At 41.7% G+C, this 144,179-nt stretch overlaps 1 protein-coding gene and 1 long non-coding RNA gene across 5 annotated transcripts; one reads left to right on the top strand and one right to left on the bottom strand.

Annotated features, from left to right (window-relative positions):
• Positions 1-14,272: 14,272 nt before the first annotated feature.
• LOC140735882 (phosphatidylinositol 4-phosphate 5-kinase type-1 alpha-like) lies at positions 14,273-108,414 on the bottom strand. Of its 4 annotated transcripts, XM_073061453.1 has the most exons (18): positions 108,141-108,414; positions 81,579-81,620; positions 71,207-71,238; positions 68,519-68,602; positions 64,445-64,575; positions 56,913-57,030; positions 55,451-55,603; positions 53,631-53,930; positions 41,585-41,808; positions 40,663-40,746; positions 39,868-39,916; positions 28,548-28,632; positions 26,780-26,932; positions 25,558-25,705; positions 24,471-24,548; positions 22,073-22,193; positions 18,649-18,744; positions 14,273-17,676 (listed from the first exon to the last, which is right to left on the bottom strand). In XM_073061453.1, the coding sequence occupies exons 1-18, from the start codon at positions 108,169-108,171 to the stop codon at positions 17,674-17,676; spliced, it is 1,932 nt and encodes a 643-aa protein (XP_072917554.1). In that variant the 5' UTR covers positions 108,172-108,414; the 3' UTR covers positions 14,273-17,673. The 4 variants fall into 4 exon arrangements, with proteins under 4 accessions (XP_072917554.1, XP_072917555.1, XP_072917556.1 ...); XM_073061454.1 differs by lacking the exon at positions 81,579-81,620; XM_073061455.1 differs by lacking the exon at positions 18,649-18,744.
• Positions 108,415-112,349: 3,935 nt separating this feature from the next.
• On the top strand, positions 112,350-113,783 carry LOC140735883 (uncharacterized). Its single transcript, XR_012100826.1, has 2 exons — positions 112,350-112,859; positions 113,016-113,783. It is a non-coding gene; the product is annotated as an uncharacterized lncRNA (long non-coding RNA).
• Positions 113,784-144,179: the final 30,396 nt, after the last annotated feature.

Genomic DNA, 144,179 nt, shown 5'->3' on the forward strand with positions numbered 1-144,179 from the left:
TTTTAATCATTCAATAGATATATGTATTCTTCGTTTTAAGTAGAAGGAAGAGTTCAGTGTGTCTAACCTAAACAGACGTTCAAGGGGAGAATGGAAAAGAAATGGGCAGCCAGTGCTGAGTGCCACATTGTCCATTCACTTTAATAAGTACTGTATACTGCTTCAGTCTCTGGCACGAGGCCTGGAAGGGAAGAAGGAGAGGGGAGAAGAGGACTGCAATAGTGATAAGGTATTCCATAGTTAGAAAAGTAGACACGAGTTTCCGTAGACGCAATACACACTCGGATGGTATGTTGCTTCTCAAATGCCAGGGTCAGGGATGTCTTGGATCGGGTCCACGACGTTCGAAGGGGTCAGGCTGAGCAGTCAGAAGTCTTGCTACATATTGGCATCAATGATATAGGTAGGAAAATGGATGAGGTCCTGAAGAGAGAATGTCGGGAGCAAGTTAGAGAGGAGAAAAGCAGGACTGCACATAGTAATCTCTGGATTGCTGCATGTGCCACCTGCTAGTGAAGTTAAGAATAGGATGATTTGGCAATGAATGTGTGGCTGAGGAACAGGCGCAGGAGGTAGGGTTTCAGATTTCTGGACCATTGGGATCGTTTCTGTGTAAGGTACAGCCTGTACAAAAGGATGGTTTACACCTGAACCTGAGGAAGACCAATATCCTTGTGGCCAGATTTGCTCGAACTGTTGGGGAGGGTTTAAACCATCTTATCAGGGAGATAGGAAACTGATGGCGCCGAGGATGAGGCAGTTGGTATGCAACTAGATGCACTGTGTAGTAAGGAAGGACATGCAGATCGGACAAAATTGCAAATAGTGCAATATGTTGCAGTGTAACGGGGGACAATGTCGAAAAGGGTGAGGAATACGGGACTGAAGGTATTATATTTCAATGCACTCAGTATATAAAATAAGGTAGATTATCTTGTAGAACGGTTAAAGATTGGCAGGTATGACATTGTGGGCATCACTGAGTCGTGGCTGAAAGATTATAGTTGGGAGTTTAACAACCAAGGATACATAATGTGTCAGAAGGACAGGTAGGTAGGCAGAGTGCTGTTGGTAAAAAATAAAGAAATTAAATCCTAGAAAGAGGTGACATAGGATTGGAAGATACAAAATCGTGGGTACAGTTAAGGAACTACAAGGGTAAAAAGACCCTAATGGAGTTATATAGCAACTTCCGAGCAGCAGCCAGGATGTGGGCTACAATAGTCATGAGGGCTTTCAAAATGCAGGTAGATTGGGAAAATCAGGTTGGTGCTGACTTTGGATCCCAAGAGAGGGAGTTTGTAGAATGCCCACAAAATGGCTTTTGAGAGGATCAGCTACCCTTTATTGGGTGTTGTGTAATGAACCAGATTTGATTACAGAGCTTTGAGTAAATGAACCCTGAGGCAGTGATCATAATATGATAGAATTCACACAGCAATTTGAGACGGAGAAGATAAAAGTCAGATGTATCAGTGTTTCAGTGGAGTAAAGGGAATTACAGAGGCATCAAAGGGGAGCTTTGCCAAAGTTGATTGGAAGGGGACTGTAGCAGGGACGACGGCAGAACAGCAACGGCTGGAGTTTCTGAGAGCAATTCATAAGGGGCAAGATAGACACATCCCAAAGAAGTGTTCGAAAGGCAGGATGACCATAGCTGATAAAGGAAGTTAAAGACAACTGAAAAGCAAAGGAGAGAGCATATAATACAGCAATACTTACTGGGAAGCTTTTAAAAATCAACAGAAGGCAACTAAAAAACCTGTAAGATGAAACATGAAGGTAAGCTAGCCAATAATACAAAATAAGATACCAAAAGTCTTTTTCAGATATATAAGCAGTGAAAGAAAGGTGAGAGTAGATATTGGGCTACTGGAAAATGTTGCTGGAGAGGTGGTAATGTAGGACAAGGAAATGACAGACAAAATTAATAAATATTTTGCATCAGTCTTTGTTGTGGAAGACTAGCAGTATGGGACCACTTTTTTTTACTAAGGCTTCATCATGCACTGGTGAGGCTTCACTAGAGTACAGTGAGCAGTTCTGGATTTTCTTGGTGGTGGCTGATGGAGTAACAGCAATCTGCTTTTGCTTCAACTCTAATTATCTTACTATTTCCAACCTGTCTTGAAACTTTTTTAAGTGTGCTATTCTTTCATTATGGCTACAAGGGGTGCCAGAGGTACTAAAAGGGATGATCTCCCTGCTTCTTTGGATTCTATTATGGATTTGTTGCAAAGTCATACATGAGAAGACTCTGAGAAGTTACAACAATTCAGCTCTGAATTTAAACAAATAGATGGTAAATTGGATTCTATTCAACAAACTCTTAATGAACACGATAAACATATAAAAAATAATGAAGCAATTTTGTTGTCTCTGGAAACGGAATTGCAAAAACTTTGTGAACAGCAATTGAAGTCCAACAAAAAGTGAAGACAAGATTATCAACCTAAAAAATAAAAGCAGAAGAAACAACCTACAGGTTCTGAGTCTTGAAGAATTAAACAAAGGTAATCATCCTATGGAAGTTTTTGCAAACTTTTTGCAAGAATTATTTCTGGAAATGTTGGTGTCTTTGACTATGATTGATCGAGTTCATGGGTCTCCCGTGTTTAGATCTCCTAAGAGATAGACCAAGATCAGTAATAATCTGTTTTCATGAATTTAAAACAAAAGAACTGTTAATTCACGAATCTCTTCGAAGAGGCATGATTGACTATAATGGTTGCAAGATTAGAATTGTCGAAGATTACTTGGCTGAGGTTATGCAGGAACGTGCTAAGTTCAAAGAAGTTGTGTCTGAGTTTTTTAACAAGGGTTTCAAGCCTTCCCTTTGCTACCCAGCTTGACTCAGAATCACACTTAAAAATGGATGTTTTGAATGGTTTAAATCTGAAGGCTGGCTGTTTAGTTTGTCCTTACATGATTAAATGAGAAACTTTTAATTCGCAAATCCCATCGAAGGGGCATGATTGGTTATAGGGTAGAATATTAAGATTCTTGAAGACTTCGCTTGAGGTTATGCAAGAACGTGCTAAGTTTAAACAAGCTTTATTGGAATTTTTTTAACAAGGGTTTCAACCCTTCCTTCGCTACCCAGTTTGACTGAGAATCTCATTAAAGATGGATCCTTCAAATGGTTTCGTTTGAATGCTGAAGCACAAAATTTTTTTTAAATTTGAAGGTTACCTGCTTAGTCTGTTTTTTTCATGGAGATATAAGATTAAATGTTTAATGTCTTTCTGTATGAATAATTGTATCTTTCACTTTTGTTAAACCTTTGTAACTGATTTTTTTTGTATTTTTGAATACTGTATTTTTGATGTGTGAGAATTGAGTATCTTGTTTGGATATTGTTTATTCTAGGTTGGAATATAAGTAAACCTTGAAACTATTGGAGCGATCAACAGGTTTTTTGGGGGGTTGTCTGTAGTTGTAGATGCCAACTTTCTATTGGTCAGTCTTCTTTCTTTGGGAGGTGGGCAGGGGTATGGTTTTTTCTCAGAAACTGTTTTTGAATGTTTAGCCAACTTGTTGCTTGGTTACCATTTCTCAAGGTTTATGGGTTGGTTTTAACTTACATTTTAACCCTTCCTTTAAATAATATTAAAAATGGACCAAACTATTAATTTACTGTTTAACGTGAGAGGGTTAAATCACCCTGTTAAACATAATAAGAGTTTTGTTTATATTAGGAAATTAGAGGTCCCTATTATTTTCTTACAAGAAACTCACATACGCAAATGTGATAATCTATGTTTTATTAGCCGTTGGAATGGACTTTGTTTTCATTCTTCTTTTCAGGCCAAATCTAGAGGTGTTTTGATTATTATAGATAATACTTTGTTCAACATAAAGTAGTGTCTGATACTAATGGATGTTTTGTCATAGTTTCAGGAAAACTAGATAATAAATTAATAGTATTTGCCAATGTGTGTGCTCCAAATGTAGATGATCCAGGATTCTTTGAGCATTTTAAAAAATCAGATCTGAGTCTTTATTCTTTGGTGATGGGAGGAGATTTTAACTGTTGGCTAGACCCAGTTTTAGACCGATCATCTTCTAAACCAACGTCTCTTAATAAATCAGCTTTGTTTATTCAATCTTTATTGAAGTGTGGTATTGTTGATGTTTGCCGTTTTTTACATCCTTTAGATAGGGAGTACTTGTCTTCCCCCATGTTCATCAAACATATTCCAGGATTGATTACTTTTTTATTGATAGTCAAATGGATTTCATCAGTTTGTTCCTGTGAATATAAAGAGACTGCTGTTTCAGATCATGCTTCTGTATTTCTATCTTTAAATCTCCCTGGTCTTCCTCAAACAGATTTTGGCATCTTAATACAACTTTGATATCTGATAAGTAATTTTTAAAATTTCTAGAGAGGCATATTATTTTCCTTTTTGAAGAGAATAAAAAGGTAGATGTTGAATCTTACTGTATGGGATACTTTCAAGGCCTATATTAGAGTACAAATTATTTCTTACACTGTGAGTGTTAAGAATAAATCAATTGAAACAATTTGATCAAAAATATGCTATAGCTCCAGATCCTGTTTTATAAAAGATGTGTTGAAGTTAAAACTAAATATGATCTCCTGTTAACATATCCAATTGAAACTTAACTTCTTAAAGATAAAACTCAATTTTACATTCATGTAGATAAATCAGGCAAGGTGTTCGTCAACCAATTAAAAACTTCTATAATTAAACGACAAATTAAAGAAATTTGCAAAACTAATGGTGATAGGACAACTGATCACTCTGAAATAAATGATACCTTTAGAGAATTCTATTCTAAACTTTATAGTTCTGATTCCCCTAAAGATCATACTGTAATGAATAATTTTCTAGATCAATTAAATATCCCTGCACTTTCTGAAGATAATTGCAAACAGATGGATCAACCCATTTCTTATGAGGAAATTGCCGAGGCTATACGTTCATTACACTTGGGGAATGCTCTGGGTCCAGATGGAATTTCTGGAGAATTTTATAAGGCTTTTTCTTCATTAATTATATCACAGTTACACTTAGCTTTTCTGGATTCTTTCAAATTGGGTAGCTTGCCTCAATCTTTCTATGAAGCCTCTATTTCACTTATCCTAAAAAAGAACAAGGACCCAGCTGAATGCTCTTCATATAGGCCAATTTCATTACTCAATGTTGATACTAAAATCCTTTCTAAAGTTCTGGCTCGTAGGATTGAAAATATTTTACCTTCTATTATTTCTGATGATCAGACTGGATTTATTAAAAACCAACATTCCCATTTTAATATAAGCCATGTATTAAATGTTATTTACTCTCCTTCCCAGGAGATATCAGAATGTGTGATATCCTTAGATGCTGAGAAGGCCTTCGATTAGGTTGAATGGAATTATTTATTTAGAACCTTAGAAAAATGTAATTTTGGACCAGATTTTATTCAATGGATTAAATTACTTTATCTATCTCCTTCTGCTCGGGTTCTTACTAATTTTCAAAATTCCAAACCATTTAAACTTCATCGCGGAACTAGACAAGGCTGTCCGTTGAGCCCTTTGCTCTTTGATCTAGCTTTAGAACCCCTTGCCATTGCTTTTTGAGAATCTAATGCTATCTGGGGTACTTTAAGGAGAGGTGTTACTCACAAAATCTTGCTTCACACTGATGATGTGTTGCTTTTTATCTCTAATATTGAGACCTTGTTACCTTGCGTACTTTCTTTACTCTCCTGTTTTAGTCAGTTTTCAGGACATAAATTGAACCTACATAAGAGTGAATTATTTCCTTTAAATAATTTGGTATCAATTAATATAAATCTCCCTTTTAAAGTTGTAAGGAATCAATTTACTTATTTGGGTGTAACAGTCACTAAGAATTACAAACACCTGTTTAAAGAAAACTTTCTTACTTTATTGAACCATGTAAAAAGGATATCATTAAAGTGTTCACCTCTTTCAATATTGTTGATTGGACGAATTAATTCTATTAAAATGAACATTGTACCTAAATTTATATATCTTTTTTCAGACTTTACCTGTTTTTATTCCTAAATCCTTTTTTGACTCTCTTGATTCTATTTTATCCTCCTATATATGGAAAAATAAATGTCCTTGTTTAAATAAAGTTCATTTTCAAAACTTCTGGAGGTTTAGCCTTACCTAATTTTAGGTTTTATTATTGGGCAGTTAATATATGATATCTTACATTTTGGCTATATTATATCAATCATGTAGACTGCCCAGTATGGGTCTCTTTAGAAGCTAACACTGTTAATAAATTTTCTATTATTTCTCTTCTTGGATCCTCACTTCCTTTATTTTTAAGTAAACTAACTGATAATTTAATAGTTAAACATACTTTGAGGATCTGGATACAATTTGGAAAATACTTTGGTTCATTGAGATTTTCCCTTTCAAGTCCCATTATAATTTTTTTAAACCCTCCATGATTGATTTAGTTTTTAAAGAATGGGACAGGCTGGGTATTAAGTATTTTTTGGGATCTGTTTGTTTGAGGAAATCTTTTTTCATTTCAGCAATTGTCAGCTAAATATAGCTTACCCAAAATTCACTTTTTTAGATATCCATAGAGACTTTATAAGATCTCAATTATGCACATTTCCTATAAGCTCAGATAAGAACTTACTAGACATAATTTTTAATTTAACACCTTTTTATAATGGTTCAATATCTAATATTTATGGTATGTTACTGGAGATGAGGAACATTCCTTTAGACAAAATTAAGAATCTCTGGGAACAAGATTTACAGACATCAATATCTGAGGAAAGTTGGAATGAAATCTTTAAACTGGTTAATACTTCATCGCCATGTGCTCACCATTCCCTCATACAATTTAAAGTGGTACATAGAGCTCATATGACTAAGGATAAGCTATCTCGATTTTATTTGGATATATCTCCCTACTGTGACAGATGTAATAATGGAGAAGCTTCATTAATTTATATGTTTTGGACTTGTCCAAGTCTTGAAAAATATTGGAAGGAAGTTTTTCAAACATTTTCCTTACTTTTCAAAGTCAATTTTAAACCTAACCCTCTGACGGCCCTATTTGGTATTGTTGCAGGACTAGATATTAAGCTGAAAGCATCTGATTTACATATTTTGGCCTTTAGCTCTCTTATAGCTCGGAGGGCGCTTTTGTTTAAATGGAAATGTGGCGACCCACTTCCTAGCGCACTCGAACCGGCTCACAAATAGCCAGCGTGCAGGCACAAAGGCCAGATCTGCAACAAAGGAAAAAAGCCTGCGGGGGTTTGTGAGTACATGTCCCTTAGAGCATCCACGCCCGGGGAGGGCGGGATGAGGAAGACTTTAAAGCAAGGCTGTGAAGTTCGAATAAAATCATCTTTAATTGCAGTTTACCGACTCCGTGTCTTTATTTTAGCGCTGCGTGTAGCACACCGCTACAGAAAGATGTTTTTCCTCCCACTCATGCTCAAAGGTTATGCTACGTTATGTCATGATTAGATTTAGAGAAGATTCGTTGTTCAATTTCTGATTCTCGTCAAGACTTTCAAACAGTGTGGGGACCTTTTCTGAATTATTTTCAAAACCTTCAATTTGTTGTTTAAATTCAGATGTTGGCTATTATTAATTTTTATTATATGAGAAAGTATTCTACCTTTTTTCTCCTTCATCAACAGCTTCAGTCTTGGTAGGGGTTAGATTCTTTTTTTGCAATAAATTAGTATATTTCGATATAACTATTGATTAACTTACATGAATATGGAGTAATGAGTAATTGTTATTATGAATAGATATAATAACATAGTACATAGTCACAGGTGAAAAGGGAGTATGGAAGAGGGTTCAGCACATGGCCTTAAGGCACGCCGGTGTTCAGGGTGAGAGTGGAGGAGGAGAGTTTGTCTAACTTAACAGATTGGGGTCTGTTAGTCAGAAAGTCCAAGGTCCAACTGCAGAGGGATGAGCTGATACCAAGCTGGCAAAGTTTGGTGATCAGCTTGGAGGGTGTCACAGTATTGAATGCTGAACTAAAGTCAATGAATAGCATCCTGACGTAAGAGTTGGGGCTGTCCAGGTGGGTCAGGGCAGCGTGAAGTGCCGTGGAGATGGCGTCCTCTGTTGACCTGTTGGTGCGACAGGCAAATTGATGGGGGTCCAGGGTAGTGGACAGACAGGATTTCAGATATAAAACCAGTCTCTCAAAGCGCTTTGCAATAATGGGGATGAGTGCAACTGGGTGGAAGTCATTTGCCTGGAATGTTTCGGCACTGGCACGATGGTGGCAATCTTGAAGTCTGTGGGGACAACTGCTCAGGCCAGGGACAGATGGAAAATATCTGTGAAGACTCTGAATACATGGCCAGGTATTCCATACGGACTAGCCGCTTCCGTATGTTCACCCTGCTCAGGGTGGCGCAAATATCGGAGGTGGAAAGTGAGAGAGGCAGTTCACCTGGTGGGAGATCCACTTTAAGGGTGACCTCCTTGTTCTCTCGGTCAAAGCAAGTGTAATTGAGCTCATCAGGAGGGAAGCAGAGCTGAAAGGGGGCACAATACTAGGTGGTTTGAAGTCTGTAATGACCTGTATGCAATGCCACATGCACCGGGGGGTCCGAGGAGTTGAAATGCTCCTCGATTCTGTTTGTATATGTTTAGTCTGAGAAATTCCCCTTCTCAGGTTGGCCCTGGCTGAGCTGTAAGCCTCCCAGTCTCCAGACCTGAAGGCTGAATCTCTGGCTTTGAGCAGGAGGCAAACCTCTCTGTTCATCCATGGTTCCTGGTTGGGGAATATACAAGTCAATGTCAATCTGAGAGTCTGTGGTAGCATGGGCTGCAAACGTGCTCCAGTCTGTGTGCTGGAATTGGTGCTGAAGAGCAGAGTCAGCACCCTCCAGCCAGATCTTGTTGCCAAACAAGATGAAGTTTGATTACTTTGTCACAGAATCTGAAATTGGGTTTGAAATAGTTCAATGTAAAACTAGGGTCTTAACCCTCAAAGCATTCATTATAGACTCTTCAGCCCACGATATTGTGCCGACCTATATATCTTATCACCTTCAAACGAGGTTCACAAAAATGATTCCAGGATTGAATGGATTGTCATATGAAGACCTTTGGATGGCTCCGAGTATGTAGCCGCTAGAATGCAAAAGAATTCAGTGACCGAATTGAAAGCTATTAAATGGTGAAAGGCCTTGATAGAGTGGACATGGAGAGGATGTTTCCTATCGTGTGAGAATCTAAGACCAGAGTACACAGCCTCAGAATAGCGGGGTGTTTTTTTCAGGGCCTCAGACAGTCCTTCCAGGCGAGTCAACACTTCACTTGAGTCTGTTGGAGTAATCTATTGCATCCGGTGCTCCTGGTGCGGCCTCCTATACATCGGTGAGATCCGACGCAGATTGGGGGACCGCTTTGTCGAGCACCTCTGCTCCGTCCGCCACAACAGACAGGATCTCCCTGTTGCCACCCACTTCAACTCTGCTTCACATTCCCATTTGGATAAGTTCATACATGGCCTCCTCTACTGCCATGATGAGGGCCAAACTCAGGTTGGAGGAGCAACACCTCATATCGTCTGGGTAGTCTCCAGCCCCTTGGTATGAACATCAAATTCTCCAGCTTCCGATAATTCCCTCCTTCTCCCTTCCCCCATCCCACTTTCACTCTGCCTCCTCTTCCAGCTGCCTATCACCTCTATCATGATTCTGCCTTCTACTACCCATAGTGCTTTCCCCTTACATTCCTTCTTCACTTTTCCTGCCTATCCCCTCCCGCACCCCTCCTCCTCCTTCAGTCCTGACAAAGGGTCTCGGTCCGAAATGTTGACAGCTTGTTTCCACGGATGCTACCCAACCTTCAGAGTTCCTCCAGCTTGTTTGTACGTGTTGATTTGACCACAGCATCTGCAGTGTACTTTGTGTTTGATAGATTCTTGATTGGTCAGAGCATGAAGGGATGCGGGAGAGGGGAAGGAGATTGGGGCCGAGAGGAAAATTAGGTCAGCCATGATGAAATGTCAAAGCAGACTCGATGGGTCAAATGGCATAATCCTGCTCCTATATCTTATGGTCTTATAAACCTACTCCACAATCAATCAAACCCTTCCATAATACCATAAAACACAGGAGAATTAGGCCATGTGACCTATCAAGTCTGCTTTGCCATTCTATCATGACTGATTTATTGTTGCTCTCAACTCATTTTCCTGCCTTCTCCTTGTAACCTTGACTGACACATTGACTAATCAAGAACTTATCACCATCTGCCTCAAATATAAATTAATGAATTGGCCTCAACAGCCATCTGTGGCAATGAATTCCACAGATTCACTACCCCCTCTCAGTTCTAAATAGACATCCCTCTATTCTGAGGCTGTGTCCTCTGGTCCTAGACTTCCCCACTATAGAAAACATCCTCTCCACATCCACTCTATCTAGGACTTTCACAGTAAATTGTTTTTAATGAAATCCCCTTTCATTCCCAGAATCATTCTTGTGAACCTCCTCTGGATCCTCTCCAGTGCCAGCACATCTTTTCTTACATAAGGGTCCCAAAACTGCTCACAATACTCTAAGTATGGTCTGACCAATGCTTTATAACTTAAATTCAATGTAGGTTTCCTTCAGGTGCTCTGGTTTTCTCCCACATTCCAAAGAGACCAGAGTTAGGGCCAGTAAATTGCGGACATGCCACATTGGCTGCCCCATTACATTTGCTGTGCATTTCAGTATGTCTCGATGCTCTGATACAAGTGTGACAAAACTTATTTTTTCCCCTAAAGACTTGAAAAATGTTGAAGGACATGAGAATAGAGGTGTTCGTAAACATGGAAGGGAATTTTTTAACCAGGGCCAACTTTAGATCAGAGAGTGTGGCAATGATATGTGATGGAGAAATGGCTTTGATTTAGGGAATGGGTAGTGATTTACAAAGACTCAGTTTATCATATGCCTAGAAGAGCATTGGTGTATCCTTATCTGGAGATGACATAACGTATGAATTAGAGACAGGAGTTCCCTCCTACACAACCTAATTAACCCTGAATTTTTCTTAAATCTATGTGCCCAAGAGCCTTTATAAAATGCTCCAACTGTACCAGCCTCTACTACCTGCTCTAGCAGTGCATTCCAGAAACTGCATACAGTGTGAAAGAACCTATCCCTGACATCTCCCTTAAACTTTCCTCCACTCAACTTACAGATGTCTTCTGATATTTGATTCCTTTTGCTCATCCGCACTGCTAAAGATCCTCCCATCAATCCTGTACCCAGACTTCAAATGAATCACCTCACATTTTTCCAGATTGAATCCCATCTGCCACTTCTCAGCCCAGCTCTGCATCCTGTCAATGTCCTGCTGTAATCTATGACAACCTTCAACACTATCCACAGCTTCTTGGTGCCATCTGCACTTATTAACCCACTCCTCCACTTCCTCATCCAATAAAAATCATACACAGCAGTAGTCCCAGAACAGATCACTTAGAAACACTAGGTACAGACCTTCAGGCACAACACCCTTCATCGACAACCACCCTCTCAGCTTTCTGTGGAAAAGCCAATTCCGAATCCTCCTGACTTTCTGGATGATCCAACATGGAGAACCTTGCCAAACATTAATCAAATCATATATACCACATCAAACAATCTACATCAATTTATTTACTCAGAGGCACAGTCTGTACTTCACAAAGCCATGTTGACCATCACTAACAAGACTATGCTTCTCCAAAGGCTTGTAAATCCTGTCACTAAGAATCCTCTGCCATAGTTTGTTGATGTTAGACTCACTGGCCTAAAATTCTCAGGATTATCATATTACCCTTCTTGAACAAAGGAACATTTGCCATCCTCCAAACTACTGGTACCACACTTATGGCCAGGGAGGATGTAACAATCATTGTCAGAGGTGCAGCAGTCTCTTTTCTTGCTTCCCCCAGTAACCAGGGGTATATCTTATTTGGCTCAGAGATACATCTATTATAATGTTTCTCACAAGCTTCAACACTACGTTTCTAACCTCGATATTAGCCTGTTTTACACTGACCTCAGTCATCAAGGTCCCTCTCTCCAGTGAACACTGAAGCAAAGTATTCATTAAGGAAAGCTGTCACCTCCTCCACTTCAAGGCATGTTTCCCTCTATGCCCGATCAGTCCTACCCTCACTCTAGTTATCTCCTGTGCTTCACATACATGTAGAATGCCTTGGAATTTTCCTTAATATTACTTGCCAAAGCCTTCTCATGCCCCCTCAGGCTCTAAGGCCCTTCCTGGCCAACTTATAATTCTCAAGACCTTTGCCTGACTTTTGTTTCCTAACTCTTAAGTATGTTTCCTTCTTACTCTTGACTAAATGCTCCACCTCTATTGTCAACCAATGTTACTTCATGTGACCATCCTCTCCATCCCAGACTAAGCTACCTCGAACACCATGCATGTGGCTCCTAAACAACCTCCACATTTCTGTGTTCTTTGAGAACATCTGCTCCCAATTTATACTCCCAAGTTCCTGCCTAATACCCTCATAATTAGCCTCCTCCCAGTTAAATACTTTAACCACAATGTCTCCTCCTATCCTTGTCTAAGCCAATTCTAAAGGTCAGGAAGTTGTGGTCACAGTCTCTGAAATGCTCACCTACCAAGAGATTTGACACCTGAGCAGGTTCATTGCCTAGTACTGGATCCAGCATGGCCTTTCCTTGGTCAGCCTGTCCACATATTGAGTCAGGAATTCATGGACACACCTAACAAATTTTGGTTCATCCAAATCTTTTGCACTAAGGAGGTGCCAATCAATTATTAGAGAAGTTGAGGTCACCCATGACAACAACCATAGAAATTTGCACCTTTCCAAAACCTGCTTCCTGCTTTGTTCCTGTCTGGTGGGGGGGGGGGGAGAAGAGAGGGGGAGAGAGATGAGGGTCTACAGAATACTCCCAATAGCGGCTGCTCCCTTCCTTTTTCTGACTTCCAACCACACTGACTCAGTGAATTTGAATGAATTGACTATTTCTTACATCCTTCACATACATGAGTAAAAATTTTTACATCACGACAATTCCTCCAGGATGTCCTCCCTTTCTGCAGCTGTGATACTATCCCTGATTAGTAATGCCACTTCCTTACCTCTTTTACTCCCCTTCTTGTGCCTTTTGAAACATCTAAACCCCAGAATATCAAGCAATCATTCCAGGCTTTGCAACACCATATTGACAATGGCTGCAATATCACAATCCCATGTACTGATCCAAGCTCACTCTTATTCTTAATGCTATTCACATTAAACAAATTTCAACCCATACTATTGACTACACACTGCTCAAGGAAACTTTCCTGAACACACTTAAACTTCACTCTATCTAAACCCTTTGCTCCATGGCAGCCCCATTCTACATTAGGAAAGTTAAAAATTATGTACAGTACAATGACATCCTATTACCCTTACAACTTTCTGCCATTTACCTGCATATTGTTTCCTCTAGTTCCCATTGCCCATTCGGAGGTCTACAGTACAATCCCAACAGGGTGATCATCCTATTAAGTCTCAGCTCCACACATAAAGCTTCACTGGATGACCTGTCCATAATTTCACCTTGGACAATTGCTATGAAGTTCTCTCTCCTTCAACAGTAACTTGGAGCATTTAGATGTTAGTTTTGTCCCTCTCTTAGTCACGTTATCTGATCCAATTTTCAAGCACCTCCTTATTTGAATTTGACTATGAAGAATCTATTTCTCCAAGTACCCCAGATTCAATATCACCAGAGCTAGAACAAACTTGCAGGATTTTTGAGCACTGATATGCTTGCAATGAAGGCAATCAGTCCATTCAACTGTTGAACGATTGGGGAGCGAGGAGATTGGAAGGGGTTTGAAAAGATCCCAAAGGACAATGGCTTTACTGAGAGGGCAAATATGCATACATGGACTGAGTTGCCAGAGGAAGTGGTTGGAGCAGCTATAATAGCAACATTTAAAGATATTTGGATAGGAGGGGTTTTATATGGATAATGGACTAGCTTGTAGTGCATCATGGCTGTCATAGCTGAGTTAAACCAAAGGGTCTATTTCTGTGCTCTATTACTCTATGACTCTGAGAGGATGATGGAAAAAGAGACAGCACGTGCATAAGTACGGAGCAATGGGAGAAATAGCCCTTTGCTGCTCCCAACACCACCTTAAAATAATGAACTTTTACTGAATTCAGAGGCCTCATTTTCTTTGGCAACTTCACTCTAAAGTACTCCAGTTTGTTGTATCCCCATTAAAGTCACGCAGACACAAATATTTGGTAAACTTTCCATTTATATACAGATAGATACAAAGTTGATGAAAAGTTAGATATTTCAATGTTCAAAAACTAAACAAACAGTACAAATTAAATATGCTTTGCTGTTGTCTCACTGTAGAGGAATTGGGTGGCGGAAAGAATGAAGGAAGCCACATACTGGCCCAAGTCAAAGACAATTTTCTGTTACTTAGAGGCACTATTCCTCGAGCCACACGGGCACCACCGCTGCAACATTCACTGTGAAACGAAAGAGGGCCCCACAGTTACGGCCCCTGACCAATGCTTCCCTCCTCCTCCAGGTTAGCTTAGACATTGGATACTGAACAAGAATGACCCTTTTCCCCCTTGAATTCAGGTGCATACTGATCATTTCTTCTCTCCAGCCTGCCCAGCAGAAGCCAAGTTTGGTAATGACAAGGGAAAAGGAAGAATCTACATTTCAGAGCTTACTTGCAGGGCTGAATTAGAACCCTATCCAGCAGGGTTGTCAGGTTCAGACCCTGGCTCTGACAAATATTCCAAAAGCTCCCCACTGACTTGTGTTATTGATATATTTCATCCATAGCTCACAAACTAGGACTTTTCACATGGAGGTGAGAAACAGAGTCCCTTTCTCCATTCCCGGCAAGGTGGTGGTCAGGTGTCAGGTTGAGTACCCCCAATCACCATTCCATTAGTAATAGCACCTTCTGCAAAATCTCAGAACTCCAGATTTACTTAGCTGCAATTAACTCTAGTGTTCCACATTGACACATCACAATACCTTCCGAGTAGAGAGCTGACATCAATCTGAGCTGGAGATGAAAACCTCCCCCTCTTCTCATTAACTGGGTGAAAAAGATAATTCTCAACAGCTGTCAAATATCTAAAACATCCCAGACAGAAGAAATACACAAGTGTTAAAGTAAAACATTCATAACCAACACCATCACTGGAGTTTGTTACATTCATAAAGTGGATAGAACGTTCTGAGTTGTGAAGGTGTCCTTATGCCAAACCACTCCTCCAGTGCATAGCCAGAGAGGCAACACAGCTTCCTCTGTAATCTAAACTGCAAAGGCACTCTGCACAACTTGTATACCAGTGGCTACAATTTGGTGCCACGTGTTAGGACTAGGCAGAGTTCACAGTTTATGGAATGCTGTATTACAGGGGCCATTCAGCCCATCATGCCTACACTAGCTCCCCCAAAATACTGATAGAGCATCTGGGAAAAGGCAATACTAGAAAACATATCAGGCACCCCAAAGGAACAGTTAAATGCTACTGCTAACCCAGTAAGATTAGCCAAACTCTCAACCCTGCATCGCTGGGATGTCTCAGATCTGTGAAGTCACTGAAATATTGTAGGAAATTGTAACAGACTATTTTTGCATCGCCAGATCCCAACAGCAACACTGTGATGAAGGGCAAGTAATACCAAATCAACACTCCCTTTTGTGCTCAAAGTGTTTGATCAAGAAATGCATATGGGCCAGAGTTGCCTGATCTAAATCCTCACATTCCACAAGTTTGAATAGCAACTCTATCACACTACAAAGTGCAAGTGTGAGTCTGACTGAGGAACTGAGATGTAAATGTGTCAAAACCCCAGCATGTGTGCGCCCTTTGGAATAATTTAAAATGTGAGGGACAACTGCCATCTATACATTGGTCTTCAAGAAAATACCTAGCCTGTTGCCGGTTTTGCTACCTTCTCCATGCTACTGTAGCTGAGGTTTGGCAGACATCTTGAGCCTCCTGCCAACACCATACTGGCCAGGTGACTAGCCAGCCAGGTAAAGCTCAAAAAGAGTCCCAGGCCAGGACTAAAAACCCATATTCCAGTGTTTCAGGTGATTGCCAAATGACCACTCTGGAGCAAACTATGATCAGTTTGTGGAGACCTGATGGCCAGAGGCCAGTCTCGGCAAACCCTGGTGGACCAGCACATCAGTTTAACAAGGATTCTAGAATGGACTGGAAATGGTCTTCATCTAATTAACCTGATTCAAGTTTAGACTTTTCACAAGCCAGTTCAGTTATGAAAGTCCAGCGACCATGAGGTTAAACTGTGATTCTGTTGACAATAAAAGCAAAAAGAGTCACACTCCTGCAACCAGTTACCACCCCTGCACCCGACGATAAATAATGGCACAGAAGCAGGACCTGGCACCATACTGGAATCAACACCACGCAGGAGGTTGCTAAGATTTTGAGTACAGAATAGTTACGACAGCTAGTTTACCCAACAGCAGCTCCTTCACGTTCAGAATACATCAGTGGGCTCCACAATATCCCTTCCACTCAGTGCAGAAAGGATGATCAATCAGCTGCTGCTTTACAGCTAGGTGTTTACCTGCAGCCAAGGAAGAGGAAGGTCTCAACTTAGGTCAAATCCCAGGTCCTCCACTCTGCCCTTTAAAATAACAAGGTGCTGGTTTGAAACCTTGGCCACAATAACAGCACCTGAAGTTCAGTATTCTTTCACAGATGGCCACGACACTAGCCCATTAATAACTAAATCTATATGTAACACGCTTGAGCACCCTGGGCTGGGGTGGGGGTGGGGGAGAGGAGAGATTAATTGCTTCTCAGTGCTGGATGGCTTGCGGCAAACAGCTGGCAGGCCAGCGTGAAAATTATTTGATAGCGGCAACAAGATAATTCCTTCACAAGACAAATTGGCACCAACACAGTCCAAAAGGTTTTACAACTTTTGCATATATAATCGAGAATACTGCGGCAAGTCAGTACATGTAGGAAAATACACTGGATTCCACAATGTCCACTCTTTCGTTTTCAGGCACCCAACAATTTCCTTTTCCATTTAACAAAAAGGAACTATTAAAAGTCTTCTAAAGGCAAATTTCTCTCTGGCTCAACAACTGAAAAAGTTTTTTAAATATGATGTCCATAAATATTAATTCAGGAAAATGCACATACACACACGTCTGTAAAATAAGGCAGTAGGGGACTGTGGGGTTAAAAAAGTGTCTAATATAGACATTTGAACAGGAAAAGAAGAGATTTTTGGCAGGGGTAACCCAGCAGAGTAATAAATCTTGGCTCCTTCCTTTGTTCAATTAGTAAGGAGCAAAATGTCCCAAGCAATCCTTCACCAGCATCTGGAAAAAGGAATTAAACTGCTTATACAAAGAATTCTTGCACACTGCTACCCCCAACCCTAAAGCTGAGCTGCCTGCTTTAGCAACAAGAGCACATGGTGCCAAGGCTGCTCTGACTGGCATCAAGGCCAGGAAGGTAGGGGGTGCTGTGTATAATCTCACCTCCCCCATTAGAAGTGTCCTTTAAAGCCTCCCTTAGTTCTGTAGTTTCTGGGCACTTGCTGCGATATATAAGAAGAACTGACCCAGGCAGATGGGAATTATTAGATGTAGTTCATACTCCATCCAGATCACTGAAACAGAATAAATAAGAGAATTAGTTTATCAGAAAAGGGCATTTCTACCCCACCTGCCAAAATAAAGACAGTAACTCCACAGTGCTTCATTTCCCTGAAGTGTCTAGCAATAACCCCAGACAGAACACTTATTTGCAGTCTACACACATCACCTGCCAACACCAAGACACATACTGAAGGCAGAGGTTAAGATGCTATTAACCTGTCTTTTAAATTACACATTTCAATAGTTCATCAATTCCTAGTAAATGGAATAAAACTGCTTTTCACCAAACACCCTTCAGTAACTACTGCCATGACTCACTGCCCTTCACCCAATAACCCACAATGGACCATTTAAGGAAAATGAGCTCTATAACTCTGGTCTCCAGATCACCAGGATCTCCACTGCCAATTGTAACTGCTGCCCTGGGATTTCCTGCTTAAACCTTTTGACTCTTTTACAATGCTCCATGAAATTCCCTCTCTGCACAAGCTTTTGGGTTACCTGTCATATTTACATTTACAGTTCAGTTCATCGAGAGTTCCTCAAAAAATGCTTTGGTAAACTTTTAAAGAGGGTGTATGATTAGAGGCTGCAGGTGTTGCATGTGCTACGGAATTTTGCCATGCAGAAATGCAAAGACTTTAAATGAAGACGTATAAGCAGTGGATTGGGCTCTGCGTTAATGGGCTTTGAACAAGGAGTGATGGCTAGGGCAATGGTGTTAGTGTATGGAATGGTGGCCAAGGGACCTCTCAATCCTCGCCCTAATGGAATGCTTCATCCAAGGGAAGGCAGCTGCACAGCAAGCAGATACTTGCTCAAAATCTTTGAAATGACATTGCCCAGACTATAAGCAATTTCCCAACATGGTGACCAGCTGAAAATGGATGTTGGGAGAGGGAGGGTGGGAAGTGGGATTGGAAGGGGACAGCCCAAATGGAGCAACTCTACATCAGGGTGGAGTTTTACAGGAGAAAACTTACTTTGACATCCTTGCTATTAGCCTCTGGAGGCTTTGGAAGACATGGGGGCCGGGGAAGTATGGGTGATGAGCAAATCCAATACCTTCCCTCCAAGAACTGGTGCAGAGTTAGCACAGCGAGGCAAACCACCAAAAAGAAAAAAGGGCAGCATGGAAAGCAGCAGAGAGAAGAATAGTTAGATGTTAAGGCAATTTATAAGCATCAGCAAGGTCACAATTAGGAAGTCATCTTTTCATTCATTATTGAGGAAGTCACAGAGTTTATGCAGACAATACCACACATAACATGCATTGTAACATTGCAGAACCACAAAGGATTATCATTCTGACATTACTTTCTAGTTAGTTTAAAAAGAGAAGCAAGACTGTTGTTACACATCTAGATATTTATCAATGCAATGCATTGTAAAATGCCAAGAATGTAGATGGACGACAAGAGGGTGACTGCCACGTCAGGTTAGGGACAAAGAAGAATAATACATGGTTGAAAATACCAATAAAACACAAAAATACAATCCACTTAGTCAATTGCATTGAACAGTGAATACATAATGAGTTATTCACCAATCAAAACACAGAATGGGGACCCATTGGGTAACCAAGAGGTCATTCCCAAGACTACAAATTAAATTCTCCACATCTTTGGAATATAAAACAAATCTGAAGCTTGTGTTCTCCTAAAACCTGCTGTCATTTAACAGATTCAATGCACAAGGACAGACAGTTAGGTTTAGCTTGTACAGAAGAGAGTATTTACATGTCTGTGGTGATTTTATGCCCTACACAAGTCCCTTCCAAACCCAGTTAGTGCAAACTGCTCTTAAAACTTTCCACTATTCTCAACCTCAACCACCCTGCTGGAGACAAGTTAAAGACTTACTCTTGAATGAAGAAAGATTATCCGTGCATTCCCACCTGTCAAATATTTATAGCTGACAGATTGGGATTTCTCAGCACCCCTTCACCCACTGCAACGCTCCAACTTTAAGGCTTCAGCTACAGTACATCCAGATAAACACCAACTGCCTCAGCGTAATAGCTCAGGAATTTTTGGGGTACAGTATGGTGCAGAGGGGGAAAGAGATGACAAATGCTATGTGGACAAGGGCAGAGAAATCCTCTGCTCCAATCCTTTCATGAGGGAATACCCAAGACTGTGGGGACATAAAGGCCAGGGACGGGAGAGCTGCTGAAGGCCCAGGTTCCAATGGTGGAGTCAGCAAGACCTGTGGATGGATATACAGGTCACTGTATTTCACCAATTTCTTCAATAACTGACCAGAAGATAAACTGACTGCAAGAAAGATGTAGATAGGTTACACCAGTTACACGGGGCCTAGATAAGATCATATCTGTAAAACTGTATATAGTGATGGTTTCATTTAAAGAAAGATGTCAATATATTGTAAGCAGTTAGTGAAGATGTATTTGATAAATAACCAGTCTTGACGAGATGCCTGTTGAGAAAATATTGGGAGAGGCTATGTTTACATTCTCTGGAGTTTAGAAGAATGAGCAAGTACTGATTGAAACACAAGATGCTGAGAGGTCTTGATGAAGTAATTATGGTTAGGCAGTTCTGATTGCTCCCTTACAGAGAGGATGTGAAGGTTTTGGAGAGGGTTGCCTGGATTAGAGTGTATTAGTTATAAGGAGAGATTGACATACATGGATTGTTTTTGCTGCAGCGTCAGAGGCTGAGGGAAAACATGGAAGGTTATCTGTGCTGTGGAGACCAAGTCACAGAGTACATTTAAAGTGGAGGTTGATAGGTTCTTGACTACATAGAACACAAGAAATAGGAGCAGGAGTAGGCCATCTGGCCCATCGCGCCTGCTCCATCATTCAATAAGGTTGATCTAACCATGGACTCATTTCCACCAACCTGCCCTCAATTCCCCTACTGTACAAAAATCCATGCAACCTTGCCTTAAATATATTTACTGAGGTCACCTCTACTGCCTGTATTAGTCAAGGCATCAAAGGTTATGGGGAGAAGGCAGGCAAATGGGATTGAGAGGGATAATAAATCAGCCATGATGGAATGGTGGAGCAGAGTCAATGGGGGTGAGTGGCCTAATTTTGCTGTCTTATGGTCTTGCAATAGAGGTGTAGTTAGCGTAGACATGTCAGATACCAAAGAACATAGCTTAAAGGTGAGAGGGGAAGTTTAAAGGATGTGAAAGGTATGTTTTTCAGTTTTAAAAAAAATATACCAACAAGAGATGTAGGTGCCAGCAAGTAGGGAATAGTGATGCTTAAGCGACATTTAGACAAGGACCTGAACATACAGGGAATGGGTGAATATGGATCATGTGCAGGCAGATAGCTTTAAGAGATCAGCCACCCTCAGGTTGGCGGAGCAACACTTCATATTCCATCTGATTAGCCTCCAACATGAACTTTGATTTCTTCAACTTCTGGGAATTTTTCCCTCCTCCCACTTCCCACTCTGGTCCCCATTACTCTATCACCTCCCAGTTTCTTACTTCACCCACTTTCCTGCATCATCTATCACTTTCTATCTTGTTCTGCTTTCCCTCCCACCACTTTATTGCTCCAGCCACTTCCCCCTTCCTTTCCAGTCCTGATGAAGGGTCTTGGACCAAGACGTCAACTGTTTATTCATTTCTATAGACAGATGTTGCCTGACCTGCTGAGTTCCCTCAGCTTAACTTGTCACCATGGTCAGCACTGACAGCATGGCTGAAGGTCCTGCTGAGTTGTACTGTTCTAGTTCTCTTGTGGAATGAAGTAGAACTGGGTGGTGGGGGTTCATTACTTAAAAGTAAGATAATAATTTTTTCTCTTAAGATTGCAAGACTTTTGGGATACTTCCTCAAAGATTGGTGGAAGCTGTGGCTTGCTACATTTTAAAATTCATGATAAGGATTACTGGGGAATGCAAGGTAGGGTCACAATTTGATCAGCAATGAACTTAACTGGCATTGGGAATTTGAGTGACTGAGTGGACCATGTCCGTTCGTAAGTGATGCTGCAACTCTTTATAGGTCATTAATGAAATGACTGTCAACAAATGTGGGAGCTTGGATAAGTGGATTTTGCAAGTAGAACATTACAAGAATACAACTTCCAAAGCTGAGAAACAGCAAGATGACCATGATGATATGAGTAAAGTACAGTTTGTGCAATGGGAAGGAGTGGGAAATTTTGACCAACTTTAGGAGATCCAATTCTAAAGCTTTGTTAACTTTTAAATGAAGATGAAAATGTCACCCAGTAAAGGACCAATCTCCCTTTCATTTGGGATCCAGCTACTTGCAGTGCACAGGCGCTCAAAACCAAACAATTCTGTTGTCTGCTAATGAACAGTTGCTCTCTGAAAAGCCTATGTCAGGAAGCAGCCCCTCACCTCACTGCTAAAGCCAGCCACCCTCTCCATTCAACTCCACCATGGTACTTACGAAGCAGATTTCAGTTTCTAACAGTGTGTCATGACACCGGTTGCCTTCCTCTGCTTTTGACGCAACAGAGAGCTCTGAAAGAGGGGTCCCCGAGGCTGGCTCTGAAATAATTGGAGGTATACTGTGGAAGGGGAGGAGGGAGTGAAGAAGTGGAGGAAGAAGAAAGACAGGCAATAAATCCCTTCAAGATTCCATTCTTTCTACATGAAGGCTGGAATAATAGGACCAGTTTAAGAGCTGACCCTACCTGATGTTAGCAACACTAAAGACTGTAGTCAGTGTGAAATAGAAGCTGGATCTCAAAGTGCGAATGCAGAAATCTCACCATGTAGGTAAAGCTATGAGAAAGTGCCCACCCCACTGAAATAGCTACTGGCAGGGCTATGTACTGTGCTGACACCAGATAGTGACAGCACTCTACCTCAGTGCCCTTTGCACAGACAGGCTCTTCTGGGGGAAGGCTGGAATTTAAAGGAGCAGTTTGGACCCAGTTCTGGTCTCAGGGCACAAGGACCCAACTTTGGAAAATTTACTTTGACCCTTTACTTCAATTCACTCCCATTTTTGAACCCCATTGACTCCTTTTCCAAGAATTGCTCTATAAGTGATGAGCACAGCTCCCCAAGTGAAGGGAGTGAATGCATGTTTCTCTCCAAGAAATTTCTCATCTATCATACAGTCATACAAAAGTACAGCAGAGAAACAGGTCCTTCGGCCCATCCAGTCCACCAAGATATTTAAACTGCTTAATTCCATCAACTGCATTGGTATCGTTGCCCTCCATACCCATGTATCTACCAAAACTTGTCTTAAATGTTGAAATTGAGCTTGTATGTACCACTTGTGCTTGCAGCTTGTTCCACACTTTCACGGTCCTCCGAGTGAAGTATCCACTTAAACTTTTCACCTTCCACCCTTAACCCGTACCTCTCGTTGTAGTCCCACCCAACCTCAGTGGAAAAAGCCTGATTCCATTTACCCTATCTATACCCCTCCTAATTTTGTATACGTCTATCAAATCTCCCCTCAAACTTCTATGTTCTAAGGAAAAAAGTCCTAACCTATTCAATCTTGCCTAATAATTCAGGTCCTCCTGAATTTTCTCTGTACTCTTTCAACCTTATTTACATCTTTCCGGTAGATAGGTGACCAAACCTGCACCAACACTCCAAATTAGGCTTCACTGTCTTATACAACTTCAACATAATATTTCATCTCCTGTACTGAATACTCGATTTATGAAGGTCATAGTGCCAAAAGCTTTCTTTATAACCCTATCAACTGGTGAAGCCACTTCCAATGAATTGTGGATGTATATCCTCAGATCTTTGTTCTTTCTACTGCACTCCTCAGTGCCCTACCGTTGACTGCAAGACCTATTCCAGTTGGTTCTACTGAGATGCAACACCTCCCAGTTTTCTGCATTAAATTCCATCTGCCATTTTTCAGTCTAATTTTCCTGCTGGTTCAGATCCTGTTGAAAGCCATGATGGTCTTCCCTCGCTCTCTACTGCATCCCCCATTCTTGGTGTCACCTACAAATTTGCTGATCCAGTTAACCACATTATTATGCAGATCATTGATATAGATGATAAAGAACAACTGACCCAGCACCAATCCCTGCAGCACTCCACTAGTCAGTCTGTGAGGCCACCATCTACTACCACTCTCTGGCTTCACCAACAAAGCCAATGTCTAGTCCAATTTACTACCTCATCTTGAATGCTGAACAACTGAATCTTCTTGACAAACCTCCCATGCGGAACCTTGTCCTAAATGTCTCACCTTACACCAAACTGTCCTGGTTAAGTTCACCAGCTAGGAGGAATCTTCATGTCAAGCCCCCTCTAAATTTTACTCGGCATGATTAATGGGATCACCTGCTAAATTACACTAACGATACAGGCAGATTTTAACTATCCTCAAAACCAGGAGTTTGCCATGCCAGGACCAGTGCTGTTAAACCCATAACACCTTGAAGCAGAAAGAGGTAGTGAATTTTTGGTAATTACTCCCAAGCAAATGAAGGCATTAAAAATAGATATCGCCATCAAAAGAGCAATTTCAACACAGACATAACACCCAAATCACCAAAATCCCAAGACAATGGTGGGAGATTGGATCTTCCATTATCTCATCAACGTCACGCATCAACCATTCAAACAATAGGCAAATACCATCAAGAGACAGATAGGTTAACTATTTCAATCCATTTGTAAAACTTGGAGCACCCCATCTCTCCAATCCTAATTGCACAGGAGAAATAATAGTTGCACCATCAGCAATACAGTCCAGCAACTGTAGATATTGCCACGTTTGGCTGAGCTTTCTCCCTATTCAGGTTTGATGCTCCACAATGTACCATGGCATCAGTCTTGTTCTACCCTTGTACTCTCACCTTTCTACGCTGCTGGCAACTAGTTCATTTGGATGCTGTTCAGTCTCATCAGTGGTGTGCTCGTCCAATCCTATAGGCCTGCAACAAGAACAGGTTCCAAGGTCTGTACTCATTATAAACCAGACATTGAGTTACACAAATCCTTTCGCAATTATACTGGATTCTTAACGTCACAAAAATACCCAAGGTCAGGCAGAATTCTCCAGTGACTCACATTGGGAAATCAGACCACGTCACCACTAAAAGCTCAAGGGTGCTGGAACTGAATGTTTAATTGTAATTTCCTTTGCAGTTTAACAATTACCTGCTTGTATATTATATAATTATTTATATACAAGCAATGGCTTAATATGCTTCTGGTGCCCTTAGTATGTATATGCAAGTTCAGTGTGTTGCCCTAGTGGTTATACAGAATATAATTCTGGAAAGTTCTGGAAGCCTCTTTGTTCTGCATTATTTGAATAAGAGGTATCTCATTGGTTAGCTCTCATCTACAAATTTGAATGGAATAGTATAAAAGCTGCTCCATGCTGGGTGCTATCCTTTTAGATCCTTTTGTTTCTATATCCCTTTGCTTAGCAGACCTCTATCACTGTCCGTTTCAATTTTTCCTTTGTTCTATCAACCCCTAATAAAACGACTGTGAAGCAAAAACTTTTGTGTCTCTTTCCTGGCTTCTGAAAGAACCTCGGATTAAAACATAGAATCCAACAAGAAGTAGTTTTAAGAAGATGGACGAGGAAAGCCAGAAGCGAGTCCAGGGGCCAGGGTTCAGGCAGATTTTGGAAGAGCTGCCAACGAAGCAGTAAATATTTTAAAACCAGCATCGCTGGACTGCAAAGTGAGGTAGGTCAATGAATACATGATGATAAACCGATGCAAGAACACAAACTGAAATTTGTGTAACTTTTATGAAGTGTAAGGCTGGTCAGGAATGACCTTTGACTGTCGGATGCTGACCTTAGGAAAATATTCCGATAATCACTACTTATGGGATTATGGTGAAAGAACAGGGCAGGTATCTAGCACAGACACAAAAGGGCCAAACCACCTCTTTCTACAGTGTGTAATTCCAACAAGAATTGACCTTGTATCTGGGGAATTAGTTCCTGTGCCATCCAGCGCTCCAGGTTCAGCAAGGGAAGAACTGGACAAAGTTGTGGCAGCTGAATCACTAGCAGCCTCATCAAGGGGTGGGGTCCTGGGTAGGATGTCAGGCCGACCTTGATATGCTCCTGAAATAAAAGACAAACAATGTCATAAATTAGTGCTACCTTGAGCAGAAAGAACCCAGAGGACAGTGAGAGTCAAACTGCTCTTACTTCCCCATTCTTCCTCTTTTATTCAGACAAATACAAGTGTTATCAGCCTCATCTCAGTGGCTGCTACAGCACAATTAACCTGTCAGTGAATAAGCATCAAGCATTAAGGCTGAGAGTTCAAATATCACCAAGGAAGTTGGGAAATTTAAATTTAAGTAACAAACAAATCAAGAATTGAGAACAGTGAATCTCAGTTTGGTGACCAGGAAACCATTTGACCGTCACTGAACTCAGCTGGTTCACTAACGTTCTTGAATGAAGGAAATACGCTGAAAATAAAAACTACACATGCTGGAAATCCAAATCAAAAACAAGTCAGATTGCATCCAGAAAGAGAACCAATTTAGGGTTCAGGTTGAAGAGACTGTCAGAAAAGAAGGCATGTTGAGGTGCAGGGAGGATGGGAGGAGGAAGATGTTTCAGAGGATCAAATCGATATGCTGTAAATAAAGTGATCTGATCAATGGGTGAATGGGAGCAGTTAAAGAAAATGTAAATAAAATGTAGGAGTTGTGAAATGAGGAAAAGCAAAAGGAGAAAATATCCAACAAGCTGAGTGAGTATCCCCAATGGATAACTGAGACAGACAGAAATCAACCCATCTGAAATTGCAGAATTCAATTTTAAGTACAGGACTCCAATCTGGCAAGATGAAGCATTGCACAACCTCTGATGTAGCATTTTGTCAAATGCTTTTGAAAATCTGAATGTACTACATGTACAGGTTTCCTTCAATCAACATTCCCTGTCACATTGTCAGAGTTCAAACCAACATAATTATTTTTCTTCAAGCCACCTTGACCAAGTTTGATCATCTTCACCTTTCCAAAATAATTAGTATTTTCTCCTTGATTGGGATGTCATTCACAAAACTATGAGATCAGGGGCATGCAAGAGAACAGAAATAGTGCTGAGTGTGACTGTTTTTGAGCAAGACATTTTTCAAGACAGGGCGGGCTAAGCCATGAAGGAATTTGAAAAAATTACCTGGTTCTATTATTGCTTGAGTGATCTCCCTGGTAGGCACCTGGCCTTTACCTTCCTCATTCAAGGATGAGGGTGGCTGCCCAGAGCCACCTGTCGTAGGCCGCCTCATTGATGTCATACCGAGCCTGCTTTTCTTTGACGGGGAAGGTTTTACTAAATTAATAAAAAAGCAATAGTATTAAAGGCACAAACTAGCACACGAATACTTAGTACATAATTATTTTATCACTCTCCACCTCTATAGCACACAGACTGGATATGCAGGATAACTTCCTACCAGTAGCCCACACTGCCTGGACAATTTTGTTTTCTTGGTTTTGAGGTTGGAAACAGGTTGAATTCCACCATAAAAATAGAGAACCTTGACTCGAGTGACAACACGACTTCCTTTTCTTTCTTTATTCACAGATGGCAATTAGACTTTCATAATAATCTACTGGCTTCCAGGCAATTGTTACTGAGAATAGCTCAGAGTGCAACAGAAGAAATTCTCTGATTTCTGTATCTTAGCCTGTGATTTCAGGATTACAGAATAAACTGGCCGTACCAAGAGTGGTGTTAAAGTGTCAACCTGTACACTATTAACATGCCTCAGAACTTCTACAGCACCTTAAGGATATGGTACCTCTAGAGAAGCACTTTGCAAAGTAGGGAATGCAATAAATACTTCAGGTACACGTAGCTCCCGGAGTCAAGTGGCAATGGACAGAATAAGTATCAGGACTAGTGGCTGAAAGTTAAACATCAGCACCAGGATACTGAAGGGGCACCCACAAAAACAGAGTTGAGGAGAAGGGTAAACAGGGAAAGTGACTTCTTAAGACTTAAATAGGACATGATTAAAACTGAGGGCAAGCACTGGAAAAATAGCTAAAGCGCCTGGAAAGGAGCTGCACTCAGTGGTTTAAGTCAAGGGAAGATGAGATTACTACAATTGGTTACTTAGGTTACTCATTCCAAGTGATTTAAGGATCAAACTATTCAATGCTGGCTCACCCTTCTTGCACTAAAAGGGACATTAGGAACCCAAACCATCTCCATGCTACTATTATCACTTAATATTTACAAAGTGGTAAAACTCAAACTTGATATCACCTACTTGCTCTATCTTATCTCCTTTCCTACTGTTCTCAGAAATGGTGCTGTCCTGCACTTAATGGACCCATCCCCTAGGTTACTCAATAAAAACATTTAACAGACAGAAAAGTAGTAAAGGATTGCATCTCTTTACAGCCCTTTACATCTTCCCAACATCCCAACTGTAATTTAGAAAATACAATAGTTAATTGATATGAGGTGGACAATTTTAGTAATATTGGTTGATGGATAAATACTAGACCCAAGCATTTTTTGTTTGCATTATTCCCCTCACATCTTTTTATTCCTTCCTTTCCCAAATGATATCCAATATTCTCAAATTCATCTCTATTTGCTATAACCATCCTAGTCCTCAATGGGGAATGACATTTCCAGTGCTCTATGGGGAATAATATTTCTCGCAAAGTTATTAATAGATCCCACAAGTAGTGTTTTATGCTTATGTCCCTAGACCTGATCTTCCCCGCCAAACTTTCTTCATTTACAAACAAATTATTTACTGAATCTTTTATCAGATATTCAGAATGACTGCGCCTTTGTGGTGACATCAGGTTGTGTCTCACCAAATGCAGACAGTACAGAAGGCCCTGGAAGTGTTTCATTTCAAGGAATTCAGAAATGAGAAATCTTCAACACAAGCCATCTAAAGCAATAATAACTGGATACTTACGTGGTATTTTTTTGAAAACTGTGTTGCACATAAATCGTTGAAAACGCTCAGCATAGAAACCAGGTCTGTGCACAGACACTGTATCCTGTGGAAGATAAAACATAGATTTGCATTTACACTGGGGAGCAGCAAATATTCAAAAAGCACACTTTAGGTCTATTCTACCAGGCTCATTAATCACAACAGGGGGAATGAGCCCTCTAAGCCTACACCACCATTCAAAACCATAATCTCCTCAGTACTAATCAACGAGCTTCAAAAGCTGGGCCTTTGTACCTCCCTATGCAACCGGATCCTTGACTTCCTCAGCAGACCATAGTCAATGTGGATCAGAAATAACATCTTCTCCTTGTACACCTCAAGGATGTGTGCTTAGCCTGCTTCTCTACTGCGTACAATCATGACTGCGTGGTTAGGTGCAACGTAAATGTCATCTGTAAATTTGCTGATGAGACAAAATAAATCAACTGGTTGAGTGGTGTCACAACAACAACCTTGCACTCAACATCAGTAAGACTAAGACATTTATTGAGGACTTCAGGAAGTGGAAGTAGTCAAGGGAACACACAGCAATCCTCACCAAAGTATCAGCAGTGGAAAGGGATAGCAGTTTCAAGTTCCTGGCTCTCAACATCTCTAATCATTTACTGTGGATTCAACATACTGATGCAATTACAAATGCCAGCAGCTATATTTCATTAGGAGTTGGAGGAGATTTGGTAGGTTATCAATGACTCTAGTAGAAATCTGACTGCTGGCTCTGTAGGGTCTGGAGCACAGAAACTGCTGCTTCAGCTTCCCCCACCCTACCTGCCATGTCCATGCAGATCATCATTTACACATGCCATTTACTAGTGGAGATAGCACAGGGTGTGAAGGGAAAGACTTAGGACTTGAAAGCAGGACTGGTGAACTTCTCCATCTTCTTCTGTAGGGTCTCAGCATCTGTCCTTGCAGGACTCGACACAGTAAAGGAGATAGATGTCTGCCCAGGAGCATGCAAACAGCAAAGCTCCTTTCACTAGTGCAACACCCTATTCTTTGTCTTTGTACAAATACAAGGTTCTTGGTAATAAATAAACTTTTCAGTGTCAACACAAATTTAACAGCTGGAGAGGAGATTTCTGTTTTGTTTTAAATGCAGCATTTTGTAATGATCCAGATTGAGGTGTCTGAAATGACAGTTGAATCAGATTCAATGGGTGCTTTCAAATGTTCTTAACTAAAAGCCTTGAGCTTCAAATACTGCAAAATGACCTGAGGCTCCCCTGCAACTCTTGCCTGTACAGTCTCAATATTTTCCCATGTTCTGGTAATCAGAACTGAACACAGTACAGCCTTTTATTGCACAACAAATTAAACTTGATAATTAGCACCCAACAGCTACCTTGTAAGTGGTCTAAAGGCTGATCAAAGTGAATGGTAAAGAGTTGGAGGGCAAAGAGCTCAGGACCCATACAACTGAGGTTACAGGCTGCTAATGGCAAAATATAGGACTCGCAGATAAACAATATGAATAAAAGCAGGTGGCCACATATTTGGCCAAAGAGATTGATTTTAGGGAATGTCTTAAAACAAGCAGTGGTTTAGGGAAGTAGGTTCACAGCTCAAAGACTGGGCTGCTGAAGGTATAATCACAAATGGCTGAAATGAAGAGAATGGCAAGTTGAGGGTACACACCAGTCCTTGTCAAGTGATTAGCTGTGGAAAGAGTGAACAGATTCAAGTTTTAGGGTGTCAACATCTCTTAAGATCTATCCTGGGCTCAACATATTGATGCAATTACTAAGGCGGCAAGACACTGGCTATATTTCATAAGGAGCTTGAGGAGAGTTGGTATGTCACCAAAAAACTCACTGTTTTCTACAGATGTACTGTGAAGAGCATTCCAATTGGTTGCATCATTGTCTGGTATTGAGGGGCCACTGCACAGGATATAAAAAAAAGCCGCAGAAAGTTGCAAACTTAGTTAAGTGTGTGTCTTCAAGCACCTGTACCAATGAGAAGAGAGCATGTCCTCCATCATGGGCGCTAGCCTTCCTGAGGATATTTCAAAAGTGAATACATCAGTAAGACAGCATCTATCATTAAGGAGCCCCATCACCAAGGATGTGCCTCTTCTCATTGGTACAGGTGCCTGAAGACACACACTTAACATTTAGGAACAGCTTCTTCCCCACTGAATGGACACTGAACCCATGTACACCATCTCATTTCCCCCCCCTCTTTTTGCCCTACTTAATATAAATTTCTTTTTGTAATTTATAGTTTTAAAATTATATATTGTAATGTACTGCTGCCACAAAACATTTCACAACATATCCCAGTGATATTAAACCGGTTTCTGATTAAATTTAGTGATGTGCTAAGCAGCAATTTAAAGGAACAAAGGTGGAAGAGAAAATATAAATAACAGAACTTATTCAAAAGAATAACAGGATTAAAACAGAGCAAATACGGATGTGAAATATTAGCTTGCTTTTTCTCTATCTTCGTACTGATGAATGGACTTTGACATGAAATGCTAACTGTAAACATCTCCATCGAGACTGCTGAGCTGATTACAATTCCTATTTTCAGTAAAGGACTATGTTGGACTAATCTATAAAACTCTTTGAGGATGTGGCTAGGAGATTTATGGGGAAGTTGGTGTCCAGTCAATATATTTTGATTACCATTTTTGATAATGTCCTCCACAAGAGATTGGCTAACAAGGATGGGAGAAAACTGAATTGAGAATAATGCTGAGAAGTGGTTAGATTGAGAAACCAGAGTAGATCATGTCCTCAGAGTTACACTGAGATAAATGCTTGAGTCATAGCCATTTCACAATCTATATCAATACTGGTAAGGCCACATTGAGAAACTGCAGAGTTCTGGTCAGCCTACTATTTAGAAAGATGTTTTTAAACTAGAAGGAGTACAATAAAAATTACAAAGATGTTACTGGGAATGGAGGACTTTAGATACACAAACCTGGATAGGCTGGGACATTTTTCATTGGAGTAAATGTGATCTTATACAAACCCCATTTCCAGAAAAGTTGGGATATTTTCCAAAATGCAATAAAAACAAAAATCTGTGATATGTTAATTCACGTGAACCCTTATTTAACTGATAAAAGTACAAAGAAAAGATTTTCAATAGTTCTACTGACCAACTTAATTGTATTTTGTAAATATACACAAATTTAGAATTTGATGGCTGCAACATGAAAAGTAAGACTTTCTTTTATTAACAGGAAAGGACTTCCCAAACTATAACATGTTTAAACTTGGAAAAAATTAGGAGTGGCACTATCGACCCTTCGGTTAAATTTCAAGAAACTTGGAGGCCATTTATTCAACATTTTTCATATGATGTAAGCTGACCTTTTCCGAATCCTTCTCAATAACTTTTTGCTCATGTATAGAGGACCAGAGTTAATGACAAATAAATTTTAACCAATGAAACATGGCAGCCCAGGTTTTGTTTTGTTTGATCTTTATGTTTTAGTTTAGAGTGACTTTTTTTCCTTGTAAAAAACTTTTTTCTTTGAATCTTTTTCATGTTTAGTTACTAAGAGATTGGGAGGCTTAGATTACACATGTTACTCGGAGTCTGTTTCTGTATACGTTAACCGTTATTAATGTAATCCTGATCTCTTTGTATCATTATCATTGTTATGTTTATCTACTCAAAACTCAATAAAAAACTGATAAAGAAAGGAAGGAAAGGACCCTGTAATTCCCAATCTTTGCCTCCTACCAGTCAGCCAATTTTCTCTCTATGTCAGTATCTTTCCTGTAATAATATGGGCTCTAATCTTATTCAGCAGCCTCATGTGGAGCACATTCTGATAATCTAAGTACACAACATCCACTGGTTTTCCTTTGTCTATCCTGCTTGTTATTTCCTCAATGAATTCCAACAGATTTCCCCTTAAGGAAACTATGCTGACTCAGCCTATTATATCACATGCCTCCAATATCATCTTCAGTAATGGCTAACTGGCCTACAATTTCCTTTTATCTGCCTCTTCTTAAAGAGTGGAGTGACATTTACATTTTCTCACTCCTCTGGAACCATGCAAGAACATGGCGTTTCTTGAAGGATCATTACTAATGCTTCTGTAATCTCTTTAGTTACCCCTTTCATAACCCTGGTCCAGCTGACTTATCCACCTTTAGACCTTTCAGCTTCCCAAGTACCTTCGAATCAGGTTTAATATCACTAGAAGTCATGAAATTTGTTGTTTTGCAGCAGCACATTGCAATAAAAGCAATAAAAACAATAAAATTAAAGTATTTATCAAAAGAAATTAGTGCAAAAAGGAAAAATACTGAACAAGTGCTCATGGATTCATTTACCATTCAGAAATCTGATAGTGGAGAAGAAGTTGCTTCTGAATTGCTAAGTGTGTGTCCTTAGGCTCCTGCACCTTTTCCTTGATGGTAACAATGAGAAGAGGGCATGCCTTGGGTGATGGGGATCCTTAAATGATGGAACTGGCTTGAGTTTACAACTTTTCTGCTCCAGAGCAGAGGACCCTTCATATTAGATAGTGATGCAACCAGTTAGAATGCTCTCCACAGTACATCTGCATAAATTTGCTAGCGTTTGGGAACATACCAATTTTCCTCAAGCTCTTAATGAAATATAGCTGCTTTCACTGGTTCATTGGTAACGCCGAATTTGGAGTATTGTGTACAGTTCTGGTCACCGAATTATAAGAAAGATGTCAATAAAATAGAGAGAGTACAGAGAAGATTTACTAGAATGATACCTAGGTTTCAGCACCTAAGTTACAGGGACAGGTTGAGCAAGTTAGGCCTTTATTCTTTGGAGCGTAGAAGATTGAGGGGAGACTTGATAGAGGTATTTAAAATTATGAGGGGAATAGATAGAGTTGACGTGGATAGGCTTTTTCCATTGAGAGTAGGTGAGATTCAAACAAGAGAACATGAGTTGAGAGTTAGGGGGCAAAAGTTTAAGGGTAACACGAGGGGGAATTTCTTTACTCAGGGAGTGCTAGCTGTGTGGAACGAGCTTCCAGCAGAAGTGGTAGAGGCAAGTTCGGTATTGTCATTTGAAGTAAAATTGAATAGGTATATGGACAGGAAAGGAATGGAGGGTTATGGGCTGATTGCAGGCCAGTGGGACTAGGTGAGAGTAAGTGTTCGGCATGGACTAGAAGGGCCGAGATGGCCTGTTTCTGTGCTGTAGTTGTTATATGGTTATATGATAGTGGGGGAGCTGCATGCCCTCGATTGTTGAGTGGACCAGGCCCTCATGCCCTGGGATTGCCTGTTGTGGCTGCCAGGAAAGGAGACACTAGAGCTGGCTATCTGCTGGGCTGGAGGTTGTGAAGTGTAAAGAGTGAGCATTTTCAAGTTTCGAGGTGTCAACATCTCTGAGGATCTATCCTGGGTCCAACATACTGATGCAGTTACAAAGGTGGCACAGGAGCATTAGGAGTTTAAGGAGACTTGGTATATCATGCAGAGCACTCTAACTGACTACAGCATGGTCTGGTATGGGGGTGGGGGCTACTACACAGGATCGAAATAAGCTGTGGATAGCTGTAAATTTACTCAGCTCTATGACAGGCACCAGCCTCCAGTGTCCAGATCATCTTCAAGGAGCGATGCCTCAAAAAAAAGGTGACATCCATTATTAAGAACCCCATCACATGGCAAGCCTGCTTCTCACTGTTACCATCATGGAGGTGGTACAGGAGCCCGAAGGCACACACTCAACAATTCAAGAACAGCTTCTTCCCCTCTACCATCTGGTTTTTCAATGTACATTGAACCCATAAACACTACCTCAGTAGATAAATATTTTAAAAAATTCTATTTTTGCAATACTTAATTAATACAAGTACTTATACAGTACTTGTAAAAGGTATCCCCCCCACCTTGGAAATTTTACAACAATGAATCACAGTGGATTTAATTTGACTTTTTTGACACTGATCAACAGAAAAAGACTTCTGTCTCAAAGTGAAAACAGATTTTGACAAACTGATCTAAATTAATTACACATATAAAAAATGCAAAATAATTGACTGCATAATTACTCACCCCCTTTGAGTCAGTATTTAGTAAATACACTTTTGGCAGAAATTACAGCCTTGAGTGTGTGGACAGGTCTCTAACAGCTTTGTACATCTGGACACTGCAATTTTTCCCCACTCTTCTTTACAAAACTGCTCAAGCATGGGGCTCACATGGGGATTGTGAGTGAACAATCCTTTTCAAGCCAGTCACAAATTCTCAATTGGATTACAGCCTGGACTCTGACTTGGCCACTCCAGTACATTAACTTTGTTGTTTTGAAGCCATTACTGTGTAACTTTAGCTTTATGCTTGGGGTCATTGTCTTGCTGGAAAACAAATCCGCAGACTGCATCAGGCTTCCCTCCAGGATTTTCCTGTATTTTACTGCATTCGTTTTACCTTCTACCTTCAAAAGCCTTCCAGGGCTTGCTGCAGAGAAGCAGCCCCCACCACACTTCACGGATTTTGATGATGTGCAGTGTTTGGTTTATGCTAAACATAGCATTTAGTCTGATAGCCAAAAAGCTCAGTTTCGGTTTCATCAGATCACAGAACCTTCTTCCAGCCAACATCCGTCTCCCACATTCCTTCTGGAAACTATAGCCAAGATTTCATGTGGGTCTTTTTCCCAACAGTGGCTTTTCTCTTTGCCACTCTCCCATAAAGCTGTGAATGGTGAAGCGCCCAAGCAACAGTTGTATGTGCAGTCGCTTCTAGAGCTGCCACTGAAGCTTGTAACCCCTGCAGAGTTGTCATAGGTCTCTTGGTGGCATCCCTCACTAGTCCCATTCTTCAGTTACTCAGTTTTTGAGGACTGCCTGCTCTAGGCAGATATACAGCTATGCCATATTCTTTTTGTTTCTTGATGATTGATGGAACGATGGTGCCTAACAGCAACTCTTTTGCTTGCACCTACGGAAACAGCTCTATTTCTATCTTTAATATCTCTATGCTTCCTTTCAGGCTTCTTTTGAAGACCCTGATCTGGAGTTAAAAGCTGACTTAGGTTCTTTGTGGGACCTGTTCTCGGGGTCTCACAACTGGCTGCTATTCCATATGCCAAGGATGTGGCCTAGAAGACCAGCGCACCTTCAGGGTTCCAGGAATTTGTGGCTCTGGAGGTGGGCGGTCTCAAAGTCGGTGCCACTACAGGAAACTGGTGTGTCGTGGGAGACGGAAGATCGAAAGCAGCAAGCTGGCTGCGTGCCCAGAGACCCGAGTTCTCAGAGCACAGAAGCGACGTAACAGACTTTTAACATTGTTAACCAGCGGATTGTTTGTCATGTCTCCCCTCTCACTTATGGGGTGGGGGAGCAGGGGAGAAGCCTGTGGTATGTCGAATTACCAGGTGAACGAGTAGTCTTTGGGGGTACTGCAAGTCTGTGTCTTTATTGATGCTTTGCTGCAAGCTCGAGTGCTCAGTGGGGGGTACAGATGCTTTTTTGCTGGTGGGGGGGTCGTTGCTTCGCTGCTGCCTCTGCGTGGGTGGGGGAGGAGCTGGGGCAGGGACTTTGGGATTCTAACATTTAACTACATTCATTATTTGGGGCACCGTTTTTGTGGACGTTTGTGAAAGAGAATTTCAGGATGTATCTTGTATACATTTCTCTGACATTAAATGTACCTTTGAAACTGTACTCCGAGGGATATGCAGTGACTTGGAAATTTTCTTGTATCCTTCTCCTGACTTGTACTTTTTAATAACCTTTGCACAGAGTTGCTTGAAATGTTCTTTTGTCTTCATGGTGTAGTCTTTGCCAGGATACTGACTCAGCAGTTGTACCTTCCAGATACAGGTGTATTTTTACTACAATCAATTGAAACACCTTGACTGCACACAGGTCTCCAAAAACAGATCTCAATTTAATCATGTGACTTCTAAAACCAATTGGCTGCAACAGTGATGTCATATTAAGGGGGGAGGTGTGAATACTTATGCAATCAATTATTTTGAGCTTTGGAAGCATTAGTTCATCCATCATTTCATTATCCCCCATTACTACCTCTCCAGTGTCATTTTTCAGCAGTCTGATATTGTCTTACGTTACTGGCTCACTCACCTTCATATTTAAATGTTTCTCTCCTTTTTGCTTTTTAGTTGCCTTTTTTGTTTTTAAAAGCTTCGCAATGCTCGAGCTTCCCACTAATTTTCCTATATTGTATACCTCTCTTTTGTTTTATGTTGTCTTTGACTTGCCTTGCCAGCCAGTTACCCCAACCTCCCTTTAGAATGATGCTGATTCTTTAAAATTAGGGTGACAAGATGCAGTGAGAACAAATTCAAGGGTTTGAAGGGGGAAACAAGTGATTCTGGGAAAGAGTGGGGAGATTGAGAGGACCAATGTAGAATTATTCAGCTGCTTTGTTCAAATTTAGTGGACGGACAGACGGGTTGTCACAAAGCAACAAGAACTCAACTTCACACTTAGACATTCAGAATAATCAGATGTGACGCAGTTGAAGACCCCACGCCAGTGGTTCCCAACCTTTTCTATGCCCCAAACCCCTAGGAAATGTTTGATTAATGTTCGCACCCCCTACAAAAGTAATATCACATTTGAAGATGAAGTCTAATTTCTAATCTTTGAACCACAAATTGAACCAAATACAATACTGCGGGCGAACATACTGAACTTTAAAAAAATAAGCTTTTAACTCAATGCATAAAATACAAATATAAATTGAGCAATTAGATTCTAATTTATTCAGAAAAAATTGTAAACAGTAAAAATCAATCCCAATTGTGAACATAAAATTCAATGACTTCTTTGTTCCTGATTCTCATTCATGATTTTGTCAAAATGTAGGACTTTCTTGATGACTCCGATCCACAGGTCTGCCTGTGGATTCAGGTGATTCCTAGATTTTGTCTTGATTGACAAAAGAGAACTGAATCCAGATTCACACAAGTACGTTGTTGCAAATGGAATGAGGACACGGAGTGCTTTTCTACCAAGTCTTGGAAACATATCCAGTGCTGCAGACCAAAACTCCAAAGTCTTGCTTTCAAATTGCATTTCAAGAGCTTGATTTGTCCACAAATCATTAAGATCTTCCTTCAGCTCTTCATCATCTGACATTTTCTCCAAATTGTAGGAATATGGATTCATGATCCATTCTTCTGAAATCTTCAGGTCTCCAGCAGCAAAATATCCAATCGAATGATTCTGACAGCATTTCCAAATGAGCCACAATTTTTTCATGCACAACAGGAGTTATGGATCCAGCATCATCAACCATCTCTTCTAGTGAAGGAAAATTTGAGAGACTGCCTCTTTTCATCCTTCGATGCCAAAAACTTTTTTTTGAAGGCATTCAACTTTTCACAAGCCTTCAATATGTTTATCCCTTTTCCTTGAAGAGCAACACTCAGGTCATTCATATGAGTGAAAATGTCAGCTAAGCAAGCCAGCATTTGGGCAAATTCCTGTGATTCCATTGCCCCAACCAGATCACGTTCATGCTCCTCCAGAAAAACTTTGATTTCTTCCCGCAGTTCAAAGAAGCGGGTTAAAGCTCGACCTCATGACAACCAACGAACTTCTGTGTGGAAAAGCAAAACTGAATGCTCACTTCCTAGATCCTCACAAAATGATTTGAAGATGCGATGGTTCAATGGACGCCTCCGAACCAGTTATGATCTTCACACAAGTATCAAGGACTTACAGTTTAAAATTTGGAGGCAACGTTTTTGATGACAAAGCATGCCGATGAAGAAAACAATGGGTAACTTGTAAGTCTGGAATCTCCTTTTTCATCAATGCAGAAAAGCTGGATTTATTTCCAAGCATTGCAGGTGCCCAGTCAGTGCACACAGAACCAATGACTTTGATATCTAAATCATGTTTGGCAAAGAAGTTTTTCACCAGCTGCATCACATCCTTTGCAGTTGTGTTTGTTTTCAGATCTTTACAAAACAGGAAATCTTCCTTCACAGCACCATCATTGACATACCTCACTAATGTGATGAGTTGACTACAACTGGAGACATCAGTTGACTCATCCAACTGAACAGAGATTTTAAGAGGACTAGCACTGACATCTGAGATGACCTGGTCCAAAATATCTTCACTCAAATCACTGATTCGGTTGTGAATAACATTATTTGATATGGGCACCTGTTCAAATTTTTTTCTTGTTTCTTTGCCCAGGATAATTGTTGCCATTTCCAGTGCACATGGCTTGATGAGATCTTCCGCAATTGTATGGGGCTTCTTGGATTTGGCCACTTTATATGCCACTTAGTATGAAGCAAGAAGTAGTGGTTTTTCAACAGAAACAAAACCTAATTTTGGAAGAGCTCCTTGTGAATCAAAACGAGCTCTTTTGATTTTCAATGACCCAACATCATGTCCTTCAACATCCTTGTAGCACATGGAGTAAGTCGCATTCCTAGCGGTTCTCTCTCTTTTAATATATTTTATATCCCACTAACAGATCCTTTTTAGTTTTGATGATTTATTACTTCTAATGAAGGATTTACGACTTAATTACAATGGCCAAAAAAAGTCGTTCAGGTGGAAATGCTACAGGGATGCGACACGACTTATTAGGCTACTCTCTACTGAATTTACACCCCTATTTCCGATGATTACCGGAGATTATGAACTCCCATCACACGATTCAAAGGCCTCAGTGCTATCCATGATACCTCAACTAACACAATTCAAAATTATCAACGATTCAAGAAAAAAACCTTTTAAGAGAAAAAAAACCTCTGAAATTCAAAAACTTCTTCAATGCATTGAGACTATTACGAATGAATGACTTCAGCTGCTTTTTATCAAAATGCGGCTTTTAAAAATTTTCTAATTGAATAATTTACCTACTGTCTGCGGGTTTAGTTTTAATGCAAAATCGTTACTCGATGGTTGATTCAGGATGTATATAGATTTTGGCATTATGAGATGATTTTTAACTCTGAGATGTAACCTTCTAGCTGACATTGATGAGACTCCTCAACTCTGAGGTGTAACTCCCAGTTAATACTGATGAGAATCCTCAACGCTGACTCGAGCAGCGGGAGACTGGAGTGAGTTTAAGTCTCTCTCAACTCGGGCAGCAGGAGACTGGAGTGTGCTTGGGACAAACGTTACTACCACTTCTCAAGGTACACTGGCAGCTGGCTGAGTGATGACTCGTGACTCGTCACTCAAGGACACAAGCCACTCTTTGTCGCACCCCCTGAAATTCCATCTCGCACCCCTGGGGGTGCGGGCACCCCAGGTTGGGAACCCATGCCCTATGCTATGTGGACACAAGCTGTCCTTGTTACTTACTCCATCGTGCACAAGGGCCTTCCAAGAATGTTCCAACCTCTTTATAAACCTAAAACAGAAATGAAAGAATGTTAAACAGGCATTAAAATTACACCCACATACTGGCATTTCTACATGTCACTTAGGCTATCTACTGCATGGAACATCAAATTAAACTTGGCAACAAATGTTACAGGCAGCTAATGGGGCAGCTAACTGTAGGGAAGGCTGAAGGGATGGAATCTCAGAGCTCAGGGCCCAGTCTGCAAAGGGAACTGCTGTAAAGGGAATTGCCAGAATTGAAAGATGTACAAGAATGGAGTTTGGAGATCTGAGACGGGTGTAGCAACAGGGAAGGAGCATACAAAGATGTGAAGGTGTTAGGGTTAGGCGACAGAAGGAAAAGATAAGTTACCCAAGCATGTAACATGTCTAAGGAGTGGTCAATATTATGCAGAGTAGGAACTTTTCTGAAAATAATTCACTGGAGAGAAAATCTTATCAAAATCTGCCACTGAGTGAATTAAACAATAATTGGATAGGAAATCAGAAGCAGTGGCAAAAGGGGAAGTTTTGAGGAAACTTTTTTTTAAAGGGAGAAAGGTGACAAGGTTTATGGAGGGAATTCCAGAACGCAGGATTAGAATGATGCAACCAACAGAATTGGAGAGCCATGGGAGGCCACAGAGAGAAGTATGGCAAGGTCATATGGAAATTCGAACACAAGGGTAAGAATTTGAAATGGATGCAGAGCCAGATCAGGATGCATGCAGATTCAGGTAAGCAGAAACATGGTACAAATTAGCAGTGTTTTACCTGTAGGACTGCAAAATGTCTATAATGCCAATGTACAGCATGAGGCGTTCCCCCTTGGAGTTCCGAGCTGGAATACCTCCCATCCTAAACGTGAGCACATAAAATTGTATTTATTTATTTATTAAAACAGTCCTCTCCTGACATCTTGCTGCTTCCTGGGCATCAGACGCAGGGAAAACACTGGACCAAATACATAGCTTTTCAAGCATTACTAAAACCTTGTATGAGAGCGAGAGTAGGAGTGAGAAACATAGAACATTTTCACAATACCTCAATGTACTTAACAAAGCACTTTTACTGTTACACTGGGATCATTTAATTGCGACCTTAACGCCAACTAATGGACAAATATTGTGCAGAACACAAAAAACACTTCCCCAGAAGTTAAATGTTGTTGAATTCAAACTGAAAGGAAAAGAGCTTCTTTTTCAGAAGTCAGCATGCCAGCCTGGATTTCTGTACACATCCATAATAGACTCCCTTGTTACTTGTTCAGAGGGAATGGGTGTCATTAACATGACTAGCATTTACTTCCCATCCAAAACTACCCTCTCAAGAGAATAGTTACCTCCAGTTCAGAGGGTAGTTAAAAGTCACACTGGCTTTGGAGTTGCATTTAATGCAGACAAGCAATGGCCATGTTGGATTTCACTTCAATCTATTTCACTGTCATTATGACTGTTTACTACTTTCAAATTTACTGTGTCACAATGACCTTATTTAATACAACTCCTGAGTTGACATGATGGGTTTTACAACTCAATAATCCAGCCCTTCTGAATCAGTCCCATAACTACGGGGCTACCAATACATTAACCCACAAGCCTGTCATTTAAGAGTACTTGCTGTATTTTTGAGGTGAAGCCAACAAAATATTGTCCAAAGCCAATACATACAGGTTACACGGTCAAACCAGACTTACTGTTCATCAGTTTCACTGGTGGCTCCAAGGCGTGATTCACCTTGGATGGCCTCCACTGCTGTTGAGTAAAGGGAGCGCTGGCCCATTGGTCTTCGTGCATCTGATGGTCCAATGCCATCCATGCCAGGTTGCTGACCCTCAGTCTCCCGCTCCCGGCTGGCTAGGTCCATGTTATGAATTCCTACCAGCAAACTGTAGTCCATGATTTTAAAACTCTGTAATACCTATGCAGTAAACATGAAGAGAATCAATTTTCTGCTCAGATACCAGCTGCATTTTAAGGTAACATGCAGAATAAAAATGTAAAAACAAAAATGTAGGCAATATTTGGGGAGTAAATATGTGGAATCAGACATCTCCCTGTAACTATGTTGTTTTCTCTAGATGCTCCTGTTCCCTCACACAATACAAATTGTGAATGGGTGATAGTATCTGGAGAATAGAGTGGATTTGGAAAAAGGTTATAGGAAAGTAAGTAGGGGGAATGCAATTGCTTTGATTTTAGAGACATGGGCTACATAGTCTTGACTTGTACAATCCAGGACCTTACTTCGTATTTGTACAAAGATTCCAAGGCAGGGAAGTAGGATTGATGTAGGGACTCATCCAGAAACTTACTGAATGACTAGAGCACAGAAAAAAAAAAGATTTACTGAAAATGCAAGTCTAGAGCCACTTTACAACAATATTGGACAGATGCACAGCACATCAGTGATTAAATGCATTTCGTGCAGCACCTGAGATGAAGGGTGGAGAGATTCTCAGAGCCAAACATTAATTGACCCACAGACAACATAGCTGTCAACAGCCATTCAGTTGCAAAGCCTGCTACACAGGAACTGAAGGGATTCAGTCTCTGAAGCTGTGTACACAGAAACAGGAGCAGATTAGAAGAGGAAGTGGCCATGTGAAATTAAGCCTGCCCATTCAGTAAGATTGTTGCTGATCCAAGTTTTAACCTCAACTTCACTTTTCTGTCCACTCCAGCATCACTCAATTCCTCGGGAGCTCAAGCATTAACAACAAACTTAATTGCTCAGCAATTCATTGTGCACACACACCTGGGAAAGAATTCAAAGGATACATAACCTCAAGAAGAAATTTCACCTCTGGTTCAGTCTTAAGTGGGAATCCCTAGTCTGGATTCTCAAAATTGAAACACATTCTCAGTATCTATCCACCTACATGAGGGCAATCTATCTACCAATGTCTTTGAATCGTGGAGGGAATATGGAGCATCTGGAGGAAACCCACACCATTCCAGAAGATGCAAAATATACACAGCAGAGCCAGAGAGTACTACAACACAAAAACAGACCCTTCAGCCCATCTAGTCTATGTCAAACTAATTCTGCATGGTACCACTGACCCGTACCTGAACCACAGCCCTCCATTCCTGCACATCCATGTACTTATTCAAGCTTCTCTTAAATGTGCAATTGAACCTGCATCACCACTTCTGCCAGCAGCTCATCACACATACACCACCTTGAGTCAAGTTGTTCCCCCTCAGGTTCCTCTTAAATAGTTCAACTTTCACCCTTAACCTATGACCTCTAGTCTCGCCCAACCTCAGTGGAAAAAGCCCGATTACATTTTTCCTATCTTAACTTGCCCCATCATTGGAATGTTCCTACAACCCATGGACTAACATTCAAGGACTCTTCATCTCATGTTCTCAATACTTATTGCACATTTATTACTATTTTTCTTTTTCTATTTGCACAGTTTGTTGTCCACTGGCTGAATGCTGAAGTTGCAGTGGTCTTTTAGTGATTATATTATGGTTATTATTGAGTATGCCCGCAAGAAAATGAATCTCAGGGCTGTATATGGTGACATTGATATCAAATTTATTTTGAACTTTAATCAACCTTTCTCTATAACTCAGGTTCCTGGCAATATCCTTGTAAAATTTCTCTGTTCTTTCATCTTTTATCTTTCCTGTATGTAGATGATCAGAACTGCATGCAATACTCCAAAATTTGGTTTCACCAATGTCTGATACAACTTCAACATAATATCCCAACTCCTGTACTCAATACTCTAATTTACGGAGTCAAGTGAATCCAGGACGCCCTTATCCTCCTATGCTCCAGGGAAGACAGTTCCAGTTTATGTCTCCTAAAAGCAGTTCAGTGCTGGCAACATCCTTGGGAGTGAATCCTTATGGCACTCTTTTTAGCTATATCTGTCCTGTAGCTAGGTGACCAGAATGACACTCCAAGCCTGAGCTCACCAATGTCTTGCATAGTTGTAATATGACGTCCAGTCTCTTGTACTAAATGTTGTGTACCTGTGTCACCATTTTAAGGGAATTATATGTGTACCCAGGGTATATTATTCTATAGTACCCCTCAGGATCCTGCCATTTACTGTGTGTACCCAGCCATGGCTTAATCTGGGACAGTACAGCACAGGAACAGGCTCTTCAGCCCATGGTGTCTGTGCCAGATTAGACCAAATCTTTACTGCCTGTATATGACCCATATCACTCCAATCCCTGCATATTCAGGTCTATCTAAAAGCTTCCCAAATGCCACTATTGTGCTTCCACTAGGAACCTGCCATTCTGTGTAAACAAAACTTGCTCATATTTGTCCTTTAAACTACCCTCGCCAAGCATGTCCTGAATACTGATTGTAATCCTCTTCCCTGGGATAAAGATTCTGATCATCCACTACATCTGCCTCCTTTAGTTTTCAGATCTCTGCTTTCGATACTCAAGAAAACAACCCTAGATTGTTCAACCTACCTCTCTTTATACCTCATACCTTCTAATCCAGGTAGCATCCCAGTAAATAACTTATGCACCCTTTCCAAAGACTCCTATAATGGAGCAAACACAACTGCAAACAATACTTCAAATACAGCATAACCAAAAGGTGATAAAGCTGAAACACGACTTCTTTACACTTTCCAGCTGATGAAAGGATGCCATAAACCTTCAACATCCAATCTACCCATCGAATCTCCTTTAGAGAGCAACCCTTTGTACATCAAACTTGCTAAAAATGCTATGTCAAGAATTAAACTCCATTTGTCATTCACCTAGATCCTGTTGTAATTTAAGCAACTCTCTTCACTGTCCATTGTACCAACAATTTTGGTGTCACCTTCAAACTTACCAATCATGCCACCTACAATCTCATCCAACTAATTAATACATGTGGCAAGCAATAGTGGACACAACCAATCTCTGCACACCACTGGTCACAGGCCTCTAACCAGAAGAGCAACCGCCTGATCCTCATCACCAAGCAAATTTATCTAGTTTGGTCAACTCGCCCATGTACACCAATCCAGAATTAAAGAGCACAGGTTCAAAGCTACAAGGCACAAGTTTAGGGCAAAAGCCATAGAGGATATTTGAGGAAGAACTTTCCCCACCCTGCTGGTTGCCATTTGCAAAGCACTACCTATGATAGCAGCAAGTATTCTATAGCACCTTGATAAAAATCTGCATTGCTGACTCAAAGATGACATCACATCAAATGTTGACGCATATTGATTATAGTTGGTATGATGGTTAGCATGGATGTTGTGGATTGAATGGTCTGTTGTCATACTAAACAACTGATACTTTAAGTTTTCCGATCTGCTAGGACCTTTTAGGGCATTTAGAAAATTTCACACACTTTCTCAGATCACCAGCTCTGTAACTGTACCCTGCAAGAATCCCTCAATGTGTCAACTACTCTGTCACACCTTTTAAGTGCTGTTCACTTTCTGCTTACACAGTTAAAAACACCATGTGATTTGCTGATGAAGCCCCATTTAGTTACCACCAAACTTCAATTTTTTAAAAAAAAGTTTCCCAAGTATCCAGGCCCTCACTTTATTTTAAACTCTTTACAAGATTAAAATCAATCTCATCTAGGTTAGTAGAGCACAAAAAAAAACAGGGCGTTCTACCAATTTAGTCCATGCCGATCAGGTTATCTGTCCAGTCCCCTCTATCTGCACACATACCTTTTCAAACTTCTTTTTAATATTACAAAAGTACCTGGTATCTACCACTTCCACTGGCTGCTCATTCCACAACCTCTGAATGAAGTTCCCTTTCAGACTCCACTGAAGTATTTCAGCCATCACCCTAAATCCCTGACGTCTAGTTCTAGTCTTACCCAACCTGAGGGGAAAAGTTTGCATATATTCACCTTATCTATAGCAATCATAACTTTTGCATTCCTTTGTAATATCTCCTCACATTCTCTGTGTTCCAGGGAATGAAGTCCTAATCTACTCAACCCTATAACTGAGGTCTTTGAGTCCTGGCAACATCATTGTAAATTTCTTTGCACTCTTTCAATATTATTGACATCTTTCCTATTGATAAATGAAGAGAAATACACAGTTCTTCATATTCTGCCCCAGCAATGTCCTATACAACTTTAACATAACATCCTATCTCCTGTATTTAATGCCCTGATTAATGGGCCGATGTGTCAAAAGCTCTCATAATGACCTTATCTATCTGTGATGCTCTTACAAGAAATTATGAAAGTGTATTTCCAGATCCCTCTGTTCTACCACACTCCTTAATGCCCTATGATTCACTGCAAGTCCTATACTGGTCTGCCCTCCCAAATTGCAACACCTCACACTTGTCTGCATTAAATTCCACTGGCCATTTTTCAAACTGGTACAATCCAGCTGCAAGCTTTGACAGTCTTCCTTATGGTCTACTAGACTCCAATCTTGGTGTCATCTGCAAATTTGCTGATCCAGTTTACCACTTCATCATCTAAATCATTTTATAGATGATAAACAACAAAGGATCCAGTGCCAATCCCTGTGGCACACCACTAGCCACAGACTTCCATTTACTCAGAACTGACATCAGGCTCATTGGCATATAATTTCCTGGTTTATTCTTGAAGCACTTCTTGGACAATGGAACAATGTGAGCTATCCTCCAGGTTTCCAGCACCTTGCCCTTAGCCAAGGATGTTTTAATCAACTCTGCCAAGTCCCCTACAATTTCTACAGTAACCTCCTAGAAAGTGTGGTGCAACACCTTGTCAGAACCTGAGGATTTATCTACGTAATTTGCTTCAAGACAGTCGGCACACTCTCTTCCATAATCTGAATATGTTCCATGACTTCAATATTTTAGCCTCAGTTTTATATTTGCTTTGCTGTCGCTTGAGTAAATACAGATGCAAAAAATTAATTTAAGACTTCCCCGTCTTTCTTGGCTCTGTGCATAGATGACCATGTTGACTTCCAAGACTAATTTTGTCCCTTACTATCTTTTTCCACTTAACATATTCACACAAGCAGTTGGGTTCTCTTTTACTTGTTGGCCAGAGCAACCTCGTGTCCTCTTTTAGCTCTCCTCTTAATTATTCTCTTGCATGTCGTATATTCCACAAGTGCCTCTTTTGATTCTAACTACCTATACTTGTTTGTGATGAGACTTAGGCGAGGATGGTAAGGACCCAAGGGCTAGAGTATCAGACTAGAATTGAGGCACAAATTCAACACTGAGACAAGAACAGGGTTCTTGACTAGATGCTAAATGAGAAGCTTTTTTTTTTTTTAAAGCTATTATTAATGCTTTTTGAGTTAGTGATTTAGATGCATATCATATTATTACTGAGTTAAGTATTGTATGTAAGGAGTTTTTGCTACAACAAGTGTATGGGACATTGGAAAAAATGTTGAATTTCCCCATGGGGATGAATAAAGTATCTATCTATCTATCTAAACGAGACAAATCCAAATCACAATTGCAAACTGACCAAAGTTGAGCTGGCAATTGAGCAGCAAACCCGAGTTCAGATGCTCTTTAAATATCCAAATTCTGGTGCCACAACATGGCCGCCAATTTGTGGAGCAGGCCAGAATCTTTAAAGGGGCCGTGTCAGCCAGGCACACTGAAGAATTGGATTGTTTAAACCCCAGAAGGTGGAGTGGTCGGGTGCATAGTGTAAGAGGATCCCTTCCCCTATGGCCAACTCCTGATGGATCTGGCTTGGGGTGATATTGAAGGTAGTCCTGGATCAGAGCTAGGTCCAGGATGCCCTTTTCTGGAACCCAGCGCTGTTCCTCCAGTCCAAACCACTCCCCCCCAGTCAATGAAGAACTGCTGAACACTGAACAGTTCATGAATCCAATAGTTTCCTTTTGGTTAAAACCTGTTCCCCATCAAGGGGTGGCAGTGGGGCTAAAAGACTGGTACTCACAGGTTTCAACTTGGATACAAGGAAAGTGGGATTGATTACACGTATGTGTATACACATACTTACTTTAATTCATTTCTCGACATATGCAGGTGATATCAAAATGTGATTCTGATTGAACCGGTTGAAGAGAAGAGACCACCTGGCCTGCCTTTTGGTCTCCTGAATACAAGCCACGTTTTTGTAGCTAGTCCACACAATAAAAAGGTTCTTGGCCCCCTCAAGCCAATGATTCCTTCAAGGCCAACTTGACCACGAGGAGCTCTCCATTTCCAACATTGTAATTTACATAGGTGCCTGGAGAAGAACACATGTGGGTGCAGCTTATTGTCCGAGGGTGTCTGTTGAGACAATACTGTACCCACTCCGATGTCTGAGTCGTCCACCTCCATGAAGAAGCTGGGAGCTGTTGTGAATCACTTTTTTTTCCTGAGTTCTGCAAAAGCAGCCTATGCATTGGTAGTCCAAACAAAAGGACCCATGGATCATCTTAGTACCATCAGCAGTGCCACCACTGAGCTGAAGTTTATGAAATTTCTGTAAATGCTGGCAAATGCCAGTAATCGTTGGGATTTGTTTCATACTGGATGGCTGTGGCCAATCTCTACTTGCATTTCAATAGGGTCCACCTTGAGAACATCATTAGAGATGATAAAACTCAAAAATTAAACTGTGGTCATATGAAATTCAGATTTTTCAATATTCACCAAGTCAATGATCTAGAAGCCTGTTTAAGATATCTCTGACATGAGCAATGTGCTCCACCACAGACTTGGAGAAAATTAGGATGTCGTCTAAGCAGACAAAGGCATACTTATGGACAGCATCCTGGAGTATGTCGCTTATGAAGGCCTGGAAAACTACTGGCACGTTAGCAAGGCCAAAAGGCTTAACCAGGTACTCAGTGCCCTGTTGGTACATTGAATGCAAACTTCCATTTTTCACTCTTCTTTATGCAAACCTGACTGTACACACTCCACAAGTCTAGCTTCGAAAACACTATTGTCCCCTGGAGTACCTTGAAGGCAGCAGAAGGGGGTAACAATTCTTGGCCATTATGTGTTTCAGCTCTCTATATTCAATGCAGGGCCTCAGCTTCTTTCCCTCTTCTGTATGATGAAGCCTTTGGCAGCTGGTAAAGTGTAGGAATGAATGAATCCCATATTAAGTGGCTCTTCTATGTACTCCTCCATAGTACGTCTCTCTGGGCCACAGAACACATACCACTGACCTCCATGGAGGACAAGTACCAGGCAATAGGTCTATTGCATTTGTGGGTCAGTGCGGTGGAAAAGTCGAGGCTTTTCCTTGCTGAAGACCTCTTCCAAATCCTTGTAGGAAGAAGATACTTTGACCAGCTTGGGTGTTGCAACTACCCCGGAACACCCCTCTGAGGGTGACTCCAGAGGCTCGTTAGTTAGCAGGGGCAATTCGGCAGACCCCAGAGGTTCACTAGAGTCCTTTATCAAAACAGAGTCCAAATCTTCATTTGTATTCTCAGACAACAGCAACGAGGCACTACGAATTGTCTTTGTCCTCCTGAGACTAGGTTCCATTTTTAGGAGTCTTTCCATTAATATGGGACATAGCGACTGGCTCACTTATGCTTTGCTGCTGGGGCTCCAGAATTGTTGGGCACCTCCTTGGCAGCTGATGGACTGTCCACAAGTCCAGGAAATTACCAGCTGGCCTAGAGTCCACAAAGGCATTCACTCTTCGTCAGTTCTTTCCCCTGGACATGTCTTCAGCATTACACCACAATCTGTAGGGATGGGAGTAATGGCTGCTACAGTCACCAGTCCTCCTAACACTGGCCAGTCTTAGTTACCCAACAGCTGCAGCTTTGGACATTAGGCACATAGTAGCAGTAGCAACCTCGGCTCCGATGCCAGGACTTCTCATTGGCGGTGTACTGTCTTGACAGGATCCTGTGCAGGAGATGGGATGGTCATTGTCCGAGGTTGGGAAGTGGAACTATGATGCGACGAGGTTGGGCTTAGGCTAGCCTTCTTCAACCTCTTGATAGTCCCACTTTTGCTCCGCCAAGCAATTGAGGCAGATGGACTGATCAATCAGTGCCTAAGTTCTCTACCAGCTCTCCTAAAGCAAGGGCATCTTTTAATTCGCCTCAGAGACTGTGGCAGTACAGAGTGGCCAAGGCCTCCTCATTTTAGTCGCACTCCTCAGCTAAAGTCCAAATCTGAATTGCATAGTCGGCTGCTGACTTGACACACCTAACATCTCGTCAGAGCTAACAGATCCTCGGATCCCCGTCTTCCCATCAAACATTTTACCTTTTACCCTTGACTTAGTAACTCACAGTCCAGACTCACCCAAACTCAGTGGAAAAAGCCTGCTTCCATTTACTCTATCTACACCCTTCTTAATTTTGTATAGATCTATCAAATCTCCCCTCCATCTTCTATAGTCCAGGGAAGAAAGCCCTAACTTATTTATCCTTTCCCTATAACTCAGGTCCTCAAGTCCTGGAAACATGCTGGTAATTTTTCTCTGCACTCTTTCAATCTTACTTACATCTTTCCTGGGGCTGCTGGTGACTAGTGGTGTTCCACAGGGGTCTGTGTTGGGACTGTTTTTTACGTTATACATCAATAACTTGGGTGACGGAATTGATGGCTTTGTTGTAAAGTTTGCAGAGGATCTGAAGTTAGGTGGAAGGGCAGGTAGTTGAGAAGAGATAGAGAGGCTACAGAAGGACTTGGATTAGGAGAATGGGCAAAGAAGTGACAGATGGAATAGAGAATCGTGAAGTGTATAGTCATGCACATTGCTAGAAAAGTGAAAGGTTTGATTATTTTCTAAATGGAGAAAAATAATCAAAACTCTCTGAGACACAAAGGGACTTTAGCAGGATTCCCTAAAGGTTAATTTGCAGGTAGAGCTGGTTGTGAGGAAGGCAAATACAATGTTAACATTCATTTCAAGATGACTAGAATATAAAAGCAAAGATGTAATGTTGAAGCTTTAAAAAGCACTGAGGCCTCACTTGGAGTACTGTGAGTAGTATTGGGCCACTTATCTTAAAAATGTTTGTGCTGTCACCGGAGAGGGTTCAGAGGAGGCATATGAAAATGATTCCAGGATTTAACGTCTGTCATATGAAGAGCTTTTGACGGCTCCGGGCCTGTAATCACTGGAACTCAGAAGAACAAGGGGATGACCTAATTGAAACCTATAGAATGTTGAAAGGCCTCGACAGAGAGGATGTGGAGAGGATATTTCTGATGCTGGGAGAGTCTAGGACAAAAGGACACAGCCTCAGAATGGAGGGGCGTCCTTTTAATACGGGGGGGGGGGGGGGGGGGGGGGTGGGAATCATCCATCTTTAACCAGACAGTGGTGAATCTGTGATATTCGTTGCCGCAGACAGCTATAGAGGCCAAGTCTATGTATACTTAAGGCAGATTCTTGATTGGTCAGGGCATGAAGGCAGGAAAATGGGGCCACGGGGGAAAATGGAAAAGATGTGATAAAATGAGGAAGCAGAGTCAATGGGCCAGATGGCTTAATTCTGCTCCTATATCTTATAATCTTAATATAAGTGCAGAAGCCCCTAGGATTCTCCTTCACCTTGTCTGCTTTAACAACCTCATTACTCCTTTTAGCCCTCCTGATTTCCTTCTCAAATGTTCTCTGGCATTTCTTCTACTCAAATACTTATTTTTTTCATGCCTGCCTATACTGGTATGTATCTCCTTTTTCTTAACCAGGGTCTCAATATCTCTTGAAAACTAAAGTTCCCTAAACCTGGTTTTTATTCGGACAGAAACAAACTCTGCTCTCAAAATTTCACTTTTGAGAGCCTACCACACTTAACAAGTACACCTTTGCCAGAGAACAACCAACCCCCATCCACACTTGCCAGTTCCTTCCATCAATTTAGAATCTCAACCCAAGGAGAAGGAGACCTATCCTTTTCCATTATTACCTTGAAATTATAAGTATTATGATCACTAGATACAAAGTGATCCCCTACACAAACTTCACATCCCCCTTCACACACACTGTCACCTGCTCTATCTCATTCCCTGATAAAAGATAAAGTTTTGTACTTGCCCTAGTTGGGACCTCTATGCACTGATTAAGGAAACTTTCCCAACACAGTTGACAAACACTTTCCTATCCAGCCCTTTTACAGCATGAGAGTCCCAGTCAATGTGAAAGTTAAAAATCACCTACTATCACACATTCTTATGTTTCTTGCAACAGACTGTGATCCCTCTACAAATCTGCCCCTCTAAATCCTGTGGAATGTTGGCTGGTTTATAATATAATCCTATTAATGTGGCACACCTTTCTTATTCCTCAGTTCCATCCATAAAGCCTTACTAAACAAGCTCTTCAGTCTGTCCGACTGAGCACTGTTGTGACTTTTTCCCCTGACTAATAATGTCACTCCTCCCCTTATAATCCCTCCTGCTCTATCACATCTAAAACAAGGGATCCATGGAACATTGAGCTGCCAGTCCTGCCCTTCCTGCAACCAAGTCTCACTAATGGTTACAATGTCATAAGTCCACGTGCTGATGCATACCCTAAACATGTTTCTTGCAATACACCTTGCATTGAAATATACACAGCGCAGACCATAAATCCCAACATTCTTGACCTTTCAATTGCTGACTTTGTATGTAGGCTTAACAGTATCTATCTCCACAGCCATTCCAGTATCTGTTTTGCTGCTCTGGTTACCCCCCCCCCCCCCCCCCCCCCCACAGTATAGTACCAGCAAACCTTCCTGCTAGGATATTAGTCCCCCCCCCTCAGTTCATGTGCTAACCATTCATTTTGTACAGGTCACAACTTTACTAGGGCTTAGATATTTGTTGATAACCAAGGTTCTATTTTAGCCTTGCCTTTTATTCTGCCAGGAACATACAATACTGAACTCTCAATATTTCGCTTTTGAAGGCCTCCCACTTACCAAACATTGCTTGGCAGTAATGAGTCTATCCCAATCAATACCTCAAATGGTATATCTGAAGCCATCAAAATTGGCTTTTCTCCAATTTAGAATCTCAACCTGAGGACCAGATCCGTCCTTTTCCCTAATCATCTTAAAAGTGATGGACTTGTGACCACAAGATCCAAAGTGCCCCCTTCACACTCTTCTGTCACCTGCCCCGTCTCATTTCCTAATAGATCCAGTATTGCACTCTCTGGTTGAGACCTCTACATATTAATGAAATTTTCTCAGACAGATTTGACAAACTATTCATCCAGTGTGTTTTTTTTAAAAGTATGGGAGCCCCAGTCAATGTGGAAAGTTAAAATTACCTACTATCACAACCTTATGTTTCTTGCAACTGTCTGCAATCTCCCTGCAATTTTTTTCTCTAAATTCTGGTCTGCAAAATAGTCACTCTTCAGTTTCACCCAACCTCAATGCTATCCCTTCACTGATGTTATGTCTTAACCCCAAAGATCTTTAAGAAACAGCTCTGAAGTATCTTCACCAGAAGTTATGTAGTTAATAAAGGGTAATTACCATATTCAAGAAATAATGGTAGATAATAAATGCCAACCTATCACAAGAGATTAAAACTAAAAGAAGCTTGTTTTAGTAGGTCTATGATATAATTCTCTAAGAGCCAAATAAATTCTGTGAACAATTTGACTTGACTGGTGCAAGTAAAGATTCAAGGATCTCAATTACTGCATTACCAGTCTTCTAAACCCCAACTTCTGATTGATCCTGTGACCAACAAAGATGCAGGACATTAACATAGTCATCACCCCTCATTTATCTTAAAATTTATCACAGGAGAGGAGAACACATTTAAATGTATGAACCAAGTATACTGCCATTTCAATAAAAGATCAGAAAAGATACTAACCAAACAGTCTCTCTGAATTGTTTTACATAAGGCACTATGCATATCAGCATCGAGGAAAAGACCATCGGGAACATCATGCAGGAAGTCCAGATCTTTGAATGTAGGCCGTGACTTCTCACGTTCTTTCTGAGAGGCTCTGCGCTTGTACGTTGAACCTTTCAAGTCATACTTCAGGTGCATTTTCATTACCCGAGGCAGAAGGTTGTTCATCACTACCAGTCGAATATTGTTGCCCCCAGATTGGATGCAATAGAGCCCAAAGAACTTGGGCAGCAAAGTCCGTGGGTTCTGGTTTAAGTTCTGAGGGCAAGACAGAGAACAAGAGGCAATTACCAACGAAGCAAACTAACATGCTTTCAAACAACTTTCAAGCACCCATTAGGCACATTTAAAAAGGTCAGAATAAGAGGTGTGTCAAAGGGGTTTAAGGGAAGAGGATGGTATTAAAAAAAAACTGCTCCCTCTGGCGAGTTGGTCAGTCACTTAGATTTAAAACCATTTCTTCCTGACCTTAACATCTAGAAAATGTCCCTTGAAAATGTGGCAGAAACCAATTCTACAAGTTTTAACAATGTCAGAGCATTCACAGCAGACAGTAAAGCAGTAGTGGGTGGGTGGGTAAGAACGACTAAATGTGTGAAGATCTATTGTGGCAACAACGGAACAAATGGCACCCATACTGTCTTGTTTCAAAACATTAAAAAGTGCAGATTTCAAAGTTCCCAGGTAACAGGATCCAAAAAAAAAACCAAGGCAATAACAGGAAAAATGTTGGAAAAGAATACCAGATAGCAATGGAGATGTTTCGTGGGAGGGGGAGGATTTATGGGTGGTGGAAAATGTGGGGAAAGTGTCAAGAGGTACACAAGATATCAGATTTGGATATCAGTTTGAGATTACTTGATTTCTGACCAAAAGAAATAAGGGGTGGGCAAGATAGTGAAAGGTAATGAAAACAATCATTAAATAAACCTTTGCTACACAAGGCAACGAAACTGATGAAATACAGTAGACCACAGGGCCACTTTGAGCCACCATGTCTGCGCCAACTATAACTGGAACCTTAAAACTAATCTCAGTTGCCTGCACTTGTCCTGAATCTCTCTGCTCCCCATCTGTCTAAATACCTTTATCATTCACCATTCTATCTGATTCAACAACCTCCCTGATAAAAAGTTTAAGCGTAGTTTTTAGGAGGAAATCATGAGGCAAGAGAGGTTATAAGATGGATTTGGTAGGCAGCATTAAAGGTAATTCAAGAGTTTTTTCAGTTGTGTTCACAGTGAAAGTGTAAATAGACCTCTGGGCTGTCTCTATCTGGTACTACAGGTTATGGACAAGATTTATAATGCATATTCACCTCACTGCTTACTAAGGAGAAGATGCTAGGGCATTAGGTTGAAGGGTCTCGAAGTCAAATGACTACCGACCTAGCAGATTAGAAGAAACAAGAAACAAAGCCATTCCCCTTCTACCAGCTTTTACATACAATACCAGTAGAAAACAGAGTGGGCTTCAATGCTTATGCTTCCCACAGTCAAACAACATACAAATAAAACGGCACAGGGTAACACCATTATGAGAGGAAACCTCCCAGACCTGGGTGAAAGCTTAAAATATTAATGAACCCAGAATTGCTTGGACTTGTTGGTTCCCTTGCTAAATAGTTTGGGACTATGGGACTACGAAAATATAACAGGTTGGTGCTTTGATGATCAAATGCAAAGAGATCCTAATGAAAACCAAATACAAAGGAAAACCCTGTTTGGGAAAGTACTAGTGTTTGAGAGAGAAAAATTGATGAATGAAATAAGACTCACCATGTAATATCCAGGGAGCAGCTTCTGCAAGAACTCTGCCTCCTTGTGCTGAACCGTTTTAATAATAAACTCATCGTCAGCAGACACGTAGAAAACAGAACCGCTAGCACCTGGGTTGCTGAGCTCAAACAGTGGTTCGTTACACAACGAATACTGCAGAGCAGAGAGAGAGGGAGAGAAAATGGGGGGGGGGGTGGGCAAAGGGAGAGAATTTAAACACATACAGTAATGTAAGTTTCTGAATCCATATGTATTGGAAGATTACCAGTGTCACAGACCTATCATCACTGGGCCTAACTGCTGGAATTCCTTTCCCAACAGAATCATGATTAAACCTTCGCCTGAAGGCTGCCTTTTAATATTTCTTTCCAAAGGCCAAGTGACCTTGCCAATGATACCATTATCATGAGAAATAATTTAAAGCTGTGAAAAGAAAATCTGGTCAATTTACCACTGAGGCTCACTGCACAGCATATTAAACAGGTCATTAATCATGTACATAAGAGGTAAACAGAAGAAGGCTGATCAGCTCCTTGGAGTCCAGTCTCACTACTCAATGAGCTCACAGACAATCCAGCCTTAAACCCCAGCACTTTCTGCCCTTTACATATTTCATGAATCACTTCCAGTTTAAGTGTCTGCATTGCACATATTCAATGATGACAATACCTCTCTATTTGGAATAGAGAATTCCAAAAATTCCCAACTTCATGCCAAGTCACTTGTTTGAAGCAGGTAACCCTTCATTCCAAAGCAATGCCCCTTAGTTTTATATAATCCTACTAAAGAGGAAAATTCTCAGCAATGACCCACTTCAACATCCCTCAATCAGATTTCAGTAAATTCATCTCACTTATCAATACTCCATTAAGGAAAGTAGGCACAACCTTTTCAGCTTTTCTTCATTTGACAATCCCCTTCATCGCAGGAAATCAACTTCATCAACCTCTCTGCACTGCCTCCAATGCAAGAATATCCACTAAACAGTGGGGCACTGGAGTTTGGAGTTCAACCCCAGTGTCCTCTGCAAGGAGTTTGTGAAAATCGTGGATTTCCCAGTCCCAGCTAGTAGGTTAATCAGTCATTGCAAATTGTCCCGATTAGGTTAGGGTTAAGCCGGGGGTGGCTGGATGGTGCAGCTCATTGGTTGGAAGGGACCATTTTGCACTTTATTCCTAAATAAATAAATTCTCTTGGGCCCTCAAAACCCAAGAAACTTTGATGGATTACGATCAGTGAATTCACCATCTCTGCAGCCAATTTCTTCTAAATCTGAGCACAAGGCCAAGGTAAGACCTCTTTTCAACTAATTTTAAACTATCTACCCATGTCACATTACATTCCTTCTTGCATCATATTTTGCCTCAGTAAACTATTGCGGTCTTAAGAGTTTCTTCTTCATGTCACCAAAGATATTTCAATCATCCTGCCAGTCAAAGTTCAGAACAACCAACAGACTTACCAAATAGTCATCTGGTCGAATACCAAAGAGCTCCCGAAAATACCGGAATGCCACAGGAGCGTAGGTTTTAAAACGGAAATCCGAGTAGTGATGGGCTGGTGTCAAGTTACTCCCTTCACTAAGAATCAAACAAACAAGATTTTATATGAACAGCTCAACACAAAAGAGACAAGGGATCGTGAGACTATGAAGAGAACAGTTAGCATTCTGCAGGAAAATAATCACAGGGCTGCCATTCCCCAGTTCTCCTTAATAACAAGTACAGTATACAGACAGACATACTTTATTAATCCCGAGGGAAATTGGGTTTTGTTACAGTCGCACCAACCAAGAATAGTGTAGAAATATAGCAATATAAAACCATAAATAATTAAATAATAATAAGTAAATTACTCCAAGTGGAAATAAGTCCAGGACCAGCCTATTGGCTCAGGGTGTCTGATACTCTGAGGGAGGAGTTGTAAAGTTTGATGGCCACAGGCAGTAATGACTTCCTATGACGCTCAGTGTTGCATCTCGGTGGAATGAATCTCTGGCTGAATGTACTCCTGTGCCTAACCAGTACATTATGAAGTGGATGGGAGACATTGTCCAAGATGGCATGCAACTTTAGACAGCATCCTCTTTTCAGACACCACCGTCAGAGAGTCCAGTTCCACCCCCACAACATCACTGGCCTTACAAATGAGTTTGTTGATTCTGTTAGTGTCTGCTACCCTTAGGCTGCATACTGCTTTTTGTACTGTGAGATGAGCTGTCAGAGGAAAGCCACAGTGGTCAGGTCTCTGTGGCACAGACAGGAAAGGGAAGAAGAGGAGACCTGTCGTGATAGGAAATTCAATAGCTAGGGTAACAGACAGGATAATCTGGGATGCGACAAAGACTCTCAGGTGGCATGTTGCCTTCCAGGTTCTCGGTCAGAAATGTCTCAGATCAGGTCCACAGCATTCTTAAAGAGGAGTGTGAGCAACAAGTCCTGAAGACAAAATATAGGAAGCTAGGTGGGACACTGAAAAGCAGGACCTCAAGCATGGTAAACTCTGGATTGCTGCTTATGCCACACACAACTGAGGGCAAGAAAAGGGTGATTTGGCAGATAAATGCATGGCTGAGGAACAGGGACAGGGTTTCAGATTTCTGGATCATTGGGATCTCTTCTGGGGAAGGTACAACCTACACAAAAGGTACTGGCCAGACCTGAACTTGAAGGGGATCAATATCCTTGTGGGCAGGTCTGCTAGAGTTGTTGGGATGGGTTTAAACTAGCTTGTCAAGGGGATAGAACTAATGATAGGTCATAGGATGAGGCAGTTAGTGTACAGGTAGATGTGGAGTGTAGAAGGATAAGCAATAGAAAGAGCAAGAGCAATAACTTACAATCTTACGAACACTTGGTTGTCACAAGTGCAGAAATGCCTGCAGGATGTTCCAGAGTTTAGAAATTTCAAAAAGCACAGAGTGAGGTAAAAGAGGTGCGCAGTGTCATTGCTAATCAGGGCTAGTGTCCACTGATCCACTGATAGTATCAGCGACCCACTGAGTCAGTGTGTGTGGATAGTCAGTGATCTATCCCCAGAAGATCAATCACTCTATTGGGGATATTCTATAGATACCCCCAAAAGTAGCAGAGACACTGAGGAAGAGAACAGGAGACAGATTTTGTAAAGGTGAAAAACTAATAGGATTGTTGCCGTGGGTGATTGGGACATCTTCAGTGCAAAAGGTGGAATTTGTTAGTTCTGACCATGATGTATTCCTGACACAGAATGTGGGCAGAAAACCTGGTCAGGTGACAGATCTCTCAGTGGGTAAGTAATTCGGAGACAGTGACCACAACTCCCTGACCTTTACCATGGCCTTGGACAGGGATAGAAGCAGACGGTATGGAGAAGTATTTATTTGGAGGGGGGTGAATTATGATGCTGTTAGGCAGGAACTTGGGAGTATAAATTGGGAATGGAAATGTACAGTGGAAATGTAAAGGTTGTGTAGGGAACACTTACTGAGGGTCCTGGGTGGGATTGTCCTATTTAGGCAGGGAAAGGATGACGGAATCATGGTTGATGAGAGATGTGGAACATCTAGTTAAGATGAAGAAAGAAGTATGGTTAAGATTTAGGAAGCAAGGATCAAGAATCGAAATACCAGGTAGCCAGGAAGGAGCTGAAAAATGGATTTAGATCTAGAAGAGGACATGGGAAGGCCTTGATGAGGACTAAGGAGAACCCCATTGTATTCTAAACATGTGAAGAACATCCTTCTCTCACCCTACCATCCCTGAATACCCCAAACTTCCCTTCACCTCAGACACTACCAACCTCCTTCCAATCCCAGCTCTCACTCATGCTGGGTCTTCACCAGCCCTCCGAATATTCTGTCCTCAGTGAGGGCCTCATCTTTGTCCCGTGCCCACACCTCAGTGACTTCCGCGCCTGCAATGACACTGAGCCCTCAAATTTACTGGGTCCATTTCCAACACCCCTCTCCCTTTTCTCAATCTCTGGAGACAGCTTATCTACTGACGTCTATTATAAATACACCGACTCTCACAGCTACCTGGACTATGCCTCTTCCCACCCTGTTACTTGCAAAAATGCCAACCCCTTCCCTCAATTCCTCTGACTCCACTGCATATGCTCTCAGGATGAGGCTTCTCATTCCAGAATGATGTCGTCCTCCTTCTTCAAAGAAAGGAATTCCCTTCCTCCACCGTCAATGCTGCCCTCAACTGCATCTTTTCTATTTCATGCACATCTGCTTTCACCCCATCATCCTGCCACCTTACCAGAGATAGGGTTCCTCTTGACCTCACTTACCACCCCACCAACCTCCACGTCCAGTATGTAATTCTCCGCAACTTCTGCTATATCTAATGATATCCCACCACCAAGCACATCTTTTCCTTCCACCCCCCACTTTCTGCTTTCCATTGGGATAGCTCCCTACATGACACTGTTGTCCATTCATCCCTCCCATTGATCTCCCTCCTGGCATATACCCTTGCAAGTGGAACAAGTGCTACACTTGCCCCTACACCTCCTCCCTCACCACCATGGAGGGCCGCAAACAGTCCTTACAGGTTAGGCAACACTTCACCTGAAAATCTATTGGAGTTATATACTGTGTCCGGTGCTTCCAGTGTGGTATATTGGAAAGACCAGACACAGATTGGGAGACCGCTTCACTGAGCATCTATGCCAGAACAAGTGGGATCCCTGGGCCACCCATTTTTAGTTCTACTTCCCATTCCGATATGTCCATCCATGGCCCCCTCTACTGTCATGATGAGGCCACACTTGTGTTGGAGAAACACCACCTTATATTCCGCCCTGGTAGCTTCCAACCTGATGGCACGGATGCTGATTTCTCGAACTTCCAGTAAAGGCCCCCCCCACCATTTCCATCCCCTTTTCCCTCTCTCACTTTATCTCCTTGCCTGCCCAATTGCCTCCCTCTGGTGCTTGTTCCCCTTTTCTTTCTTCTATGGGTTCTGTCCTTTCCCATTAGACTCCTTCTCCAGCCCTGTATCTCTTTCACCAATCAACTTCTCAGATCTTTACTTCACCCACCCCACCCCCGGTTTCACCTATCACCTTGTGTTTCTCCCTCCACTCGCCTCACCTTTAAATTCTACTCATCTGTTTTTCTGCAGTCCTGCTGAAGGGTCTCAACCCGAAATGTTGACTGTACTCTTTTCCATAGATGCTGCCTGGTCTGCTGAGCTCCTCCAGCAGTTTGTGGGTGAAGAACAGGGAGATGACTAGATCGTGGGTAGGACTGATAAGGGATAAAACAGGAAACATGTGCCTGCAAGTGAAGGATGTTGAGGAGGTCCTAATGAATAACTTGCTTCAGTATTCTTGAGGAAGAGGGACATTGATGAATGTGAGGTCAGTGCAGAACAGGCTGATATGCTGGAACAAGCTGATGTTAAGTAAGTTGATGTGCTAAAACTTTTGAAAAATTTAAGTGAAGGAAGAGATTGCTGTGCCTTTGGCAATGATCTTTGTTTACTCAATGGCCACAGGAATAATGACAGAGGATTGGAGGGTGGTAGATAGTATCAATTTGTTCAAGAAAGGGAGTAGGTATCATCCTGGAAATTATAGACTAGTACGCCTCATGTCAGTGGTGGTCAAACTATTGGAGAGGATTCTTAGATTTGATTTATGAGCACTTGGAGAAGCATAGTCTGATAAGGGATAGTCAAAATGGCTTTGTGAGGGGCAGGTTGTGCTTCACAACCCTGAATGAATTTGAAGATGTGACAGAGCACAATGATGAAGGTACAAAAGTGAATGTGGTGTATATGGATTTTAGCAAGGCATTTGACAAGGTTTCCCATGGTAGGCTCATCCAGATAGTCAGGAAGCATGGGACCCAGGGAAACTTGCCTGTGTGGATTTAGAATTGGTTTGCACACAGAAGGCATACAGTGGAAGCAGATGGAGTGTTGTCACCCGGAGGTTAGTGACCAGTGGTGGTTCGTAGGGATCTGTTTGGGGACCCCTGCTCTTCGTGATGTTTATAAATGACTGTGATGAGGAAGTGGAAGAATGGGTTAGTAAGTTTGCAAGTGACAAAGGTTGGTGGAGTTGTGAATAGTGTAGAAGGATTCAACAGAACACTGACAGGATGCAGAGTGTGGCTAAGAGGTGACAGATGGATTTCAATCCAGGGAAGTGTGAAGTGATTTACTTTGGAAGGTTGAACCTGAAAGCAGAATACAGGGATAATGGAAGGATTCTCAGCAGTGTGGAGGAATAGAGGGATTTTAGGGTTCATCAGTAGATCCTTCAAAGTTGCAGTGCAAGTTGATAGGGTGGTTAAGAAGGCTATGGTACTTTCATGAGTCGGGGTGACTTGAGTTCAGGAGTTGCAAGGTAATGTTGTAGCTCCATGAAACTCTGGTTAGGCCATACTTAAATAAAGTTTTTAGTTCTGGCTGCCTCAACATAGGAAGGATATGGAAGCTTTTGAGGGTGGAAAAGAAGATTTACCAGGATGCCTGGAATAGAAAGCATGCGTCAATAGGTTTCAATAGGTACATTTATTGTCAGAGAAATGTATACAATACATCCTGCATGTCGTATGAGGATAGGCTGAACTAGCTTTAGCCCCTCTCTTTGGAGAAAAAGGAGGATGAGATGTGATAGAAGTGTATAAGAGGCATAGATTGAGTGCATAGCCAGAGACTTTTTCCACAGGTGGATACGACTAATGCAAGAAGGTATAACATTGTGTTAGAAAACTACCTCTGACATCCCCCTATAATTTTCTCCAAGCAACTTAGGGTGCTAGGTATATGGAATGTGCTGCCAAGGGTGGCGGGTAGCGGCAGATACATTTGGGACATTTAAGAGACTCTGAGATAGGTACATGGAGGGTTATGTGGGAGGGAAGGGTTTGATTGATCTTGGAGAAAGTTACAGGATCGGCACAATATCATGGGCCAAATGGCCTACACTATGTTCAACTCTTATTTCCCATTTCTGGACAACACCTGCACTCAAACCATTTCTATACATGAGAACATAAATTGGAAGAAGCCAGTCAGTTTTGAATATAAACAAGTGTAATTACGCTGATGATTTAAACAATAACCACTGAGATGGAGGAACTGATTATGGAGGAGATGCAGAAACAAGGGCTGTCAGCGTGAGAGACACACTTCCTTAGTATTGATTGCAACTTCCTTAATACAAAATGCTTTAGGACCAGGATTTATTTCAGAGGTTTTGTTGGACAATCCAACTACAGGTGAACATATTGAACACAGTAGCTTTGGGAAATGAGCTAGATGAGGACAGACCTCATAGTGCGTGAACATTTTGGGGAAAGTGACCACAACTCATGTTTTAAGACATTTATGAGCAAGGATAATATTGTATCTTGCAGGAAGGTACTAAACTGGAGCTGTGCAAATTATGACAAAATGCAGGAACAAGTATGTGTTGATCAGGAGCAGCTTCTGTCAAACAGGCCCATACCTGACACAAGGAAGTTATTTAAGGACAAGCTGATCAAAGTTCAGGATCTGCATGTTCAATAAGTAAGGAAAAGGATGGCAAAGTGAAGTAAACTTGGATGACCCAAGTAGTCCTACATTTAGTCAAGGGACCAAAAAAAAAGCATAGGCAAGATTCAGAAAGGTAAAAATCAGACTGGGCCCTTGTCGGATATAAAGATAGCAGGAATGTGCTGAGGCAGTCAATTCAGAAGGCCAAAAGGGCTTATGAAATGTCCTCAGTGAGTAGAATGAAGAATCCTATGGCAATTTATACTTACATTAAGAAAAGGGGGGGGGGGGGGAATAATGAAGGAGAGGATATGGATAAAGGATAACTCAAGGATAAAGGAAGGTGCTTGGAATCAGTGGAAGTAGCTGAGATGTTAAATGAGTACTTTGCATCTGTACTTCCCAAGAAGGATTTGGAGGTCCTCTGTAAGTATCAGTACTGGAGCCTCAAATTTTTGTGATATATATCAATGATTTGGATGAAAATGTAGATATGTGGATTAGCAAGTTTTTGGATGTGATCAAGACTGTAATACACCAGGAATATAGAGCAGTTACAGATTTGGGCAGAGAAGTAATAGATGGATTTAATTCAAGCAAGTGTGAGGGGATGCCTTTGGAATGTCAAAGGAGAAAGCATATCGTTAATGAAGGCTTCGTAATAGCACCGAGGTACAGAGGGGTCCTGGGGTTCAATAACTCACTGAAAGCACTTTCACAAGTGGACAAGGTGGTAAAGAATGTGTATGATGGCAAGCATTCTAGTGGTAGGAGTGTCAAGTGTACGAGCGAGACAGTCACGCCACAGCTACATAAAACTTTAACTACACCACTTTTGGGAGTAGTGTGTGCAGTTCTAGTCACCCCATAGTAATTATGTGAAGGCTTTGGAGAAAGTGCAGAAGAGGTCTCCAGGATGCTGCCTGGATTAGAGGGTATGAACTGTGAGGAAAGTCGGCAACCCACTCCACTTCTTTAAATAAATAAGTGGAGTGGGTTACCAGGGGTAGTAGTGAAAGCATGCAGTTTGGTGGAGTTTCAGATGCTTTTAGACATATGAATATGAAGAGAATGGAGTGATATGGATGACACACAAGAGGATATTTAATATAAATTAGCACCAAGGTCAGCATAATACTGTGCTGCTGCTTGTCTGGTGATATACCTACTGCTCTAAGCTCCATTTGCTTCAGCACATAATCTAAATTATTCCACAGACTGTCAAGACTTCAATAGATGAGGAAGGAGTCTGCAAGCATGAGTGGGAAAGGCACAAGTACCCTCCCCGTTGGTCAATTTTTGCTGCTCCTCTGCTTTAAAGAATGAATCACAAATGTTTCTTCATTAAACACCAACTGTCTGGGTGACAAAGTGGATTCTTAGATAGTCAACTCCAAGGTATAACAGCCGAAAAAAAAATTCAGTGGGCTTAATGTTTAAAGTGATTTAATGATGAGAAATGTAGGTTAACAGGAAGAACAACTGAATTTGTAAACCTGTGACAGAATCTTACCTTGGGAAGAAGATGCTTTCCACTACATAGAAATCCTGCATAAGGACATCTCGCTCAGGCTTGGTACTGAGGCTTCCCACTGTGTGAGTAATCCCTAGCTGGATTGCACCTCTGAGGGCAGAGGAGGTGGTCTGAACAAAAAGCAAACATAGACAAGGTCACAAAATGAGACAGTAATTCAGGATGTGTCAAAAACATAGCCCTCCATAAATAGCTTGAAACTTCAAAGTACCAATGCAGAGAACCTCAGTGGTCCCGGTTGTAAAAGAGGGGTTAAATAAAAGGTAGTAAGCAGAAAATTGAGTGCTCCAAACATCGCACTGAGTTAAGGCCAGGATCAAAATATGTGGTAGCCTTTGCTATTAACTGAATCACAATCAACAAGTTGTCCAACTTCCCTGCTTCTTCCCAAAGCTATGCACATTCTTTCCCCTCTTCCAACTCACAAGCTACTATTTTACCACACTTGTGCAGAAGTGGGAATGTTTGCAGGTGACTATAAAATGTTCAATTTCATTTACAACTCTTCAGCTTATACTTATACGACCTAGACCATCTTCAACAAGATTCTATTAACAGAAACACCTTCCTCTTCCCTCCATTTACAGCCTTTCAAAAAGGACTACTGCACTTGCGACTGCTTCGTCTACTCCTCCAAATCTTTTTCATGACAAGAGATGCAACAACTGTTGTTTCATCTCTTCCCTTCCAACCATCTGAAAAGCCGCCAAGGTGGTGCAGAAAAGTGGTGCTTTTTGCATGTTGTTCTGAAGTGAATCATCAAAGTGTTTGGGATGACTACAGCTACAGACTACTAAAACATTCGTTTAAGGTGAATCGGTCTCAGCAGATAGGGGACAGCAGACTCAGATCAAGAGAGCAGTTTCCCTTTAAGAAAAAGGAAATGCGGAAAGTATTGCAGAGCTCAGCACAGTGATCAGTAATCACAAAACTGTGCACCCTGATGCATTCCCAGTCATTGTGGGGGATTTCAATTAGGCCAGCTTGAAGAAATCTCTGACCAACTACCAACATATCAACTGTGGAATTAGAAAAGCATACACTTGACCACTGCCACACCACAATCAAGAACGCTCAAGGTGCCATTCCATGCCTGCACTTTTGGAGTAATAGTACAGCCAGGTGATTTGACTTGCCAGTGTATAGGTTGAAACGGAGGGCCACAGCACCAGTGGTGAGGGCCATGAATGTATGGTCCAAGGGAGGCAGAAGAGCGCTTACAGGACTTCTTTGAATCTGTGGAGTGGACAATATTCAGGGATTCAGGTTCAAATCTAAATTAATATAACATAGGTGTCACTGACTTCAAGATGTGTGGCTGGGTGTGTGCTTTCAAGAACATACTAGAGATACCACAACCAGAAGCCGTAGATGAACCAGGAGATTTGCAGTTTGCTGAGAGCAAGATCTGTGGTATTCGAGATCGATGATCAGAACTCAACAGCTAGTCCAGGCATGACCTACGGAAGGTTATTTTAAGATTGAAAAATCAATTCCGATTGAGGTCACAGATGGAATTGGATGTGTGCCAGCACTGGCTGGGTTTGCAGGCCATTACTTTTTACAAGGTGAAACTTAACATCATAGATGTGATGGGTCTCTCCCAGATGAGAGCAATGCTCCTTCTAATTTGTAATGACAAGTGTGCACAAAAATCTTGTGCTGTGCAATTTTTTTGCCCAGAGACAATGTATGCACTGAATAATTTCTTCAATAAAAGCTGTATAAATAAGCCAGTTCTAAAATCTGCAGACAAATTATCACAAACTCCACATTGTGAACGTGGAGTACACTAATGTGTACATTAGTGAAATTTACTTAACATGTCAATGAGGCAGAGGGTGACAATCTTTTGCATGCAGTTTATATTCCTTTGTGATCTAGTAGCAAAAGATGTGTGCACACGCACACCCTTAAGAGGGAACATTGGAAAGATCCACAGCTTTTACACATGCTTTGAAAGGGAAAATAAAACTGTGCCTCTGTGAATCCCTGTAGCCTCTGGGGACCCTGTGATATCTGTCTCAGAGGCCAACATCACAACACATTTCAAGAGGGTGCCAGGCCTGGATGGTGTACCTGGTAGGGCATCAAAATACTGTGTCAATCAATTGGCAAAAGTGTTCAAGGACATCTTCAATCTCTCACAGCTACATTAGAGTTCATAGATTCCCACCTGCTTCAAAAGGGCATCAGTCATACCAGTACGCAAAGCAGGGCGAGCTGCCTCAACAACTATTGCCCGGCTGCATTCACAAGTGCTTTGTCCTGTAATTAGACTAGTATATGGATTGGTAATGGACAGAAATACCTTCTGCCTAAGCAAGGACCCAGGCCCACTGCAATTTGTCTACCACCCCAATAGGTCTACAGCAGGTGCAATCTCGTTGGCTCTCCACTTGGACAATAGTAATACCAACTTCAGGCTGTTGTTTACTGTTACAGTTCAGCATTCAACACCATCAGCCCCACAGTATTAATCAATCTTCAAAACCTGGACCTTTGTACCTCCTTTTGCAATTGGATCCTTGATTTCCTCATCATGAGACCACAGTCAGGGCAAATAGGAAATAACATCTCTTTTTCGCTGGCAATCAACACTGGCGCACCTCAAAAATACCTACTTCGCCCACAGTCTACAACCATTGGGTCCCATGGCACTGCAGCAGTTAAAGCAAAGCTATTACAGCACAGGGCGCTCCAAAATTCAGTTCCAGTGCTGCCCGTAAGGAACTTGTACATTCTCCCCGTGAACTGCATGGGTTTCCTCCCAAAGCCCAAAGATGTACCGGTTAGTAGGTCACTGTAAATTGTCTTGTGATTAGGCACCGTGGTCAAGAGGAACACTGTTGTGTTTGATCGCATATACGTACAGTCAGATGGCAGTAAATTTGAAGTTAATGTAATTTATAGATTTTTATGTATAGCAATGTACAACTGCAAAATAAAATTCACACCATACAGTACTGTGCAAAAGTGTTAGGCACAGTAAAAAAATTCTGTAAAGTGAAGATCCTTTTAAAAATAATGAAAAGTTTCTAAGTATCAAAAAAATTACTATAAAGAGCAGTAAACTGTAAAAAACTAAATCAAATCATATTTGGTGTGACCGCCTTTGCCTCTAAAACCATTCTCTCAATACACTGTCATGCAGTTTCATCAGAAAATTGGTAGGCTGTCCCAAACGGAGAACTTGCCACAGTTCTTCTGCTGACTTTGCTTGCTCTGACTCTCCAGATAATCCCAGACAGCGCCATTGATGCTGGGCTCTGGGATCAGGGCTCTGAAGGCCATGCCGTCTGAAACTGTATAAAAGATCTAGGGTGCCCAAGACTTTTGTACAGTGCTGTACGTCAGTGACATTAAATCTGATTCTTATTCTGACCCAACAGCTTTCCCAATTGAATACTTTTTCTCTGGATGAGTGCAGTGTGAACAATTTACAAAAATCTAAACAGCAGTATCAATGACTCCATAACATTCATTCACTCCACTACTATTTCACAACAGCTGCCGCATGTAACATCAACAAAAGGCACCATAACTATTTACCCAAACTACTCCAATAGCATTTTGAAAACCTTCATACTCGACCACAAGAGCAGGGGCTTCACCCCTATAGGTTACTAAGTTGTACATCGCCCCAACTTGGAAACACTGTTTTGGCCCTTCGTTGTCACAGGGTCTAAATTCTCAAACTCCAACATCACTGTGATACATGCTCACCAGAATGACAACAGATATTCAAGGCAGCGCAATAAAAAATGGCTTTGTTAGCAATACCCAACTTTTAAAAGAATGAATCAAAATCTAAAAGCTGAATTCCACAACCCAAGTCAGATAAAGTGCCAGGTAGAAAGGGGAGAATTTTCTTTAGTAAAATGGGTGACACAAATGCTGGAAATATTGTCAGATGTGTTTCCTAAGGAAGGACAGATAGTGGTAATCATGTTAACAGGCACCAGTACAATGAATAAAGACTGATCTTTTGATGGCCACATCTACTCCTGCCTTCCTTGGCTCAGAAGAGGTCACAGAATCATTGCCACTCACCTTCTTGTATGTAGTTTCACCAGTAGAATCCACTCCTCGGTGACCTATCTTTTTCAACTGCATGCTGTGGGAAGAGCCAGCCATCTGTAAACAGGAGATAAGCAACTGAAGGTCACCTCTCGGGCTTTGTGGACATTTATTTCACAGAACGCAGAACAGACTAGCGCCAAATGGCCCAATTCTGCTCCTACGTCTTATGTTCTTATTAAGACAAAAGCTACAAATCCAGATGCCAGAAATTGCAAGTTCATTCAGCATGTTACTACAACTACTGGGAAGTCACTCTCTACTTAGCTAGACTTGTTAAAACAAGAATCTCATCAATGAGGTCATTCATTCAGGTTCGCTGATCCGAGTAGAAATGGCAACAACTCGCAGTGGTTTTGGAGCTTTAAGCAGCAGCCAATCAGCATTCAGGATTGGTTAGCAAGAGCAAATTAAAGTAAGGTAGGGGCAAGCAGAGCGGCCCATTGGAGTGGAGATTTTGCAGCATTAGCTCTTTAAGGCTTCAGTCAGAGAATGCCAAAGAACAGCAGGTAGGGTCTTTTCCCTATTTTTCCATATTTTTTTCCGATCCCAATCCGCGGTAACCTAGCACATTCTCCCGTATACTTTAAATCATCTCTAGATTACTTATAATATCTAATACAATGTAAATGCTATGTAAATAGTTGTTATACTGTATTGCTCAGGGAGTAACGACAAGAAAAAAATGTCTGTATATGCTCAAACAACAAGTGCTGCAGAGAGAACTTCTGGGCTTCCCCGATCCGCGGTTGGTTGAATCCATGCATGCGGAACCCGCGGATAAGGAGCGCCGACTGTACAAGGCCTGATTTTGGATAGTCGACATGGTTTCGTGCATGATAGGTTATGTCTAACCAGAAAGTTATCAGGAAAGTGGATGAAGTCAAGGCAGTAGATATTGTCTACATGGACTTTAACAAGGCATTTGACAAGGTCCCACATAGGAGGTTGTTCAAGAATGTCCAATTGCTCGGCAATCAAGATGAGGTAGTAAACTGGATTAGACACTGGCTTTGTGTTAGAAGCTACAGCGTGGTAGTAGATGGTTGCTTCTCTGACTGGAGGCCTGCAACTAGTGGAGTGCTGCAGGGATCAGTGCTGGGTCCATTGTTGTTTGTCATCTATATTAATTATCTGGATTACAATGCAGTTAACTGGATCAGCCAATTTGAGGATCACACCAAGGTTGATGATGTAGTGGACAGCTAGGAAGACTATCAGAGCTTGCTGCAGGATCTGGACTAGCTGGAAAGATAGGCTGAAAAATGGCAAATGGAATTTAATGCAGACAAGTACAAGGTGTTGTAGAACAAACATATCTGGGGAAACAGGTCCATGATTCATTGAATGCAATGTTACAGCTAGACGGGGCCGTAAAGAAAGCTTTGGCACAGTGGCCTTCATAAATCAAAGTATTGAATACAGGAAATACAATGTTATGTTGTATTTGTACAAGACATTGGTGAGGCCTAATGTGGAGCATTGTGTGCAATTTTGGTCACCTTCCTATAAGAAAGTTGTAAACAAGGCTGAAAGAGTACAGAGAAAATTTACAAGGATGTTGCCAGGTCTGGAGGACCTGAGTTATAAAAAAAGATTGAATAGGTTAGGACTTTCTTCCTTAGAATAAGACTGAAAGGAGATTTGATAGAGGTATACAAAATTATGAGGGGTGTAGATAGGGAAAATGCAACCAGGCTTTTTCCATTGTGAAAGGTGAAAAGTTTAAGGGGAAATGAGGGAAACTTCTTCACTCAGAGGGTGGTGAGCTGCAAGACCTCGATCTCCATAAATCTATTAATTTGTGTTGAATGAATTAAATGACCAAGTTTTCAGAGCTCTCTAGAGCAGTCAGGAAAAGGAGAATTCAATTCTCCAAAGATTCACTAGCATTGGCTTTCAGTATCAACAGATCACAAACAAGAGAAAATCTGCAGATTCTAGAAATCAAAGATCACACACAAAATGTTGTAGGAACTCAGCAGGCCAGGCAGCATCTATGGAAAAAAGTACTGTTGACATTTTGGGCCAAGACTCCTCAGCAGGACAGTCTCAAGAAATTTCTCCTCACTCAGTCCTAAATGGCTAAGCCTTCATATGTTGAGACTGGAAGCCAATGCTAGACGGTTCCACTGAGGGGGTAATATTTCCCTGCACCCCACTTATTAAACCCCTGTAGCATTTTGAGGTTCAATGATTGTGCCGTGGGTTCAGCCAGACCACTTGCTCGCTCAAAGCTGTGACCATTAGACCATCATCACCTCTGGGCTAGGAAAAGGAGGGAGTGGGGAAAGGGGAGCTTCATAATGGAGAATGAGGATTCTGATCCTCAGATGGGCTATATATCCCAACACTAGGGGCAAACAGAATCAAGCTCTTCCAATAAACGCAATGATGCAGTCATTTGGTCCAATGCGGACACGCCAAATTGTGAGCAACAGTGAAATGGTCAACAACTCCATAGAATGCACAATAAATACTTGACAGCCACATTTCAAAGAATAAATAACTACAAAGCCCCAAGAGAGGAAGCGAATTACAGCATAGCCTTGGACAATATGCTTCCATTTGAAGGCTACAACCATGCCTTGGCTGTCCAACACAAGAACAATTAGCCAATAGATTACATTAAACAATTCCACACTATCAGATTTCACATACCTCAGAAGATGGTGTCCTTCTGGAAGTTAAACCTGCAAAGGAGAAAAAAACAATCAGTACACTTGATCTGATGGCTTGCCTAGAAAGGAATTATTTGCAGATTATTGCAATATCGTTTAAAGTCCTTGTACATCCCAGCAAACAACTGCAAAGACTGAACGCCAATTTACTTAGCATGCACAAAGCAGTTAACTACTTCTCCAGCACGAGAGACATATTGCTCGATGGCAACATACAACTACAAACAGGACTTCACTGAATTAAAGATTCAGATCATAGACTTGATCTGCGTATATCCTAGGAGTTTTAAAGTCAGTGCTAAGGGGTATTCTGGTCTCCGGGTACCCTGCAACCAACCAACCTTCACTTTCTCGCTCACCAAAAGACCCCTGGAAAATACGATGGAGGTTAGCTGGGGGAGGTGTGGAGGGAAACGAGGAACAGAAGCAGTGAATACAATGGTATTTTCATAAAAACGTAAGTGGAGTATACGCAGAACAAAACTCAATTATTATTGTTTGAGAACAGACATAGCTGCATACAGCAATGCACTGAATAAATCTGCACTATTTTAAACAATGTCCAAGATAGGGGCATATAACTGACAACAACTTGATGCACTATAAACTAGAGGTTCAAAAACCTGCTTGATTATTATACTTTACACTGGAACCTAAATTCAACTCAGCGAACAGACTGCAGGGGTAGAGGGACTTATCAACTTACAGTGCAATTTACATTAAGCCTTATAATGTAAGGGTTTTTTCCTATTTCTTTAATTTTTAAGGATGCAAATCCCATGCTTAATCTTAGTGGCAGAATTGGTAGGAGTTATATGACAACTTATTTCATGTCTTGGTTCCACTGACCCGATAATAAGATCAAATTTCATCATGGTGACCCGAGATTTATAAATAAAATTGACTAAACAAAACCAGAATGAGAAACTAAACCTACTAACAGCGAAACTCCCAATACATCAGAGAACCCATTTCAAAAATATCTTTCAAGGCAAAAAATTCAGTTTCTAACCCAATTTGAGGATACATGCAATTTCTAACAGCTCAGGCAAATTCTTCAGTTCAATAATTTAATGATGGAAAATAATTGCTATGAACCTAGGAAGGCCCAGACCCTGAGAAGGAATACAGAATCCAAACAATCTAGATCCTGACACTGGTTGTGAAATAAATTGTCTTCCAAGTAAATTCTTATTTAATATGCATTTAAATTGCACCACTGAACTGAAGCATTAAATTCAACTCCATATGTTAATTACATCTGAATATGATTAATCCAGGTTAATTACTGCTGGCCATGTGCTGATAATCAATTAGGCAACAATGTTAATGACATGAAATAACGCAAGCAGGAAATAAGCTACAATTTTAGAGGAACATGGTGCCTTCACATCTCTGCTCAAATTTTCTTAGCTGTGTGACAAGTGTGACATATTTGAATGGATCTTTATCACTTTCTAGGCAGTCTAGATATACAAGGACGAAGATTCAGTAGTGTACTAGACAACGGGGTGACCCGTTGAGGCACCCTTTGAGATAAGGGTAGTGCAGTCTGATGTGACCAGAATGAACATTTAATTTTCCTGAATGCTATTAGTATCACTTTGCTTTGGAAATTGAAGAAAACAGTTTATTAAAGAAGAACGACGTGTAGCAAGGCAAATATAACTCCTCGTTTAACGAAGGACACTTTTGATGGCATCATTTCTGATTGATCTGCCACCCTTGTGCCTCTCGCTGTCATTCTGGAGACGTGCAGTCCTTTCATCCGCCGTCTCTTCATCTCTTCTGCTGTTTGTTCTTTGTCTCTGATCCTGGAGACGTACATTTCTCAGCTCCTTTGTCTCTTCCTCTCTCCTCCTTCTGTGCTTATTGTTGTCATTCTGGAGACACGCCGCCCTTGCATCCCCCATCTCTTCATCTCTTCTGCTGTTTGTTGTTTGTCTCTTACAGCTATTTTTGGGACTATTTCATTGGAAGCAGGATATATTCCTAACCCTCCCACCACCTTTTATTGGCTTTCCTCTATCATGTCCTGTTTAAGTCTAGAGAAAATAAGTCGTCGGACATTGGATACATCCTTTAAATTTGAAGAAATCTGGTGACCTTTTATTCAATATTTTCATATGATCTGGCTTTTGTACTGATTCTCTTCCAGCTATTTTCTCAGAACCTTGGATTTGATCAGAGAGTCTCTCGTCTCTTGGTTTTTCTCTCAGGATGAACTGCCCAGTCCTTTTTTTTCCTGTTTAGAATAGTTTTTTGCCCCCCCGCTTTTCTTTTATATAAGAAAATTCTAATAGTCCTTCCTTTCTTTATAAATTGTTAAGAGGATAATTATACATTCTATATCAAATTCATACTTTGTAGATCAACACTATGTGTGATTCTGGTATTGTTTATTTTACCTATTGTATGTACTGCTATTGACATATATACCACAGGTATTCTCTAAAAAGATTGAAAAAAGTAAAAAGTTGTTTGTCTCTGATCCTGGAGACGTGCATTTCTCTCAGCTCCTTTATCTCTTCCTCTCTCCTCCTCCTATGCCAGGTGTTGTCATTCTCGAGACGTGCATGCCTCTCCTCCTCTGTCTCTTCTTCTCTCATCTTTTTTGTCCTGACTCTTTGATCCTGATCGTGCAGCCCTGGCCTCATCCAATTCTTGTTCTCTCCCTCTCCTTGCTGCTTCCCAACGATGTGTGGTGTCATCTCTTGACCATAATGTCCCCCTTCTCTTTCCACACGGCATGATTACAAACCCCATTTCCAGAAAAGTTGGGATATTTTCCAAAATGCAATAAAAACAAAAATCTGAGATATTTTAATTCACGTGAACCTTTATTTAACTGACAAAAGTACAAAGAAAAGATTTTCAATAGTTTTACTGACCAACTTAATTGTATTTTGTAAATATACACAAATTTAGAATTTGATGGCTGCAACACACTAAACAAAAGTTGGGACAGAGTTAAAATAAGATTGAAAAGTGCACAGAATATTCAAGTAACACCGGTTTGGAAGACTCCACATTAAGCAGGCTAATTAGTAGCAGGTGAGGTATCATGACTGGGTATAAAAGTAGTGTCCATCAAAGGCTCAGTCTTTGCAAGCAAGGATAGGTCGTGGCTCACCCCTTTGTGCCAAAATTCGTGAGTGAATTGTTAGTCAGTTCAAAAGGAACAATTCCCAATGCATGATTGCAGAGAATTTAGGTCTTTCAACATCTACAGTACATAATATTGTGAAAAGATTCAGAGACATCTCAGTGCGTAAAGGACAAGATCAGAAACCACTGTTGAATGCGTGTGATCTTCGAGCCCTCAGGCGGCACTGCATAAGAAACCGTCATGCTACTGTGACAATTCTAGTCACCTGGGCTCGGGAGTACTTCAGAAAACCATTGTCACTTAACACAGTCCGTTGCTGCATCCAGAAATGCAACTTGAAACTGTATTACGCAAGGAGGAAGCCATACATCAACTCTTTGCAGAAACACCAGCGAGTTCTCTGGGCCCGAGCTCATCTCAGATGGACCAAAAGACTGTGGAACCATGTGCTGTGGTCAGATGAGTCCACATTTCAGATAGTTTTCGGAAAAAACGGGCGTCGAGTTCTCCGTGCCAAAGATGAAAACGACCATCCTGATTGTTATCAGCGAAAGGTGCAAAAGCCAGCATCTGTGATGGTATGGGGGTTCATCAGTGCCCATGGCATGGGTGAGTTGTATGTATGTGAAGCTACCATTGACTCTGAGGCGTATATTAGGATTTTAGAGAGACATATGTTGTCATTAAGGCGACGTCTCTTCCCAGGATGTCCATGCTTATTTCAGCAGGACAATGCCAGACCACATTCTGCACAGGCTACAACAGCGTGGCTTTGTAGACACAGAGTGCGTGTGCTTGACTGGCCTGCTGCCAGTCCAGATCTATCTCCTATTGAAAATGTATGGCACATCATGAAGAGGAGAATCAGACAACGGAGACCACGGACTGTTGAGCAGCTGAAGTCTTATATCAAGCAAGAATGGACAAAATTTCCAATTGCAAATCTACTACAATTAGTTTCCTCAGTTCCAAAATGATTAAAAAGTGTTATTAAAAGGAAAGGTGATGTAACACAATGGTAAACATGCCTCTGTCCCAACTTTTGTTGAGTGTGTTGCAGCCATCAAATTCTAAATTTGTGTATATTTACAAAATACAATTGTTGGTCAGTAAAACTATTGAAAATCTTTTCTTTGTACTTTTGTCAGTTAAATAAAGATTCACGTGAATTAACATATCACAGATTTTTGTTTTTATTGCATTTTGGAAAATATCCCAACTTTTCTGGAAATGGGGTTTGTTGGCTGACCATATTTTTTTTATCCTAATGCTGGATAGAAGATACAAAGCCTCCATGATGCCGATTATTCTTGATGTGGTTGGTGCTCTCCTAAATGGACATGATATAGTCACAGTTGCCCTTTGACTGCAGCAAAGGGTTTGATGGGTGCCTGGAAGTACATCATTACAATAAGATTTAATTATCTCTTATTGATGCGTGGCAGTTAGATCTGTCCCAATCCTGCATATGCTGATGGTGATTAGCAGAATGTGACCACTCGAAATAGAGCTACCCTCCCCTTTCGCTCCAGTTGATGTCACTGCTGTGAGCATCGTGAGTTGCTTCTGAGGCTGCCCGTGCGCATACATTGCGGTTTCCATCATAGCGGACATCGGCTCTCAGGTGAAAGTGGGGCTGTTGATTTTGGCGAGTAAGCAATTTTATACAAATATATAACCCCAAACTTTGCCTGCATTCTGTAAGTTAGCGTATTGATTTAGCCAAAAATAGTGCCATTGTAATGCACCGTTTGTGCTAATTGGAGGTCACAAACAGACAAACAGAGCATGAGATTTTAGTAGTATATAGATTGTGTTTTTATCTGGTATAAGATCACATTTGCCCTTTCGTGACAATCATTGGACACAATATAGTGAAAATTAGTATTCTGGTGTTGGATGGGTTGCCAATCAAGTGGGCTATCAGGCTGCAGATAACCCAATGGAATACAAGGTGCTGTTGTTCTGGACTCTTCTGCCTGGATGGTCTATAGCATGGACATTAATTTCTCCTGCTCCACTCATTTCCTCTACAGTGACTTCAGCACCCCCACCCCCATTTCCTGGTTCTTTCCCTTCCATCACCCCATTCTGTTTGTCCCTCTCCCTTGCATTACTTCCACTGCGCCCATTTGTCCTTTCTACATCCTTCACTTGATTCCACATTCCATTTTTTCCCCCTATCAGATTCCTTATATTGAGTTGTCAATTCCTCCTAACACAACTTTTGGTGTGACTTCCCTCATCCATCTGATTATACCTCCACATAAGAATCCATCTACTGCTTGTCAGCAGTATCTCCTTTCCATCTTTTGATCCCAAAAAAAGTCTCGACTCAAAATGCCCACGACCCATTTCTTGCCACAGATGTTTCCTGACCTGCTGGGTTCCTCCAGCATCTTGCCAGTTGCTCCAGATTCAGCATCAGCAGACATTTGTGCCTCCATGTAGAAAGCCCTTCTAGAGACTGGGTAATATAACCTTCTTTGGAGAAATGAGGTAGAGCAAGTTTTAGAATAGTTGAGAGGTAGAAGCGACAGTTCTACAAGTCTTAAATTGAGGAGGAATTTATTTAGCCAGAAGGCGGTGAATTTGTGGAATTCATTCTCACAGACAGCTGTGGAGGCCAAGTCACTGGGTACATTTAAGGCAGAGGTTGATGGGTTCTTGTTTAGCAAGGGTGTCAATGGTTACAAAAGGCGGCAGGAGAATGGGGTTGAGAAGGATAATAAATCAACCATGATGGATTAATGGAGCAGATTCAATGGGCCTAATGGCCTAATTCTGCTCCTATGTCTTATGGTCTTAAATTGGGTCAAGGCTATTCCTGAAGGCATCAGACAGAAATTTGCAAAATTTGATTGGGTAAAACTGTTTGGAGTAAAGAGACAATTGGCAAGTGGGAGACACAAGACTGAAAGTTGAGAGATTTAGGAAGCAAATTCCTGTTAGTGACAGCAAAGGATAGCAGGACAATCTATTTGATCAGGGATATTAGGGCTCTTGACATTAAAAAATTAGGCATTTTTTGGGTATAACCAGCTGGAATCAAGAAACTTCCTCCATTACAAGAGATGCAGGAGGGCATTTGAGGGAAACTGGGAAGTCAAAAATACACAAGACATCTGTGGCAGACAGGGTAAAGAAGAATCCCAAGAGATTTTGTAACTATTATGAGGGAAAGGGAAGAGAACAGGTCCCTTAAGGATCAACATGATCATCTATGTGAGGAGCCACACAAGGACAAGGTCTTAACATATTTTTATTTTTGCGTGTGTATTTGATATACAGAAGATTACTGAAACTAAGGAATTAAGAATATGGATATCAAAGAACTGGAACATATCCACATTACAACACAGTTGGCAGTCCTGGCAATCATAAGGCATAGCAAGATGGATAAATGTGAAGGACCTGGGAGAGATTTTTAAAAAAATCATTAGGCACAGACATGTAGGTAGTTGCAGATGACACCAAAACTGATAATATAGTGAATGATTAAAGTTATTTAAGATTATAACAGATCTGGATCAACTGGGAAAGTGGGCCAAGATAGAAAATGGAGGCATAGATAAGGCAGATGATAAGTCATTCCTCCAGGATAGAGGAAGCCAAAACAGAGGCAAAGATTTAGGGTTTGAAGGGCAACTTTTGCATGCCGAGAACAGTGAGCATATGGAATGAGGTAGGTATATTAGTGTTATTTAAGTAACACTTGGCTACATGGGGTTGGGGGGGTGGCTTAGAGGGATATGGGCCAAAAGCAGGAAATTGGGATTCGCTGAGTGAGCACTGTGACTGGTATAGATTTGTTGGGCTGAAGTATCTGTATCTATGCTGTACTGCTTTATGACTCTAAGAGTTGGTAAGTCATATCTTTGGTATACAAGATGTTGGTTGGTAAGACCACACCTGGAGCACTGATTGCTGTTGAAGTCACCTAACTTTAGAAAGGATATGATTTAAGCTAGAGGGTACAAGAATAGATTCACAACGATATTGCCAGGTCTGGACAGAGATCGAGGTATTTTCCTTGTGCCAGTATATGAGGCTGAGGGTGACCTTATAGAGGTATATAAAATCATGAGGGGCATAGCTAAGGTGGATGTGCATCCTTTATTGCCACAAGGTACATAAAATCTAAAAACTAAGGGCATATATTTAAGGTGAGAAGGAATAGATTGAAAGGGGTCTTGAGGGGCAACTTTTTCCAACAAAGTGGAGGGTGCAAGGAATGAGCTGCCAGTGGTGGTAGAGGCCAGTACCATTATATTTAGAAGACATTTAGTCAGCTACATGGAGGGATATAGGCTAAACACAGACAAATGGGACTAGGTTAGTGGAGATAAATTGATTGACATGGATAAACTGGGATGAAGAGCCCGTTTTGTGACTGTGATAACTCAGGCTAATCTTCATACATGCAATGGGGAACTTTGACATCTCCACCCTTGCTTGGATATGTTTAGTTCGGCTCACTGAAGCAACAAGGAGCATTCCAACAGACTAAAAATATCCAGTATCAAACAGTCCAATTAGCAGGGAGCGTCCTGAGTGCGGCACCCAGAGGGTTGAGCTGCTTTCAAATTCAGAATTCCTTTTGTTCTGCCATACTCTTGGTTCCTTAAGATTGTCACAGCCGGGGGGGGGGGGGGGGGTTGGAAATGGGGAGAAGCTCCTACTACCTATATTAAATGTTCCCAATGGCATGCACCTCAAATAGCCAAGTCCACCTCCTCGCCTTCATGTGTGGCTAGCTAAGCCTGGCAGAACCATTTCTACTGAAAGGAGAAGAGACAAAGGTGGTTACTGGCGCCTTAAAACCAGTCGCTTTGGTCAGCCGTGGTTGACAGCTCATCCAGGAGAAGGGAAACTCTGATCTCAAATCTCCGCTGCCTTGCCGCTATACCCACTCATGGGGAAGGCTTTGGAAAATCTGGAGCTGAAGTCCCCAAGACAATCCTACTTTGAGTTCAAGATTGACTGGCAAGTTCTGCGATGCTGCTCGTACCAAACTATATCAGTTTCTGCTGTTCTTTTGGGTTCATCAGATGCATGGAGACAAGGAGCTTGCTACATGGGCAACAGCTTGCTCATAATGTTCAGGCATGAGTATGCTAAGATGAAACATCCAAGGTTGACTTGGTCTGATGGAGGCCTCCACCACTCGTCTGCTAACATCAGTTTTATCCACCCCATATCTATCCATTTTTGTAGGAGTAACTTCATTCAATACACAATATCTTCCCCTCAAATTGAGGTCCTGCAGACCAAATAATAGTGTGAAGTTGCTGCCAGTACCAGGGGTTGGTGCCTAGTCTAGTAAAGCCTTAGCTTACAAATATATTTTTAAAATCTCTTCTATGAATCCATCCTTCTGTGCACCTTGGAGACACAGGAGGTTGCAGATACTAGAATCTGGAACAACAAAGAACACTGGAGGAAATCGGGAGGCAAGGCAGCATCTCTGAAGGGAAAAGGACAGTTGACGCCATCCAATCAACATCCAAGCTGTTGATTGTCCATTTCCCTCCACAGGCCCTTCTTTCAGCGTTTTGTGTATTGTTTCATTGCATCCTTCCTTCCTTCCAAAATTCCATTGTTGCCCCTCTCATGGGTTCCTTCAGATGCTACATCCTGAGCTCTGCAATTTTTTGTTTATTTTTCAGCTGCTTTTTGTAAACCCTTCCCAAATTGTACACTCAGCAAATAAATGGGATGAGCTATTTATGACATATTTATAATTAAATTTAAGATCTCACGTTACAGCCACAAGTATACATTCTGAGTGGTCAATGTTGTACTGAACAAAATTCCCACAAGGATCAGCACAATAATCTATTTCAGTCACACGAGTTGAAAAATACAGGACCAGGATGCCAGCAGAACAGTTTTCCACCATTAGCAGCCATAGGATTTTTGTTTACTTGCACCCAGTAATAGCTCAAGATAAATATGCAGTTTGCTTGCTTGTCAGGAGCAAGGCAGATCTTTGTGTCAGCAGCCAATTCAAAACCTGATGAACTTGTCTATCTTCAATTCAGGGTGATTATGTTAACAACTCAGCTCAGAATAGGTAATGACGCAGTTGAAATAACAAAATTCATGTGAGGATAATGGTTTTTCCCTTGACCCAAACTTTAATTGTTGATCAACACTCATTGTCATTACAGACTGATAAATATCTGGAGCAATGAGAAAGAATGCAGAGTATGTAATGGAACAAATCTGAAGTATTACACACGCATTAACTTTGTACAACAAAATATATTTTGCAGAATCAGAACTGACAATATTATGCTAAATTCACAAAGGCCACACACTTATTATGCAGAAATAAGTTTCTAAATAAAGTTAATCAAGCACAGATGCAAAAACACTTACCTAGGTAACATCAGAACAAAGATTAAGAACACTGAAAAGCTGTTTGCGCCAAGACGGAGAGGGCCTCAGACAATGGATCAGAGATTTAGGAATAATGATTTGAACAGAAATGAGGGGAAAGGATTTCCACCTAGACAGAGGTGGCCAGCTGAACATATTGAGAGCAGAAATCAATAATTGGGGAAATACTGGATCCATGTAGCGTAGCAAAGAGGGATAGAATCACCATGATTTTCTGGAAGGGCAGTACATCAGTAATTATATTTTATATTCTTATAAGCATTACGACAAAACAAGCTTGAGTTCTTTTCTCTACAAAGGGAATGGCCAGAAAGGTTAAGTCTTTGCAACTGCTAGGCCAGCAAGGCATTTCCATTTGTGGGGAGACAAAGACTTTAATGCTACACAATCACAAATAAGTATGACAGATTTCAGAAATTCTTTCCCCAATGAGTGGAAATGTAGAACTCGCTCCCATGGGGAAGGGTCAGAGAGAAAGAGGTACAAGAGGAAGGAATGCTGGTGACTGAAGGAGATGACGGTGATGTTTTTTTTGGGAAAAGCAGATCTGTTAGGATGAATGATTTGGTTCTCTAACATCAATTCTATAGGAGTACTTGCAATGTCACTAGCTAAGAAACAGGAAGCACTCAATATTTCACATTTTGTATATAAAAAAAGTCTATTTGGCAAGCAGCTACTCTACAAATCAAAAGCACATTAACACAGCTAATAAACCACACCAGTCACGACCAAAGCAGTTCTCACCAAGCAACCCAAAAGCTAGTCCTGCATCAGTGTACTGGCTGCAACATGCTCTATACACTCTACCACACAGCAGTAGCACCTCATACATTACCTCGTACTCGCTCCAGAAGCTGCCAATACCAAAGGCGCAGCTCTACGCCAGAAAAGAAAGACCCAGTGAAAGGCAGCACATTAAACCAGAGATGACTGTAATAAGAAAGGTTAGAGACCACCCAAACAGCCAAAGCTTTCACATCTTTGCACTTTTTAAAAAAAAACACACACACTCCCTTCTACAGTTTCCAGTTCAAGAGTTGCAAACACTCTGGAATGTTCTGACCAACTAACATCATATGGCACTGTAGCAGGTTCTGAAAGACTTGTTTTTCCTTAACCAGACTTACAAAATGGTGTACTATCCCTCAGAATTAATGTCGAATGAAGGTTTGATGACGAAACTTAAGACGTAGGTGGTGATAATGCAGCCCAAAGTAAATTTATCTTTTTGTTTATTTATTTAGTGATACAACATGGAATAGGTCCATTGAGCCACACCAACCCAGCAAGGCACGACAAACCCTAACCTAATCACGAACCAATTAACCTACCCAGTATTTCTCTGAAGTGAAAAGGAAACAGATGACCTGGAGAAAACACACACATTCCATGGGGAGGATGTAGAGATGCCTTACAGAACGGTGCTGGAATTGAACTCCAGAACACTCCAAACTGTAATAGCATCGTGTCAACTACTATGCTACCATGATGAGCCACACAGCTTAATCCCATTTTCTAGCATTTGGCCTGCTGTTTGTCATGGCTCTTCTAAACTCTAGCATGTTTTTAATTTGATGAGGCTTTCTGCACTTGCCACTTACTCAGCCAGTCAGCTCCTACCAGTCAAAAAAAAGTCTCCTCATCATTTTCTAGTCCTTCCATAAATTACATGATATGGCTCTGCCAAGGCAAACTCATCCCGTCTATGTCTGCCATTTAGGCTCTGTTCCAAAAAAACAGGTTATTTAATCTTTTCTCATTTTTCAATCTGACATCCATTCTCCTTTGCAACCTCCTGAGAACAAAGTTTCATAAAACTGAATGCAGCACCAAATGTTTATACTACTCTAGTTTCAACTATTCTTAAAAGCAAAATAGTGCACATGCTGAAAATCTGTATTAAAGACAGAAATACTGGAAGTATCAAGTCATTAACAGCGATGGACAGCAATAAACCCTACTCTCTCACAGACCACAGAACCATGGGCACACTACATTTTAAAGCACTGTAGAACCACCAAAGCATCACAAACATCATCTCCGTTGAATCTTCCAAATCTATTGTCAGTACAAGCAACCACTGTCCATATTTTGACATGACCTTGCACTTGGATCAATTAATCGGCATGGAAGCTCCAAAGACCCTCCACTGCATCAGGCAAGGCCCATGGCTCCCAAAAATCACAGTCTAATTCAGTCTAAAACTAAGTGAACAGAGTTCTTAAAGCCTCCATTTAAAGAAAAAAAATGTATTACCTTGACTAACTAGTGGTGCCTTCACACATGCTCAATTGAAACAGAGCAGCAGCTTCTGGAATGGGGCAGAATATCAAATTGCTTGATGGAAACACAAAATTACAGATGAGAAAAGTCTTAAGCAAAGTAACTGGAAGGAGAATAGGAATGATCTGTGACAGCATGGGCTGAAAGAGGGTAGTTATGTTGAGGGGTGTGAACAAGAGACACTCCAACACAGCAATGGAAATCTGAGATAAGAAATTCAACTGAGCCCTGAAGATTTTATCAAGATTTAAGGTGAGATGTTGACTCTTGAGCTTATAGCTGACTGGTGGTGTAGTGGCATCTACACCGGATTTCGAGGCAAGTGGTGCCAGGTTTGAATCCAGCTGGCTTCTTGCACATTTTCCACCCAAGTTGGGTTAAGCGTCAAGCTAGCACCTTGGCCTCGTAACACACACAGAGAAATGCTAAAGAAAATGGCAAGGTTGTCGCCTGTTACACCACAAGGCGCAGAGAAGAACAAAAATTTTATGCTTACAGATGGCAAATACGCAAACAGACCCTTCTGTTTCCTTGGTCAGTTTCAGAATTAGAGCCAGGTTTAGTATCACCAGCATATGTCATGAAATTTGCCTTTGCAGCAGCATTACAAAGAAATTCAAACAGATGTGAATTAAGTATATATTAAATAGTTAAATTAGTCCAAAAATGTAGTGAGATAGTGTTCATTGGTGCAATGTCTATTCAGAAGTCAGATGAGCAGAAGCTGTTCCTAAATAGTTGAGTGTGTGCCTTCAGGCTTTAGTACCTCCTTCCTAATCGTAGCAACGAGAAGAGGGCATGTCCTGGGTAATGGGTAATGCCAGATGCTGCCCTTTTTGACAGACAGACATACTTTATTGATCCCGAGGGAAATTGGGGTTTGTTACAGTTGCACCAATCAAGAATAGTGTAGAAATATTGCTTCTCGAAGATGTCCTGAATACTATGGAGGCTAGTGCCTATAATGGAGATGACCAAGTTCACAACTTTCTGCAGCTTATTTGATCCTGTGCAGTAAACCCCCACCCCCACAGCAGATGGTGATGCAGCCAGTTAAAATGCTCTCCAGATTACATCTGTAGAAATTTGTGTCTTTGGTGACATACCAAATCTCTTCAAGCTCCTAATGAAATGTAGCCACTGTCGTGCATTTTTTTTTAGCTGCATTGATATGTTGAGTCTAGGATAGATCTTCAGAGAAATTGATACCTAGGATCATGAAGTTGCCCACTTTTGTACACCTTCTCGTCACCATCTGAAATTCTATCAACAGTCATATAGTCATTTGAGATGTGTCTGGCTACACAGTCATGGGTGTACAGAGAACAGAGCAGTGGGCTAAACACAGATCCCTGAGGTACGTCAGTATTGATTGCCATCAAGGTGAAGATGTTATTTCTGCACAGATTGTGCTCTTCTGGTAACGAAGTCAATGATCCAGTTGTAGAGGGAGGTAAAAAGGCCCAGGTTCTGGAGCTTTCAACCAGAACTGTGGGAATGATTTGACTGCACTTGGCCCATATGTTTCTAAGTTATGGGTTCTGAACCTTTTTTATGCCATGGATCCATAGTATTGACCGAGTGGTCTGTGGACCCTAGGTTGGGAACCCCTGCTCAGAACCTTTCCATTCATGATCCTGTCTGAATGTCTTCTAAATTTCATAATTGTACCCACCTCTACCATATCCTCTGGCAACTTGTTCCAAATATCCGACATCTTCCTACACCCAAGTTCTTTACTCTTAAACATCACTACACTGGGACAAGGATTGATTACCCACATTATCTATGCCCCTCATGATTTTATATGCTCGACACTGTCTCAGCTCATCATCCTTCATTCCAGGGCAAGCTACCCCAAACTATCTGATCTCTTCCCATAACTTAGTCACATATTTCTAATAGCACGACAACCAGAACTGCATACAATATTTTAGATGTAGTCTCACGAACTCCTTACTCAGCTGTATCATGACTTCTCATTTCTTTTACTCAGTGCCTGTCTGACGAAAGTAAACATGCCATTTCATTCACCTTCACTACCATCCATCTGTGCTGCCACTTTCAATTATTTACTTGCACCCCTAGGGCACTCTGTTCTGCAACACACCAGTCCCCAATCATTGAGCAAGCCTTGCCCTGATTTAACTTTCCAAAACGTATCCCTTCTCATCTGTTAAGTTAAACTCCATCTGCCATTCTTCAGTCCACCTGTCCTGTTGATACCTCTGGTCGCCTTAAATTTTGGTGTCATCCCCAAAATATACCTACATTCCTATCCTAATCATAAATATATGAAACATGGCAGGGTACTAAGCACCAATCCCTGTGGCACACCACAGGCTCCACATATCCAATCTGAAAATACACCTTCTGAGGTGGTGAGAGTGCAAGTGGGCAATAGTCACTGAGGCAGGGTGAGCTGCCTCAATGACCATCACTCAGCTGCACTCACTATTCTATGATGAGTGCTTTGAGGGGTTAGTCATGGTTAGAATTAGCTTCTGAATAAAGAAGGACTTGTACTTGCTGTGATTTCCCTACTGCTACAACAGGCCTACAGTTGGCTCTCCTCAGCCCCAGACCACTGGAAACAGCAATACATATATGAGAATGGCTGTTTATTGATTACATTCAAGGACATTCCCTCTTCTAATTGCTACTATCAGAGGTGGTACAGGAGCCTGAAAAGATACACAACGTTCTAGGAACAGATTCCTCCCCTCTGCCATCAGATCTCTGAAAGGACAATAAACCCATAAACTACTTATTTTTTTACAGTACTGTGCAAAAAATAAATAAGCAACCAAATGTAACACCCTGGCTCAATTATTTTTACTGCTATGCTGCTGGTATTTCATTTTAATGGTTCTGCAAAAGCAGTCTTGTTCTGCTTTTGGCCTGTTTGGGTTTGAGTTGAGATAAGAGGCTTAGGAATGTGGTGTCAGCCAGTCAGGATGGAGTAATTGGGACAATGTTCCGGAGAACGCTGGGTGGAGAAGTTTTGTGAGGGCCACTGTTATGGGTTGAGGTCCTTTTATGACGGAAGCTGGGAGAAGACAGGAGGGAAGATTCTGAGGATGTCACCCCTGTTGCACAAGGTGCTTTAGGGAGAAAGGATCAATGTTCCTGTGGGAGAGCCTATTTTTTCGAGATGGATTTCAAGTAACATTTAGAAGGTGGTGTGTGCTTTTACGCAGACTGACGGTCTGGTGAGCGAGTGACAGACAGTACAGAATGGGAAGCAACAAACATTGCCTAGAACAAGACTTGTTACCCTGAAATCAAAAGCAGAAGATTTCTAAAATTTTCACTACTAAGGATGTACAGTCAAAGAACTTGGAAAATCTCAGGATGATAAGGAGTCAGAGTTCATACAAGGGAAATGGCATTTGACAAGCGTAGCCATTTTCTTAAGGTTGTAAATGCTGGGGATATGAAGCATTTAAAGAAAACGCTGAAGATAATCTGCCTGCTGCTTCTGAAAGCAGAACTCATCACAAATGATTAAAATTTTAAACTACACTTATCTTCAATAACAGGGAAGGAGTAAAGATTAAGAGAGAGCAAAGAAGTATCTGTGTTGGGAACAATGATAATGGCAGTAGGGTTGGGAATTGTGTAACAGGTAAGTAAAATGTGAAACAAGAGAAAATCTAAAGATGCTGGAAATCCAAGTAACACACACAAAATGCTGGAGGAACTCAGCAGGTCGGGCAGCATCTATGGAAAAAAGTATAGTCGATATTTCAGGCCGAAACTCTTCGGCAGGACTGAGGAAATAAAAGCTGAGGAGTAGATTTAAAAGGTGGTGGTGGGGGGAAGCTACCAGGTGATAGGTGAAACCTGGAGGGAGAGGGATGAAGCAAAGAGCTGGGAAGTTGATTTGTGAAAGAGACAGGCCAAGGAAGAAAGCAAAAGGGGAGGGGGAGCACCAGAAGGTGATGGGAAGTGAGTGGGGGCAGGGGCTGGTGGGCATCACCGGAGGTTTGAGAATTCGATGTTCATGTCATCAGGTTGGAGGCTACCCACCATCATCTACCATGGATTACTCCCTGGGCTCCTCCTCCAGTAGTAATCACATGATATTTTTAGCTCTGTTATTTGCGAACAGGATAATTATTCACATTGAAGAACAGATGCCTGTACTGAGAGTAAACTGGAACAACTTGGCGAGAAGTAAAGCTCGTGATGGAGCTCAAGACTTCCAGATTAATGTTCCATTATGAATCATACCTCCTTTATATCCCTTGATTCATCTTTCCTATTCCCACCCCACCTGCTTTCATTTATCCATTATTTCCTCCTACATCTATTCCCACACACTAACTACCATCTGCCCATCACTACCACCCCCCCAAATCTGGTTCCACTTATTGCATGCCAGCCTGTTTTATCCCTCACTCCCACTCCCATAAGTTGGCTTCTTCCCTCTATACTCCAGTCCTGATGGAGGATGTCTACTTAAAATGTCGACCATCTCCTTGATTGCACAGATGCTGCTTGACTCAGTTTTTCCAGCAGTATTTTGGTTTACAACCAAGATGATGCCTTCCCACAGTTATTAATGCACTTGTGCTCTCAACATTTTCTTGATATCAGATGGATTAAACTGGATTGTGTGCTGATAGGGATTTCAAGAAATCAAATTTGGTTGCAAATACTTCAGCCTTGCTTTTAACAATGTATTCCACCTTGAAGATATATGATCTTGGAAAACCCCATTTCATTAGGTTGTCAAGCAAACCAGCAACTGGACCCTATCCTTGTCTTGAGTCTCGGGATCAGGGTTGCTCTGTAACTGCTTATCAATGAGAACTTTTCAATCCTTTGCATATGAAGAATTTCTGACGTACAAGTTTTCAAAACCTCTGCTTTTACAATTTCGTGACATACTTTTAAGCAATGACCCTCAATCTCCAAATTCTCCCACAAAAGGAAGCAGCTTCACATACCTTAAAGTCCACGGGAACTTACATGTATCAATCAAACCTCTTTTCAGTCTTCTCAATTGCACCAAATACTGTCCAAACCTTCTTCATAAGACAACACATCCATTACAGGCATCAATCCAGTGAACTTACTGTCAACTGCATCCAGGAACAATTATCACCCTACAACCATTCAGCTCCTGAACCAATGTAGATAACGTCACTCACAACTGAACTGATTCAACCTAAAGACTTGTTTTCAAGGGCTCATTACAACTCATGTTCTCAGCATATTTTTTTATTTGCACAATTTGGCTTCTTTTGCACATTGGTTTTATGCCAGTCATTGTTTATGTATAGTGTTTTTCATACATTCTATTGTATTTCCTTACCTGTAAAAAACAAATGCCTGGAAGAAAATGAATCTCAAGGTTGTATATGGTAACATATACATACTTCCAAAAACTTTGACTTTAATATGTCTTCTTTACCACCATCAACCTGTGCAGCCACTTTAGGGAGCCACGTACCTGGATTTTTAGATCTCTCTGTTCATTAATGCTATTAAGGATCCTACTATAAACTGTATCCTGTCCCTTTAGGTTGCATTTCACACTTGCTCAGACTAAACTCCATCTGCCACTTCTCCACCCATATCTGCAACTGATATATAATCACACTGTATCCTTTAGCAAGCTTCTATGCTTCCTTTTTCTAAGAGCTGGACAGTTGAAATAATCTAGTATAGGTGGTTATCTCAAATTGCCGAATTCATTGTTATGTACTTAGGGCTGTAATGTCAATGAAGCACATGAAGTTCACTAGAAGTTTGAAAATAAGAGACAGTGCAAAAGTTTATCACATGAAATATGATTGAGAATTGGTGGTGACATATAAACAAATTAATTTACACAAAAAAATTCTAAACGATCTTAAGTCTAACTTGTGGGGTGCTGCATAGATGTGTTGTGTTGCAAAGAGCTATTTTACAGCCCTTACCAATAATTTAAATAAGTGGTTGGTTGTAAGATCTGTTTTTGCTTTTGTTATAAAGCTAGGTGAGAAAGTGAGAATGCAGAAAATCTGAAGAGAGATGGGTTAATTTAGTTGACACAGATGTGGCAGATGGAGTGTAATGTGTGAAATAGTAATGTTATTCATTTGCGCAGAACTCTAAAAATATTCAGGCCAGATGGTAGCTGTATAGAGAGGAACAGATAAAGTTTCAAATTAATCAGAATCAGGTTTAATATCAGGAGCATGCGTCATGAAATTTGTTAACTTAACAGCAGCAGTACAATGCAATACATGATAAATAGAGAAAAAAAATATATATATTTATGAAATAGTTAAATTAAAAATAGTAGAGCAAAAACAAATAAGAAAAAAGTGAACACGAGGAAATCTGCAGATGTTGGAAATTAAAGCAACACACACAAAATGCTGGTGGAACGCAGCAGGCCAAGCAGCATCTACAGGAAGTAGTACAGTCGACGTTTCGGGCCGAGACCCTTCGTCAGGACTAACTGAAAGAAGAGATAGCAAGAGATTTGAAAGAGGGAGGTGGAGAGGGAAATCCGAAATGATAGGAGAAGACAGGAGGTGGAGGGTTGAAGCTAAGAGCTGGAAAGTTGATTGGCAAAAGGGATACACAGCTGGAGAAGGAAGAGGATCATGGGATGGGAGGCCTAGGGAGAAAAAAAGGGGGAGGGGAGCACCAGAGGGAGATGGAGCAGGCAAGGAGTGATTGTGAGGGGCAGAGAGAGAGAAAAAAAGGGGGGGGGTGGGGAAATAATAAATAAATGAGGGATGGGGTAAGAAGGAGAGGGTGCATTACAGAAGTTAGAGAAATCAATGTTCATGCCATCAGGTTGGAGACTACCCAGATGGAATATAAGGTGTTGTTCTTCCAACCTGAGTGTGACTTCATCTTGACAGTAGAGGTGGCCATGGATAGACATATCAGAATGGGAATGGGACATGGAATTAAAATGTGTGGCCACTGGGAGATCCTGCTTTCTCTGGTGAACAGAGCGTAGGTGTTCAGCGAAATGGTCTCCCGGTCTGTGTTGGGTCTCATCAATATATAGAAGGCCACACCAGCAGCACTGGATGCAGTATATCACACCAGCCGACTCACAGGTGGTGAAAAAAGTGAGGTAGTGTTCATGGACTCAATGTCCATTTAGAAATCAGATGGCAGGAGGGAAGAAGTTATTCCTGAATTGCTGAGTGTGTGCCTTCAGGCTTCTGTACCTCCTTCCTGAAGGTAACAATGAGAAGAGGACATGCCCTGGGTGCTGGGAGTCTTTATTAATGGCCGCTGCCTCTCTGAGGCACCGCTTCTTGAAGATGTCTTGGATACTACGGCGGCTAGTACCCATGATGGTGCATGAACTTAAAATTTTAAGTTCTCAGAAATTGTTATCAATCCAAAATGATCCGTTTTTTTTTCTTACCCCAAGCACATACATTTATTTAAAAGGTGTGCACAAGACATTTTCCTAGGATTTGGCAGAGGACAGAAAGGATGAATGAATGAAATAAGCTTTAGCTTAAACTACCGAGATAAATTATATAAAGGAACAGCCATGATTGAACAGAATGGAGTGGCCTACTAGTGTTATCTTCTACCTCTCCATCTCTTTGACACACATTAATGGCTAATGAGGTAGATACTGAGAAGCTGCTTTCTTGACTACAGATTTTAAAGCACAAATTCCATAGATATTGAAAATCCACAGCAAGACACACAAAATGCTGGGAGAACTCAGATGATCAGGGAGCAACTATGGAGAGGAATAAACAGTTGACGTTTCTGGCCTAATGAAGGGTCTTGGCCCAAACATCGACTGTTTACTCATATCTATAGATGCTGCCTGACCAGCATTGTGTGCGGGTTACTACGAAACCTAGAACCAAATTACTTAAAAATTTGAAAATTAGGTGGTTGACCTAAAGAAATGACAAATGCCTTTTAAATACTTAAATGATTAATTGGTTCAATATCTTCTACTCTTATGGCCAATGCACATCTGTGGTAGAAGTTTTAAGCAGTATTTTACACAATTCTAAATTTAATTTAAAGCAAAGGGGATATTCTCAGTATTCTGATCAATATTTATTACTAACCCCATTTCCAGAAAAGTTGGGATATTTTCCAAAATGCAATAAAAACAAAAATCTGTGATATGTTAATTCACGTGAACCTTTATTTAACTGACAAAAGTACAAAGAAAAGATTTTCAATAGTTTTACTGACCAACTTAATTGTATTTTGTAAACATACACAAATTTAGAATTTGATGGCTGCAACACACTCAACAAAAGTTGGGACAGAGGCATGTTTACCATTGTGTTACATCACCTTTCCCTTTAATAACACTTTTTAATCATTTTGGAACTGAGGAAACTAATTGTAGTAGATTTGCAATTGGAAATTTTGTCCATTCTTGCTTGATACAAGACTTCAGCTGCTCAACAGTCCGTGGTCTCCGTTGTCTGATTCTCCTCTTCATGATGTGCCATACATTTTCAATAGGAGATAGATCTGGACTGGCAGCAGGCCAGTCAAGCACACGCACTCTGTGTCTACAAAGCCACGCTATTGTAGCCCGTGCAGAATGTGGTCTGGCATTGTCCTGCTGAAATAAGCATGGACATCCCGGGAAGAGACGTCGCCTTGATGGCAACATATGTCTCTCTAAAATCCTAATATACGCCTCAGAGTCAATGGTACCTTCATATACATGCAACTCACCCATGCCGTGGGCACTGATGCACCCCCATACCATCACAGATGCTGGCTTTTCACCTTTCACTGATAACAATCAGGATGGTCGTTTTCATCTTTGGCACGGAGAACTCAATGCCCATTTTTTCCGAAAACTATCTGAAATGTGGACTCATCTGACCACAGCACATGGTTCCACAGTCTTTTGGTCCATCTGAGATGAGCTCGGGCCCAGAGAACTCGCCGGTGTTTCTGCAAAGAGTTGATGTATGGCTTCCTCCTTGCGTAATACAGTTTCAAGTTGCATTTCCGGATGCAGCGACGGACTGTGTTAAGTGACAATGGTTTTCTGAAGTACTCCCGAGCCCGGGTGGCTATAATTGTCACAGTAGCATGACGGTTTCTTGGGCAGTGCCGCCTGAGGGCTAGAAGATCACACGCATTCAACAGTGGTTTCTGACCTTGCCCTTTACGCACTGAGATGTCTCTGAATAGTCTGAATCTTTTCACAATATTATGTACTGTAGATGTTGAAAGACCTAAATTCTCTGCAATCATGCGTTGGGAAATGTTCCTTTTGAACTGACTAACAATTCTCTCACGAATTTTGGCACAAAGGGGTGAGCCATGACCCATCCTTGCTTGGAAAGACTGAGCCTTTGATGGACGCTACTTTTATACCCAGTCATGATACCTCACCTGCTACCAATTACACTGCTTAATGTGGAGTCTTCCGAACCAGTGTTACTTGAATATTCTGTGCACTTTTCAATCTTATTTTAACTCTGTCCCAACTTTTGTTGAGTGTGTTGCAACCATCAAATTTTATATTTGTGTATACTTACAAAATACAATTGGTCAGTAAAACTATTGAAAATCTTTTCTTTGTACTTTTGTCAGTTAAATAAAGGTTCACGTGAATTAACATTTCACAGATTTTTGTTTTTATTGCATTTTGAAAAATATCCCAACTTTTCTGGAAATGGGGTTTGTATTTAACCCGACATTAACTAAAACTGACATTCTTTATGTTGTACTCCAACTAGTTCCTGTATTTGCAACATTACAAAAGTGAATAAGCTTGAAAAGTTACTACCTTGCTTGTTTTGTAACATCCTGAAGTATGTTGTGGAAATACAAGTCTATTAATTATAGGTTACGCACCAAGAGGCAGTTAACAAGAAACTGTGCCCACCCAATTCCACTTTTGTATGTCAAACCTGTTTCAGTCATTCTCAACTCCTAGAACAATTGCTCCCCACACCCAACCAAGTCTGTATTGCTATTGTTGAAAGCAAATCTAATTAACGTCTTCATCTTAAGCAATATGTTTACACAGCAATTGTAGCATTTCAATTCTTAGCTGAAATAAAAACAATTCTGAATGTCTTTTCCCCCCACTTACAGCACCCATATTTCTATAATATCTCACCAGTTCTCAACATCCTACTGTGACCTGCCCCAGTTTGTTCAGATGAAATTGACCTGTATCTATTTCTGCACCAGAACCAAAAATACAGATGACAACTTGGTGAGCCGGAAGTCAAGAAACAGAGAAAGACACAAGGTCTCCAATCTAATATCCAATACCCTATCCTCCTGAGTCAATGTGAGTAAGTAACTATGGCAAACATTTATTGTTCCATTCAAAGCTAAAATAAACTTTGTATGTGGAAGATTAACTGTACTTCTTGCTCTATGAGTTTGGATACCAAGGTACTTATTAGCTGAGGGCAATTTAGGATGTCCTAATTGTTCCCCTCTTGGCCAAAGAAAAAAACTTTCTGAAGTGCAGTCACTAAAAGTTAAGTTAGACCTGGCAGCCTGCATATTGATCTTTTTTCCAGGGTAGGACACCCATTCTCTACTGGTTTTAAGGGCAGAGAGACATGTGGTCACCAGGACGAGACAGGAACCTGCAACTAAGAATGACATTTTCATTTTCTATTTATATACTCCCCCACCCTAGCACGAAGACTAATGGCTGCTGCTGCATTTTCACTCCTCCTTCAGGATGATTTCAATACCCTTGTCATGGGACCTTACCCACTACTCTATCAACAATGCCGAAAGGGACGGAGGTCAGCTGCAGAAAGCACACAACTGGTTAGTTTTCAGCACGAGTTTTGATTAATACAGAAGCTAGCCATCATTCTAAATGGTTCATGCTCACATGCAACCCTTCAACACTTCTTAATTTAGCATACCCTCTTAAATTAACCTCTGCTAAGGCCACAGCAACACCATATGTACAAAGGTCCACATTCTCACCAGTGACTAGAAAAACCAGGATCTTTCCTGATACGTTAATTATAATTAATCAATAAAGCACTTAGTTTTAGTTTGTTTAATCTATCCCATCACAATTCTTCACATTAATCTAAGCCACCAGTTAACAATAAACAAATAATTAAATTTAGGAACCAGACACAGGGTGAAAAAGGGACAAAATTAAAACTACAGACAAATGGATGCAGAGTGAATGGAAGTGTTCAGCAACAGGAAGAGACATCAGCCAGAGAAATATATCCTTGGAAATGGTCCTTGCATCTCCTGTCATCATACTGATGAAGTAGAGAGCCTTATCAATCGACAGGTGTGGATGTAAAAAGAACAAATCTGAGACATTTCTGTCATTCGGTTAAGAGGATGACATGCAATATATTCAGGATGAAGTAGTAGCCTAGTGTGGTAGTCAATGTCAATGTGAGGAGCTTAAAGGGAGGATAGATACAGTATCAATGGGCAAGGACACAGCAGATAGATTATACGGGAAAAATGCAATGTCACCCAGTTTGCTCTGAAAGTAAAAAAAAACAGAACTAAAAGGTGCTGGTATACTGAGAAACTCATGTCTTGGTTTATAAATTACTCAAGGTTGACAGACAGGTGCAGCAAGCAAATGGAATACAAATGGTACAATAGGCTTTATTACAAAGTTAAGCATCCTGCTCCAATAATATGCAACATCAGAACACATCTGGAATAGAGTGTCCAAAGTTGGTCTCCCCACCAAAGCAGATACACTTAACTTCACATAAAAGCATTGTATTTAAATTTATCAGATCGTTACTGGAATAGGAGGAACTGCTGGAAGACTCAACCTATACCTTTGAGTTTATGAAAACAGGAGGCGATAACATTAAAATATATATTCAGTCCTCGTTATCCACGAAGGACTTTGATCATCTGCTACGTAAAAGGATTTACATGTGAGATCACATGCTCCCTAATCTTAGGGCTGGAAGCTGTGAACACTGATGGTACTGGGAGTGAGAATTTCTATAAAGCACATTAATGATATCTGTAAATCAAAGGCTTCTCAAATCCCACAGGACCAATTCATTCCTGTACAAATTGTCACTGCTCATTTACTCTTGGAGTTGAAGCCAAGACACTGTGACTGTCACTCAGAAATCAATCATACTCACACCTACCTATCTAGGTCTGCTCCAAATGCGGGAGGCTAGACACATGATCCTGTTTTCTGAGGAATCTCAGGCAGAAGTCACACTAATCCACCCACACCACAGTAGATTTCACTGTATATTATATGTTTACTGATATTCCCAGTCATATATGGGACATCTGGAGTAAACTGAGCAGATAATGGGGTCTCTGAATGTATGTATAATTGATATACAGCATGCCAAACTGGAACAAAGATATTTTCCATAGCTGGCTGTTCAGAACTACAAGGCTGGAATCTAGAATTCTCTACCTAATGAGCTGTGGAGGCCTAGTCATTTAGAATGATCACATTCATGGATGTTATGGAACCAAGGAACGCAGGCTTAGTGAAGGAAAATGACACTGAGGTAGATCAGCCACAATCTTATTCACTGACAGAGCAGACCAAGGAGCTGAATACCTATTCACCTTTCTGTGTGCCCTCACAGATGGTTACAAGAGCTGGTCAAACTGACAGAACAGGCCATCATTTCTTACAGAAAACAGGATGGCAAGAGGCATAGTCAAAGTTGCCATGGAATAAATGAACATTAATTATTAATACTTCCTAAGATGGAAATATTATTTGATGGAAAGGGTAATATTATCGACCCGAAATGTTGACCGCACATTTCCTTTAACAGATGTTGCCTGACCTGCTGAGTTCCTTCAGCAAACTGGTTTTCTCCAAATTCTGCCACCTTATCTCATCTCCAAAACAAAAGAGAATGCCAGAGATAGACTGCCAAAGGGAGAACAAGGCAGACGTAGATAGGGAAGATAAAGAAAATTGAGCTCCTAAAAAGAGTATCTAGCAATGGAGTCAGTGATGTACTGGAAGAGATCAGTGTAGGGGCCTGACATACTGATTGACACACCCCATGAAGATAAAGGTTGATATGGGGTCCCGCAGCTACACTCTTGATTTGAAATTAATCCATGTAGTTAAGAAAAATGTACACCACTTCAGGCAAACAAAAGATGGTGCTTAAGTCTTCTGTTTATCATAGGAAGGGATGTAAAGGGACTGGAAACTCACAGTAAAAATAAGCCACGTGGGACCAGCAAACTGCCAACAAGATGCAGACGAAGTGGGAATAGACTTACTTTCACCTGAAATGCTGTCTGTAGCATTTTTTAAAAGATAACATTAACCAAAATTAACAAAGTCGCCACATTAACTTGCACACTAGACAAACAGATTTGCTGCATGCTATCTCAGACACCAGGATGTGAGAAGATCCTTGACCAAAGGGAATCGTTGGAATGCTCAACCTAAGAGGGCACTAGGTTAGCCTCGTGCTAACGACATTGTTAGACATTGTTTCGGCTGCTTCCCTCCGGAACAATCGGTGTGGGTGGTGGTGGTGACCGTGGTTTTCAAATACAGATCTGTCCCTTGTTCTTTGGATGACTTCCATTTCCTCGATGTGTAGCCACCCGGCTAGGCATTTGATGTACATAAGCCGAGGTCTTCCTCTAGGTTTGCTCCCTTTGATCTTTCCAGAGTGTATGAGTTTTTCTAGTTTATCTTTCCGCATGATGTGTCCTAGGAATCTGAGTGGTCTTTCTCTTATTGTTGGTATGAGTGATCTAACTGCTTGGGCTCTTCTGAGAACTTCTTCATTTGATGTGTGTGTAGTCCATGATATTTTTAACATTCCCCTGTAGAACCATAATTCAGCTGCTTCTTGTCTCTTTTCCATTGCTGGGGAAGTGGTCCAGCAATCACTTCCATAAGTCAGGATAGAGTAAATGTAGCACTGCAGTATTCTGTTTTTAGTGTACATGCTCATCTTTCTGTGTTAATATGGTCTTCATTTTCTGGAAAGCTTCTTTCGCCATTGCTATTCTGTATTTGATATCTGTGTCACACCTACCATCACTTGTTATTTGGCTGCCAAGATATCTGAATTTGTTGACTTGTTTGATGTTTTGTATTTCCGATCTTGATCACACATTGTGGGATGTCTGACCATGCTTTCTGTCTTCCTGGTGTTAATTAAGAGGCCTCTGCGATTACTTTTTGCTGCCATTATGGTGAGTAGTTCTTGAAGTTTTGTTTCTCAGTCAGCCAATAGTATGATGTCATCAGCATATGTGATGTTATTTATATTATGACCTCCAATTGTGAGTCCTTTGATACTTCTCAAGATATTTTCACTATACAGGTTAAATAAGTCAGGTGAAAAGACACAACCTTGCCTGAATCCTCTCGTGATATTCACATACTCACTCACTTCTCCTTCTATTCTGATAGATGTTGTCTGGTCCAAGTACAAGTTTCTTAAGAAACATATCTTTCCCATCTATGTCAAGATCTTGAAACTTTCCCAGGACATCTTGGTGTCTGACAGTGTCAAAAGCTTTTGTATATTTAATGAAACATAGGTAGATGTCTTTTTGTACCTGGATGGCTCATTCATAGATCATCCATAGCATGAAAATTGCATTTCTAGTTCCAGTGTTTTCCATAAAGCCGCATGTTCTTTTCTGATATCTGGTTTTATAAGCATCTTACTCTCATCATGATTACTCTGAGAATAATTTTTGCCACGTGGCTCCTCAGGCTTATTGTACAATGAAACTCACATTCTGTTGTTCCCTCTTTCTTTGGAAGTGTGATGAACACTGATTTACTTAAATCATCAGTATCTCCCCATGATCATAGATTTCATTTGCTATTTCTGTTATTTTCTCTATTCCAAAATCTTCTAAGGCCGGTATCATTTCAACAGTGATGTTGCCTGGACCAGTTGATCTGTTATATTTTGTTTTATTTACGGCCGCTCGAATTTCTGATTTTAGAATATCAGATCCTTCAAGATTCTTCATGTTCAGTTTTTCTCCTCTTTGGTCTTCAAAAAGTTCTTTTATATATTCTGTCCATCTGTTTAGGATTTCCTCTTTGCTCATAATTAAGTTGCTGTCTTTTGCCTTGATGCATCCCAATTCAAGTCACTATTTGTCATTTCGACCATAACTGCTGGTGCAGTACACAGTAAAAAAGAGACACAATTTTTCAGGACCACAGTGCTACATGAAACACTGAAAACTACACTGAACTACGTAAAAACACAGAAAAAACTACACTAGACTACAGACCTACTCAGGACTGCATAAAGTGCACAAAACAATGCAGCCATTACAATAAATAATAAACAAGACAATAAGCACAGTAGAGGGCAGTAAGTTGGTGACAGTCCAGACTTTGGGTATTGAGGAGTCTGGTGGCTTGGGGGAAGAAACTGTTACATAGTCTGGTCGTGACAGCCCAAATGTTTCAGTGCTTTTCCTAGATGGCAGGAGAGAGAAGAGTTTGTATGAGGGGTGTGTGGGGTCATTCATAATGCTGTTTGCTTTGCGGATGCAGCATGTAGTGTAAATATCTGTAATGGCGGGAAGAGAAACCCCGATGATCTTCTCAGTTGGCCTCACTATCCGCTGCAGGGCCTTGCGATCCGAGATGGTGCAACTTCTGAACCAGGCAGAGATGCAGCTGCTCAGGATGCTCTCAATGCAACCTCTGTAGAATGTGATGAGGATGGAGGGTGGGAGATGGACTTTCCTCAGCCTTTGCAGAAAGTAGAGATGCCGCTGGGCTTTCTTTGCTATGGAGCTGGTGTTGGGGGACCAGGTGAGATTCTCTGCCAGGTGAACACCAACAAATTTGGTGCTCTTAACAATCTCTACCGAGGAGCCGCCGATGTTCAGTGGAGAGTGGTCACTCCATGCCCTCCTGAAGTCAACAACCATCTCTTTTGTTTTGCTCACATTCAGAGACAGGTTGATGGCTCTGCTCCACTTGCTGAGCAAGGTAATTTCCCCGTTAGCTCTTTAATCTTATTGTGCATCATTTTTGTTCCAGAGTTAATGGGTTTGTAGCATTTCTATCTCTGAGCATTTCTCATTTAGCCATCTGTCTTTAGCTTCTCTGCATTTTCTTTTTATTGTCTTATCAAGTTCTTCGCTGTCTCTTGGTTTGATGGGTGTTTTTGTTGTATCAATTGTTTTATATCTTCAGTTATCCACTTCTTCTTACTTTTCCACTCTTTTCGTGGGTTTGTTTTGGAGCTTCAATCATGGATTCCTTCAGTATGCTCCAGGAAGATTTGCCTCCTTCATCCCGCAGCAATTGAAAACTGTTTTTCACCTTGATTGTATATTCTGTTTTCAGATGAGGGTTGTTTCGTAGTTGTTGATAATCCAGTGGTTCTGATCTTTTTGGTTTCTTTAATTTTCTCATCTTTATTTTCATTTTGCAAATGACTGGTATGTGGTTGCTCCCACAGTCTGCTCCAGGGTAGCTTTTGGATTGAGTTATCTAATTTTTGAATCTCTTATTGATTGGTTTGATTTTTGTCGTTCCCATCTGGGCTTCATCATGTCCATTTCCTTCTTGGATGTTGTTTAAACCAAGTGTTGGTGATTATCTGTTTGTTTTACACCAGGATATAAGCTTTTCTCCTCTTTCATTTCTTTCTCCCAATCCCTGGTCTCCAACAATATGGTCTTCTCTTCCCTCACCAACTTTTGCATTGAAGTCACCCATGACTATGATAACTTCTTGTGATTTGCATTGTTCTAGTGCTTTGTCTAGGGAGTAGCAGAAGGCATCAATTTCTTTAAGCTTGTCGTTGTGGGTGCATATACTTGAATGATACAGATGTTGTTTTGTTGTCCTTTTAGTTTGATTAGCATCATTCTGTCTGAGATATGCCAATATCCTAGCAGGCTCCTGGATGTTTTTTTTTGTCTAAGATGACAGCAACATCCTTTTCATGCTTATCTCCTCCAGGGTATATCATCCTGGGTATGAGGATAAACTACATCTGGCTGTGAAGCATTTGCTTTGGGTAACGAGGTTACCATTAATCACAGCTACGTCCAGGTCACCCTTATGCAAGGTGTAGCACCTGTCAGCCTCCCTTCTTGGGTTACAGTGAAGCCACGGAATCCAGGTGGTGGATGAAGCAGAAGGCAAGTTGTGAGTAACACAATCAATGGTTCCTGCTTCTCAGACGCTGAGCAGAAGATCCTTTTAATACAACAATGGTCAGGGTCACCCATCCTGTAAAGACACCGCATCTGAAGCAAGCATGGGGAAGCTACTTCTTGTATTTCATCTCTAGTACAACCACAGTTAATACATACACAAACGTAAAAGACAACAGCGTAAATGGGAGCCAACTACCAAATAGTGTGGACACCTCACTCGGTACGGGATATCATATAAACAGACAGGTAAGCCCGGATCATCATATCACTACTGTCTGCAAGAACAAGAGACTGCGAATTGCCACTTGGAATGTATGAACCCGGCACCAAGCTGGTAAGCTAGAAAACAATTTGGTATACCTATACAAAATCTCCTCTCAATCTTCTATGCTCCAAGAAATAAAACCCTAACCTATTCAATCTTTCCTTACAACTCAGACCCTCAAGTCATGGCAACATTCTTATAAATTTTCTCTGCATTCTTTCAATCTTATTTGCAGTGGGAGATAAGGAGTGGGAGAGCTATAGTGATAAGGGATTCAATTGTAAGGGGAATTTGATTGCAAGGGGAGAGCTATAGTGATAGGGGATTCGATTGTAAGGGGAATAGATAGGCGTTTCTGCGGCTGCAAATGAGACTCCAGGATGGTATGTTGCCTCCCCGGTGCAAGGGTCAAGGATGTCTCTGAGCGGCTGCAGGACATTCTGGAATGGGAGGGTGAACAGCCAGTGGTCGTGGTGCACATAGGTACCAACGATATAGGTAAAAAAACAGGATGAGGTCCTACAAGGTGAATTTAGGGAGTTAGGAGATAAACTAAAAAGTAGGACCACAAAGGTAATAATCTCTGGATTACTACCAGTGCCACGTGCTAGTCAGAATAGAAATAGAAGGATATTTCAGATGAATACATGGCTTGAAAAATGGTGCAAGGGGGAGGGATTCAAATTTCTGGGGCATTGGAACCAGTTCTGGGGGAGTTGGGACCGGTATAAACAGGACGGTCTGCACCTGGGCTGGACTGGAACCAATGTCCTAGGGGGAGCATTTGCTACTGCTGTTCAGGAGGATTTAAACTAATGTGGCAGGGGGATGGGAACAAGGGCAGAGAGACAGAGGGATGTAAAATGAGGGTAGAAGCAAAAAGTAGTAAGGTGAAAAGTAAAAGTGACAGGCAGGCAAATCCAGGGCAAAAATCAAAAAGGACTACTTTTCAACATAATTGTATAAGGGCTAAGAATGTTGTAAAAACAAGCCTGAAGGCTTTGTGTGTCAATGCGAGGAGCATTCGTAACAAGGTGGATGAACTGAATGTGCAGATAGTTATTAATGAATATGATATAGTTGGGATCACAGAGACATGGCTCCAGGGTGACCAAGGATGGGAGCTCAACATCCAGGGATATTCAATATTCAGGAAAGAAAAGGAGGTGGGGTAGCATTGCTGGTTAGAGAGGAGATTAACGCAATAGAAAGGAAGGACATTAGCCTGGAGGATGTGGAATTGATATGGGTAGAGCTGCATAACACTAAGGGGCAGAAAACGCTGGTGGGAGTTGTGTACAGGCCACCTAACAGCAGTAGTGAGGTTGGGGATGGCATTAAACAGGAAATTAGAAATGTGTGCAATAAAGGAACAGTAGTTATAATGGGTGACTTCAATCTACATATACATTGGGTGAACCAAATTGGTAAGGGTGCTGAGGAAGAGGATTTCTTGGAATGTATGCAGGATGGTTTTCTGAACCAACATGTCAAGGAACCAACTGGAGAGCAGGCCATTCTAGATTGGGTATTGAGCAATGAGGAAGGATTAGTTACCAATCTTGTGGTGCGAGGCCCCTTGGGTAAGAGTGACCATAATATGGTGGAATTCTTCATTAAGACGGAGAGTGACATAGTTAATTCAGAAACAAAAGTTCTGAACTTAAAGAAGGGTAACTTTGAAGGTATGAGATGTGAATTAGCCAAGATAGTCTGGCAAATGATACTTAAAAGGTTGACGGTGGACATGCAATGGCAAGTACTTAAAGATTGCATGGATGAACTACAACAATTGTTCATCCCAGTTTGGCAAAAGAATAAACCAGGAAAGGTAGTGCACCCATGGCTGACAAAGGAAATTAGGGATAGTATCAAGTCCAAAGAAGAAACATATAAATTAGCAAAAAAAAGCGGCACACCTGAGGACTGGGAGAAATTCAGAGACCAGCAGAGGAGGACAAAGGGCTTAATTAGGAAAGGGAAAAAAAGATTATGAGAGAAAGCTGGCAGGGAACATAAAAACTGACTGTAAAAGCTTTTATAGATATGTGAAAAGAAAAAGATTGGTCAAGACAAATGTAGGTCCCTTACAGTCAGAAACAGGTGAATTGATCATCGGGAACAAGGACATGACAGACCAGTTGAATAACTACTTTGGTTCTGTCTTCACTAAGGAGGACATAAATAATCTTTCGGAAATAGTAGGGGACCGAGGGTCTAGTAAGATGGAGGAACTGAGGGAAATACAAGTTAGTAGGGAAGTGGTGTTAGGTAAATTGAAGGGATTAAAGGCAGATAAATCCCCAGGGCCAGATGGTCTGCATCCCAGAGTGCTTAAGGAAAGAGCCCAAGAAATAGTGGATGCATTAGTGATAATTTTTCAAAACTCCTTAGATTCTGGATTAGTTCCTGAGGATTGGAAGGTGGCTAATGTAACCCCACTTTTTAAAAAAGGAGGGAGAAAAACCAGGGAATTATAGACCGGTGAGTCTGACATCGGTGGTGGGGAAAATGCTAGAGTTGGTTATCAAAGATGTGATAACAGCGTATTTGGAAAGAGATGAAATCATCGGACAAAGTCAACATGGATTTGTGAAAGGAAAATCATGTCTGATGAATCTTATAGAATTTTTTGAAGATGTAACTAGTATAGTGGATAGGGGAGAGCCACTGGATGTGGTATATTTAGATTTTCAAAAGGCTTTTGACAAGGTCCCACACAGGAGATTAGTGTGCAAACTTAAAGCACACTGTATTGGGGGTATGGTATTGATGTGGATAGAGAATTGGTTGGCAGACAGGAAGCAAAGAGTGGGAGTAAACGGGACCTTTTCAGAATGGCAGGCAGTGACTAATGGGGTACCGCAAGGCTCAGTGCTGGGACCCCAGTTGTTCACAATATATATTAATGATTTAGACGAGGGAATTAAATGCAACATCTCCAAGTTTGCAGATGACACGAAGCTGGGCGGCGGTGTTAGCTGTGAGGAGGATGCTAAGAGGATACAGGGTGACTTGGATAGGTTAGGTGAGTGGGCAAATTCATGGCAGATGCAATTTAATGTGGATAAATGTGAGGTTATCCACTTTGGTTGCAAGAACAGGAAAACAGATTATTATCTGAATGGTGGCCGATTAGGAAAAGCGGAGGTGCAACGAGACCTGGGTGTCATTGTACACCAGTCATTGAAGGTGGGCATGCAGGTACAGCAGGCGGTGAAAAAGGCAAATGGTATGTTGGCATTAATAGCAAAAGGATTTGAGTACAGGAGCAGGGAGGTTCTACTGCAGTTGTACAAGGCCTTGGTGAGACTGCACCTAGAGTATTGTGTGCAGTTTTGGTCCCCTAATCTGAGGAAAGACATTCTTGTACAAAGAAGGTTCACCAGATTGATTCCTGGGATGGCAGGACTTTCATATGAAGAAAGACTGGATCGACTAGGCTTATACTCACTGGAATTTAGAAGATTGAAGGGGATCTTATTGAAACGTATAAAATTCTAAAGGGATTGGACAGGCTAGATGCAGGAAGTTTGTTTCTGATGTTGGGGAAGTCCAGAATGAGGGGTCACAGTTTAAGGATAAAGGGGAAGCCTTTTAGGACCGAGATGAGGAAAAACTTCTTCACACAGAGTGGTGAATCTGTGGAATTCTCTGCCACAGGAAACAGTTGAGGCCAGTTCATTGGCTATATTTAAGAGGAAGTTGGATATGGCCCTTGTGGCTAAAGGGATCGGGGGTATGAAGAGAAAGCAGGTACAGGGTTCTGAGTTGGATGATCAGCCATGATCATACTGAATGGCGGTGCAGGTTCAAAGGGCCGAATGCCCTACTCCTGCACCTATTTTCTATGTTTCTATATCTCTCCTACAGGTAGGTGACCAAACCTGCACAAGACTCCAAATTAGGCCCAACAACATCATTTACAATTTCAACTTAACATCCCAACTTCTGCACTCAATACATTTTATTTACAAAGACCAATGTGGCAAAAGCATTCTCTATGACCCCCATCTACCAGTGACGCCACTTTCAAGAAATTATGGATTAATATTCCCAGATCCCTCTGTTCTACCACTCTCCTCAATGTCTTACTACTCACCGTGTACAACCTACCCTGGTTTATTCAGAGCAACACCTCACACTTGTTTGCATTAATTCCAAGTGTCATTTTCAACCCAACTTTTCCAGATCCCACTTCAGGCAGTCTTCCTCACTGTCCATTACATGACCAGTCTTGATGCCATTGCAAATTTGCTGATCCAGTTTAGCACATCATCCAGATTATTGATATAGATGACAACAACAGACCCAGATTTGATCCCTGCTGCACACTAGTCACAGACCTCCAGAGAAGAAGCTATCTACTACCACTCTCTCAAAATGCTGGTGGAACACAGCAGGCCAGGCAGCATCTATAGGGAGAAGCGCTGTCGACGTTTCGGGCCGAGCCCCTTCCCCTTCATCAGTCATTTCTGTACTAGTTTCCCACAGGGTCAGAGGGAACACCTTGTCAGGCCCTGGAGATTTATCCACTAATTTGCCTCAAGACAGCAACACCACCTCCTCTGTAATCTGTATGACCTTGCTGCCATATTGTTTCACATCTACAGACTGTGTCTGTCTCCCGATTAAATACTGTTGCAAAAAATCCATTTAAGATCTCCCCTATCTCTTTTGGCTCTACGCATAAGTTACCACTTTGATCTTCCAGAGGACCAATTTTGTCCCTTGGTATCCTTTTATTCTTCTTCTAGCCCTCCTGATTTCCATCTTGTGTTCTCTTGCATTTCTTGTACTCAAGTACCTCATTTGCTCCTGCCTGCCTATACCTGCTATGTATCTTTTTTTTCTTAACCAGGGCCTCAATATCTCTCGAAGTCCAAGGTTCCCTAAACCTGTTAGCCTTGCCTTTTATTCTGACAGGAATACACAAACTCTATACTCTCAAAATTTCACATCTTTTCTGATATCAACAAAATTAGTCTTTCACCAATTTAGAGTCTCAACCAAAGGACCTGACCTATCCTTTTCCCTAATTATTTTGAAACTAATGGCATCATGATCACTTGATGCAAAGTGTTCCCCTACACAAGCTTCTGTCATCTGTCTCACTAGAACTAGTATTGTACACTCTCTTGTTAGGACTTGTATGTATTGATTAAACAAACCCTCCTGAGCACATTTGACAAACTCTTTCCCATCCAACCCTTTTACAGTATGGGAGTCCCAGCCAATACGTGGAAAGTAAAAATCACTTATCACAACCTTATGTTTCTTGCAACAGTCTATGGTTGAGCACTGTTGCGACATTTTCCAACTAACAGTGCCACCCCTCCCCCTTTAATCCCTCCCACTATCACGTCTAAGACAATGGAACCCCAGAACATTGAGCTGCCAGTTTTGTTCTTCCTCCAACAAAGTACACTAATGGCTACAATATCTTAATTCAACATGCTGATGCATGCCTTGAGATCTTCTGCCTTTTCTACAATACTTCTTGCATTGAAATATACACAACATTAGTCCCACCTTTCTCGACCTTTTTGATTCTTGACTGCATGTAGGCTTAACAAGATCTTTCACCACAACCACTCCATTAGTTCAGGTGTTCTGATTCCCAAACCCATACAGCACTAGCAAATGTTCCCACTCGGAGGATATCAGCCTCTTTCCAGTTCAATGTCAGAGAATGCTCGCAGTATACAACCTGAAATCCTTTCTCTTTGCAGACATCCATGAAAGAGATTTAAAAAAAACCCCAAAGAATGAATGACAGAAGAATGTTAGAACCTCAAAGCCCCCTCCCCCTCCCACGCAAAAACAGCTGCAAAACATCAACCTTCACACCCTCGCGTTTTCCAACAAAAAGCATCGGGCCTCCCCCCACCCACCCCAGCAATAACAAGCCCCCGGAGACCATCAGAACTACTGTCCATCCCAACACTTCGATATCTCAACAGCTCTTCTCCTACTAACGAGGGAAAGAGATATTGCTCTTGCCACAGCAAGAGGCCAACAGCTTGCTGTTTCCATGTTACAATCTGCAGCTTCGCTTATTTTGAGTTCCCCCTTCTGTATGGATCCCATATTCCCTGGAAGAGAGCCCAATGATCCAATAACCTGAAGCCCTCCCTCCTGCACCACTTCCTTGGCAACATGTTAAACTGTATTATCTTCCAATTTCTGGGCTCACTGTGATGTGGTATTGGGAGCAGTCTTGAAATCACAAGCCTGGAGGTGCTAACTTAAAGGACAGGACCTAACTCCCCTGAACTCACTTTGCAGGACCTCATAACCCTTCCTACCTGTGTCACTGGTAGTGATGCAGACCATAACTTCTGGGAGCTCATCCTCCTACTTATGAATAAACGTTCCAGTAAGAATAAACCCAATATACAACTCCATCTCTCTATAGGTAAAAACATCATAGTGAACCTCTTCTGCACTCTTTCCATTGAACCACAATCTTCCTTCAGTGTAGTGACCAGAAATGTATGCAACAATGCAAGCGTGGTCTAACCAATGTTATGTAGTGCTTCAACATTGCATCCCAACTCTCAGTCTATAAAGGCAAACATACCAAATGTTTGCTTCACTACCCTATTCACCTGTATTGTCACTTTCAGTGAGATATGGACTTGCACCAATTTCTCTATTACATCAGTACTGCACCTTGGCCCTGGAGCTATGCAGCTTCCTTTGACCGAACTATGTACAATAATTAAACTCCATACATCCTACTAAAATCTCACCTGCTAATCTAATTACCTTACACCTCTGGATTAAACTGTATCTGCCGCTTTTCCACCTAACTCTCTAGTTGATCTGTACCTACTGTATCTTTACTTCACTAACTATAATCTTTTGGTTCATATAATTTTAGTACAATTACTAGTGCTAAAACAAGAAAACAGCTCAACATATTCAAATACACCTGTAATACATGGAGTTAAACAAAGGCTTCCTGTTGGAATGTGACCCTAATATGCCAGAAGAGTTGTTTCTTTTCCCTTGAGGCATGGTGGAGATTCAGCTACAGGAACACTTCTCTTATATAGCTAATTACCTCTTGGAAATTCATGTCAAACCTGGTATTTTTGTTACTGGAGCTTGAGTGGTTATTCACCAGTGTAAAGATCATTTTGTAGAAATGATGTTGGCATCTCTCTTAAGCTTTACAATATCAGATATAGGTAGTAGCTGAAGGACATCATATGGCAGAAATCATTACTGCCTGGTAAACCCTAAGTTTTATATATAAAAAATAACTTGGCACGACTATCAAACAACATTCATTTTCATCCAGCATTGCCCAGCTGTGGCTCATGACATGCGAGAATGCAGTTAGTAGAGAAGCTTTCTTCCAACAATTTTGAGGTACATCCCATCATATCCACCCACCCTGCCCCAAATCCTCAACTCTACTCCCACTCCACTCATTTCCCCCGTACCCCCTCCTAACTCTACGCCAACTCCAAATAATTCCCCTTTATCCCCTCCTCACTCTCCCCCACCCAATTCCCCCGACTCCCTCCTCACTCTCCCTTCCACTCCACTCAATTCCCCCGTACTCCCTCCTCACTCTTCTCCCACTCCACTCAATTCCCCCTTACTCCCTCCTCACTCTTAACTCCCACTCCACTCACTTTCCCCTACTCCACTCATTTCCTCCTCACTCTTCCCCCACTTCACTCATTTCCCCCTTACCTCCTCACTCCCCCTTCCCTCACTAACCTGCCGCTGCGCCGCTCCCCTCCGCCGCCATCTTGCGCCAAGGCCCAGACGCCGACTCCGAGACCGCACTCTACATGAGTTGCGCCATAGGCGCCCACCCACTAGCAGTAGAAGGGATCAACCGTGGATGAGAGATCGTTTTCTGGTGAGCTCCGGTAATGGATTGCAGCAAAGTGGCGTTGGACTCGGACCCCAGGCGGCCGCCTACTCAGCTGCCTCTCCCAGACACCACCATAGAACCATCACGCATGCTCCGACTCCACAGAAGCCGGTTCTGCCGGCACGCCAACACTGCGCATGCTACTAGCTACTGTTCACATGATCACAGTCAAGGCCGGCCGTTTAAAAATCGCCTACTGCGCATGCTCCACCATCCAAAGCAACAAAACTCCGCCTTTTCCCTCAGACGCCAGCGCTGCCCTGCTGAGTGGGCAGGGCTTTGTCCAGCAGAATGGACAAAACGTAATCAGTGAGGGATGTTGCGGAGTGACGCCCTTGTTCCACAAGAAAGCGTCAAAACATACACAGTGGATGTTCAGTGACATCATTATGGCTGGCGACCGCCTTAGCACATCCTTGGGGAAAGTTCAACTGAACAAGCTAAGTAATATAATGAAGTCTTGCGACAAGAATTTAGGGAGCTAAATGGCAGATTGAGGGGCAGGACCACTTAAAGATTCAAGATTGTTTATTGTTATTTCCTGTCCACAAATGCAAGCAGAACAAAATAATTGTTACTGCATATCTGATGTAGCACAAAAAACCACAAAAGATAAAGAACACCATAATAATAGCAAAACCACAATAAATATAAATACGTAGATTGATTGTATGCCCATTAAGCGACACCAGGCTGTACATAAGGTGACTGACAGGAAATGACAAAGTACTGTAATGGTGGGACAGTGGGTGGAGGTGCTGATCAGCTCGTGGAAAGTAACTGTTTTTGAGTCTGGTGGTCCTGCAATGGACGCTACGTAGCCTCCTCCCTAATGGGTGTGGAGCAAACAGTCCATGAGCAGAGTGGGTACTATCCTACAATACGTTGCGCTCCCTTTTCTGATATTGTATGTATGTCCTTGTTAGCAGGTAGGCTGGTGCCAGTGATGCGTTGGGCAGTTTTGACAAGTTCCAGTTCCTGTACCAAGCAGTTAGGGTGCTGTCTGCCGCGTGATGGGAATATAGATGTGCACGGTCCCGCTCTCCTGAGCCTCCTCAGAATGTAGAGGCATCCTTGACTGTGAAGGATGTTTAGGGTGCTAGCGACGTGCACTCCCAGGAGTTTGAAACTGCTCACAGTTTCCACAGTTGCGCTGCCGATGTAAAGTCGGGTGTGAGTGGTGTGAATTTTCCTGAAATTCATAACCACCTCCTTTGCCTTGTTAACATAAAGGAAGCGGTTATTTGCCTGGCAGCAGGCCTCAAGCTCTTCCACCTCTGTAGGCCATCTCATCATTGTTGGTGATGAGCCCCACCACTGTTGTGTCATTGGTGAATCTGATGATGTGATGGCTTGGGTGTTTGGCCATGAAGTCATGTGTGAGCAGAGTGTACAGCGATGGGCTCAGCACACAGCCCCTGGGGGCACCCGTGTTGAGGATGATGCGGAAGGAGGAGTGCTTGTGTATTCTGACTATCTGAGGTCTGTTTGTTGGGAAGTCCAACATCCATTTGCACAGTGGTGTATTTAGACTTAGTAGTAGGAGTTTGTTCAGCAAAGTCTGTGGGACAATAGTATTGTATGCCGAACTGAGATCCAGAAACAGCATTTTGACATAAGTGACTTTGTTTTCTCGGTGTGTCAGGGCCAGGTGCATGGCAGATGCTATGGCACCTGTCCTATAGTAGTTGTGTTGATAAGAATGCTGGTGAGTGTCCAATGAGGCAGGAGTGGAGTTTTTGATATGTGCCATTATTATCCGTTTGAAGCACTTCATGATCAAGTTCAAGTTTAATTGTCCTTCAACCGTACATGAATACTCATTGAAACACCCTGGTTTCCTTGGCTACAGAAGTGTAAGGAAGGCACTCTCAAGTGCCGCCAAACTCGTGAGATTGAGAAAGCTCCCCCACCCCAAACCCCGGTTTGCGTGGATGCTGTGTAATTTGCTACCCTGTTGCAAATTAGTGCATGCGATTAAAGGAATTATATTTATGAATTTTAATTTCTCTAAAGGGTTAGTAAAGAATAACACAAAGAAAAGGCCCATTCTAATTAAACAGTCAAATGTGCACAAGTTGGAGCACATCTTGAACTTCTCTGTCACTCACTCGCTGGGCCCTCGGTCAGTGTGAAAGCACACACCACCTTCCGAGTGTCGCTTGCAGTCTCAAACAAATGGGTCTCCCACCGGATCGTATGCTATGACCGGTTCTCCCCAGCGCTCCTCTCTCTGTCTGCTGCCAAACACAAGCCCAAGACCAACCTTCGTGTCCCTCGCCAGTGAAACCTCCCTAATTTGACCATCCTAATTGAATGGCATACATTTTTCACATCAGTACCTCTTTCACCTCAGATGGTTGAGGAAGTTTGGTATCCCCCCCCCCCCCCCAAACCTAAGAACTTTCTACAGGTGCACAATTGAGAACATCCTGCCTGCTATGGGAACTGTACTTCCCTTAGTCGCACGACTCTGAAGAGAGTGATGCCCAGCGCATCTGTAGTTGTGAACTTCCCACGGTTCAGGACGTTTACAAAGCCAGGTGTGCAAAAAGGGTCATTGGGTCACCCCAACCACAATCTATTCCAGCTGCCACCATCCAGGAAACAATACCGCAGCATGTAAAGGGACCAACAGGCTCCAGGACAACTCCTTCCACCAGGCCATCAGACTGATTAACTCATGCTGATTTGAGTGTATTTCTATATTACATCGACTGTTCTGTTTATTATAGATTACTATGATTGCACATTGCACGTTTAGATGGAGATGTAACGAAAGATTTTTACTCATGTATGTAAAGGATGTAAGAAATAAAGTCAATTCAATTCAACAATAACCCAAACAAACATGAAAACAGAACAGACTGCTCTTACAGAACTGCTAAATGAAATACATAGATCATAACAGTAAAAATATGAACCAGGGAATATCACGAATACAGGCAAACGAAACAGTTACACCAGGGGTAATAGGACTATTGACCTACTGTATGCAAACGTAGAGGACGCATACAGTGCATCCCCGCTGCCTGCACTGGGGAAAGCTGATCACAACCTGGTTTTGTTACAGCCCAGATATGAATCAATTGTGATGAGGCATCCCACTACCACACGCTCTTTTAGAAAGTGGACTCCTGAAGCTGAACAGGCCCTGAGAGACTGCTTTGGTACTACTAACTGGGATGTACTGCAAGGGGGGCTCAGTGGGGGCGTTGGGGAGGTCACTGAATGCACAACGGACTATATTAACTTTTGTATGGATGCCGTTGTTCCTGTTAGAACTGTTCGCTGCTATCCCAATAATAAGCCCTGGATCACTAGCCACATCAAAGGCCTCCTAAACCAGAAGAAGAGGGCCTTTAAAGATGGTGATCGGTTGGAGCTTAAAAGAGTTCAGAAGTGTTGGGGTTAATTCGGGACTGCCATTACAGGTCAGGAGTGGCTCACGTAACACACATAATGTTAGGAGGCTGGAATGCGAGGGAGGGGGGAGCGAAACTGGGGACCCCGCTACATCGAAACTACTAGTGTCACGCGATTCAGTAAACAAAAGAAACAGGTAACTCGTGAGCATATGGCTGCGGGCCAATAAGATGGACACAAGTGCCCGATATTACCTAATATGTAGCGGGGTTGTGCTGGGGGGAAAAGGGGTATAAATAAGAGCAGATTGTAAGGGGAAAACAGAACGCCTTCTCCAGCGACTCCGTGGATTCGCTGTGCCAGTTACGAATTCTGCAATAAAGCCACGTTTTGCTATATTCCGGTGTTAGTTGTCTCTCTTCCTAAAAGAACACAGGGCAGAATTTCAAGCCCAGCATTTGGTGACCCCGACGTGGGGAGGGAGAGACAACACAGGCTGGCGGGTCCGACGGCAGACAACTTGCGGCCGCAAGCTCGACTAAGGTCAGGAAGTGCCTGTTATATCAAAGACTTCCACTAGATAGTTAAATCACTGAGTTAGATCTTGTCTGCTGACGGATCCTCACCAACCCCAAATTACCCTGGGAGAGATCATTCCCGGTGCAGAATCGTGACTGGTAAGTACTAACTCTTAATCTGTTTTTAGGAAGATTCTCCGCCCGTGGAAAAAGTCTTCTGAGTGAGGGTACCCGCCGCCCACGATGGGCATAAAAGTCTCAGGAGTGAGGAGAATTAAGTCGCGGGACACCGTAGTACACAGGGATACTGACGGCGCCTACCTTAGACTGGTTGTTAAGAGGAGAAATCTCCCACGCGAAGGTCAGGTTTTGAAAGGCGACCGTCCCACATTTGATCCTCTCTGTGTACTAGGGAGCCATGGAGCACTTCAATTTCGAGTTACCGAAAACTCAGACATTTGTGTGTTGAGTAAGAGTATATGAGAGTTTTTAGAAATATGGTAAAATTGATAACTCTGCGAGTTCAATAATCTAACAGTGAGCAGCCGCAGGGGTCGGACACCATCAAGGTAGGAGTGGAAGTGTTCCTCCGAGGCCCAGGGAAGCTCACCTGGAACGGAAAACGGTGGCATGGTCCATACCCTGTCGCCGAGGTCTCCAACAGGGCATTAAAAGGTAAGAAGGGAGGGGGACAATAACTGGCATCATTTTCTACTGGCTAAATAAGATCTCTGGCAAGTGGGGCGCGTTTCTGGGACAGTCGGCTCTAGGACTGTCTATTTCAATTGCTATCTTTATCACGTGTGGTTGTTGTTGCATACCCTGTATTAGGACCCTAGTCATCCGGACTATAGATCGAGCCTTGACTGGAAAGAATGGACCTCCACCGGCGTACCAGGCACCCTTGTTCCCGGTGGAAGGGGAGGACACGGCCCTCCCGGAAAGCGGACGCGCTATGTGAGGACACGGACTGAAATGGACCATGGCAAGGGGGGGATTGTGAATTTGTTATTGATTAAGTTTTCTGAAATGTTGCATGCTACTTGTAAAAATTGCGGATGTTTAGGGAACCCCTACCCATATTTTGTGACCCTAGGTCGGACAAATCAGGATAAGCAAATAGGGAGGACACGCCAAAGAGTGCCGGGGGACGCTCACCTCTCTGCCTGATCCCGGCAACCGCGGAAAAGATTGTAAGGGATGTGGGGATGTGGCCTCTGGGAGGCCAAGGGAGGGAGTGTTGGGGTTAATTCGGGACTGCCATTACAGGTCAGGAGTGGCTCACGTAACACACATAATGTTAGGAGGCTGGAATGCGAGGGAGGGGGGAGCGAAACTGGGGACCCCGCTACATCGAAACTACTAGTGTCACGCGATTCAGTAAACAAAAGAAACAGGTAACTCGTGAGCATATGGCTGCGGGCCAATAAGATGGACACAAGTGCCCGATATTACCTAATATGTAGCGGGGTTGTGCTGGGGGGAAAAGGGGTATAAATAAGAGCAGATTGTAAGGGGAAAACAGAACGCCTTCTCCAGCGACTCCGTGGATTCGCTGTGCCAGTTACGAATTCTGCAATAAAGCCACGTTTTGCTATATTCCGGTGTTAGTTGTCTCTCTTCCTAAAAGAACACAGGGCAGAATTTCAAGCCCAGCAGAAGGAACTCAGAGTACAGATCAGGGGGGCAAAGGAGCAGGTTAGGAGGAAGCTAGAACAAAAGCTGCGGAACAAAAGCATGAAGGAGGTGCGGGATGGGATGAAGATCATCACCGGATGCGGTGCAAAGCGGAGGGCAAACATAAGTGGAGATGTGGAGAAAGCGAACCAGCTGAATAACTTCTTCAATAGGTTCGACAGCACAATCTCATCCTCACCGCAGAACTCCACACCAGGCTTGTCTTTCTACTCGTCCTCCCTCTTACTTCGCTCACAGGAAAATAGCCACTCACAGGAGACCTTGCCCACGCCCAGGATTATGGCTGCACAGGTGAAAGGTCAACTGAGGAAGATCTGTACCAGCAAGGCGGCTGGACCGGATGGAGTATCCCCACGATTACTGAGGGCCTGTGCGACTGAGCTGGGAGAACCCCTACAGCGCATCTTCAACATGAGCCTGGAGCAGAGAAGAGTACCCAGACAGTGGAAAACATCCTGTATTGTCCCGGTACTGAAGAAACCACAACCAAAGGAGTTGAATGACTTCAGACCTGTTGCCTTGACGTCGCACGTGATGAAGACCATGGAGCGGCTGATAATACAGAATCTGAGGCCACAAACCAGGCACGCCCGGGATCCTCTTCAGTTTGCGTATCAGGAGAAGGTGGGAGTGGAGGATGTTATCACGTATTTGCTGCACAAATCCCTCTCTCACCTGGATGGGGTCAGTGGTGCTGTGAGGATTACATTCCTGGACTTCTCTAGTGCCTTTAACACCATCCAGCCCAGGATTTTAAGGCACAAACTAACGGAGATGGGAGTAGACTCTCACATGGTGGCTTGGATAGTGGACTATTTGACAGATAGACCTCAGTATGTGCGGTTGGGAGACTGTAGGTCTGACACGGTGGTCAGCAGCACAGGAGCACCGCAGGGGACCGTGCTCTCTCCGATCCTGTTCACCCTGTACACATCAGACTTCCAATATAACTCGGAGTCCTGCCATGTGCAGAAGTTCGCTGATGACACGGCCATAGTGGGGTGTGTCAGGAATGGACAGGAGGAAGAGTATAGGAAACTGATACAGGACTTTGTGATATGGTGCAACTCAAACTACCTGCGTCTCAATATCACCAAGACCAAGGAGATGGTGGTGGACTTTAGGAGATCTAGGCCTCATATGGAGCCAGTGATCATTAATGGAGAATGTGTGAAGCAGGTTAAGATCTACAAGTATCTGGGAGTGCAGTTAGACGAGAAGCTAGACTGGACTGCCAACACAGATGCCTTGTGCAGGAAGGCACAGAGTCGACTGTACTTCTTTAGAAGGTTGGCGTCATTCAGTGTTTGTAGTGAGATGCTGAAGATGTTCTATAGGTCAGTTGTGGAGAGCGCCCTCTTCTTTGTGGTGGCGTGTTGGGGAGGAAGCATTAAGAAGAGGGAAGCCTCACGTCTTAATAAGCTGGTAAGGAAGGCGGGCTCTGTCGTGGGCACAGAACTGGAGAGTATGACATCAGTAGCAGAGCGAAGGGTGCTGAGTAGGCTGCGGTCAATCATGGAAAACCCTGAACATCCTCTACATAGCACCATCCAGAGACAGAGAAGCAGTTTCAGCGACAGGTTACTATCGATGCAATGCTCCTCAGACAGGATGAAGAGGTCAATACTCCCCAATGCCATTCGGCTTTACAATTCAACCGCCAGGGGTAAGATATGTTAAAGTGCCGGGGTTAGGGCTGAGCTTAAGTTACCATTCAATGTATTTTAGTAAACTATTTAAGAACTTTTTAAAAGCTATTTATTAATGCTTTTTGAGAGGGTGATTTTAGATGCATATCATATTTATACTGAGTTAAGTATTGTATGTAATTAGTTTTGCTACAATAAGTGTATGGGACATTGGAAAAAATGTGAATTTCCCCATGGGGATGAATAAAGTATCTATCTATCTATCTATCAGTGTTACTATGAGGCCAAGGTGCAAAGCAGAGTACCAACGGTCCTACGCAGCACAAGCACACGCAGGGTCAGAATCACTTTATTGCCAGTATGTGAAACATATCAGAATCAATTGTGCTTTGGTGCCAAGCATAAAACACAGGGCAATACCACAACAGACAAAACAACAGCAACCAACAATCTAGAAACATAGAAAAACGACAGCACAATATAGGCCCTTCAGCGCATAAGGCTGTGCTGGACATGTACTTACTTCAGAAATTACCTTCTATTTTTTTAAGCTCCATGTACCTATCCAGGTGTCTTTTAAAAGACCCTATCATATCTGCCTCCACCACCATCGCTGGCAGCCCATTCCATGCACTCACTACTCTCTGAGTAAAAACTTATCACTGACATTTCCTCTGTAGCTACTTCCAAGGACCTTAAAACTATGCCCTCTTGTGATCTTTAGTCAAATCCTCAAAAAATTCAATCAGGCTCGATAGGCAAAGCCATGCTGACTATTCCTAATCATATTATGCCTGTCCAAATATTCATAAATCTTGCCTCTCAGGATTTTTTTCATCTTTTCCATCAACTTACCAACCACAGAAGTAAGACTCTGGGCTATCTCTACCCCCTTTCTTGAATAAGGGAACAACATCCGCAACCCTCCAATGCTCTGGAACCTCCCCCATCCCCATTGATGATGGAAAGATCATCGCCAGAGACTCAGCAATTTCCTCCCTCACCTCCCACAGTAGCCCGGGGTACATCTTGTCTGAATCCAGAGACATATCCAATTTGACACTTTCCAAAAGCTCCAGCACATCTTTCTTAATGTCTATATGTTCAAGCTTATATGCTGTAAGTCATCCCTACAATCGCCAAGATCCTTTTCTGTAGTGAATACTGAATCAAAGTATTCATTAAGTACCTCAGCTATCTGCTCTGGTTCCTTATACACTTTTCCACTGTCACACTTGATTGGTCCTATTCTCTCATGTCTTATCCTCTTGGTTTTCACATACTTGAAGAATGTCTTGGGGTTTTCTTTAATCCTGCTTGCTAAGGCCTTCTCATGGCCCCTTCTGGCTCTCCTAATTTCATTCTTAAGCTCCTTCCTGCTAGCCTTATAATCTCATAGATCTCTATCATTGCCTTGTTTTTTGAACCTTTCATAAGCTCTTCTTTTCTTCTTGACTAGATTTACAACAGCCTTTGTACACCACAGTTTTTGTACCCTACCATCTTTTTCCTGTCTCATTGGAACGTATATATGCAGAACTCCATGCAAATATCCCCTGAACATTTGCCACATTTCTGCCGTACATTTCCCTGAGAACATCTGTTCCCAATTTATGATTCCAAGTTCCTGCCTGATAGCTTCATATTTCCCCTTACTCCAATTAAACACTTTACTAACTTGTCTCTTCCTATCCCTCTCCAATGTTATGGTAAAGTAGATAGAATTGTGATCACTATCTCCAAAATGCTGTCCCACTGAGAGACCTGTCACCTAACCAGGTTCATTTCCCAATACCAGATCAAGTACAGCCTCTTGTCTTGTAGACTTCTCTACATGTTGTTTCTGTTTTCCACAGGGATTGCTCCCTACGTGACTCCCTTGTCCACTCGTCTCCCCCATCCCTTCCCACTGATCTCCCTCCTGCCACTTATCCTTGTAAGCAGAACAAGTGCTACACCTGCCCTTACACTTCCTCCATCACCACCATTCAGGGCCCCAGACAGTCCTTCCAGGTGAGGCAACACTTCACCTGTGAGTCAGTTGGTGTGGTATACTGCGTCCGGTGCTCCTGGTGTGGTCTTTTATATATTGGTGAGACCCGACGCAGACTGGGAGACCGTTTTGCTGAACACCTGTGCTCGGTCCGCCAGAGAAAGTAGGATCTCCCAGTGGCCACACATTTTAATTCTACGTCCCATTCCCATTCTGATATGTTTATCCATGGCCTCCTCTACTATCAAGATGAAGCCACACTCAGGTTGGAGGAACAACACCTTACATACCAGCTGGGTAGCCTCCAACCTGATGGCATGAACGTTGACTTCTCTAACTTCCGTTAATGCCCCTCCTCCCCTTCTTACCCCATCCCTGACATATTTAGTTGTTTGTTATTTTCTCTTTCTCTGCCCATCACTCTGCCTGTTCTCCATCTCCCTCTGGTACTCCCCCCCTTTCTTTCTCCCGAGGCCTCCCATCCCATGATCCTTTCCCTTCTCCAGCTCTGTATCACTTTCGCCAATCACCTTTCCAGCTCTTAGCTTCATCCCACCCACTCCGGTCTTCTCCTATCATTTCACATTTCCCCCTCCCCCCACTACTTTCAAATCTCTTACTATCTTTCCGTTCAGTTAGTCCTGCCGAAGGGTGTCGGCCCGAAACATTGACAGTGCTTCTCCTTATAGATGCTGCCTGGCCTGCTGTGTTCCACCTGCATTTTGTGTGTGTTGTTTGAATTTCCAGCATCTGCAGATTTCCTCGTGTTTCCTCTCTACATATTGTGTCAGGAAACCTTCCTGAACACACTGACAAACTCCACCCCATCTAAACTCCTTGCTCTAGGGAGATGCCAATCAATATTTGGGAAATTAAAATCTCTCACCACAACAACCCTGTTAATATTACACCTTTCCAAAATCTGTTTCCCTATCTGCTCCTCGATGTTCCTGTTACTTTTGGGTGGTCAAGAAAAAACACCCAGTAGAGTTATTGTTCCTAACTTCCACCCACAGAAACTCCATAGACAATCCCTCCATGACTTCTTCCTTTTCTGCAGCCATGACACTATCTCTGATCAGCAGTGCCACGCCCCCACCTCTTTTGCCTCCCTCCCTGTCCTTTCTGAACATCTAAAGCCTGGAACTCTAAGTAGCCATTCCTGGCGCTGAGCCATCCAAGTCTCTGTAATGGCTACAGCATCATAGCTCCAAGTACTGATCCATGCTCTAAGCTCATCTGCTTTGTTCATGATGCTTCTTGCATTAAAATAGACACATCTCAAACCATCAGTCTGAGCATAACCCTTCTCTATCACCTGACTATCCTCCCTCTCGCACTGTCTCCAAGCTTTCTCTATATGTGAGCCAACCACCCCTTCCTCCGTCTCTTCAGCTTGGTTCCCACTGCCCCAGCAATTCTAGTTTAAACTCTCCCCAATAGCCTTATCAGACCCCCCCCCCCCCGCCAGGATATTGTGCTCCCTCAGATTCAAGTGCAACCCGTTCTTTTTGTACAAGTCACACCTGCCCCAAAAGAGGTCCCAATGATCCAGAAATCTGAATCCCTGCCCCCTGCTCCAATCCCTCAGCCTTGCAGTTATCCTCCACCTCATCCTATTCCTATACTCACTGTCGTGTGGCACAGGCAGTAATCCCGAGATTACTACCTTTGAAGTCCTGCTTCTCAACTTCCTTCCTAACTCCCTGTAGTCTGTTTTCAGGACCTCCTCCCTTTTCCTACCTATGTTGTTGGTATCAATATGTACCACAACCTCTGGCTGTTCACCTTCCCACTTCAGGATATCGTGGACATGATCAGAAACATCCCAGACCCTGGCACCTGGGAGGCAAACTACCATCCGTGTTTCTTTTCTGCGTCCACAGAATCACCTGTCTGACCCCTTAACTATAGAGTCTCCTATTACTGGACAATAGTGCAAACAGCCCTGAGCAATCAACAATCAGCAGATTGGTCACATGTGCAGACGTCAATAATCAAACTTAAATAAATGTGAACATTTGTACAGACTCAATGATTATCAACAGAACAAGGAGACAGGAAGCACTTAACAGATGTTGTGCTGGGACCGTTAGGGTATTACACCTGAGTGAGTTCTGTTGAGAAGATGGGTAACTATTGGAAATAAGCTCCAGAAATGCTGTATAGTCCTGGTGGTGATAGACTTGAGCATCTCCCTGATGGCAATTTGGCAAATAGGTGACTGCTAGGGTGGGTGGAATCAGCAGTAATTTTTCATAGCATGTATAAAACAGCTGTTAAATATAGTCACACACAAAAAAAGTAGTCCAAGTCACTGAGCCCATGAACATTACAGCGGTCTGCAGTTGAACGCAATACAATCTTGTCTTGATGATTGATGTCAGTGCCACTGGGTAGTAGATGGAAATGGAAGTCCATAGGAGCAGAATTGGGCCATTCAGCCCATTGAGTTGGCTCCACCATTTGTTCTGGATGATTTATTTTCCAATCAACCCCATTTTCTTGGCTTCTCCCCATAATATGTGACACCTTTCTTAATCAAGAACCTATCCACTTCCACTTTAAATATACCAGGTAACTTGGCCTCCATAGCTGTCTCTGGCAATAATTTCCACAGATTCACCACCCTCTCCCTAAAGAAATTCCTCCTTATGTCTGTTCAAAAGAGATGCCTGTTTTTAGATCAGGATTTCCCAATCTGGTGTCCATGGACTCTTCAGTTAATAGCAATGGTCCATGGCATAAAAAAGGCTGTGCTCCCCTCAGTCCTGGACTCTCCCATTGCTGGAAACATCTTCTCCACATCCACTCCATCCATGCCTTCCAATATTTGATAGGTTTTTGTTAGCTTCTCCCCTGATCCTTCAAAGCTCCAGTGAGTACAAGCCCGGAGACATCAATCACTTGCTAACCCTTTCATTCTAAAGCTCATTTAGACCATCTTCAATGCCAGCACATCCTTCCATCTACTCTGGTTTCCTGCCACATTCCAAAGACGTAAGAGTTAAAAGTTGTGGGCATGCTATGTCGGTGCAGAAAGTATAGTGATACTTGCGGGCTGCCCCAGCACATCCTCAGACTGTGTTGGTTGTTGACACAAATGATGCATTTCACTGTATTTGATGTAAATGTACAAATATAGCGTATCTTTAATATCACAGGTAAATGAGAATAAGAAGTCACAAGCATTTTATATTCAGAGCAAGATGGTAAGCAGGTTAAGAATAGGGTCCATTAAAGACTAAGCCACACATTTATGCATGAAGCCTTAGGACCCCCAACCACCACCGCACTAACTTTTCTTGCCAGTGACTTTATGTACAGACACTCCCGTGCTTAGAGTCACTCTGTGGATATACAATCAGTCTATGTCTCAGCTATCTTATGTACCTATATTTATTGTGTTATTTTTTGTGCTGCATCGGATCCAGAGTAACAATTATTTTGTTCTCCTTTGCTGGAAAAAGACATTAAACGATGTTGATTTCACGTGACATCTTTAATCTCATCTGATTCCTTAAGGAGATCATTGTGGTGGTGGGAGGGGATTCACGTTTCACATCAGAAAGGAAGCAATATTAGAGGTCTTTGTGAGTTTATCAACCCGCAGACCCATTGAAATGTAACCTATGCTGTAATAAGAGGCAAGGGAGGACACTGCTGGGATCCTGACAGAGATTTTTAAATCTTTGTCAACCACAAGTGGTGACTGGAAGATAGCCATCATTAAAAGGGCAGCGAAGATAAACCAGAGAATTGTACATCTGTGAATGTGTCAGGGAATTTAGAGGGTTAATGATAATGTGTGACTGCTGAATGTTCTAGTGGAAGGGAACAGAAGATGTCAGTAAGATAAAAAGGAGTGTGGAAAACCAAGTATTATTAAAACATACCAGCAAGTTGTTGAGCTAATTGCTAACCACCTTCCCCCAGTTGCGGGGCTTATTGTGAAAAGCTACTTTTATTCAGTCTCACAAATGCTTGGATTGTTACATCTGTTTACTTTATTAGGAAACCTTGACTTGAGGCCTGTAGACAATGGAATATCTGGGTCCAAGCGTTGTTTTGAATTCTCCGTCAAAAATTAATATTTGAGTCCGAATGTTATTTGATTTCCTCTGACAATATTGGCAACGAGGATTGGATCCCTATAAATGGGATATAACAAACCCCTGACAGAGAAATTGGCCCCTCAGAAGGGAAAGAGGCCGCCCGTGAGATAGCCCTGAAAGACGGGATTCAGGACCGGGACTGTGTCAGACAAGGTTGTGCCTTACTGGCCGGTGACCTCTGTTCCTGAGTTCGGGTAAGAACAAGACAGAAACTGGGAGAAGGGACAGGGAACCTTGAAATTTAAAATTGTATTAAAATAAAACTGATCCTTTTTGGGACCCAGATGTTCACTGTCATAATCAGCTGATTTATACACAGAGACATGGGAATATATCAACAACTGTTAAGTAAGATTTAAGACTGAAAAAGACGGGCCATCGTCCTGGTAAATTGGTGGTGCCCTCTAAAGGTAAACCGACAAGAAAGGCGCCCCACGTGCGATGCCCGATTGATCCTAAAATGAAAATACCGGTAAAGGACACCACGACGAAGAAAATTGAAAAATACAAGAACACAAAGAAATTGCTGGACAACCTGCTGGTTCCTCCAGGATCACCCGCCGATAAGGTTTGGTTTGTAACAGGACAGCAGGTACTCTGTTGCATTTTCTAGTGATTTGTATGGTTGGAGTCAAGGGGAGGTTCTTTCAACGTGGTAAAAATAAAATAGTGGAAGGTGATGACTGATTCAGGTAGCGGGTATCCTACTTGGGACTTCGGTTACATGATGCGGTGTTTTAACAAATGGGAAGAAGTGGCCAAGCAACACCAACTACCTAAAATGAATCCTAAGAAAGTACCACACACAACTCAGCAGGCCAGGCAGCATCTTTGGAAAACAGTACAGTCGATGTTTCGGGCTGGGATCCTTTGGCAGGACTGGAGATTCTTCCAGAATCACCGTTATTCGCTCGGTGTAAATTGAACGCCGTAATCCACTGGACCCCCGAAGGCTTGTTTGTGAGTTACCTGATAAGAAGGTCCCTGAGCTTCGCATTATGATGTACCAAACAATAGGGGCCCCTTGCTACTAAGGGTGCATTATACGCCTGACACGTAGAAGGTCTCCCATGGGGAAATTGGCTGTGGCAGGACATATCAACGCAAAAAAAAAGGGAAAGGGCATGGAATTTGTAAATCCTTGACTTGAAACTCCCGTTTTCACCCAAAGACCTGGGGCCCACGGTTAAGAGAGTGTGAGCCGGCATGTCGCCCAGCCATCACCTAGGAAGCAGAATTCCTTACTCCAGTTTCCGGAATCATAGTGACAACTATGAGGTGGGGGGGGGGGGGGAAAGAAGGAATATTCTCGCCTTGTCAGCCCCCACCCCCGACCAGTGGATGGAGCCAACAGACCCCAGTTGTGTAGATCCGGAACTTCGGGCAAAACACAAAAATCACGTGGGACTAGTCAAGACCGTGGCCCCTCACCAAGTAGTCCTGAAGTGGAACTGCTGCCTGCCTTCCATCCGTCAGTATCAGCTGTCGCCATAAGTCTTGTTAGGAATTAAACCAGTGGTGGAGACCCTACTCCAATACAAAGACCCTGCAATACACCCATTCTGCCAGTGCCGAAACCGGGGTGACCTGAAGAGTGGTGCTTCGTCAAAGACCTGCAGCCCATTAACCAGACAGCACAACCCATCTCGCCGGTGGTGTCAGATTTCAATGTTCTACTGACTTATGTTCCCTCGCAGAGTCACGAGTAGATGGTCGACTTGTGTTCTGCCTCTTCTCCGTCCCCTTGCACGGGATAGCCAATATCTTTTGGCTTTTACCTATAATGGACAGTAGTACACCTGGACACATCTACCCCAAGGATACACAGAAAGTCCAGCAGTTTATGCGGCAGCTGTTCATGATGATCTGGCTGATACGCCCCTTTAGGGGGAAACGGTGTTGTTGCGGTATGCCAATGACCAGTTGTTGGTTTCCACGTGCCTGTATGTTTGTAGACAGGACTCTTCTGAATCACCAAGCTGCAAGAGGTCACTGTGCTTCTCTATCTAAACTTCAGTACTGCCAATCAACGACTACGTAGGCTACATACTCCAGAAAGGCTTCAGAAAACTTGGGCTGGAGCGCACAGTTACTATCACCCAGCTACTTCAGCCCTCGGCAAAGAAGCTGCTAATGACCTTCCTGGGCATGACTAACTATTGTCGTCAGTGGGTCCGGGAGTATCAAGCCCTTGACGCAATCCTCCGAGGGGCATTGGCTCAGGAGGTGTCAAACACCATTCAGTGGTCCGAGGAAAGGGAGCCTGTTTTCGTTGCACTACACCAAGCCCTGCTTCATACCCCCCGCTGTTGGTCTACCAGACTACACAGGGCCTTTTCAGCTTGATATGAATGAAAAGGAGGGTTTTGCTAGTGCTGTCCTCAAGCAGAAACATAAAGGACTTTGAAGACCCATTGCTGATTACCCGACTCTCCTGCCCCCTGTAGTCTGCGGAATGCCCGGATGCCTCTGAACGGTGGCCACCATGGTGCTGATAGTTGAGAAGGCAATTTTGTTAATCCTTGACCACTCTTTCATGGTTTTGGCACCCCAAGTGGTGCTGCTACTACTCAATTCGGTAGCGTCCCCACATTTCACCACAGCAGGCCGGATGGGCTTGGAGGTTATCATGCTCTTCAGTAAATCCAATCTCGCATTTAAGCATGCCCCAGAACTTAACCTTTCTACTCTGGTGCCCTATCCCGAACTAATTGAGCCCCACAATTGTTTGGAGGTAGTTGAGAAGGTAACTTCACCCTGACCAGACCTCCACTCCACTCCATTAGACAACCCAGACCTGATCTTTTTTACAGATGGGTTCTCTTGTAAGCCTAACGACAAATCTATTCTGGCAGGGCATGCGGTAGTACCGTTCTTTGAGACGCTAGAGACTGCACCCCTTCTCCCAGGAACATATCTCTCTCTCTCTCTCTCTCTCTCTCTCTCTATGTATATATAGCAACTCAGACAGTTAGCAGTAGAAGACAGCTGCTTTTCATAACGCTATATTCAGTCTTTCTCTCTCTCTCTTTCCTTAAAGGCATAGTCCATAACAAATGAAACTTAAGATCCCATCACACCTCCCTCCTTTCGGGAAAAATTTTGATCAAGAAGCAAATTTTTTTCCAACTGTAGATTATAAAGCGTGAAGCAATACATATGTAATTACCAGGTAACATAGCAGAGGCATGTACAAACTGTAACTTAACACCTGGACCAACAATCTGCTAAAATGTTGTTGGTACCTTTTACATGTTTTATTTCCATGTTATATTCTTGCAAGATCAGTTTAATAACCTCTTACTCTTATCCTTCATCTTACTCAGAAACACTAATGGATTATGATCAGTGTAAATCACAAGTGGTTTCTGTGCAGGACAAATATAGGCATCAAAATGTTGCAAGGCCAAAGTGAGTGATAGCAACTCTTTTTCAACAGTGAAATAATTCTTCTGATACACATTAAATTTCTTTGAAAAGTAAGCTACAGTATGTTCAATATCATCACCCTTTTGTAACAACACTGCCCCGGCACCTTCGTCACTGGCATCTACAGCTATAGAAAATGGTTTTGTAAAATCAGGTGCTTTGAGCACAGGTTGATAACATAGAATAGTTTTCAGTCGTTCAAATGCCTCCTGACAAGGCTCATTCCAAACCAATCTTTCATCCTTTCTTAGTAGTTTTGTGGGGAAGAGTGATATCCACAAAGTTTTTACAAAACTTATTGTAGTACCCAACCTTTCCCAAAAACCTTCTTAGAGCTTTCTTGCCCTTCAGAATGGGAAACTCAACAATGGCCTGAACCTTGGCCTGAACAGGAGCCAATTAGCCCTGACCTACTACATAGCCAAGATAAGTAACAGTGGCGTGGCCAAATTCACTTTTAGCGAGGTTGACAGTAAGGTTGGCCTTGGAAAGCCTGTCAAACAGCTTTTCTATTGCTGAGATATGTTCTTCCCACGTGCCACTCCTTATGGACAAATCATCAATATAAGCCTCTTTATTTTCTTATCCTCGAATCACAGAATGGCCACAGAATCACAGAATCTTTGGAATGGCCCTGGGGCATTTTCTATTCCAAAGGGTAAAATGTTATACTCATACAGTCAAGGATGTGTTACAAATGCAAAGATTTGTCTGGCCCTCTCTGTCAAGGGAACACACCAGTATCCTTTCAACAGGTCAATCTTCGTAAGGAATTTAGCCTTTCCAACCTTATCAATACAGTCATCCACCCTAGGAATAGGGCAAGCATCTGTCCTTGTCACTGTATTTACTTTCCTATAATCAGTACAAAATCTCACACTGCCATCAGACTTAGGCACGATTACAGAGGGCGAAGCCCAGTCAGATGTAGATGGCTTAATGGTACCATTTTTCAGCATGTATTCAATCATTTGTTCAGCCATTTTATTCTTTTCTGAATTCATCTGATCAGGGTGCTGCTTAACGGGGTCAGCTTGACCTACCTCTATGCCATGCACAGCAGCTGTGCATTGTTTAGGTACATTGGGAAACAAATTCTCATACTTGAAAATTAATCCCTTCAATTGTTTTTTGCTGCTCAGGCTCCAAATGATCTACCTTGTTATCAATGTTTTTCAAAACAATATTCATGAGCCTTGTAGGGACTATGTCTTGTTCAAATTGTCTACTACCCCTTCCTCAGACTCCTCAGCCTCATGTGTTTTCATAACAATACTCATAGGTGCTGTCTCTGGACCATAATAACACTTTATCATATTGACTTTAACCACTTGAGTGGCCTTCCTGCGATCGGGTGTTCCAGTAACATAATTCAGAGTTAATTTTTAAAATTACCTGGTTTGGTCCTGTTATGATACCAGTCCCCTCCTTTGTGAGAATCGCAAGAGCCCTAGTGAAGGGGGGGGGGTCAATGACCCAAGAGAGAGAGAGACGTGCTGAATACTGCGTTCCACCGGGATGCAGAGTAAAGCGACCTTGACTATTGTCTCATGAAGACCACGTGTAAAGCCCTCGGGCAAAGTGGGCTGGTTGAGAGAGAGATTGACACCTGCAATCCCGTGAGGAAGTATAAAGGAGGGTCTGGTGGAGACGACCCCTCCAGACGCACCAAGGAGACACGATAGCGATCCCGTCATAGCGGGAAGCCATTTTGAAGGAAGCCACGTGCGTTAGATCCCGAATCGGGAGTCTGTGGCTGGAATCACGGAAAATCGCTTTTAACTAACAACAGGAAAGCTGGCTCCCCTGATTCCACGGTTTTGCTTCGTAAGGACCTGGGCAAGTGTTCCTTTTCTCACCAATCTCTCTCTCTCTCTCCAACACGGGAAACCCAGTGGTTCCCAAAAGGCTGAAGCCTGCCGACTTTTGAATGACTGTTATATTTCCAAATGGACAAGATATTATCCCCTAGACAACGATAGAGATTATTTCTGATTGATCATTACTATACCTGTGCTTTAGATTGAGTATTGACGACGTACGTTATCAAAATGTTTGTATTAACCTTCCTTTTGTGCCCCTTTATAAATAAAAACGTTTAAAAATGGTACCATCAGACTTCAGCAGACCTCTCTATCTTTGCTGGTAAGTGATCCAGTTACGGGATACGTAACAGTCCACTAAACTTCGCTTGAAGCGGGTTGGTCAAGATTGGAAACAGAACCAAGACCTTAACTCCTACATGATATGTTTGTTCTCTGGCTCGTTTATCATACCAAACCTTCATCCATCTTTGAGAACTCTGAAAGTTCTACTTTGCAAGGTCACAAACCTTGTTAAGTCTATCTTTGAATTCCAAAACATAGCTCAGCACACTGACACATACTTTCTGATGAGACCACCATCCTCTGGCCCTGTGAGCAAAAACAAGTTCAAATGTGCTAAGCCCCAACGATTCTTGGATTGAGTCCCTTACGGCAAACAAAAGCAAATACACCCCCTCATCCCAGTCTCTCTCATTCTCAACACAGTATATTTTAATCATTGTCTTAAAGGTGGAATGAAATCTTTCTAATGATGTAATTGAGTATCTTGTGAGCACGATGTAATGGTCTTTAGATGGTGGGGTGATGTAATTTTCCCACTGGTGTAAGGTCATATGATGGCCTGTTCCAACAGGTATAAAACGGGAAAGCCCTGCTGTGCTGCAGGAGTTTTTGTGTTGGTTGGTTCATCAGTTACTCTGTTAGTTTTTAGTTTTGCTGCTCATGATGCAGTTTTGTTTTAAAATGGAGTTTTACTTTAAGGTGCAAAGATTGGTGCTGGTAGTTTTGCCAATCGCTGCCAGTTGTGTGTTGCATGTGTGATTTTTCCTTTACAGTCCAGGATTGGAGGGTGAAGAAAGAAGTGGGGAAAGTTGATGTTGTTCAGCGGTTTTAGAAAGGATCAACCTTATTGAATCTTCGTTCAAGAATAGTGGCCTGCATCTGAGATAACCTCTGCAAGAGCAGGAAGGTTTGGTGCAGTGTCTATCCTCCAGAATAAAAAGGTCAGTTCCTTTAAACCGTTTTATTTCCTTCGTCGTGAATTCTTCGGACAAGGCATATTTCGGCTGGGATCAGCAGTAACATCACGTCTTTGACAAATTCTTTACTTCAGGTGAAGTCTCTCCTAATTGACTGAATAAATCACTTCGACTTTCAAATTTACCACTTTAAGACTGTGTTTGAATTTACCACTTTGAGAACTGTTCTGGATTGATGTATAGCAGTTAACTTCCGGTTAAGTTAGTCTTTTGAATACTTCTCGTTATTGTTGAGCAGAGTTTAATAAATGTTTATGTTTGTTTATAAAATCCTGACTCTATTCTATATTCATTGTTGCTGATTACATAACAGATGTTACACATAATCCTGCAGAGGGTGGCCGTTGTTGGTGTAAGGGAAATGGAAGCATTTTTATGGGCCGAAGTAAATGTGCTCTGCAGAGTACCAATTGGGTTGATGGGATCAATACTTCCATGGGGGTCCCAAGGGCTTTGAATGGTACTCATTGGATATGTGGTGTTTGGGCATACTCTTGGCTTCCATGGAAATGTGGGGGGTGGTGCTATATTGGGTATGTGGTACCCTATCTACATCTAGCCACCTCCCTCAAGCACAAAGACCACCACGATGAATGGAAACACCTAAACAGATGGGGAAAGAGGAAGAGGGCTATTTCAGAGGCTGAACGATTTTAATGATTATGCTCCCCCCCCCCTTGGGAAACAGGACAAATAGCCTCAGAAGTTATAAAATTAGTCACAGCCCTAGAGAAAATAGCTAATGATACCGCCTCAGCCTTGGAGGAAACACAGCAACAAATCGGGAAACTTATGGCTGAGGTAGTAGCGGTACGAAAAGTCGCCCTGCAGCAGGATGGCCTTAGATTTTATACTAGCTGAGAAAGGGGAAGTGCGCACCCTTCTAGGTCAAGAGTGCTGCATTTACATCCCAGATGAATCTGAAAATATTACTAATTTAACAGACCATATACAGTAAAGTGTAGAACAATCCCAGTAAACGGAAACAATTTTTATATGTCAATCATTCCTGCCCTCATCCACAAAGGGGGATGGTGGCCTTTTGGAGGAGTGGTGGGCCATGATAGCACATGATGGGTTAATTCTACTTCTAATAATCCTGGTAATAGGGCTACTGTGGTGCCTAGGACCTTCCCTTGTTTCCTACCTTTTCCTGCAAACCACCCAGGACACAGATGTTTCCCCGAGGTACCAAAGTTCCCGGGATAGAGAATGAGACGTATGACTTTGAATATGATGAGGAAGCTTGTCTTCCTATGTGACCTTTCCCCACCTCTTACCTCTTACCCACCCTTTCGAGAAATTGATCAGGGTGTTCAAAAAAGAAAAGACGATGAGGTAATTTAGAGGGTTAATGATAATATGTGACTGCTGAATGTTCTAGTAGAAGGGAACAAAACAATGTTGATAAGATAAAAGGGAGTGCGGAAAACCACATATTATTTAAACATATCAGCAAGATACTGAGCTAGTTGCTAACACCTTCCCCAAGTTGCAGGGCTTGTTGTGAAAAGCTACTTTTATTCATTCTCACTAATGCTTCAATTGTTACATCTGTTTACTTATCAGGAAACCTTGACTTAAAGTCTGTTGCTGTTCTAAAAGGGAGCATTATAGACTGTACAATTCTGAATTGTCGCTCTCAGAGAGATGATTCTCATGTGGCCACAGAAGTAAAAGACAATTGAATATCTGGATCCGAGTGTTGTTTTGAATTCCCTTACAATGTCAATATTTGAGTCCAAATGCCACTTGATTTGCCCTGACAATGTGGAACATCAGTGCTAGAGAAGCCATTGGAAAAACTGAGGGCTTGAATGATTGCACATGAAAAGGTAAGGATTAACTAATGAGAGTTAGTATTGCCCTGTTAGGATGTGATCCTCAATGACCAATTTGATTGAGTTTATTGATGAGTTTAGAAAGAAAGTGATTGATAAGCAGTGCAGCTGATATTGTCTCAAGTAAGCCAGTAGGATTGGAGCTCAAGAATCAGGGCAAGATATGTAAATGGATCAACTTTTTGGGGTTAATTGGAGGCAAATTATGATGGTGGAGAAATGCCTTTGTGGTTGGAAGCTCCTGGTGAATAGTGAAGCATAGGGATGAATCCTGACATCTTTACTGTTTCAGTGTACATTCATAGTTTAGGTACAAATCCAATGTTTTTCAACATTAGAATCAGGTTTAATATCACTGGCATATGTCATGAAATTTGTTGTTTTGCAGCAAGAGTACATTGCAAATAATTCATAATAAAAGCTATAAATTACAATAAGTATATATAAAATAAATTAAATAAGTATTGCAAAAAGAGAGAGAAAATAGTGAGGTAGTGTTCATTGTCCATTCAGAAATCTGATGGCGGAGGGGAAGAAGCAGCTCCTAAAATATTGAATGTGTGTCTTCAGGCTCCTGTACCTCTTCCTTGATGGTAGCAATGAGAAGAAGGCATGTTCTGGGTGGTGGATGCCACCTTTTTGAGGCATTGCCTTTTGAAAGTGTTCTTGATGTTGGGGAGGCTGGTGCCTATGAAAGACCTAGCTGAGTTTACAACTTTCTGTAGCTTTTCCCAATCATTTGCAGTGGCCCCTCCATACCAGACAGTGATGCAAGAAGTTAGAATGCTCTCCACTGTACATCGTAGAAATTTTTAAAGTGTCTTTGGTGACATATGAATTCCCCTCAAACTCCTAATGAAGTATAACTGCTGTTTTGCCTTCTTTATAATTACATCAATATGTTGGGTCCAGGAACTTCAAACTGCTCACCCTTTCTACTTCTTTTCCCCCGATGAGGACTGGTGTGTAATCCTTCAATTTACCTTCCTGAAGTCCACAATTAAACCCTTGATTTTATTGACATTGAGTGCAAGGTTGTTCCTGAGAGACCACTTAATGAACTGACCTATCTCACTCCTGACATCTCCTTGTTGCCATCTGAAGTTCTGCTACCAATAGTTTTGTCATCAGTAGATTAATGGATGGTGTTTGAGCTATGCCTAGTCATGCAGTCATGAACGTAGAGCGAGCAGACCAGTGAGCTAAGCACAAATCCTTGAGGTGCATCTGTGTTGATTGCCAGCGAGGAAGAGATATCACTTCCAATCTCCACAGCCTGTGGCCTCCCAGTGAAGAAGGATCCAATTGCAGGAGGTATAGAAGCCTAGATTCTGGAGCTTTTTGACCAGAGCTGAAGGTATGATTATGTTGCGTGTTGAGCTGTCGTCAATAAACAGCAGCTCAAGATGATGCCAATAAGGGGCGACTCGTTGCATGTTGCTCTGGTGGGAATTATCAAATATTCCTATTTGGGACTGCTACATTTGAAATCCATAGTCATAGACACAGATACTTCGGTAAGCAACACCATTTTAAGATGTTTAAAAAATCTATTGGTACTCAAAATCGATGGATCCTGGACTGCAAACTCAGGTTGCAAGTGCAATTTCCCTTTAAGAAAGAGGAAGTGAGGAGAGCAAGCTGGGCTGCAAGTAAGATTGAAACACGAAGGCTTTAGACCCATACTCTTGACTATTGTTCTGGCTAATGTCCAGTCTCTGGAAAATAAGTGAAAACCTCAGAGCAAGATTGCTGTGCAGAGGGACATCAGGAACTGTTGTATACTTTGCCACTCCCTTGCACTTTCGGATGCAGCGCTGCAGCTCAATGGCTTTACTGTTCACCGTAGAAACAGGACAGCTGAGTCTATTAAAGGCAGAGGAGGTGGAGTATGCTTTATAATTAACTCAGCGTGGTGCAGAGATGTGGCTCTCTTAGTCCTGCTCATCCAACCTGGAACAACTAGGGACCAGAAGCCCTCCTTTTTATCTGCCAAGGGAGTTTTCTGCCATCGTCCTGGTAGCAGTGCACATTCCACCATCAGGCAGGCACTGGAGGGGTTCCGTAATCAACAGGCATGAAATTACACACCCTGATGCCTTCCCTGTAATTGTGGAGGCTTTCAACCAGGCCTGTTTCAAGTCTCTGAACAACTACCCCCCAACAAATCATCTGTGGAACCAGTGGCACCAACACATTTGACCACTGTTATACCAGCATCAAGGTCACTTACTGTGCTATCCCTTGCCTACAAAGTCCAATCACCTGTCAATATTTCTACTGCCTGTGTAAAGGCAAAGACTAAAGACCAGTGGCGAGGACCAAGAAGAGAGTCAAGGGAGCGGGAGGAGCACTTACAGGACTGTTATGAGATGGTGGACTGGACTGTATTCAGGGACTGATCTTCAAGTCTGAATGAAAATGCCACAGTTGTCACTAACTTCATCAAAACCTGTGTGGATGCCTTCAAGAACATACCAGACGTATCCAAATCAAAAGCCATGGATGAACAAAGAGATTCGTAGTCTGCTGAGGGCTAGCTCTGTGCCATTCAGGATCGGTGATCCAGAACTATACAAGAAATCCAGACACGACCTATGGAAAGCAATCTTAAGAGTGAAAAAATCATTCCAATTGAGGCTAGAGATAAAATTGGATGCATGTCAGCTGTAGCAGGGTATCAGACCATTAGTTCCTTCAAAGTGAAACCTAAAATGAATGGCTGTTGTGCTTTGCTCCCATATGAGCTTTTATGCATGCTCTGCTCCAGTTTAAGATGGCACTGGTGAAGCACAGTGATGACTTGCTGGCAGCAAACACAACCATGAACGACTTTATGACTCACACTTTTTCTGGTAAACAATCACTGCAATCAATAGCCTGTAATTTCCTTTTTTTTGGGGGGGGGGTAAAGCTTTTGAACTGCCTGTACAACCTGGCACTTTTGCAGTATGAACTGAAGTTTCGAAGGTGTAGGACGATTGCAGCATGGTGTGCGTGGGCCCAGTCGAGGCGGCAGGTCCCAGGCCCGAGTACAGGTAACGAGCCAATGTTTGGCCATTGCTGAACTGGACTTGGAGGCAATTTAAAGCAGTAGAACCGAGGTGAAGCAGAGTCGAGGTGGTGGGGCACAGGCCTGAGAGCGAGGAACAACCCACTGTTTGACCAATTCAAGTGCCAGGTCTGATTGGAAAGGTTGGGTATGGGCCAAATCAAGCCAGCTGGGCCCAGACCTGAGGGTGTATTGAAGTGGCAGGGCCCTGGTCTGAAAGTGAGGTATGACCCGAGGTCTGGCCGATTTAAGTATCAGGATATTGTTATCCCCATTTCTACCTCCCAGCATCATTTTCCAGCAATCTGGTATCCACTCTCACTTCTCTTTTCCACCTTATGTATCTGAAGAAACTTTTGGTATCCTGCTCAGTATTATTGGCTGGCTTACTTCTGTATTTCATCCTTACCTTTTTAATTGCTTTTTTTAGTTGCCTTCTGTGGTTTTTAAAAGCTTCCCAATCTTCTAACTTCCCTTTAAATTTTGCTCTATTAAACACCCTCTCTTTTGCTTTTATGTTGGTTTTGACTTCTCTTGTTAGCCACAGTTGTGTCATCTTGCCTTTAAAATACCACTTCATCTATGGGATGTATATATCCTGTTCCTTCCGAATTGCTTCCAGAAATTCCAGCCATTGCTGATCTGCCGTCATCCCTGCCAATGTTCTTTTCTAATCAATTCCTTCCAGCTTCTCTCTCATGCCTCTGTAATTCCCTTTACTCCACTGTAATATTGATATTTCTGACTTAAGCTTCTCCTTCTCAAATTTAAGTTGAATTCAATTGTATTATGATCACTTTTCCTGAAGGGTTCTTATACGTTAAACTCTTTAATCAATTCCGGTTCATTGTAGAACACCCAGTCCAGAATAGCTGACCCCTAGTGGGCACAACCATGAGCTGCTCTACAAAGCTATTTCATAGGCATTCTAGAAATGCTCTTTTTGGGAATCCAGCTCCAACCTGATAATTCCCCATGACCATTGAAACGTTGCCCTTTTGGAATGCATTTTCTATCTCCCATAGTAGTTTGTAGACCACGTCCTTACTACCGTTTGAAGTTCTGTGTACAACTCCCATCAGGATCTTTTTATCCTTGCAGTTCCTTATCTCTATCTACAATGATTCAATACCTTCCAACCCCATGCTACCTCTTTCTAATGATTTAGAACATAGAAATTTACAGCACATTACAGGCCCTTCGGCCCAGAGTGTTGTGCTGACCATGTAACCTACTCTAGAAAATGTCTAGAATTTCCCTAGCGCATAGCTCTCTGTTTTTCTAAGCTCCATGTAACTATCCAAGAGGCTCTTGAAAGACTCAGTTGTATCTGCTTCCACCACTGTCACCAGCAGTGCATTCCACAAACCTACCATTCTCTGTGTGAACAACTTACCCCTGATATCTCCTCGGTACCCATTTCCAAGCACCTTAAAGCTATGCCCTCCCATGTTAGCCATTTCAGCCCCGGAAAAAAGCATCTGGCTAGCCACACGATCAATGCTCCTCATCATCTTATACATTTCTGTCAGGTCACCTCTCATCGTCTGTCACTCCAAGGAGAAAAGGCCAAGTACACTCAACCTATTCTCACAAGGTATGCCCTTCAATCCAGGCAACATCCTTGTAAATCTCCTCTGCACTTTCTCTATGGCATCCACAGCCTTCCTGTAGTGAAGTGTCCAGAATTGAACACAGTATTCCAAGTGGGGTCTGACCAAGGTCTTATATAACTTCAACATTAACTCATGGCTCTTGAACTCAATCCCACAGTTGATGAATGCCAACACACCATGTGCCTTCTTAACAACACTGTCAACCTGTGCAGCAGTTTTCAGTGTCCTATTGACATGGACCCCAAGATCTCGCAGATCCTCCACACTACCAAGAGTCTTCAAATTGGACCTGCCAAAATGAACCACCTTACACTTATTTGGGTTGAAGTCCATCTGCCACTTCTCAGCCCAGTTCTGCATCCTATTGATATCCCGCTGTATCCTCTGACAACCCTCCAGACTATCCACAACACCCTCAGCCTTTGTGCCATCAGCAATCTTACCAACCCACCCTTTTACTTCCTTATCCAGGTCATTTGTAAAAATCACAAAGAGGAGGAGTCCCAGAACAGATCCCTGTGGAACACCACTGGTCACCGAACTCCATGTAGAGTACAAACCATCTACAACCACCCTTTGCCTTCTGTGGACAAGCCAATTCTAGACCCACAAAGCAAGGTATCCTTGAAACCTCTAACTCATAACTTTCTGAAGGAGCCTTGCATGGGAACCTTATCAAATGCCTTACTGAAATCCATATACACTACATCCACTGCTCTACCTTCATCAATGTGTTCGATTTCATTTTTTTTAACTGACAGAGCCATCCCCACTGCTTCCTTCCTGTCAGTTTGATATAATATGTATCCTTGGACATTAAGATCCTAGCTATAGTCTTCTTTCAGCTATGATTCAGTGATGCCTACAACAACATACATGCCAATCTGTAACTGTGCTACAAGTTCATCTACCTCATTCTATATGTTTTGCATATTTAAATATAACACCTTTAGTCCTGTATTTGCCCTTTTCGATTTTGTCCACCTATTACATTGTAACTCATTCTGTTGACTACAATTTTGCCCTGTCATCAGCCTCTCCTCACTACACATTGCCTCTGTAAACCAATGACCTCATTTTCAGTACTATCACTCTTGTTCCCATCTTCCTGCCAAATTAGTTTAAACCCTCCTAAACAACACTAACCAATCTGTCCGCAAGGATGTTGGCCCCCCTTGGGTTCAGGTGTAACCCGTCCCTTTGGTACAGGCTATCCTTTCCTCAGAAGACATCCCAATGATCCATAAATCTGAACCCCTGCCTCCTGTACCAGTTCCTCAGCCACGTATTCACCTGCCAAATTATCCTAATCTTGCCCTCACTGACACATGGCACAGGCAGCAGTCTAGAGATTACTCCTCTGGAAATCCCGTTTCTCAGCTTTCTACCTAGCTCCCTAAAATGTCTTTTCTGGACCTCTTCACCATGTCTAGCTATGTCATTGATGCCAATATGGGACTTCTGGCTGCTCAGCCTCACCCTTGAGAATGCGACCCTATCCGAGATATCTCTGATCTTGGCACCAGGGAGGCAACGTACCATCCAGGACTGTCTCAATCACACCCACAAAGCCTTGTCTCTGTTCCTTTGACTATGGACTTTCCTATTAAATCTGTGGTCCTCCTCACCTCCCTTCTCTTCGGTGTCACTGCTCTAGACTCAGTGCCAGAGACCCAGTCACTGTGGCTCCTCACTGGTAGGCCGTCCCCCTCAATAGTATCTAAAGTTATGTAGATATTATTGAAGGGAATGGCCACAGGTGTACTCTGTACTGGATGTGCATTTTCCCTCCTTCTGACAGTCACACATTTACCTGTCTCCTGCAGTCTAGGGATGCCATCCTTACTGTAGCTCCTGTCTATCACCTCCTCATTCTCCCGTACGAGTTCGAGGCCATCGAGCTGCAGCTCCAGTTCCTTAATACGTTCTCATAAGCTGCAGCTTGGTGCACCTGGTGCAGGTGTGTTTATCTGGGAAGCTGCAGGTCTCCTAGACTTCCTACATGTAATACAAAACACTGCTCCTGGAGCTGTTGTCACTGTACTATGCACTAATAGACGAGTAATGAACAAATAAGAACAGAAAGAGAGTAACTTACCTCACCCAAGCCTTATCTCGCCTAAGCCTGATGAGCCAAAGCCTCCGTAAAGACTGACATTCTCAAAAGAATGGCTGCTCCACCTGCACTTGAATTATTCTTAATGGTCCTTTCTATTAAATCCCTGTCATTGCTTGGTCGCTCCTCAAGTCAGAGAGACTGGTGTGAAGCTCTACCTTTAAAATCTCAATCACCGCCCTGATTAAAAACTAGCTCTTTTTTGCACACTGATGTTGATTGTCCAACTTTGAGAAAACTACCGCGAAGTTCTAATTTTTAAATCTTAAACTCAGACCTGACTGAAAGGTAGCTCTCTTTTTGCACCATGGTTTGCTAATTGGTCACCCCTCAATGCAGAGAAACTGCCGTGAAGCTCTGTCTTGATGGCCATCCTGATTGAAAGCTGGCTCTTTATGTGCACCCCTGACTTTGATTGTCTAATTATTTTATTGTTAGACTGTGACGTCTGGGAACATAGTGCCTACATCTAATTTTGCATAGACCTGTTAAAACTTTGTAGGTTTCAGTGAAACCCTCCCCTTCCCCACACACATTCTTCTAAATATATTAAATCCTAACTGAAACAGGCCACTGTATCAGTCCTGCCATCGCAGGAATTAGCCTGGTAAACCACAGCTGAGCTCTCTTCACACTAGGACATAGAACATAGAAATCTGCAGCACATTACAGGCCCACAATGTTGTGCCGACCATGTAACCTACTCTAGAAAATGCCTAGAATTACCCTCCTGCATAGCCCTCTATTTTGCTAAGCTCCATGTACCTATCTAAGAGGTTCTTAAATGACTCAATTGTATCCGCCTCCACCACCATCACTGGCAGTGCATTTCACGCACCCACTACTCTTTGTGTGGAAACTAAGAACATCCCTCCTCAGATATGGAGGAAGAATACACAGTACTCAAGGAGCAGTCTCACTAAGGCCCTGGCACAATTGTTTGCATTGACTAATTACTATGGGGATGCAGGGAGTGACTGAACTCCCACAACAACCATTGAGAGGAGAGGTGCATGTGAACCCAGCCACTGATGGGTTTCCTTTCAGACTGCATACCATCCTGACTAGTAACTCCTTCCATCCTCCTTTATTCCCTGGGTGTAAATTCTGAAATTTCCTCCCTGGCAGTGTGGTGATATTCAAGATCGAAGATTGTTTAATTTCAGTTCCTGTGAACAAGTGTAAAGGAGAACAAAATAATTGTTACTCCAGATGCGATGCAGCGTAAAAAAACAACTCAATAAGCCAAGGAACACAATAATAATAAATACTGTAGCCAAAAATATAAGAATGTAAGATAGCTTGTATACATAGACTGATGGTATGTCCATAAAGTGATGCTAGGCACAGGAGTGTCTGTGCATAGGGTGACTGACAGGAAATGATAAAGTAGTGGTGGTTTGGGATGTGGAGGGAGGGGTTAGTAGGTGGAGGTGTTGATCAGCCTCACTGTTTGGGAAAAGTAACTTTATTTGAGCCTGGTAGTCCTGGTGTGGACACTACGTAGCCCCCTCCCTGATGCGAGTGGGACAAAAAGTCTATGAACAGGGTGGGTACTATCCTCCATGACATTGTGCTCCCTATTTCTGATACTGTACATATGTCCTTGATGACAGGTAGGTTCGTGCCAGTGGTGCGCTGGGCAGTTTTGATGTCCCATTGTAGAGTCTTCCTGTCCATCACAGTGCAGTTTCCAAAGCATGCAGTGAGGCAACATGTTAGGATGCTCTCTTCTGCACATCTGTAGAAGGGTATGAGTATGGATGCACATAGTCCAGCCCTCTTCAACCCCCTCAGAAAGTAGAGGCATTGGTGAACTTCCCTGATTGTGTATGATGTGTTCTGGGACCACAAGAGGTTGTGTGTGAAGTGTGCTCCTAGGAGTTTAAAACTGCTTGCGGTTTCCACTGCTGTGCCATTGATATAAAAAGGGTTGTGACGTCAATAACCATCTTTTTTGTTTAGCTGACATTGAGGAAGAGGTATTTGCCTGGCACTAGGGTCTTGAGCTCTTCCACCTCCTCTCTGTAGTTTGTCTCATTGTTGTTGGTGATGAGGCCCTTCATTGTTGTCATCATTGTATCTTTACCAAAATGGCTAGGGTGGTTCTGGAACACAGCTCACCAGCACTTTCAACTTCAATTAGAGATAGGCAATAAGTGCTGGCCTCATAAATGAAGAAAGGTGTTTATTTGGGATGCTGAATATGGCCCCAACATCCTTGGGTAAAGCAGGTTCCTTTTGGGAGTTGCCTGTATATTGTACCTGGTCATCATGCAGCTTATCTGCTGATATCCTGTCCATCCTCAAGTAAACTGGCTAGAGATTCTGGGGAATAAGTCTATCTTCCCAAGCATTTGTTTCAGCAAGGAAAAGTGAGAAAGCTACATTGATTTAGTTATCTCAAAGTTCAATGGAATTACAGCCTTTATTATCCCTTTATTATGCGTTTGCATCCCCTTTCTCAGCTTTATGTTTGATAACTCCAAAAAATAAAACTAATTGAAAGCAAAAACACGGATCTGGGAATGCATGTCTTAGTTTCATTTTTACTTTAACGAGACGTGCACTTATCATGTGGTGGTGTAATAACATATGCCATTCACAGACTTTTACATATAACCCATTAATCAAACAACATAACATATTTACACTATTACTGCAATATTAAATGCACAACACACACCTTGGGATAGTTTTGTCAAAACAACATTGCAAATATGAACAAAAAAAAACAACAAGCAGCTGGAGGAACTCTGTGGGTCAGACAGCATCTGCGGAGCCAATGGGATATCTGCCATTTGGGTCGAGACCTTTTGTCAGGACTGAGAATGGAACGAGAGAGATAGCAGTTTTAAAGAAGAGAGAGGGAGCAGTAAGGCAAGAGCTGGCAAGTGACAGCTGGATCCATTTGAGGAGAAGCTGAGAGATGGAGTCAGCTGACCTGAGGAACCTGAGGCATCTATCCGAATGGTGTCACTGGCCATGCCTTTAGATCCATGTTTCATTTTTAAGTTTGAAAGTTTTAACAGAGACATTCTTTTTTGCATTTTTTAGAATCTTTTTATTGATTTATAATCTTCCACAGCCACAAAATGATACAAAACTTCAGCAAATTGATATATATATATATATATATATATATATATATATACAATAATATATATATATATATATATATATATACAATCAATAAAGCTGAAAAAATGCTGATTGTAATATATGAAAATGAAAAAAAAATTATAAGGAAAAGAAGGAAAAAAAGAGAACCCCAACTAAGTGAAAAAAACCACTAACTACAAAAAAAAAAGAAAAAAAGGAAAAAAAAACACATTAGGAATCAACCCCCGGAGCAATATGTCTTACCATCATCTAAATAAATAAAGAAAAAGAATCATCAACCACCAATTCATGTTTATATACAATAAAATTGGAAGGAAACCATATAAAATAATACAAATTAAATGATAATATTTGGCAAAAGAGCCCCATCTTCTCTCAAAATCGAATCGAGGATCAAAAGTTCTACTTCTAATTTTTTTCCAAACTGAGACATAACATTACTTGAGAAAACCATTGGGTTAATGTAGGGACAGAGGTATCTTTCCATTTTAATCAAATAGCTCTTCTTGCCAACAATGTAACAAATGCAATTACACGTTGATCTGAAGATGAAATACTCTGAATATGATACGGAACTATTCCAAATAGAACAGTCAATGTATTAGGTTGTAAATTAATTTTCAGAGCTTTAGAAATTGTAGAAAATAAAGACTTCCAAATAGATTTTAATGAAGAACATGACCAGAACATATGTGACAAAGTGGCTACTTCAGTTTTACACCTATCACAGTAATTGTCTATGCCAGGAGATATTTTGGATAGTTTCTCCTTTGTTAAATAATAACGGTGAACAATTTTAAATTGAATTAAACAGTGATTGGCACATATCGAAGGATTTACCATTTTCAGAACTCACAACCAATCTTTATTAACAAAGGTCATATTAAGTTCTCTCTCCCAATCTTGTTTAATCTTTAGTGAGAGGTTATCTTTTTGTAGTAAAATAAATTATAAATTCTACCATGGAATCTCTTACTAAAGGATTCAAATTCAAAATGGTATCCAACAAATCAGATTCTTGCATATATGGATACATAGATAAGTATTGTTGTAAGAAATGTCTAATCTGAAAATATTGCAGAAAGTGTGTATGAGAGAGAGAATATTTGCTAATTAACTCTTCAAAAGTCATCAATCGACCATCACAAAATAAATCTGTAAAAGTACGGATCCCCTTATTTCTCCATAAAAGAAAAAATGGGATCCGTTATTGAAGGTTTAAATAAAAAATTTCGATATAGAGAACTAGACAACTTAAGTTGTTTAAAATTTAAAAAATTGCAAAACTGAAACCAAATCCATAAGGACTGTTTAATAACAGGGTAGAGATTTAAATTTGGAAATTTAGAGAGCTGTAAAGGTAATGGAGCTCCTAATAATGAGGTTAAACTGCCAGGACTTAAGAACTTTTTTTAAAGCTATTATTAATGCTTTTTGAGTTAGTGATTTAGATGCATATCATATTATTACTGAGTTAAGTATTGTATGTAATGAGTTTTTGCTACAACAAGTGTATGGGACATTGGAAAAAATGTTGAATTTCCCCATGGGGATGAATAAAGTATCTATCTATCTATCTATCTAAATAAAATTGTTTGACAATTTTTAATTCCAAATCAATCCAAACTGGGTTTTGACTCTTGTTGAGCCAATATAACCAAAAACATAATTGTCAGATATTAACAGCCCAATAATACAGTCTTAAATTAGGAAGTGCAAGTCCACCATCTTTTTTAGATTTTTGTAAATGATACTTATTAATTCTTGGTCTTTTATTGTTCCAAGTAAAGGATGAAATTATAGAGTCAATTTGATCAAAAATGTTTTAGTTAAAAAGATAGGTATATTTTGAAAAATATATAAAAATCTAGGTAAAATCATCATTTTCACGGCATGGATATGACCTATTAAAGAAAAAGTAAGTGGATTCCATCTAGAAAATAATTGTTTCATGGAGTCCATTAAAAGAACTACATTAGCCTTATAAAGATCTTTATATTTTTTAGTAATTATAAACCTAAATATTTAAAAGAATTAACAATTCTAAATGGAATATCATTATATATAAAAGCAGGGGCATTTAATGGGAACAATTCACTTTTATTCAAGTTAAGTTTATATCCTGAAAATTTTCCAAAAGCTTTTAGTATTTCCAAAAGATTAGGAATTGATTCCTGAGGGTTCAAAATAAAAACCAAAAGATCATCTGCATAAAGAGAAATCTTATGTATGGCCCCATTCATAGAAATACCATGAATATTTTTAGCTTCACGAAGTGTTATGGCCAAAGGCCATACGAGATTAAATAATAAAGGGCTTAATGGACATCCCTGTCTAGTACCACGAGAAAGTGAAAAAAAGAGGACCTGAAATTTTTAGTAATTACTGTAGCAATAGGATTCTTATAGATCATTTGAATCCACCTTTTGAAATTATTACCAAAACCAAAATTTTCTAATACTTAAAACAAATATGACCACTCAACTCTATCAAATGCCTTTTCTGTGTCAAGAGAAGTAACACATTGGGGTTCCTTAGATAATGATGAATATATAATGTTCATCAATCTCTGAACATTGGAGAAAGAGTAACGGCCTTTAATAAAGCCTGTTTGATCCATAGAGATGATTTTAGTTAACATATTTTCCAAACGGTTAGCCATTATCTTAGAGAGAATTTTTGCATCCACATTTAATAGTGAAATAGGTCTATATGATGAACATTCAGTAGGATCTTTATCTTTCTTAAGGATTAAGGAAATAGAAGCTTCATAAAAAGAAGGTAAACTACCCTTCTCAAAAGATTCATGAAATATTTCCAAAAGGTATGGAGAAAGTAATCTTTCAAGTTATTTGTAAATTCCTACCGAATAACCATATGAAGTATATGCTATATATGAAGTAATCTGACCACGTAAATAGGCTTTTAATGTATTCCAAATCACTAACTTTGAGACGTTTCCTGTATTATTAAAGAGAAAAAACTCTTTTATCTGAGTTTCAATAAACTCAACAAATTCTGAACTTTGTAACAAATGTTCTGGAAAACACCAAAGTGGTCTGGTAGAAGCAACATCTTACTGTTCAAATATTAGGTTTAAAGGAGTATGATCAGAGATAACAATTGCATTATATTCACATTTCTGAACATTAAATAGAAGTCGAGGGTCGACTATAAAATAGTTGTTTCTGAAATATTTATTATGAACATGTGAGAAAAAAGAATATTCTCTATCACTAGGATAAATATGCCTCCAAATTTCAATTAAGCCATAATCAATTAAAAAGGAATTAATAAGTGATGCAGAACGATTAGGGCATATATGTCAAACTCAAGGCCCACAGGCCAAATCCGGCCCGTGGTGGAATTATCTTTGGCCCGCGAGATAATATCTAATTACTATTAAAGCTGGCCCCAGTAATCGAAGCGCCTATGGCGTATGATATGGCTAATGCTGAGTTTATTCAGGTACCAGGTTTTCAGGGTTTTTAGTGTTTATTCGGCAGTCTTGCTTGGCAGTCTTCTTCATAAGAAACGGAATTTGTAAAGTGAAACACTTTGTAGTTATAGCAGAGACTGAGACACATGAGAGCAGGCTGAAAAAACGGAGGCAACGAAAGCTGCGTTCGCACACGTCCGACTGATCTGGCCCGCATGAAGCTGCATTTTGCTCAATCCGGCCCATGACCTAAAATGAGTTTGACACCCCTGGATTAGGGAGTTGATGTTTGGATGATGACTTATCCATTAAAGGATTTAAACAAGTATTAAAATCACCACCCATTAATAACATATATTCATTTTGATCAGGTAATAGAGCAAAGACAGCTTTAAAAAATGAGGGATCATCAACATTTGGTCCATAAATATTAACCAAAACCATTTTCCTGTTATAATTGTTCCTTTAACAATAAAAAATCTACCATTAATATTGGCTATAATATCGTCCTGGTTAAAAGGAATATTGGAATCAATAAAAATAGAAACACCTCTAATTTTACTTTGAGAGTTTGCATGAAAATTTAAAAAATCGATTTCTATCACATAACTTGATATGCGTCTCTTGTGCAAAGATTATATCAGGTTGGAATTGGTTAATAGTTTTAAATGTTTTCTTGCACTTAATAGGATGGTTCCAACCACAGACATTCCAACTTAAAAGATTTAACTGTTTAAATATCATCGTGAGACTTTGTATCTAAAAAGAGTAGTTAGAGGCATGTCAGGATAAGATAGTTGAGAATGGCAGAGATAAGCAACTATATTAATAATTAGCAT

This window comes from Hemitrygon akajei, chromosome 11 (genome assembly GCF_048418815.1).
Source record: "Hemitrygon akajei chromosome 11, sHemAka1.3, whole genome shotgun sequence".
Taxonomy (NCBI): domain Eukaryota; kingdom Metazoa; phylum Chordata; class Chondrichthyes; order Myliobatiformes; family Dasyatidae; genus Hemitrygon; species Hemitrygon akajei.

Bases quoted from the DNA above. Each gene is read 5' to 3' on its own strand.
- LOC140735882 (XM_073061453.1), bottom strand. From the start codon at position 108,171: ATGGCGGCGGAGGGGAGCGGCGCAGCGGCAG. The intron at 25,706-26,779 runs GTAATTTTTTCA...CTTTTATTTCAG, and splicing joins TCAAGCAATAATAGAACCAG to GAGCATATCAAGGTCGGCCT. The intron at 24,549-25,557 runs GTCAATTCTTGT...TTCTTGTTGCAG, and splicing joins ACTAATTCCCCAGATACAAG to GCCTATAGGATTGGACGAGC.